Below are 121,896 nucleotides of genomic sequence, written 5' to 3'. Positions count from 1 at the left end.
CCAACTGGTTCGTTGGGTCGAAATGAACTTGGCTGCCATAGAACAGCTCATGAGACGTGTACAAAGGTCGCACAGTTTTTGCATCCATGTCGGTGAAGCTATCAGGACGGCCACAACCAATATGTGCAGAGAAACGTGCATGGGGAAGTTGTTGCGTAGCGCTCCCTTGATACGCGAGAGCACGCACTCATCGAAATTCTCTGGAAACCTTGCTCCTACCTTAGTGTATCAAGGTTCTAGGCGCAGCTGCCGTTTTCTTGAACGATTGTCGTATTTCTTTTTTCACAATAAAACATCTAATCTGCCGATTTCTGCGACGATGCGAGCACAGCCATTAGCGCGGAAGGGCAGACAAATGAGTCTGTGAAACTTGGGAGAGACGCAGCCCACTTTGGTCCGTGCAGAGGAAAGAAACAGAGGAGAGAAGTTAAAACATGCCCCGGCTTCCTGAGCTACTGAGAAACACTCTGTGTTTACGGCTTTGACAGTTCGCCGTTAGCAAGCGAATTCATTCCTCCAAGCTTCGCCCGAAAACGGGACAAAACGCTTTCTCAACTTCTAAACTAGACGACTGCCCAGGACCACATCCCCGGTTTCAGTTAGAGCGGACGCTACAGAACTCATCTCATCGCCGATCATCCGCTTGTGAAAAGCGGCACACGTCTTCTCCATATCAAGCATCCATCATTAGCGTGCTTCGGGTGCTATGCGCTCCCCAGCGGCACTCGCAAACACCAGGCGCACGCGAACACACCCGTACCCGCACGCGCACACACACCCGCACCCGCGCGCGCACACACCCGTACCCGCACGCGCACACACCCGTACCCGCGCGCGCACACACACAAACCCCACCCACTTTTCGCTCGCATCAGCAGGTCCGATCGGCACTGACAGCGCGGACAAACATGGCTGCGCCCCTGCTGCTCGCACATGTATAGCTCGGCGGCAGCCGCTGCGGTGTGGCGTACACTAGAGCGTTCGTCGAACCCTTCCGGCAGGCACGCCACGGTCGTGCATAAGCCAGTGCGACGTTCTTTCTTTAGCCGCCGCCGCCGCGACGGCCGTCCCGCGCGTAGCTGCCACAGGTAAATTGTTCCTGAGCCGCTCGGTCCGTAGCCGCCAGCGTCGTCGCCACATCGTTAGGCAGCCCGCGGGTCTCAAGAATTCAGTGCAACAGGTCGGAGACTGTGCACTCTGACTCCCCCGGGTTTTATATGAAACTGCGGGTTTGATGATTATAGGCAGAATGCGGCGAGAGGAAGCAGTGGACAAATTATATTCGTTGCGACAGAAATTTTCGGGCACAGCTCCCTCAGCCGCCTTCCCACTCAATTCAGGTCTTTCTATTGAGTAGCCTTTAAATAACGTGTCCATATAGCGCGCAATAGCAGGTATGATCAGATATGACAAGTTATGACCGGGTATGAGGTTACAGGCGTGAGGTGCGATCTACAGTCGAGGAAGTTGACAGACGCCTTGCAAAAGGACTGTGCAAGGAGGGCAAGTGAGATGAAATACCTTAAAGCGTTCTGTGGCAAAAGGCGACACGGCATGAAAGGCAAGGCTTCAAGCCATCGCACTTAAACAGCCTGAACTCGCACGACGTTCGTGTGGTCATATTGTATGCACTACACGCCCGGTAGAAAAAAAACACCGTGAGTTTTGGCGACAACATCAGTATGAATATAGATGTGCACGGCACTGGAAACGAAAGAGCTAAGCTTTCATAAGGAGGCGGGATCAAAACGTTGTTAAAGCCTGGAAATCAGTTGTTATAGGGGTATAATCAGCGGTACAGCTAAATCTTGTTTAAGTGAGACATCACAGAGCACTGCAGATGGCTGTTGCTCAGCATTTATTACAGCAGTTAGCACAGAAGTGCGACCATGCAGTCAATTTTCTGATGTGATCGCCTCTAAACTTCTCATAAACTCATTCTATCACTCTTTTGGATCCCAAGGGTAAACCTTAATGCAATTCAGCACGTCATACGTACAGAGAACGCCTTTTTAGCATTCCAGCAGTGATCACATTTCAGATTTTAAATATGTTCTAGGTATTTTTTTTTCCAAAATATTTCCGCTTAACATTTAATACTGGCCGCTTTTGGCTTTAAATAACTTGTAAAAAGACCTGCTGCACTTGCTATGGCCTGATTTTGAATTCGGTGTTCTCTGTTAGTGAGGACTGTAATGTACATAAGTGAAACAACGGGGCTAGAAGACCGCTCCAAGCTGCAAAGCACACAACTCCGTGGCGGTGACAGCGTGACTCCACTGCACGGAACTGCGGCAGCCATGGACACTGCGGCAGGCCGCGGTGTCTCTCTCGGCGGCCCTAATCTGCTAAGCGCTCGCGTCGTGCCCTGTTACGGCATTGGACGCGGGCCGCCTTTGCGTGCCCGGTCGTGTGCATGCGCACGAACGACGCTAATGGCATCGGCGGTGCCATTGCACGGGCTCTATACGCCGCTCACTGGACGCTGTGCATTATACACGCGCCCCGCCTCTCCGGTGCTCGTCCCGGGGCCAAGTGTCCGCAGGTCGTAAATGCTTGGCCCTCGCGGCAAGCTCCGTGCCTTGCCGGCGAGCGCTTCTCGTTGCCAGCGCTGGTATGTATGTACACGGTGAACGCACTCAAAATCGTGTTTTCTGCGCATTTTTTTCTTTAAAAAGTATTAAGGTTACGGAGGGACCTGTCCGTGACATCGCCATAGAAACTCGCAAAGTCTGCTGAACCTTAGTGGGCTCAGATGTCCTGTGGTCAGCTGTGAGTGCAGCTTGAACTGGCTCGCCAAGAGTACGCGGTAGAATTGCATTCCTGAGGCACGGTGCGAGGCGGTTGCTGTTGCAGATAATGTGCTACAGGCTATTTACGGAACTTTTTCACAATCTATACAAAACTTTGTTGCGCATACGACTGAAATCCTCCGAATTTATTTCTTCATGTGTCCTACGCCACTGTGTAAACGGAGTTCCTGGCAAGGCCGAATACGAGGGTGGGACTGCCCATCTGCATGCAAGAAGACTGGGAGGCTTAACCTAGCGCTGTCACTGTGTTTAAAATAAATTTCTGCTTCAGCCATCGAACTTGGCTAAGAAGCGGTGAATTTTGGTGGGGGATTGAAGAGCGCGGTACTCAACTTTCCGTATAAAGGATGGAAGACTCTTTGATATGCGGACGATCTTGCAAGCCACCTCGGTTTTTGTTGTTTTTTGGTCGTCGCGATAACTTTTTTAATACTAGTAGTAGCCTGAGCAGTGAGCCTGAGGATGATGTCAGATTGTCTGGTTTTAGTTTCTACTACGAAAACCTCAAGAAGCCAACTCAAAACAACTGCTGTCTACCTTGTTTTCCTCCTGTTACATGTGCCCTAATTTTTTTTTTGTTTGGAGAAAAAATACCTTTGTAATATTTCCAAAGAATAGCTTCTGCCTATGAGTCAGCAAGCATTTTCTTTGTATGTCCAGGTATATGTCAGCCAAATTAATAAAACCTTAAGGGCGTTTATAAAATAAATCAAACGATGTTTGGCATACTTCATAACTTATGGAACATTTTTTTTTCGCGTTATAGGTGTAAAGCTCCAGTAAAACTTTGTAGGCGGCTAGTTGGTCGTGCATACTGAGACTGGGGAGCGCTAGATTCAAGACAAAGGGACAACACCACATAGGAACACCACGAGACACGAGCGCAATAGATCTAACGTCATAAATATTTATCATAATTTTCACCAATTTTTGTATCTGGCAAATAAAATTTTATACTACTGCCATATATTTATACTGCGAATGCATACTGTCAAATCACTTACTTATTTTGATGAGCTGCATCGTACGGGAACTTACAAAATTCATCAGTCAGAAATAATAAAAAGAACCAACAAAAATGATAGTTTTTCTCATCGTGCCGGAACACTTAAGCATGTGAACTGCCTTTTGCGTAAAAAGAGAAGTATAACTGAGACCCTGTAAAAGGCGCGGAGTCTCAATGTGTACATATGAGAGAGGACTCATCGGGCGCGTGACCAGGGCCTCCTCACCTCCCATACTGATCTTATTGGGCATGTAACCCCCCACCAAAACGCGGCCGCCATGGTCGGGTCCGAACAATACACGTGCTAAATTGAAAATTCGTTTCGAGGAGGAGGAGGAGGAGGAGGAGGAGGAGGAGGAGGAGAAAGCATTTATTATAGCACTGTACTGATTTGGGAAAGGGAGGTGGGGAAGGTCGTTGCGCTGGGTGGCAGTCCCTATTGCGAGACGCCATTGGCCGCTGCCGCTGCCCGTGCTCTCTGGACCAGGGCCCGCTGGGCCTCCAGGTCCGAGCTGGACAAGGGCGCCTCCCAGCCCTCCCTAGTTGGCTGACTTATAACGGCTGTGTATGTATTGTACTTGCAGGCCCGCATCATGTGGTATATATTGTTCAGCATACTGTCCGCAGAATTTGCCCCTGCCCGTGAGTGTGGGATCCACGTGTTTTTAGTATGGCGGGATTTAAGAAGGACCCGGTTTGGAGCCATCTATGGTGGCACTCCTCGGTTCTGTCCACACCCATGGCGGGTCCCGGGAGCACCCCCCCTACTGAGGCGTAGATGGTTTGTAATATCCGCGTAAGAGATTAGGGGGATTGGTATGATTACCGCGGAAGAACCGGGGGACTGAGCTGAACCCGGGGGAAGGAACGCTCGGGGCGGCTGCGTGAGCGACCTCGTACCCCTCAACCCCTGGTGACCGGGCACCCATACTATCTGTTTTTTACTAATCGCCGAATCCCACTTGCTCTCAAATGCCAATAGAATTCAGCGGGCGAGTGGCGCTATCCTACACCGCACGTAATTTCGGCAGGCCTGCTGCGAGTCCGAAGTTATGTACGCTGCGTCGGAGCGGGTGGCGCCCATGGTGCAATCGCCACTTCCCGCAATATAAGCGCGTCAGTAGGTTTTACCGAGATCATTTTCACCTACTTTCCCTCGTGCACCACCGCAATAGTGCACATACCTTCTTCGGTTGGACCCGCTGCATCCATGTTGTATATGCCGGTAATATTTCCGTAGTAATTTTGAATAAATTTTGCCCTGGCTACACGCTTCCCCTTATTATACTCCCAATTCATATTTCTGGTGAGAGGCTTAATTGTCAAAGTATTTTTTCATGCCTCAGGGATGTCGACTCTGCGTTCGGCAGTGGGGAGCAACGCGAGATTGAGGTCCCGGAAGACTTGTCTGCCGGCGCTGGTCATCGACAGCCTGGCAATATGGCTTGTTCTGTGGGCCTGAGTCAGCTCCTCCACCGAGTTGTGGACACCATTTTGAGCAGGCGATATGTAGACGCTTTGGCAGGCAGTCGTAGCGCCTTTTTAAGGCGAAAGCCTTTAACGGGTCATGCTTGCAGCCATGACACCTGTCCGTTCGATGTCACGCTCTTCAACCACTTGTGACTAACTAGTCATTAAGGCGAAAGCATTTAATAGCTCATACTCGCGCCCATGATACCTGTCCGTCCGATGTCGCTCTTCAATCACTTATGACTAAATAGTCATTGGTAATAGTCATAGTCGCTAGTCATAGCCAAAGTCATTAGTCATAGTCATACGCATTAGTCATAGCCATTAGTCATAACCAAATTCATTGGTCATAGTCATTAGTCGTAACCAAAGTCATTAGTTATAGTAATTAGTCGTAACCAAAGTCATTAGTCATAGTCATTGCGATATTCAAAGCAATTTTCATTTCATTTACATTCCCTTGCGGAGCGTTTCGGCTGTCCACCGAGATATGAAACAGGCGTCATTTACTTTCCTTAAATTGTCTAACGGTCAAGGCGTCGCGCCGAACAGGCGGTGGCGTTCCGTGGACTCCCTGGCAACGCTGCAACATGCTGTCGCGTCCCAATACAGGCGCCTCCTGAACGCCGATCTCGAAGGATGCCGCGTAAACGCTCTTTGTAGTCAGTATCGATCTAATCAACATCTTAAACGCACATCAGTGACACAAGCAGCAACACCGCGCTAAAGGCGTCCGCCTCACCGCGCTGAGCTGGGTCCAGTAATCATGTTTGACAACGCCATCCGTCTTCGAAGGAGAACTTGACGGCGAGCAGTTCCTGTACATATCTGTTATTGTGTAAATAGTTTTTGTGTATATTACCTCTCCCCCTATCCTCCCTTCCTGTCCCCTCACCACTTTCATTTAACAATAATAATTGGTTTTCGGGGAAAGGAAATGACGCAGTATCTGTCTCAGATATCGTTGGACATCTTAACCGCGCAGTAAGGGAAGGGATAAAGGAGGGAGTGTAAGAAGAAAGGAAGAAAGAGGTGCCGTAGTGGAGGGCTCTCCGGAATAATTTCGACCACCTGGGGATCTTTAACGTGCACTGGCATCGTACAGCACACGGGCGAAGGTAGGTAGGAGGTAGAGAAATATGAAAGAGAGAAAGAGGTTCCGTACTGGAGGGCTCTGGAATTTAGACCACTTGGAACACATTGGCCCCTTTTGTGTTCCGGATCCATCGACCTGTGGCTGCGGCGCCTTTTGGCGAAGAAGGATGGCTGTACGACACTGCGATGATGATGCGCGGTCTGTCCAAGATTACTTCAGAGAAAAAATATTTAAGCTGCGTGAAGTGTAGAAGGAGCTATGCTTTGGAAATGAAGTTATCGAGTTGATGGTAGAGTTGTGTTTTTGAAACTGTCTTGATTTTCTCACGTGAGTGAAACGCATGTCCGCTCTTGATGTTTAGGAATGTAGCGCAGAACATGTTTGTGATATGTTGTAAACTGTCGAAACAGTCAATAAAGACCAAAAACCCGCCACGGTGGCTCAGTGGTTATAGCACTCGGCTACTAATCCGGAGACCCAGGATCGAACCAGACCGCGGCGTCCGCGTTTCGATGGAGGCGAAACGCTAAGGCGCCCGTGTGCTGTGGGATGTCTGCACGTTCAAGATCCCCAGGTGGTCGAAATTATTCCTCAACCCTCCACTAAGGCACCTCTTTTGAAGCGAGAAGCTTCACTACGCCAGCTTTTGGAGCCGTTAGCGGGGTCGCAAGTTTGAGTTTGAATGTAGCTAGAGGTCACAGTGGCCGCAAGTTTCCCTTTGAATGTAGTAAGAGGTCAAACCATGAGCATAACTGGTGTTAGGTTTGACACATGATGGATGGATGGATGGATGGATGGATGGATGGATGGATGGATGGATGGATGGATGGATGGATGGACGGACGGACGGACGGACGGACGGACGGATGGATGGATGGATGGATGGATGGATGGATGGATGGATGGATGGATGGATGGATGGATGGATGGATGGATTGATGGATGGATGGATGGATGGATGGATGGATGGATGGATGGATGGATGGATGGATGGATGGATGGACGGACGGACGGACGGACGGACGGACGGATGGACGGACGGATGGATGGATGGATGGATGGTAGGAGCGTCCCCTTTAAAACGGGGTGATTGTAGTTGCCACCGTGCTGTTTTTTCATTTATTTTTGTTTAACTGGGCTGTAAGTTGTTAATAAAATTCGCCCTTTTCTTTAAAATAAGTCTTCGTACACTTTAAACTTTTGTAACCACTCTGCTTTTGAGCCACCAATCTTCCAATCGCTTTTTGCTAATTTCCACGGCAGATTTGTTTACATGACTATTCTTATCTCTAAACCCTAAGGCCTCAGGAAGAGTGACTGTGCCTGCATCGACATCGGGATGGATACCATCACATTTTAGGAGGGGTGTTTTATTGTTTCTACAGATTTACCGCACACGGCACATGTGTCATCTTCTTCGTTAAATTTCTTTTTGTAGCTGCGCGTTCTAAGACACCATGACCTAACTTCAAAGAGGAGGGCACTGCCTCTTGAGTTATCATATAACGCTTCCTTCCTGATCAGCCTTTTCCATTATCGATATAGTTCTGCACTATGCTTCTTTTCCATTGAATCTATCCAATTTTTACCTTCCGCGCTTTTAACCTGTCGTTTAATGCTATTTCTTTCTCCTCCCTCGTGTCTGGCAAACTTACTGGTTAGCTTTCTAGTTTTCCGCCACTGTGAGACAACGCTCTTTCTGTATAGGTATTTAAATCCCTTAGCTGCCCACCTGTTATCGTCCAATTTCGTCAGGCGTTCTTCGTATAGTATTTTACTCTCAGATTCCTGTGCTTCGAACAATGCCCAGCCCAAATCCCCCTGTACTGCCTCGTTTGTGGTTTTCCCGTGCCCACCTAGTGCTAATCTTCCCACAGCTCTCTGATTTACTTCTAATCGTGACTGAACTTCTGCTCTTAAGCATAGAACCGCATTCCCGAAGGTAAGCCCCGGCACCATTATTCCTTTCCAAATACCTCTCAGTACTTCATGCCTGCTGTACGCCCACAATGCCCTATATTTCATTATTCCGGCATCTCTTCACTAATTTACAAGGTTCATGGCCAAACAGCTGCACTGGACATTTCGGCAGCGGCGACAGCCGCGAGGGTATTGACTAGCTTTTTAGATCAAAGGCCCCGTGTATGGGCGTTCTGCATTCCTCTCTGGTTGTGGAGCTTTCGCATGTATGTTGCATTATAAATAAAGTGTACCAGCTGTACAAATACACCATAATCAAACAGCGTATTCAGACCATGCTCCTATACATATCGGCTACATGTAGCTCTTTTCGCTTCCGTGAAGCTGAACTGATACATGAATCGCGATAACGCGATAGCGTTAAAGGCGCCATTCACTAGAAAATCCGGTGTTAACTTTGTGACTTGCAAATGGTTCCAATAGAGCAACCTAAGGAGGCAGATTGGCCACCTAGATCACGTGATCTTGTGGCGTCATCGTAAACTTGCCCACCGGATGGCAAGCAAACTGCCCACGTTGATAGGCGGCGGCTAAATTAATGATTGGTCACTCGGGAAGAGCAACCTGGGCCCCACAAAGCCGACCACCTGGGGCACCTGCCATCGCTGGGCAATGGCGCATCGCTTAACCGCTGTACCACTGCGCAGGAGGAGTGAGTACTCCTAGAGATTTACGAATGATGATGATGATTATAGATTTTAGGAGCATTAGCTCTTCGTCATCACGTTTGGAGATTTCGGGTGGGGGGGGGGGGGGGGGTCTGCCGCCACCCTGAGATCAAAGCGCCATTTGTGGCAGCAACTAGAAAACAGCACATCTCGCATTGAGACTTGTAGCGCCATCTACAATAGCATTGTAGAAGCAACCACCTGCCGCGTGCCAATCATGACGTCACGCTCCAATATGGTGGATAGAGGCTGAACTATGTATGACGTCATGGGACGAAATGGTGGCATAGTTTCGGTTTCTCGAATACAAGATGACGGCCATTAAAATTGGTTGTGCCATCCGTTTCCCCATCTCACCAAAAATATCCTAGAACGGGCAGGAGAACTCCCGTTGAGGGACCGCTGTACTTGTATACAGGGGGGGAAATCCGACTGTGCGGCCTGCCCGTGGCCCCCCCTGCCACCGGATACGGGCCGGTGTTGTTTCGGCTACTAGGCTTTGTTCCGGTGCAACGCACAGCGGTGGGGATGGGCTGGCCGGGGCCCGTCCTCTGGGGATGCAAAACCCCATGGGAGTGGCAGCGACTCCCAAGCGACTGAGTGGGCCAGTCGCGCACGTGAGGTCCGATGCCTGTGCGGAGGCAGGCCTGGTTTCATAATCAGGTTGGACTCACGGAATTGGACTCAAAAACTGCTCGAAAATCAAAAAGCCTCTGCACGCGGGGGCGTGCGTGGCTACCGGCTGGCGCGTCGGTTTCTGGCCACGGAGAGGCCAGGTCCGCGCGGGGGTTTCCAGCAGAAGGGCTCCTTGGGAGCGATGTCCTCGGGGAAGCAGCCAGGGATGGCTGACCGCGGGGCCGTGAGGCTAGAGCGCGGGACGCCGAGGTAAGGGGGACCTTAGTAGGACCGATGCAAAAACCGTCGATGTTGCGGAGTAGCGGTGGAGTAGGCCCGGGTTATCTCACCCTCGGCCAGGTTCTTGGTTTGTGGCCCGGTCAGCCCGGCCCTGAACACTCCCTCCTCAGTAGGTGTGGAGCAAGCCAGGGGAGGAAATAAGTGCAAGGTTGGTTGGTTGGAAGCACAGGTGGGTCCCTGGGATCCACCACACATACTTCCGGAGTCTGAAAAGCCGCGAAAAACACTCGACGGTTAGTAGCTGGGAGCGTAATGCAAGTCCGAACCGGACCCCTGAAAGTCGTGGAGGAGCCCGAGGCAGCTGCCCCGGGTTAGGATTCCCTGTCTCCGAGTCGGAGCTATTGCGTCGTTGGGTGGTCGGGCATCCCGTGAGTGGAGCCGCACCATTGGAGAACATCGACGCCCTCCCTGTCCTGGCCAGACAGGAGTCGAGCGATGATAAAATGAGGGTCAATATCTCGCTGTCCCCATTCCCATCACATTACCCATAACCCTTCCCTCAGTCCCATTCCCACAACCTATGTCCCACCCCCTCCGCTACGTCCCAGGGGAGATCAGGGGAGTCTCCCCGGGCCCGCTCCCCCGGCTGTGGGTCGCTTAGTAGCATTACCCCATTTTTTTTATTTTCCCACCTTCGGGTGGCAAAAGCACAACATTGCCTTCGGGCCTTTTCATTTATATTACGATTGGGTTAAGCCTGTGATACTTTAGTGGTACAGGCAGGAGCTCATTGGTTTACGTTTTTTTATGGCAGCTCCACCATACTCTTTGTACATGTATACAGAGCCCGTTATACCTAGTGACACGGGCATTTTATTCTTCAATCTTCTTTCTTGCCCCACCATAATTTTTGTACATGTATACAAGCCCGTAGTGGATTAGGCGGTGCCCGCTGGGCAACATTACTTTCCTTTCTTTTTCTTTGCCCACACTAATATATGTACATGTATACAAATCCCGTTATACTTAGTGCACGGCCAGGGACATTTTCTTTTTCGTTCTTTTTATCGTCCCACAATAATTTTTGCACACGCATCCATTCCTTCCGCTATATATACTGCAACAACAAGGGGCACCCATCCGGGGACAGTTGTGTACGGGATTTGGTAGGCAAATAAAACCCTATGAGTTGTGGTATAGAACTAAAACCAAAATTACATAATAGGTAAACATTGTATACATGCAGTTACTAATTGAAGCGCTACCATAACGCACCGCAAGCCGAATTCGAGGCCCACCTTGACCCCTAAAACGAAGTAAATTTCGTTTGGGACACATCTTGAGGGGGTGCAACTCGACAATGGTAGACGTGCATCGTAATTTCTATTATAGGTGGCGTTAGGCGGCGTGAGTGCACGCGTACCGAGCATGGTGGCAATCCACCCCGTTTCAAAGGGCATTACATTCAGTTTCTCGAGACGAGTGGTTTGTGCTTCTTCACTTTCTTCGTCTAGTAAACCAAACAGCTAACTCTCGTTACTTCAACGTCTTCCAGACGGTGGCGGCCTTTTTTTTTTATGGCGCAAGGGCATCTATGGCCAAAGAGCTCCATGACACAAGGTATTTTCCATTACTCAAGGTGGGGTCAAAGACCCATTTCCCACGCACTTCACCCTAAATGAGCCGATCACCAGACCAGGGGAAAGCTTGTACCCATTGTATCACTGGTGGGTACCCGGCGGCACTGGAGATCGAACCCGCACCTCACGCATGCAAAATGGATGCTCAACCAGTTGGCCACCGCTGCGGTGAAAGGCCTACGAATGTAAAGCAGGGAAAGACCATCTGTATATATGGGAATTAACCTATTATGCCATCGCGTCATGCCCTTACGTCAGAGCTTAAGTGTCCCCCCAAAGCTCACCTCATAGTCGCTTTCGACGATGAATCGAGTAGAAAAGGAAGAAGAAGAGGAACTACGGCGGCAGTCACGTGACACCGAACGCGAGCCACTTCGCGAGCAGGAGCCGCCGAACGCAAGCTCGTGGCGCACGCACCTCATGAGACGGAGCCAGCGCCGTTCGCTCCACGCCGCAGCTGGGCACTGCGAATTACCCTTGCGCCCGTCCCGAAGCCTTCTAAAAGACCAGAAGCCAGGGCCCTGCCGAGCCTCGCTGATCCCGGTACGAACCCACTGCGGAGACAACCAACGTCTCTGACAGTGTGTCGGACGCGTGGGATGGACGCCGCTTACGCCACCGGGCGGAAACCGTAAAGGTGCACTTGCGACGCCAGTGAAAGCTCCAAACGGCTGCCGGACTTGACGGCTAAGCTTCCAGTGCACGGAGCGCTTGGAATACGTCCGATCTAACAGGCTGGAAGGTGGAACACTCTCGTGAGCAGCCGTCCGAGTCTCGGGACCTCCGGCCTGGGGCTCCAGAGGCCTCGCATTCTCCCGAATCTTTCATCCGCAACCAGTTAGCTGTCCCAGTAGCAGAGCACCATGTCGAGCCGGATGCGCAAGAAACCACACTAGGCAGACAGCTTCTAGACTCTGTTGCGGTCGTCGCTTTGGAGATCGAGGCACTTTTCGAACCTGGGCTAGCCTGCGTTAACGTCCCTGTCTCTCGGTCGCTCCGTGATTCGGCGAAGACCCGCAAGCTTCAAGATGCACAGAAGCCGGATGCTGGCCTCATCGAACGAAAGGGCACCGTGAAAGTAAAGTCGACTCGTGCTTCCAACAAGCGTGTCGGCTCTCCGGGACGCCTTTCTGCATCGACGCCCTCGGCGACAGCAGAAGTAGCCGCACCCACGGTTTCCTCCCAACCGGTAAGGATAGTACCGGCCGTTCAAACGGAACGGCAGGCCTCGACAGAATCACCGACACGAACGCGAAAACCACCAGTCTTGCCCATATCGGCGGCAGCACCTGATGGTGAGTTTGCGCCCCCGCTTGTACCGCCACTGCCAGTGGTACATGAAAAGAAGTCTCCGTCGTTGATTAAAGCCTTGCCGCCTACGCACGCCGAATATTCGGCCTGGTCAACAACGCCGTTTTCGGTTTGCTTGCTTCCTGTTGAATCCCAAGCGGACGCCTTCCTCCCGAAACAGGAATCGGAGCCTGCTGGAAGTCCCTCTGCAAAAGCGAGTGCAGGTGCTGATTCGACCAAACCAGTACCGCTGCCTCCACCACCAGCGTCGTGCGTGCCGGAGTCCACCGAACAAGCAGAGGACAAGAAGCACGCTCCTGATTCGAAGCAAGCCGGCGCTGCGGAAGAACCGAAAGGCAAAGAAAAAGTCAGCCTCACGAGTCAGATAAGGCTCAAAGTCAAGAAGTGGAAGAGGTCGCGACCGAAGAAAAACCCCCAAGCCGAAGGCAACGCCGCTCAACAGAACCTAAAAAGTTCCGAACGCAAGGAGCAGGAGTCTTCCACATATCGTAAGATTGTTTCCACACTTACTACGTTCTGTTACGGCGATAGGTATATATTAATGCCAGCTCCACGGTCAGTGCGGTGATATGTCGTAGCGAAAACTCCCACGTTAACATTCCGACCAGTGAGCATGTTAAACCAAGGTCTGAAGGAAGCCATTATTGCTCATATGACCTGTGTGCTCACATGATTGTTGTGTGCTTGGTCAATGTAATGCAGTCCAATTTAGAAAACCCTCTATCCGTCACCTCCTTTCACCAATAAGTCATGCGAATCTGGTTACTTCAGCCGATTCTTTTCCCGCTTCCACTATGACAGGCACTGCCCACAAAAGGCATTCATATACTTTTCGCCCTGTTCTGGCGTGGAGATACGCCAGCCGTAGTAGTACCCGACTCTCGCGCGAGTGTCCACATGCAATCCTAGTTGGATTACATGACCACTGACGTCCCATCCACTCCTTAGTGCTGCCATGCCTACATGGGTAGCATATTTGGCCAGCAGGGAAACGCGGATGTTTGCTGTTCCGACATACGACACCGATGGCTACGCTGTTTACCCGAGGTGCCAATACAGACCTGCCCGTAAGCAACGAGCAGGTGGTCGAGTTGCAGTAGCCCCTCTGCCCCCTAAAGTCTCATCTAGGCCTGATGCGACACCGGTGAGTCATGGTCTTTTCTGTTTCATGCACGCAGGTGCAGGTTGGGCCTTCCACATTCCTTTGCCGGAGATGGGAAGCTCCATACGGCAGCTGTACGTTATCCTCTGGAAGGACGTGTACGTCAATCAGATCCGGCGGCATTTGGTGTGGACCCTGCTGGAGCTGGCGTTCACCGTCATCGCCATGTACGGCATCGGCAAGGACAGCCTGGAGCTGCGCTTCGGGGAGCCGCAGCCAGCGCAGGTCTTTCCGCGTGTCCAGCCGCTCCAGCTGTGGGAGCACACCGCCGCCAAGATACTCTACACGCCCGACGTGCCGCTGCTCGCGAAGGTGCGCTCCAAAGCTAGCTGCTCACCCAGCGATGCAAAAATTGCCATATCAGCCCATAATAATAATAATTGGTTTTTAGGAAAAGGAAATGGCGCAGTATCTATCTCATGTATCCGCGGACACCTGAACCGCGCCGTAAGAGAAGGGATAAAGGAGGGAGTGAAAGAAGAAAGGAAGAGAGAGGCACCGTAGTGGAGGGCTCCGGAATAATTTCGACCACCTGGGGATCTGTAATGTGCACTGACGTCGCACAGCACATGGGCGCCTTAGCGTTTTGTCTCCATAAAAACGCAGCCGCCGCGGTCGGGTTCGAACGCTCAGGCTTCTCTATACTCGTGCCAATCTATCAGCCCATAAGGCTCATTTTTGCTGTTTAATTGCCACAATATCTTAATTTGACAGTTTTTCTTTTACATAACAGAGCTGTTTTAATCTTTCTAGCAGCAGATGCCGCATGGCCAGCGGTAGCCGTAATAGGAAAATGAATACCAGTAGTTAGTAGATCAGCAGCAGTTACTAGCAGCAGTGGTGGCAGCGGGTGTGGTAATAAATAATATTAGTGGTATTTTATAAGACAGGTGCATAGCAGTCTCACTTCCTGGAAAACGGCGTCGTAATATGCCCTAACCGAAAACTGACGAATTAATCCGCCTACCAGACAGAACAGTTACTGAAAGGTGAGGCTAGGCCACCATGACTATGCATAGCAGTCTCACTTCCTGGAAAACGGCGTCGTAATATGCCCTAACCGAAAACTGACGAATTAATCCGCCTACCAGACAGAACAGTTACTGAAAGGTGAGGCTAGGCCGCCATGACTGTTCAGCTAATGATTTTTTTATTGGTTGCCCTTGCACTTTAAGAGCACTCCACCAGCATCATCAGATCCAGCTGAACCGATGAGTGTGTTTATTGATGGGGTCGTTCTCAGGTTGTTTGTGCAGGTTTTAGCGCTTGTGCTTAAAAAGCTACGGATGCGAAATTTCAAAGCTCCCAGAGGGCACCATTAGCGTCCTCATGTAGATATTTGCGTTTCAGAAAGTTTGTCGCAGGCATCGAGTGGAATGTAATTAAATACCATTATCAGTATTGGCGAGACAGAGGCTGCAATATTTTCAGCCAGACTGAACTGGGCATCCAGTGACGTGTGATCGGAGGACAAAAAAAGCCTGACGCCTCTGTCTCCGGTAAGAAGTGGTGACGTGGGATCTGAAAAGTCGCTTCTAGGCGTGCACGGTGCCATTACGAGCCGACAAATCCTCTGTACGAGAAGTTTCCGCGCCTACGTACTCAACTATGCTGCAGTGGGTCATATGTGATCAAGCAGGAGCCGCGTGCTAGTGTTGACCGAAACCAGATTTGATGGTAAAGAATGGCTTAACTAATTGTTATGAACACTGCGCTCTGACAGAGTTCACTTTCCTGATTATTGCGACTGTAGGAAATTTTAAAGATGCAAACCCGTAAGTAAACGCGAACGCTTTTGTCTATAACCCTGTAATTCCCTTTCCTCTCTTGAGAGAACTGTCTGGGGGCAGCATCAGCACGGCAAATACCTGCAGGACACCGTCCTCTGCTCGTTTTACGCAGGTGATGGGCAAGGTCCGCGAGGAGCTGTCCATTCCAGCGGCCGAAGCGGTGTCCAGCGCAGATGAGCTGGACCTGCTGATCGAAGGCGACCTTGTAACCGGTCCTGTGGTGGGCGTTATCTTTGAGGACAACATGAGCCGTATCGACAAGCTGCCCGATGTAGTGCGCTACCGTATCCGCATTCCGGTCCTCAGCTTCGACGTCCACCTGCAGTACTGGCAGGAGCTGGCGGTAAGACGATGCCCTACGCATGGCACGCAGAATGTCTTTTCGCTCCAGCCCACTGAAGCATGCTTTTATAATATGGCACTGAAATTGTCATTTAAGACTCGTGCTGCCATCTGTCGGCAAACAAAACATTCTTTGGGCGAGCCCTACTCGCCCTGAACTGTACACAGTGTACCAGAAAACACAACACAAGCTCATGAGCTATGTCACTAGCCAGAAATGGCTGTCGGCTTATGACAAACCTGTCTCGTTTAAGCCCGCTAGGGGGCTAGGCCGAAAATGACGCGAAGGGGCGCAGGGATTTGGTCCCTGGGCAGCAATGACGTTTCAACAATTATTAGTTTATTGAAGGAACACTCGCTCCCCTCTTTCCTTACTCCTCCCTGCCCTCTTCCTGTCCCTTTTATTTCCTCTAGCTGCAGGTCAGTTGCTTCAGGTTTGTGGGTTTTTTTTTTGGGGGGGGGAAGATAAATACGTTCTCCCCCACTCAATCGCGGCTGACACACTTCATACCGCCAGACGCCACCCCGTGATCGCGTACGCTACTGAGCGCTCGCCGAACACGGCGGGCATTGCTCTGACGGAACAAAGCATCAATAATGCCAGCTAGCAACAAAATACGCTAATGAATCAAGGTCGTCCGACTCACCAGCAAGGTTACGAGCGAATGTTCGCCCACGCTAGGGCAAGGGATACTCCGCAGGCCGGTCGGGACAAGATACGTGAGCTAGCTTCCCGCCGCTCCCTCGCCCCGCTGGCGAAGAGCGAAGCCGCGTGCGAAACGTCCGCTGGCGTCTACGATCCCAGCCGGAGTCTCATGCCCTCTGCCGCGCGCGGGCTACAAGCAATCTTTCGCGCTGCGACGCTAGCGCCCTCTCTTGTTAGTTAAGGTAAGTAACAAGAGAATGTGCCCCTCCTCGAGGCGCGGCTGCTGCTGCACGATGCCTCGTGGGAAGGCAAACCACAAGGAAAAAGGGCGTTGGCTGATTCCCCACAGGTTTTTATAGTAGAGGCCGTGCAAGCAACATCTTTCCGTTTCCTTTTTATGTTGCTATCAACAAACAACTAACAATAATTCAACAGAATTTTTGTTCTTAGCAAAAGCCGATCCTGGGGCTCTCTGGCCATATCGACGCTTGTTCAGCAGCACAGGACGCATTTATTGCTTTGAAACTTGGATTTACAAATAGACTTCTCTTTTTCCCCTTCACTCGACCGTGGAGGACTGCGCGATCACCGAAGTGTGCTTTCGGGAAAAAGCCGGCGATGGCGACACCTGTACCTTAGTTTTTCGCCTTTTGTGGCTTAAAAGAGTGTCGTTTTACGCGCAAGTAACCACTTTGTCATCAGGAGACAACGGATTGGAAAGAGATGCTCATTATGACATAAATGACAGAAGCCAACTGTCGCCGAAACGAAAGAGCATAGGTGATGTCTTTTTTGTTGCGAAAGCAACACTACGCCAGCGAGCCATTTTGGCTCTTCGCGTGGTCGCACTTTAACCGTATGCCATGGCGTTGCCTGTCAACACCGCAGCCCCGCTCCAACAGATGACGTCACCGTCGCCGCCCGCTCCACCAAATGTGCTCCGCTGGGGTAGAGGGAGAAGAGGGTATATATATATATATATATATATATATATATATATATATATATATATATATATATATATATATATATATATATATATATATATATATATGCGCTTGGTATCAGTGCATTCTAGTCGTTATGGAGAGCGCGAAAGAGACGCAACAACGACAGAACGAAGCGAGGAAGAAACAACGCGCTCAAGAGACGCCAGAAGAATGCGCCGCACGATTCGAGAAGCGTCGTAACGTTTGGTTTTGTTTATGGGGTTTAACGTCCCAAAGCGACTTAGGCTATGAGAGACGCCGTAGTGAAGGGCTGCGGAAATTTCGACCACCTGGGGTTCTTTAACGTGCACTGCGATCGCACAGTACACGGGCCTCTAGAATTTCGCCTTCATCGAAATTCAACTGCCGCGGCCGGGATCGAACCCGCGTCTTTCGGGCCAGCAGCCGAGCGCCATAACCACTGAGCCACCGCGGCGGCTTGAAGCGTCGTAACGAAGATGCGGCTAGAAGTCGTGCCGCGTCCCGGAGTGACTCTTCAACTGCGGAAGAGACCGGTTTGAGTTCTCGAGAGCGTCGGAATGAGACGCTACGTAGACGACTTGCCGAGGAAACGAAGTTTTCGCAATTCAACTAGGGTTAACCAGAGCTAAACCACAGCCATATTTTTCCAGTTTTATTAATGGAAGATTCATAAACAACCAAATGCCGCTAATAAAAATTGGTTTTTGGGGAAGGAAATGGCGCAGTATCTGTCTCATGTATCGTTAGACACCTGAACTGCGCCGTAAGGGAAGGGATAAAGGAGGGAGTGAAAGAAAGAAAGGAAGAAAGAGGTACCGTAGTGGAGGGCTCCGGAATAATTTCGACCTCCTGGGGATCATTAACGTGCACTGACATCGCACAGCACACGGGCGCCTCAGCGTTCTGCCTCCTTAAAAACGCAGCCGCCGCGGTCGGGTTCGAACCCTTGAACTCCGGATCAGTATCCGAGCGCTCTAACCACTGAGCCACCGGGGCGGGTGCCAAATGCCGCTACTGAACGCGAATTGCGGAGGTCGTGTGTTCGGATCACCGGCGGATCCCACTTAGGACTCCTTTTATTCTCCTTTACCAGCGCATTCTGTTTTATGAACGGCAGTGCGGTAAAGGGCAGCCCACTTCCTTTTTACTCATTTCGCGTGTAGTTATAGGTGCGCTTGCTGAAGGTAATGCTTGAGGCGACCTGCAAGCTATTTGGGTCAAGCGGAAAGTCGGTTTACGAGGGAGGCAGTTATCTTTAAGCGCAGGCAATTAGGAATGCGTTATAGAGGGAGCATAATTAGTTTCGAAGTACCCCGTCTGAAGTCACACTCCCGAGGCCACACATCGCTCTCAACAACAAACACTGTGATAAAAAAGTTGGGCTAGTTGATTCTGGTCGTACCCGCCGCTGTGGCTCAGTGGTTAGGCCGCTCGGCTACTGATCCGGAGTTCCCGGGCTCAAACCCGACCCCGGTGGCCGCGTTTTTATGGAGGAAAAACACTAAGGCACCCGTGTGCTGTGCGATGTCAGTGCACGTTAAAGATCCCTAGGTGGTCGAAATTATTCCGGAGCCCTCCAGTACGGCACCTCTTTCTTCTTTCACTCGCTCCTTTATCCCTTCCCATACTGCGCGGCTCAGGTGTACAATCATATATGAGACAGATACTGCGCCGTTTCCTTTCCCCCAAAACCAAATATTATTATTATTCTTGTCCATAAAAAGCGGCATTTCTCAGCGACAAAACTGACAATGACACGGATTATACAAACGGTGTGCTTCCAGTGTTTTCACCATTTGTGTTGTCCGTGTCTGCCCTTCCTTCAGTTGTATATTTTATCGGTGGGAAATCGCGCCATCTACGGCGCAGAAACATGCCGAAGGGACCCCGAAGATCGACCCTAAATTCTACCACGTTTTATAATTTCCATAGACACCCAGCAGTCACATCTTTCCTGAGGTGCCGTCGAAAGACAGCGCCTGGCATCACAGAGGCATGATTCCGAAGTCTCAAAGGCGCAGTGCCACAATTTTAGTCGCTGGAAAAATATTGCGCTGCAACTTCCGCTCAAGGAGCGCCAGCTGAAAAAAAGAGGAGAAATTATATGAGAATGGACAAAAACACAATTAAGAGGGCCCATCTGCATTGGTTCTGCGGCAACAGGGATTACGGCTGTTTTTTTTTTCAATTCGTAAAATGTTCGAACATCTATGCTGCAAATAATTTTTTTCTCATCTTTTTTTTTCTGCACCATGAATTAACAGCATGAAAGCCATTTACCCCTTCACCAGTTGTGTGTTAGTTTTTAGGTTGCGTTTTCAGATGGGTGTGACCAAAATTTCCGTTCAAAAATCTTTCAGGTGAACCTGCAGGCGACACCAAAAGGGGGGGGGGGGGGTACTGTACCGTTAGGAAACTTGAAGTACGCATCGCAGAGGAGTAAAACGCAGTTTGAAACCAGTGCGAAACCCGTGAGGCGCCGTCACAGGTTCGGCCAGTACAGTTAGCTTTCTAACGCAAAGTGTGCAAGCAAAGACAGACATGTTAAGACTGACACCTTCAACAGGCTGTGAAATCCGTTTAACCAGAATATATATATCTTTTCTTTCTAGGCGCTTTGACCTTAAAAATGGTGCAGGAATGTTGTTTGTAAGTTTCTTACGTGATAACAATGGCCATCACGTTATCAGTTAGAATAACGTAAGATCGGCGTCGCCAGATTTTCACGCCATAATTTTCGTCCGCACAGAAGCGCCGCTCAAGAAGGCTTCCAGCGGGCTTAGCAGAAAGGTGGTGAGGGTGTGATTGGGAGCGCGGAGCCGCTTTAGTTCCTGTGGATGACCCGCCGCTATGACTCAGTCGTTAGGGGGCTCGACTACTTAGTCGGAGGTCCCGGGTTCGAACATGGCCATGTCGGCTGCGCTTCAACGGAGGCGAAACAAATAAAAAGTCGCCCGTGTCCTGCCCAATATCAGTGCACGCTATGAACTCTCATGGTGGAAATTAATCCAGAACCCTCCTCTATGGCACCTCTTCTTTCACTCCAGCCTTCCACCACGGTGTGGTTAATGTGTCCACCGAGGAGTGACGTGCTCTGCGCCTTTCATTTTGCCAAAAAAACATTTCCCGTGGCCCCAGTGTGGGTACGTTAACTGTACGGCGTCGACCGCAGCTTCCGGGCCCACAGCCGGTGTACTCCTCGGCGGAGATGTTCGCGTTGCTGCCGCTGCAGTACTCGCTGGAGCGCCACCTGGTGCAGCAGATTGCGGCGAACCGGTTCGGCCACGCCTCGGCGGCCGGCGAGCAGGCGCAGGTGCAGCTGCAGCGCTTTCCCTACCCGGCCTACTACCCCGAGGAGTTCAACACCACCTACAGCAGGCTGGTGTTCCACTTCGGCGTCGGCTTCCTGCTGCCCTTCGCCTCCGTCGTGGCCAAGATCACCGACGAGAAGTGCTCCGGGATGCGGGTACGCGCTCTCCTTCCCTCGCCTCGCCCTTTCCCGGAGTGAAGAGAATTGTCTAATATAGCAGGGACATTAATGGCCTATTGAATTTGGCGTGAATTGGCACATAGGTCTTCTAACGACGAAGACGCCACTTGCACTGAGAACTGAGTTTTTATAAGGTAAAAAAAGGTTGAAAATATTAGAATGTAGCTGCCACCACCAGTGGCTTCTTTTGCGTGCTAAGTACGCTTCTTTTTTTTTGTCTTTTTTTGCGCGTTTCTTAGGATATGCTACACAGCCATTCAACTACAGCCGCTGTATTGGTCCTTTTCGGTCTTTACATTGGAGATTGACCACGGGGAGGGACAATTTTCGCATCAATTTTTTCATAGCTATGCTTATTTTTGCCCCGAACAAATGTCAACATAGATAGGGCCATGGAATTTATTCTCACTAAAATAAACGGGTGGAGGCGTTGCCAGTGACTTGCGACGGGTTCCGTGATTTGCAGCAGACGACGGAGCAATGAATGCAGCACACTTATGTAAGAGCACTAGCTTGTGGAGTCTTCTTGTGGCCCAATTCTAGCTTCACATCGTGCGGAAACAGAAGCATAGCTAAGGAAAGTGCCGTAATATGGCTCTTCGATTTTACTACAGTTCTGTAATGAGATCAAAGAGACGTTCTCACAGCCCTCGTCCACCGAACCTCTCTTTCAGTTGCGCATCCAGTGCCCTAGCTCAGTGAAACCAGTGGGTGCTGAGTCGCGTGGCCTAGTCTTGACATTTTATCGTCCACCAATGTTAAATAATGACAAAATATTAATTACATGCTCCCTTTTTAATAATTGGCGTCAGGAATGAAGTGTCAATGGAGATTTTGGGTCCACACACTAAATATATGGGCCTCGCCAAAGGCCGCCTGTGAGCGGGTCTTACAGCAATAATGTTGTAAATGACAAGGCAATACCTGCTCAGAATATTTGGCAATATTGCCTACACGCACAAGCCGATCCGGCCTGTTTTGAAAAAGAGCGCACGGCGGCTTCATCGATTATTTTACCGATTTATGCACACATCTTGTGAGGTGCTTGGCAGGGAGGGACATGCGCTGCAATATGTTTTCTGTGTCGAATATGTTTCGAAGATTTTAGCGGCGTTACAAATTCACGGGAGAGGCCTTTGCCCTGCAGTGGGCGTAGTCAGGCTGATGATGACAAATTGATATATTCGGAAATAAATGGCCAGTGCAGCTCGCTTGGTACTCGCTGTATCCCAATGTGACAAAACTGCACTTCGTAAAAACGAGATATCAAATGGATGGGGTACTATGGGAGCTTCCAACAGAAATAGCCATTGGTTCGTTACATCCGTTACTTCGTTGCAACCCGTTTCGTTATGGCGAGCTTTTAATGCATCAATCGCCGGCGATCCCGGTGCTGCTTTGGTGCCGCGTAGACTATTGGCGAAGTCCTTCTCGCAGGAGCTGCTGAGCATTGCCGGCACAAGCGAGCTAGTCTACTGGGGCAGCCACTTTCTGAGCTCGTCGTTCACCACGCTGCTGCTGAGCTGCGTCTGCATGCTCTTCCTCTTCGTGTTCGGCTCGAACCCGGTGCTAAGCTACTCGGACCCGCTGCTTGTCTTCATCGTGCTCGTCAACTTCAACAGCCTCACCATCCTGCACGCCATGTTCGTCTCCGTCCTCCTGACCAGCAGTAAGTGTTCCCTCACGGGGCCCCTGGCAGTTAGCTGAAGAGCAGGCGGGATCAACATCTTTAAGTAGAATAGTGCTCATTGTCTTGTTCGTCTATGTTGGGCCTGATTCTAATTAAGCACTTCAAATAGGCGGTACCAGCGGAAACAAGCGCGCACACTTGACAGAGGCGTTACATACTGTCACGTAGTGGTGACGTCAGTCGAAGAAGCGATGAAGACGGACAAAAGGGTCTTTTAAAAGAAAACTGTTTATTGGGCTGACTTGCACCCAAAATGGAGTGAATCACTTGGCGGCGGCGAAGCGACAAGCGTGCTCGGCGGTCGTCGAACAGAATGCCTGCCGCTGTCGGCCGTGCTCAATTTAAAGCTGATAGCGAACTTTCGAGATAAAGCGTGCAAAGTTACTAGAGCATTCTGAAACAACGTAGAATCAGCTCTGCCTGGCTGCGATCAATCGAGATAAATCTAGTCGCGTCTTGCGTCGCAAACAAAGCGATAAAGTATTGTGGCGGCAGATTTGAAAAACGAACAAACACTGCAAATATTCGCGGCCCGTTTGTGTCTTAACACATCTGTCTTCTGTACGTATAGCTTTGGGTTTCCTGTGCTACCCTGTATTTTCAAGTTGCGACATGCACGAACTGGTGAAGACGTAACGTTTTTGCTCTCCAGTTAAGCAGGCAGCACCAACTAAACCGCCGTAATACGTTAATGGATTGTCAACTTCATCATCATTACTTTTCCCTTTATGGTCCCATCAAGGGCAAAGGGAGCGAGGGCATGCAGCGTTGTCAAGCCGACGTGATTAGGCATACAGAAAGGGAAATAATAAGCAGAAGCAAATTATTCACAAAATTATCATAGGGGGTAGCAACGTGAAATAATCAAGTAAAAAAAATATGGTCAACCATGTAGTAATACATAAAAATCGAAAATTGGGCTGCAATGAAGAAAATTTGTGAAACATGTAGAAATGCACAAAACTAAAAGATAACGCAGTAATACAAGCAGATCGGATCGCTGGGAAAGGAGCAGCGGGAGAAATTAGCTATAGTAGGTTGCAATGGCCAGTTAAAAGCTTTCCCAAATCTGGAACTACCATAAGCATCGGCCTAACTGCACCCGCTGCAAGAAATAGGCCTCTAGACCTCTTCCACACAGCTCAAAATAGCACGCCTCTTCACCAGCCACGGCCACCGTATGCCATCATAATTACTGATCCCAAATGTTCACCGGACATTTTGTAGCCACCAGTTTGCGCCCTCATTCATTTAGGACCCACTTTGTTACCCTTCCCGCCATCGATTGTCTGTCCTTTGCACGACGTGTCTCTTGAAAGCCAATTTCCTCCCCTTCTATTCCGCCAGTATAACAAGTCCTTAGGGCTGGCTGATAAGACAGCCTGTCTACATGACGCAAGGATAACCTGAAAGATGACTTGGAAAACACGGTTTCGCCGACCGTGTCCCTACACTCTAAACAGAAAGGACTAAAAAAGGGAGTAAAGCTGTCCTCTAGAGCAAACCGTTTAAAGAGGAGCCCGCTAGAAGACACCTTTTTCGTTCCATTTTACTCCTTCACAAGCGTGTTCTTGTTTAGAGTGTAGGTCGCCTTGTTCTGCTTGTAAGGACGACGCTTGACAAACCTCTAAATGGGCTCGGAACGTTTATTTTCTTGTCTGTGAAAACTGTACAGAACCAAAGAAGCTTCACACTGACGAGTTGTACCAGACCAACAAAATCTATGACGCAACCAGGACAGTCCTGTAGAACGAGACAAGCAGATTGACCCGCTCTGCTTAGGATGCAAGATGATTATTTGCTTTCCGCTCTTCATTCTGAGCAATACTATCACTTCTTCCTTGCTTTTTTGTACACGATGAGTGATATCGCACAGATTCCGAGACAATGCTTGTATTCACTGATACCTGAGTGACTCCGAAGGTAGGAAAATTCGCGTTTTTATTTCTGCAGCTGTAGGAGTTTAACGTTTCAAGTTTTATACATCGGTTTATACAGAAAAGGGAGGGACGGGGGAAAATCTACTGAACCCTGCTTGGAATTTGTTTTTGACGCCAATGCTTGAGTTCATGTTCGTGGCAACAGTAAACACAAAGAGCGGCTAGTAGAAAAGCAACCGAAAATGAATGAAATCAAAACTTCTTGATAACACTCTGAGTATGTGTATTTACATTTCGCAAATTTGGGTGTCGAGGGGCACGACGCATGTCATCCAAAATAAAATGGAGCTTGTAAACGATTTCAGAGGGGTTGGGGGGGGGGGGGGGCTGTTCAAATAGGACCGCCACCTCCAAGAATCACCCATATGCCCGCCCTTTGTACAAGGCTACAATAGTTTTCGTCTTTATTTGCTCCCCGCCGGCAAGCTAGAACAACTGAATTACCCGGTACGCTCGATCTGGGTCACCCCATCGCATTTTAGGCGGGAACGACAGTGTCGTCAATTCTACTACGAGCTGCACTGAACCAGGAGTCACCAAACACTTCCGAAAATTCCACTGCAAAAAAATACTGTTTGCTACCTTCCTTTATACAATCGCCATACTTATCATCTGTCACCGCTTCGCGCACTTCTGCGTGTGTTCCCAGACACCCTTAGAACTTGTGGAGGTAGCGGTCTCGGTCACAAAGGAGATGCCCTCGACTCAGCGTGGCAAGCTCAGCCGGAGACCAGCTACCAAGTGACAAGGGGGTTGGTCGTTTGGTACCCAGCTTTTGCCGGTCGCAAGCCAGAGAATGGGTCGGAGCCAAAGGTTCACAAATCAAAACAAAGTTTATACAGTTGAGAGACGATACAGAGGTTTTCACAATCACTCGTACGAGCAGATACGAAGTGATTTACAAATACAATGCACTCCAGCAAAGTAACAATAGAGAGAGATCTTTGCACCTCTAGTGCACTAACAGAGCGACAAATTATGAAAACAATTTGTTCACCGGGCACTGCGACAGTCCGACGAGTTGAGGAGCACGACGGGACCGACCCGCAGACTGGCGCACGTTGCCTCGCTGGTCCGTCCTTGGCTGGTCGAGTGGTGTTCTCCCGGGAGTCGAGCGGGCGCGCTCCTCGGAAGCTTAAACGGCGGCTCGGGCTAACAGACAGCGGTTGAAGCCCCTCATTTATAAGCGCAGTCCGCGTCTGTTCGCGCCAGGGCAGGCGCGCACATACACGCAGCTTCAGCTGCACAAACTCCTTCTCCTTCTTGCACCGAGCGTGCGACCCCATTGGTCGAGCGAGGAAACCATCTTCTAGAACAATCTAGGTCATTCGCGGCACGCAAAGTCATCGGCGCCGGAGCGAAGGGGGAGGGTATCACTTTGGTGCGCACAAGGTTACCCCTTTCTGTCGACAACAAGCAAAAACTTCTCCAACATTCGAGAAAAATCGACGCCGCGCGTGTGTATGTTTACTTTGGCGTCCCGCGGGCGAGCTGAGTGAAAAGCCCACGCACGGTTTAAGCGCTCTGCGGGGGTTCTTCCCCGCTGTTTTTTTTTTTTACTTTACCGCTCGCGGGCGCGATTGCTTAGGCGCAGCGCCGGTTTTTTTTTTTTTTTTTTCAGAAATGCGCCGAATTTTGTGACATCATCTTCAAAGCGATTTCATTTCTTTTTAAGTGCAGTAAACGAGGTTTTTAAATGTGCCTGCAGCTTTTCTTGTATTTGGTCGGTTGAGAAACGGGCCCCATTCGCCTCTCCTCCACAGGCCGCTTGTCCACCATCTTCTCGATGATCTACTGGATCTTCAGCATCGCCTTCCCGTACCTAATGCTGCAGAACCCGCTGGGCCGAGGCTACTACCTGCGCAGCCGCGCCTCCAAGATCATCTCGTCCGTATCGCCCGGCATGGGCCTCCACTGGGCCTTTATGATCATCGAGCGGTTCGAGAGATTCCGTAAGTAAGCGTAAGCATGCACGGTCTTGATGGCGACCGGATCATGCCACCGCCGTCTATATCTCCCGGTTTTTCAGCCGTTATTATAGAAAAACACGGTGGCAACTGCCTTTCTTTCGGGCGGTAACATGAAGCATGAAACACTTATACCATGCTGCAGTTATTCGCTCTGCAAAATTTCGGATTCACGCGAATGCATGAAAACGATACGCAGTAGGGCGCCCCAGGCGCTTAGTCACCTGGCGGCGTCCAGAATTTAAATTCTATGATACGACTGAAGGCCTTAGCTATGAAGTTTAAGCAGCAGCATCAAACTGCTAATCATGCGCACGGTTTTCCCTGTGCGCAAGCTTCGCAAAATCCCAGCTCTGGTTTGAGGGGAAGAGGAACTTATAACGCACAAGTGCTGTTCCGTGGGGTGTCATCAGGCAGCAGACATACCAGGTTTGCGATATAAGGGGAAAATCGTTAAACATGAGCTCCTTCTGAGCTCCTGAGGAACAATCGCACGTGCGGGTCTTGTGCTGCGGCATGGTCGGCCAGGGGTGACGGAAGAATCTATTACCCCCGTGTACCTGTGCCCTCCACTACGGCACCTCTTCCTTCCTTTCTTCTTTCACTCCCTCCTTTATCTCTTCTCTTACGGCGCGGTTCAGGTGTCCAACGATATATGAGACAGATACTGCGCCATTCCCATTACCCCAAAAACCAATAATTATTATTCCGGAGCCCCTGCACTACGGCACCTCTTTCTTCCTTCACTTTCTAGTTTATCCCTTCTCTTACGGCGCGGTTCAGGTAAACGAGGCAGCGCACTTACCACAAGGTCCAGTCGGTAAGACTGACGCTTGAAACAAAGTTTGATCACGAGTAGCCCAGCTGACTGGCCCGAACGCGAGCACTAATGAAACAATGCCTTCCACTCTCGACAGGTGGCGGCGTGAACTGGAGCAACATGCATGATTCCGCGTCGACGTTGGACAACGTTAGTCTCTCCGACCTGATGATGGTTAACGTCTGCACCTGTTTCTTCATGGTGTTTCTCATCTGGTACGCGGACAACATAATTCCCTGGGGGCCGGGCATCCACAAGCCTCCCTGGTTCCCTTTCCTGGTACGTGGATACCTGTATGTCGTAGCGGGCGAGCCGGAGCAGTCAACGGTGCCATGCTGGCGTATTATTAAGTCCAGGGCGTCTATTCGCAAATCATGGCCAGTACAGCACTCGACGGTGGCGCCACAAGCGGCATCGGCATACGTACGGCCAGCACTTCAGATCGTCCGACAGCCGATGGTCGATAGCCTCCGCTCATGGTCGCAATGTGCACTGGTTCGATGTCCCAGCAATTGCTATGATCTTGTTTTACAAAGTGGATATATGTATCTAAAGCCTGCTTTTAGAAGACCGTTTATAGCGGTAAAAAGGATTGAAGGCACTTCATGATGTTAGATAACTCTTTAGTCTTTTCTTTTAATACTCAGTCTGAAAAATTGAAGGGCAGATGCTCTACACGACATGTGCGCTCAAGGAAGAGGCTAGTCGTAGGTCATGGGGACTTCTTTTTCCCCTTCAGCTGATAGTATTTCTTTATGAGGGGTCGCTGCTTCTAATGATTGTCCTCCACTCTCACCTGTCCTGAACTGCATCTACTGACCACTTGTTCTCCCGAAGACCTCTCACCAGGTTCTGACGGGCCGTTCCCGTGTCCTGTTTCCTTGGACGTCCATCTCTAAGATTCTTCTTCCGATATGCTCAGCTCACCACATAACCTAACCAACGCCAAACCAGCCCTTGACTCCTGTGGCTTGGCTCCTATGTTTGCCACTTGACACCGTGCCGCTTTATACACATAAAAGTACACAAATACAAGAAAAAAAAACAAGAGAGCTCGCAGAAATTTTTTATTAGCTCGAAGCAGTGTGCTTCTGAGCCATATTTGTGGTAGATCAGACACTGTTACATGATTAAATTCTCTCTCTTCCAGCGCTCCACTCTTCTTGCTCGTATCCACGCTGCATGATCTCATTTAACCCGCTTCCCCTATTAGATAATTAAACAGTCTTTCGAAATGGCGCTGATAACGATGCACATGCTAACAAGGGCAACAAGGGTCTAATGAACATTGGCCGCGTTCCGTTGCGGCATATCTTTCAACCAGCGTGGCAACTCACTCAGGCGTTGTTGGTTTCTCGTGGCCGCAGAAGAGCTACTGGGTGCCCCAGCCTGCGAAGAACGTGAGGAGCCGGCCCAATGCCGACCCTAGCCTCTTCGAAACGGACCCCCAAGATCTTATTCCGGCCATTCAGGTCACCAGCCTCAAGAAGGTGAGACCCGCATGGAAACTGCGGTGACCTGTGTAATCGGGGCATAATTTTGAACGAAAAATCAGTGTGAAGATTGCGCTCCGCAATTCATACATTATACTGCGTGAGTGTTCGACAGCTGAGAGACAAAAGGTTGCTGCTGTTAGTTTCGGCACATTTGATGTGCTGCACTGAACCTGAGGTGGTTTTGCAAGATAAATGTGCGCTCTTGTAAAGATTACGTCAGTGGGCTTTACGCGTGTACGAAATTGTTGCGAAATTTTATGAGTGTAGTGACTGGAACGAGCACAGTCAAATATCCTTTCATTCTAAGACAGCCGCGATTTGTCTCTGTAGTTAGAGGTAATCTGTCGCTATTTTCAGTTCTACCGGAACTTCCTTTTGCAACACATCAACATAAAGGTTTTCCGGCACCAGATCACAGTTCTTCTTGGCCCAGCGGGATCTGGTAAATCAACGATGATCAAAATGGTAACTGGTAAGTTACTTCATCCCCTTTAGGATGTCTGTGCTAACGCCAAAACAGACGCTGAGCATATTTCAGAAGCAAGGGATTACAATGCTAGACTCTCCAAGCTGTGTATTTGTAACAAAACGTAATGACTTTCGAAATGACGCTGATGACGATGAACACGCTTTACAGCTGCCTCGTCCTTGACGCCGCTTGGCTTTTACTATTCATTTTTTTTTATTGCCTGTCTGCAACTTAGGTTTTTGAACCCTGAAGTCCTGTTTACTGGGACCAGACGCCTATCTGAAATGGGCCCGACATTGCACTAGTCACCTCAAGTTCGAACAGGGTTGTAAATTTATCGTATTAAATTTTATCCCGTAGAGGTCGGCTCTAAAACTTGACTCGAGCTCGTCTTCACCTCCATACCTCATACATATGCTCGTGTTGAGCTGCGTATCCGTCAGCCTGGCCAACTCCTTTCCCATCTGCGGACGGTCACGTTCGAAAGATCTAAAGCCCGTCAACCAGCCGGAATTTTGTAGTATGATCAGAGGCTACAGCTGGAGTCTCCTACTGCTGATTGCAATTTGGAACCATATTTAAAATCGCAAATAAATTTCCGCGCATGTTTGCTCCCCTGTTTTCTGTTGTCTTCAAGGCCATCTTCCTTCTTGAAATTAAAGCCCAACCAGGTCACAGAGAAAGCCATCAATGACAGCCCCTAAATAACTAGACGCAGCTGTAAATCTCATCTCGAAGCTTGTGAACCAGGCATGGCTGGAGGGAACTAGAGTAGGACAATATCACGTTGAACTCTCGCGGTATCGAGCTGCTTCACATTCGCTTTAGACTGTATCCCCACCACTGGACACAGGGCTGGTGCATCCTTCGAGCGGTCAGATAATCGTGGACAACTACGACGTGGTGCTGCACACAGAGGAAGCTCGGGAGCGCATCGCGTACTGTCCCGCGGACAACGTGCTCTTCGACGAGCTCACCGTCGAGGAGCACCTGCTCTTCTTTGCCATGGTGAGCCACACTCTGCCGTGCTTCGAGCGTAGTCGACACGCACTGCACCAGTGGAACAGGCGAGACACGGAAAGCTGTTCCGGCCATGTGAATACACAGAGCGTAATAACGGCGACCGAGACGCCGATAGGGTTCCACAAGTGGTGCCTCTCAACAAGCCAGGTTTTCATTAAAGCTGCGAACTGGGCGAGTTGGTATTGATTCATATTTGAACAGCGCAATAAACCAACGGGTTTATTGCGCTGTTCAAATATGAGCCAGGTTTTAGTCTGCTAGCGCTCATAGGGGCCATTCCCCGCATTTAGCCGTTGTGTGTTTGTCTGTCTATTTGAAACCTGTTTTGTGGCACGCAGCTCACCTGCCCACCGAATGGTGGGTGACCTGCCTAGTTTTATATATATATATATATATATATATATATATATATATGACAGGTGAGCAGCATGCCTTCTGTGTAAGGCGGCAGCTGAATTAATCGAGTTAAATTAACTAAATTAATCGAGCAAAATTAATTATGAAACCTGGGTCGCAACCCAACCTAAACAACGCCAGTCCCACCGATGACTGCACCTGCCTTAAAAGAGCAGTGGCGCATCTTAACCTGACCGCTACACCACTGCGCCAGGAATGGCGGAAAGTCCCCCAGGGATTTATGAATGGAGAAAATGAACAATTCCGCATATATGGATATTTGCGCATTATCCGTAAAACTGCCATCCGTGAACACTGGAACCGAAGAGAAGCCGAACTGCCAGCGCACCTAATTCGCATTTGGCCTAACTATGCAAATCCACCATCATTTTTCGTTTCTGAAATTCAATGCTTTTGGCGTCCATTAAATCTCTCGAAATTCCTGTTTTCGGTTGACACATCATAGGCGAGCAAGATAATTCTGCTTACGTTCTAAATTTCTCCAGTAGAGACGGACATCAGTTCGCTCGAACCTTGCAGTCATTAAGGTACGACTTGGCAGTCGTTTTGCCGTCGAATACCGAAAACAAGACCAGAAACCTACCAGTTATCCGGAGTATACATGAAAGTGCACAGCCGAAGCTGCTGAAGCGATGGTGGCGGCAAAAGAAAGACGCATGAAAGCTACTGGGTTGACGATGCCTTTTCTTTGCAATGCAGATGAAGGGTCTGGCCATGAACAAAATCCGGCCTGAGATCAACCTGCTGCTCACTGACATCCAGATGTCTGCCCACATGAGCTATCGCCCGTCCACCCTGTCGGACGGAATGAAGCGGCTTCTTTGCGTCGCAATAACGCTTCTGGTAGCCTCCAAGGTGAGCCGCACAGTGTGACGGTTTCATTGCACGTGGGACTGCAGGAGGGCCACGTTCGCGTACGCTGCTAACTAATAATTTATTACCAATTATAATTATTAAACGCATAAAACTGGAACATTATACATTTACAACCACGATAGCTTTTACAAGGAGTACACGCTAGAACAAGAACACGAGGACAAAGACAAGTACACGGGCAACACAGAACGTCGTCCTACGCGTTTGTCCAGACAGCGCAGCGTAAAACATGCAGCATCACACAGTAAACAGTAAACAGTAAACATGGAATAGTGCTTGTGGACAAGTCCATACCACTCGTATTATTTTCAGTTGTGCACTTCGCGCGCCACTGTCAAGATGAGCGTAGACCAACGAGCCAGAACAAGACTTATCTTGAAGGCGCACTAAAGATGATTCTGAGCTCGCCTTTTTAGCGCGAGAACTAGACCTACAAGCTCTAACCACACTTAGAAACTCCGAATTAGTGTCCTGTGTGGCCATTTCTTCATTAAAATCGGATTAAACGTCCCGGCTCCCGCCATTTTTTTAACTGACCTTCGAAAGTAGCAGGAGTCAACAAAAGCGTGTTGTGCCTTTCAGCAAGCCGCGCGGCGGCTTGCCGCTCTGCCATCGGCGGAGCGATACGTAGTAATACGCGTAGTGATCAACCGAATGCACGCGTATCTTTATTTCCGTGGGCCTAGTTTGCGGCTATGTTGTCTGCGACTGAAACTATTTATTCACAGGAACCCAAAAACAAAATAAAAGCGAAAGCAAAGCCGCCACGGGACTGGCTGAAAGGCACTCTACGGGTTGATTGACTCCTACTCTCGGAGGTCAGTTAAAAAAATGACGGGAGCCGGGACGTTTAATTCAATTTAATACGGGAAAGGCCACACAGGACACTAATTCGAAGTTTCTAAGAATCCTCGGAGTGTGTAGATGGAGTTCCGATGGTAAAAAGACGAGCTCCCAATCCCCATTAGTGCATCTTTAATAATCCTTGGCCGGGTGCGAAAAAAATGCAGCGCCAATAACAATAGCCGCACAAGAGCTGCAACGAGACGGCCAGCCTGTCGCCAGGCCCTCGCCAGGTGCGTCGCTCATGTCGCAGAGCAAGATTCTGGTCTTGGACGAGCCGACCGCGACCATGGACCCGCACAGCCAGCGCGAGGTGTGGGAGCTGCTGCTGAAGGCGCGGCGCCACTGCTGCATCCTGCTGACCACGCAGAACCTGCACGAAGCCGACGTGCTAGCGGACAAGATCGGCATCATGAACAAGGGCCTGCTCTGGTGCTGCGGATCACCGGGCTTCCTTCGGGAGCGCTTCCGGGCGGGCTACAACATCCGCATCGTCAAGGAGGTCGGCTGCAACGACGCCGCCATCGAGGCCCTCATCAAGCGCCACATGCCGCACGTGGTCGTCAGGCAGGAGTCCGACTTCGAAGTCGAGTACGCCATCGGCGCCAACCCGGGCAACCGGCGGCTGACTGCCATGTTCAAGGAGCTAGACCGCGAGCGGAACAACCTCAAGATTGGCCCCATGAGCGTCGCCATGTCGTCGCTCGAGGAGGTCTTAGACAAGGTGCGTGTCACGAGAGGCCTTGAAAACCTCGACGTGAAACGCTAATGCCGCCCGTGGGCTGCGCCGTGTCCGTGCACTTTAATGAACTCCAAGTGGTCGGAATCATTCTGGAGCACTCCACTACGGCGCCTTTTTTCTTCTTCTTTCACTTCCTCCTTCATCGCTTCCCTCACAGCGCCGTTCAGGTGTCCAACGAGAAGTGACAGCTACTATGCCTTTTACTTCTTCCAAGACCATTTTTTAGAAGGTAGCAATAATTGGTTACGGGGAAAAGGAAGGGGCAGAAACTGTCCCATTATTGGTACACGTTAGATAAAAAGGGACACAGCAATGAGTGAAAGAAGAGGAGAAATAGACGCCGTGGTTTAGGGCTCCGGTTAACACCACGTGGTATTCTTTCACGTCAACTGATATCGTACAGCACACGGGCGTCTTGTGAATTTCACCTCCCATCGAAACGCTGCCGTCACGGGCGAGATTTGATCTAGCGTGTTCGGGCTCATCAAGCGAACGCACTAACCGCTATACGCCACCGCTACGCTGACGTTGAGCGCGAACAAGCCAGGCGATTAGCCTAGGGAAGTATTTCAACTGCCGTTCTGTGCGATGGCGTATTTGATGCATGGACCTTCGGTATTTAATAACCAGTGTCATAGTGCAGGCAGGGTGGCGACGACGCATTCATGCAGCTTCGGAGACACGTGGTGCAGGTGCGCTATGAAGACTGATGGCAGAGCTTTGCGGGGTACGACTGAAGAAGCAGGATAAACATGTTGCCAGTGTTTATTCCTCTGTTCAAGTGGAAAACCAACCTTGATAGACAAGCGTGGTCAACTGTACCCCTGAAGTAAAACGCTGTCTTCACGAACCAACGGTGGCATCTGACGCCTCAAATGGGAAGCTGGCATCGACAAGTGTTGAATATCTCAACGGACGTTCTCTGTAGATGAGCTCAGCTATGCTAGAAGCGGTGGGTATCGGAAATCCACCATTGCTCAGGCGAAGTGAGAGAGACAGCCGCCCAGCTTGTTGTTCCAGGCGTTCAGAAAGGCAAGCGACGATCTCACGCGTTGGCCCCTTTGAGAATCAGGATGCAAAAAAAATTGGCAGTGTTTAACTTGGTTAAACCTCTCATAGTGCGTAAGCATTCCCAAATGAAAATGAAAATTCGCCTTTGAGGAACGTAAGTGACGCAGTAACTGTCTCACATATCTCGATGGACACCGGAAGAGCGGCGTAAGGGAAGCTAGGGATGAAAGTCGGACTGAAAGAACGAAGAGAGAAAGAGGTGCCGTAATGGAGGGCTACGGAATAATTTCGACCACCTGGGGATCTTTAAAGTGCACTGACATCGCACAGCACACGGGCGCTTTTAGCGTTTCGCCTCCATCGAAACGCGGCCGCCGCGGTCGGGTTCGAACCCGGGAACCGGATCAGTAGCCGAGCGCCTAACCACTGAGCCACCACGGTGAACGGTCAAAATCGGCCAAGTTCAAATTTAGGTGTTGGGCCCAAGTTTTGGTGTGGCCCAGGCCAAATTTTGGTCGCCATCGTGCTGGGTGCGGTCAGTTATGGTTAAACATCGATTGTAGTTCAAATCTGCCAAGGTCAAATTTTGGGGTGGCCTGGGCCAAATTTGCAGGTCACTATCGTGTTGGACGAGGTCAATTATGGCTAGACGTCGATTATGGTCCAAATCTGCTCAAGGTACAATTTTGGGGATGGGTGGGCCACATTTTAGGGGTGGCCTCCATGGTGGACCAGGGGTATCGTGGTGACCTCGAAGACATGGTACACCCTATGAAGCTTACAGCAATGCTGTTGCTATGGGAGGCATAATAAGGGCATTTCAAGGTCGTCCGGAGACATGTAATCGGAAATCGAGTTTTGCAGCGAGTAGGGCTTTCCTTCTAAAAAAAAAAGTTGCGGGCAATGTGTAGAGTCCGATATGTGTTATCAGTGCCTCCTTGAGACAGTGTCTGCGTCGTTAGAGGTCTGAATGGCCGCCTGTCCCTCTTCTGTTCTCTCCCGCAAATTGGGCAATAGCTTAGCGCCGCCTCGCGTCCACGACGCTAAACTACCCTCTAACAGACACTTCTTGAAGAAATTCACGCATTTCATTTCAATGAAAGCATTTTCAAAAATCATAAAAAACTGTCTGCATTACTACTATTTATAAATAGTAGATGAAAAAAAGTCGACAGGAACTCAGATTGCTTAGGAGTGATAGTGAGTGAATAAACTTATATTGTCGAACAGAAAAGGCATATGTCCGCAGTTTCCGCGCGCTGCGGCGTGCCACGCAGCTGGCAATTATGCCTCTGCGTAGCTCCACGCGGCAGCCGCCGCGACGCCGACGCACCCCTTCTGATCTTCGAGCCAACTTCGTGAAGGCAGGCGCCGCCCTACCACGGTCCGCGCCTCCTCCCCCCTCAGCTGCCGCACCAGGTTGCATTCGGATGTGCCGACATACGGTCATTATCGACTGGACATTCATAGAGCCGTGGGAGTGCTCACATAACCACTCCTGACGCAATGGTGCAGCGGTTAAGCGGAGTGCCACTTCACTGCGATGACACGTTCTGTCACCGGTGTGGTTTGTGCGATCCATTTTGTTCTTCCGGAGAAACCTCGCTCGGCCATTCATTAAGTTAACCGCCATCTGTCACGTTGCATGACACCATGTTTATGCGTACTATCGAGTGCTGCCATGCGCACACGCACACGCACGCACACGCACGCACATGCATGCACGTACACATGCGGACGCACGCAAACATACGCGCACACACAGACGGGCTTTCGGTCAACGGGGCAAAAAAGGCTTACGCCTTAATAGAACTTACAAGGTTTTGTAATAGGCTGATGCTATCACACGGCACCTCATTGAAACAGATGGACAATCGCAATACTGTGGAAACAGGGGCGATGCTGCGGGCACTGTACTAGAGGAGGAACTCGGGGTATGTTTGATTTGAAGGGGGTAGCGTTAAGGGACAGTAAGAGAGCGAAGTGGGTTAGGGTAGAAACGCGCATTAACGATGGTCCAGCTGTAATTAAAGAATTGGCGGTGGTTTAGCTCTGGTTAAACCTGGAGTGACTCGATAGCAACGGCTGGACAAGTGGAACTTGGTCACGTGACCAACCACGTGATCAGCCATGGCGCCGCGCCGCCGACAGCTGCTTCGCGCCACGTGGCCAACTACGTGACAGCGCGGCGGCGCAGCCACAGGGTGGCGGTGCCGCCACGCTGAAGGCTCGAAATACCACCGTAATGTAGCTATCTCTACAAAAGGGAACATGGGCAAAGCATTTCAGGAAGGCAAGGCGGGAAGTTTTCGGGGCTGGGTGTGTCGCAGCTGGCAGAGGACAGGGTTAATTGGCATTAAAATGAGTGGCATTTGTTGCAATTCGGGTATAACGGACGCTGAATAGTGGAGGGCTTTGAATTTCGACTATTCAGGGTTCATTAAACCTCACAGGATATGCTTTCATTTCGCTGAAAAATGCGGCCTTCGCTGCTGGAATTAGATACTGCGACATGGAGCTCCGCAGCGTAGCATAGTAGCTCCTCATTCAGCGAAGCGGGTCTGAAAACTATATGACAAGTTATCATGACAAATTGAGCAGAAAACAAGACTAGAAAAGCGGAATAAATGAAAAGACAGCAAATATCGCCAGAACTGAAAAAAAATTACAGATGGTTTCCATTTTTTAAATGTTCATGATATAATGTCGGACCGATTTCAGTTGCTATAGTAGAAGGCAGCAGGTTCCAGTCAATAATAGTTTTTGAAATAGAAGATCTGTGTTTTCCTTCCGTACGTATACGGGGAAGGAAAGCCATTCTGCAGCATCCTTTCTACCCATTTCGTGCTCATTCATCTTCCAGCTGTGCATGATTCGTTGTGCCATGGTCCAGGTGACCCACGACCCGAGCTTCCATTCAGGCATCGAGCCGGGAACGCCGGCGCTCTCCGAGCACGAGCAGGTGTACAAACCTGAGAGGGCCTTCGAGGCGAGGACGTGCCCTCGACAGCTGGCCTGGCTACTCAAGAAGCGCTTCTACATGTGGCTCCGGGACTGGCAACCGCCCGTGGTACGCTGACCACGCGGGGTCACTTCCTTGACCCTACCCATCGCCTCTTTTGTCCTACTTTCCCAATAGAGCTGAATTGGTACAGCAAGGCTAACCTACGGCACCGCACTGCTTGATTAAGGATTAGGCATCCCTTGGAACCAATGTAGGACACCGCACAAGCTGTATCGTGCTGAAAGTATCCGAAGACGCTTATCAATGAGCGGAGAGCTCGGATGTGCACTGAATATGTAGGGTATAGCTACTGACCAGATGGCATAATTATATGCGCATACGCACAATGTCCATAGTGTCTGACGAAGCTGAAATGGTGTTTGCTAAAACTCTATTGACTCGTTTTTGTTCCTTCAGCCTTGCAGCTGCAGTTAGGGCTAACTTCCTAACTGCGCAGGTGCGCTGGGTGGTTCCAGTGAGTGTGCTTCTACTGGCGACGTACCTGCAGCACATGTTCACCGAGGATAAGATGGTGTCGTCAGACTTCTACACGGACCGGCTGACGTACACCACGAAGGTGCTGCACGGCCTGGTGCCCATGGCCTTCATCACGGCCAATCAGAGCGTGGACCCCGTGATGAGGCACCTTAAGAAGCTCATCTCTGAGGAGGACATACGCCTCATCGACGTCAGCGCCGACCACACCAGCTCACGCCTCCTGGACATCGCTGACGAGAACCCCAGAACCTACAACTACCGGCTGCTCTTCGGCGCCATCTTCAGGGGAAACACCACGGTACTGGGCGACCGCACTATAACTTCCCGGGCCCCTACTCTTATTCCTCGAGGCACTAGAAGGGGCCGTCGATTGTCTGAAGCCACGGAAGTGGTTGCGATGCCGTTCTCTCGTGGCCGCGGCTTGTCATGCACTTGTATGGAGGAGAAACGCAAGGAATGAGTGTACAGTGCGATGTCAATGCATGTTAAAGAATGACATCAACGTCATCACTAGCATAACTACGGCCACTGCAGGACAGAGGAATCTCCCATATCCCTCCAGTTACCCCTGTCCTGCGCTATAGCTGCGGTAGCCTTATCCCTGCCATCATCCTAGTCTCATCCGCCTACCTGAATTTCTCCCGCCCCCTACTTCGCTTGCCTTCTTCTGGAATCCAGCGCGTTACCCTTAAAGGCAATCGGTTATTTTGCCTCCGCATTACATGCCTTCCCGGGCAGATTTATTCTTCTTGATTTCGCTTTGAATGGCATTAACTTGCGTTTGTTCCCTGGCCCACACCTCACTCTGTCTGTGCCTTAACATTTTACCTATAATTTTCATTTCCGTAACTCGTTGCGTTGTCCTCAGTTTACACTGAACCCTTCCCATTAGCCTCCATGTTTCCGCCCCATACGTGAGCACCGCTCAGATGGAGCTGTTACATACTTTCCTCTTCAGGAATACTGCTAAACTGCCGTTTGTGATGTGCAAGTGCACTACATCACATTATTCTTCTGCTAGTTATTTCACTCTCGTGGTCTCGATCTGCGGTCACTAACTGACCCAAGTAGATTTATTAGCTTGCCATTTCAGCGCTTCGCTGCCTGTAGCAAACTGCTGTCCCCTTCCTAGCTGTTGAAATTACATTTGTTTTTTGAATAACAATTTTTAAACCCACCGTTCTGCTTTACCTGTCTAGGACCTCGATCGTGCTGGCTCTTCGTCCCCTTTGTCACACAACAATGCAATTTCATCAACCAACGGCAGTTTACTAAGGCATTCTTCATTAACTTTTATCCCCAGCTTATCTGCATCTAGATGTCTAAGTACCTCCTAGTTAAGACGCGCTGCATAGTACTGTATAGATCATGTCTCCCTGTCTAACAGCTATTTTGACTGAGTTTTTAGTTTTCTATTCAGGACTACCGTGGCTATACGGTTGATTTACATATTCTCCAGTACATTTACATATGCGTCCTCTACAACCTCGTTCCGTAATGCCGGCATGACTGCTGAGATTTCGACTGAGTCAAATGCTTTAGCGTAAACTATGCAGTCTATATGGAGGGGTTGGTTATATTCTGCCATTTCTCTTTCACCTGACTGATGAGCTGAGTATGCTTTACGGTGTAGTAGCGTTTACGAAAGTCAGCTTGGTCCTTTGGTCGACTGAAGTCAACGGCTGCTCTGATTCTTGTCGTTTTTTCAAGTCCTTGATATCCCCTGTCTTATTAGTCAACGTATTGTTATCGTTTTTCTAAGATTCCGGTACGCTGGATGTCATGCAGCATTGCGCATACAGGGTGGCCATTTTTTACAGGACAATCTCTTCACCATCCTTGAACAGACCTGCAGTTACCTAATACTTACTGGTAGATTTCACCTTTTCATTGCTTCAAGGCATGTCGAATTACTCCATGCATCTGCTTCCGTCATTATTTTCGCGATGATTTCGGCTGCTTTGTAGATCAGTGAATTGCTCGGCTACATTAAAGCATCTCATTCATATTGGTATTGACATACTAATCATACTAATTTTATTGCGATGGCATAAGATGTCCCGTTCTAGAGAAAAGCCGGCTTCCGTTCGTCCGTTCCTGTCACGAAAAAGCAGGTGGCTCACCTGACACGGTGGGCAGGTGGCAACCTGCCCATAGGATTGTGGGCACCCTGCCTACTACGACGGATAGCAATAAATTAATTAAAACCAATTCAATGCAGTTTTAACCTGCCCACCGTGACACAGCGCATCAGCTAATTGGTCGAGAGATATACAGTCTCCCGAAGAACAATCTGTGCAGAAATGGGCCTTATGGGAGCTCGGGCAGAGTAACCTGAGTCTAAATCCCCACAGGTCGCTGTTTGAACCATCCAACTGCCGGGGCAGTGACGGATCGCTAAACCGCTGCAACACTGGGCTGCAGTAGTGGTATGAGGACTCCCCGCGATCCATGATTCTATGAGAGAGGAGGCATACTTAAGCGGGAAGGACATCTGATGCTTAAAGGGGCCCTTAAACACCTTGTGAGGAGAACATACCGGAGGACAGCATATCAACATATCATATCAACTGTCATAAAAATCTGAGCAAAATAACACACTTGTATACGCAGCAGAGGTCCCACAATCACGCGCTAAAGTTGGAGAGCCCTTCCCGGCGACTTACCATGCTGGCAACCTCCTCCGTCACTCGCACCTGCGTATTGAAAGGTGGCTATTGGTTAGATTCTTTCAGACGTCAGGCAGCTACCGTGGCCGCGGCCAATAAGCCGCGAAGCTCCGGCGGGTCAGGAAGCTCTCCCCAGGAGATGGGGCCGGCGAAGGAACGCCGACCTTCCAGCGAGCAAAAAGGGACGAGAGGAGTGGCAAAGGCTCCGAGACGCTGAAATTCAAATTTTAACTACAGATAACTCAGCTTCTACAAAGATTATTAAAAAAATATCTCTTCGTGAAGCGGCGTGAAATATTCGTGAAGCGGCGTGCTTTGACATCCTAGGCATACCGCGACTTTATTAGAGCCCCTTTCGGAGCTCCTTCAAGGGCAGGGTCGGAAAAAAGCTGTCATATTGGCTAGCGCGTTAAGTTCGGAAATGGGATGACGAGATGTCGACCGTGTGCGCAGCCCACGCTCTGGTTCAACGGCCAGTGCCCGCACGCCGCTCCGCTCCTGGTGAACCTGTACCACTCGGCGCTTCTGCGCAACATCACGGGGCGCCCCAAAGCCCGCTTGCAGCTGTCCAACCAGCCGCACAACAACCAGACGGCCTCGGAACGGCGCCACGGCGGCGCCGGTGGCAACAACGGCGGGAAGATGGACCTGCACATCCTGCTGCAGAGCAAGTTGTACTTCGCCGGGCTTCCGCTCAGCGCCGACGCGGTGCTCGTCGAGGTGCTGATGGGCATATTCATGCCGCTTGCGCTGTGTTTCCACGCGGCCAGCTTCGTGGTTTTCCCAATCACCGAACGCTGCTCCAAGTTCAAGCACCTGCAGATGATGACTGGCGTCTCGGGCGCCGTCTACTGGCTGAGCAACTTCCTCTTCGACGTCGTGCTCGCCGGCGCATGCGCAGTCTTCTTCGTGCCCACCATCTGCTTCAGCCACCGATGCCTCCATGACACCGAGTACATTGGCAAGTATCTCGTGTGTACCTCAGGTGGATCTCTGAGCCAGGCGGCTATAGGAGCGCCAAATCGGGACAGGGCGCAATGAAGTGAAATGCTCTACGTCACGTAAGCCGATTCCACGTGGTCAGCGGTTCCCTGCGCTTTCTCAACGCCCCTTTCTGCGAGCGCACCTTCTTTGAAAGGGTTGCCGAACCACGTTTTGAGGATTTCATGATATTGAAGGATTCAAGTATTTATAGGCTGTAGGCAAAGCATGCAGTTTTTTTCTCCAGAATTTAGGGCTGTGAGGTAACCGATGATTAGAATGCTCACTTGTTTTCCCATCATCAAAAAATAACGAAGAAACTTGGTGATCATGTTACGGACAGCGACATTTTAATTTCCGCTGCCGTGACCCATCGCGTCGTTCGATACCGCCAAACAATGCTCCGCGAGATTCGCCTCCGGTGGCTGTAGTTTTCTCCCCTCGAAGCAAGTAATGTAGGTCACATGTTTAGGGCAATGCCCCAAGGTGGAGTAGAATCGTAACAGGGCAGTAGTTACTCACTGGCATCCACCCAGGCGCAGCCATACGGCTACAAAGGAAATCTATGCAGCTTGATCAGAAGCTTCGAAGTAAAAAAAAAAAAAATCAAACTGCGAAGTTTTTCGGAAAGCATTCCTTTGTAGCCGTATGGCTGCGCTTGGGTGGATGGCAGTGAGTAATTTCTTCCTCATTAGCAAGCATTACAGCGTTGGAAATCGACCAGCACCACAGATAACATCCACATGCGCTCCATCCCTACTCGGCTGTGAGTACTGAAGGGAAGCCTGGAAGCCGTAGCGGCTTTATTAGGCGAATATGTAACCATTTAAAACGCTACCGTAGAAAGACCTCCCACGTTTACACCAAGTTTTAAACATTCAACCTCATTAAGCACGTCGAACACATTGAATACATTTAAGCTTGTCGCATTCTTAAACCCCTTCAGTTGCCCTTTAACCTTCCCTGCCACGGCAGCAGCGTTTCGATTGAGGCGAGTTGCAAAAGACACTCGTGTGCTGTGCGGTGAGAATTCACGTTAAAGAACACCAGATGGTCGTCACAAATGAGAATGAAAATTGGTTTCGAGAAAATGAAAGGTGCTGTAACTGTCTTACATCTTGCATGACAACCTCGCCGTAGGGGAAGCGATGAAGATGAGAGTGAGATAGGAAAGAGCGAAAGAGGTGCCGTAGTGGAGGACTCCGGAATAATTTCTACCACTTGGGGATCTTTGACGTGCACTGACATCGCACAGCACACGGGCGCCTTTGCGTTTCGCCTCCATCGAAACTCACTCCACAACGGCGCCCCTCGCTCTCTTTTTTCTTTCACATTCTCCCCATTCGTTTCCTCACGGCGAAGTTCGAGTGTCCACTAAAAGTGAGAGTTTAATTCCCCGCTTTTCCTTTCCTCAACACCAATTTTGCCACCAATCTACTATAGTCACTGCCCTACCACCTCTTATTCACGCACCAGCTGTAGACGTTTTCGAAAAGATATGGAAGTGGGACCGACGGGCGGAACGGTTTCAGCAGTGTTCAGACAGCATTGAAACGGGTTAAGCAGCAGACTGCGTGCAAGTGGAGCCGCCCTGGTGGTCGAACTAATGGCCTGTTCGAGATGGCCGCCCGTGGTACCGCCACCTCAATCAGTAGCCCTGGCACAACGCTCCCCTATCGCCAGGCACATTCCCGTCTATTCACAACCCGGCCAATGGTGAGGGAGTGCTCTACGATTAGCTGCTTGTTCGCTCTCTCATTCAATTTCCACAGAGACGCTGTCGTAAGAATTAGAGCGAATTAAAAAATAAGAACGAAGCAACAAATATATCGGTCTTGTAAACCTAACCTAAATTGGACACCACTTGGGAAGCCATAGACATCGTTTGGCTGCTAAAACCAAAACCCGAACTACGCGGCAGAAATAATTCAGTTAAAAATTCTCTTTGGGCGTCCGTGAATTCGAAGAGAAGTCAAGCGTAGCATGGGGGCGGCAGAAAGTAAGGTGAGCGGATACGGTTGCCGCAGCTGGCAAAGGACAGAGTTGATTGGAGACATGGGAGAGACCTTTGTCGTGCAGTAGGTGCAGTCAGGCTGATGAAGATGATAATGGTGATGATGAATTACACAAGCTGATCTACATTTACCTACCTCTAGAGCACAATACCGAAGGAAGCAAGAAATATTGTTTTTTAGTCCCCTGACACGGTACAGTAACGCAAGCAATGTTTTACTTCTGCAGCGATGCTGGCGGTGATGTTCATATCGCACGGGCTGTCCATGGTACCCTTCTGCTACGTGGTCTCCAGCCTGTTCAGCGACAGCTCGTTCGGCCTCTCCGTCATGGTGATATTCCTGTTTTTCGTTGGTGAGTTCTACACTTTGGTCTCGTGTGTAATGTCGACGCTGGCTGGTATTTTACCGTTATTATAGGAAACTCTCTGAGGGGACATACAGTAGACATTAAACACGCATATGAACAAGCAAAATAAGAAAGCCGGCAACGCAAGTCGTCCTTTACCCATATCGCAAATTGCTTACTCAGAGCACATCCTCTTTGCTGGAAAATGGGACAGGTTTGTCGTGTGTGTGATGTTTCTCTTCCTCTTACTTTCTCCCCCCCCACACACACACGCACACGCGCAAGCACATTTATGGGGTGGACATTTTCTTCTCAAAGGCCAATGCTTCCCCCCTCCCCCCCTCGTAAAAATCTGCGCTCGCTGCCTTAACTAAGCTTTGCGCCGACGCGACTGCATCTTTGTGCTAGGTACCAGCGGTGAAACACTGTTTGGTTTGCTCTAGTAGGAAGCCGTTTCACATAACATGGCTCACAAGCAAAGTTCTGGATCCGTTAATGCCATGCGGTGATAGCGCGCTGAAGCATTCCTTCGTAGACATACCTAAGGCAGTTATCCTGAGCCTATAGTGCGACATTTATTGTCCTTTTTTGACGATGACCCGACAAACGGACCAGTGAGCCCTCCACTTAGCGTTGACTATCGCGGTCGTTCGAAATCCCACAACTTCGTGAAGGGAATAACAGCGACATCCGTTCAGCGTGGCTCGTAATTTTATGAGTGAGAAAATTACGGCTAAACTGTTGCTACAATTCGGCAAGAATCTGTCTCCGTCCCGGGACAGAGCTGTCCCGGGATGAAGTGTCACCCGATCTGACAGCGGCCAGCAGGGGGGGGGGGGGGGGAGCTGCATAACAGCCGCGGCTTTGCACAGCCGGCCTCGACCCGCTGCCTTCTTCACACGTAAGAAATTCGAAGAAGAGTGACGAACGACAGTCAGCCCCAAAAATTCAGTGCATTAAACTCCAACTCCAATCACGAGTTTTTATTACACCAACGGAGAGCGGCTGCAACACTGCAACTTTATCGCTTGTTGCAGCAGAGCGTTTGAATGGTAACTGGGTCGTTTTGCTCCTAAGGAAACAGGCGCACTTAGCGTAGTCAGCCGCTCTTTTGTTTCCCCCCATACCACCCTGGGTAGAAGAGAGACAACCTCTTTGAAGCAGGCCGGAAGCGGCGTCGGTCAGTCGACCCCAAATGGGTCAGTAGCAGGCGCAGACCAACGCGCTGTGTTCACTCCCCCTTGGCAAAGCTGACTTTCTCTTCCAAAAACTGCCCTTCCGACGGGGCTGGTATCTTCGTGTCTGCGTTTCCTCAGTGTCCCCCCCCCCCCCCCCCCCCAAGCCTCTACTGGCCTTCCCCCGCGCGAGACTTGCATGTTTTCGGGTCTTCACTTCGAAGAATGCCGACCTTGCCGATGCCGGAAGAGCTGCTAATTTTTTACTAAGGCCTGTTACGTTTCGCCCACGACGCGCGGTATAGCCGGCGCAGATGCAACGGACGCCGGGGCTTCGTTCAAAGTGGCGGTCATTTTGGGCCCGTTCAGTGCTGCCGTAACGCCTCCCGCCAAGCGCGTCCAGGCAGGTTTCAATGCCACGTGTCGTCGTGTGTGCGTGTGTGTGTGTGTGTGTGTGCATGTTGGTGCCCACGCTTGTCAAAGCGCGGCAGCCGGGGAGAGGAGCTCCCCAACTGGGAGGCGAGGAGGTCTGACCGGCGCCGGCCCGGCGGACGCGTCACTTCACGTCTCAACATGTCCGTGCGTCGCCGTCTATTGCGACTCATCCCAAGCCGTTCCTTCTTGCCCTCGACTCCGTGGGTATAAAAGCAGCTGCCCCGGACGCCAAAGAGAGACTTCGGTTTCTTCCTTCGAGTAACGTGGTCGCCCTGACCGGCTGCTCTTTTGCGATGCCAGAATAAACAAGTTGTTCTGTTGCCAGTCGACTCATCCTTTGCCGGGACCTTCGGATGTTTCCAGCTGTGCCCCAGGCCGCCAGGCCAACGCTACCCTTGGGGCTTGCAACCCATTTGCAACAACTGGTTGCCAGCGGTGAGATCCCGACAACGGAGGCCAGCAGCGAAGATATGCGGTCAACTGTATGCTGAGCAGCACAACGACCATCCGGGAGCAGTGCAACGAGCCCTGTGTGATGACTGGTTGCCTGCAGCGGAACGACTGCGCTGAATTCTTGGCTGCGAGGTTTGGTGAGTGCGGGACTTTCTTCTTCTGAGTTTTGCCAGGCTTTTGTTAGTGTCAGAAACAGAGCTGGTAATTGTGTTGTCGTTGCTGCCGGGTTAGTTTGCGGCAAGACAATAGTAGGCAGTAGAGAAAGCAGCATTCGGAGCAGCCATGGATTTGAAGTCGTTGCGCAAACCAAAATTGCTGGAGCTTGCAAGAGAGTTGGGTCTGGATGTCTCAGACAAACTCAGAAAACCAGAACTGCTAAGGGCTATTCTTGAGTTGGAGGCTGAGGATGACGAGCTGTCGGAATGCCTTGAGACCATTGAGGAGAGGGAGCAAAAAGAGAAAGACGAGCGCGAACGTAAAGAACAAAAAGATAAAGAGAAAGAAGAGCGCGACCGTCAACACGCTTTGGAAATGAAGCGTCTCGAGGTAGAGATGGAACGCGCTCGTAATGGAAGTCAGGCACACGGTGCAGGAGAACGGGTATCGTTCAAAATGACTGACCTGATGCGGCCGTTTAAGCTTGGAGAGGACATTGGTTTGTTCCTGGTTAACCTTGAGCGAACGTGCGAGAAGCAGGGGTTCTCTCGGGAAACGTGGCCACAGCGCTTGCTCACTTTGTTACCCGGCGAGGCGGCCGACGTAGTCGCTCGCTTGAAGAGAGAGGAGGCAGAGGATTTCGACCAAGTGAAATCGAGTCTGCTAAAAAAGTACAGGCTGTCAGCGGAGGCGTTCCGTCGGAAGTTTCGGGAAAATGAAAAAGGCAGAAGTGAGTCATATACAGAGTTTGCCTACAGGCTTATGTCAAACATGCAGGAGTGGCTCAAAGAAGAGAAAGCGTTTGGTGACCACGAGAAAATTCTGCAGTGTTTCGGGCTGGAACAGTTTTATAGTCGGTTACCTGAGAACGTGCGGTACTGGGTCTTGGATAGGCCAGACGTTAGTACAGTGGTTAAAGCCGCCGAGCTAGCCGAGGAGTTTGTGACGCGTTGGGCTCGCGGAGCTAAGGACGGTCAAAAGGGTGAATTTGGCTCCAAGTCTGAGAGGCCGAAGTTACACCCATGAGAGCAAGGGGGGACACACGTAGTGCGGATGCGAGTGAAAGCAGTCCGACCGAACGTAAGGAGACGGCGGCAGCCGAAGCCGAACGCAGAAAGCGGTTCGAGAGGAGGCAAGCGCGCGTGTGTTATACGTGCCAGAAGCCGGGTCACTTTTCGGCGCAGTGTCCAGAAACAAAAAGAGAAGTCGTGTGTTTGTCATTATGTAGCACTGACGAGAACATGAAGCTTCTCGAGCCTTACATGCGAGACTTCCTCGTGAACGGGAAAGAGTGCCGAGTGCTTCGTGATTCCGCAGCTACAATGGATGTAGTTCACCCCTCTTACGTAGAACCCGATATGTTCACGGGCGAGTGCGCATGGATCAAGCAAGCCTTGGAAGCTCATAGCGTGTGTCTGCCCGTAGCAAAAGTGCTTATTGAAGGACCTTTCGGAGCACTTGAGACGGAGGCCGTAGTGTCATCTATGCTGCCCCCCCCCAGTACCCGTACCTATTTTCGAACAGGTCCGATCACCTCCTGCGCGAGAAGGGGCTTTTGTTTGGTGAGGCTAGCGTTCAGGCCTTAACCAGATCGAGAGTTCGGGAGCTCGCTGCAAAGGCGGTAGTTGCGGGGCCGACGTTGTCGAACAATGAAAAAGGGTCGGAGGCGCAGCAAGCTGATATTCGGAGCACGTCCGAACTGAATAAAATTGAGCCTGTAGCGTTGAAGGCACCAGGTACTGGAGAGGAAATGCCCGACACGGGAAAGTTAGAAGAGCTTCCGGTCGAGCTTCCGGGAATAGGCTCAGTGACGAACAGGGAAGACACTGATCAGGTCATTAGTGACTTAATCATTAAATCACCGCTGTCGGCTGAGCAGAAAACCGAACTACACCAACTCTTACAAGAGTTTCAAGGTCAGTTCTCTGAGAGGCCTCGTAGGACTTCTGTCCTTACTCATGATATAGAACTTACCTCGCCAGAGCCAGTACGATCCAAGGCGTACCGGGTGTCACCCCGCCAGCGCGATATTATGGAGGCTGAGGTAAAGAAAATGCTACAACTCGGTGTTATTGAGGCGGGTGAGAGTGATTATACCTCCCCTTTGATTTTAGTTGAGGTACCGGGCAAGGAACCTCGTCCTTGCGTCGACTACCGCAGGCTTAATTCCATCACTAAGGATCAAATTTATCCGATCCCTAACATCGAGGAGCGCCTTGAGAAAGTTAGTAGCGCTCAGTTTATTTCCACCCTAGATCTTGTCAGAGGTTATTGGCAGGTTCCACTTACAGAAGAGGCTAGTAGGTATGCGGCGTTCATTTCACCAATGGGAACATTCCGTCCTAAAGTTTTGAGTTTTGGTTTGAAGAACGCGCCATACTGCTTTTCAAGCCTCATGGACAAAGTGTTGCGGGGACAGGAAGAATTCGCTTTACCGTATTTAGACGACGTAGCGATATTCTCCGCATCCTGGTCTGAGCATATGGCACACTTGCGGGCAGTGCTAACCCGCCTGCGCGAAGCGGGCTTGACAGTCAAGGCTCCCAAGTGCCAATTAGCACAGGCCGAGGTTGTCTACCTCGGTCACGTGATTGGACAGGGTCGTCGCCGCCCTTCTGAATTAAAGGTGGCCGCTGTGCGAGACTTCCCGCAACCGCGCACGAAGACCGATATTCGGTCGTTCTTAGGTGTCGCCGGCTACTATCAGAGGTACATCCCCAGGTACTCCGAAATCGCGGCTCCCCAGACGGATGCTCTAAGAAAAACAGAGCCCCAAACAGTCGTCTGGAGCGAGACAAAGGAAAGAGCTTTTAGCGCCCTAAAGAGCGCCCTAACAAGCCAGCCTGTGCTACGATCGCCAGACTACACAAAAGGGTTCGTTGTTCAGTGCGATGCTAGTGAGCGAGGCATAGGCGTTGTACTGTGCCAACGGGAAAATGGAGAAGTGGAACACCCCGTCCTTTATGCTAGTCGTAAGCTGACCTGTCGTGAGCAGGCGTACAGCGCCACCGAGAAAGAGAGTGCGTCTCGTGTGGGCCGTTCAGAAATTGTCATGCTACCTAGCCGGCTCGAGGTTTATCATTGAGACGGATCACTGCCCTCTCCAATGGCTGCAGACCATCTCTCCCAAAAATGGCCGCCTCCTGCGCTGGAGCCTCGCTTTGCAACAATATTCCTTTGAGGTGCGCTACAAAAAGGGGAGTCTCAACGGTAACGCCGATGGCTTAAGTCGAAGCCCCTAACGTGGGAATCCGCCTCAGAGTTGTTTGTTACTGATGTTTTCTTCCTGAGGCAGGATTTTTAACATATTGCTTTTGTTTAGTGTTTCAAAGTGATTATGTGCTTTCTAGTGCAATTTTCCAATTTGTGGACGCGTTCTGAGTGCTGCTTGACTACTGTAAGGAACTAGGCAGTAGTATAAAAGGGGAAAGAGCCTGGCAGAGCTTAGTGAGGGTTGTCTCGTGCTTGCTGACTGAGCGGTTGCGTTTCGGCGTTGTTCTAACGCTTGCTGGGAACGAGCACAAAAATGGCAACTCTCCCGAAGTCACTTTGCAGTGTCCTGTGTGATCCTGAACCTGAGAACGAGGCCTTCTCTTTGCGCTGCGCTCAAGCAACGTCGAGGGACGACCGGTTTCGATTACGAGCATCATCGAGCGACATCCCTCCGGACAGCGGATGCAGTCCCCTGACCATCGGGATCTCCTTCTCCCGGTGGGGCGGTCTGTTACGTTTCGCCTACGACGCGCGGTATAGCCGGCGCGGATGCAACGGACGCCGGGGCTTCATTCAAAGTGGCGGTCATTTTGGGCCCGTTCAGTGCTGCCGTAACGCCTCCCGCCAAGCGCGTCCAGGCAGGTTTCAATGCCACGTGTCGTCGTGTGTGCGTGTGTGTGTGTGTGTGCATGTTGGTGCCCACGCTTGTCAAAGCGCGGCAGCCGGGGAGAGGAGCTCCCCAACTGGGAGGCGAGGAGGTCTGACCGGCGCCGGCCCGGCGGACGCGTCACTTCACGTCTCAACATGTCCGTGCGTCGCCGTCTATTGCGACTCATCCCAACACCCTCTCAATGCTAAGGCCTCTCCACCGGCCGCGTGACGTCACGCCAAGGGACCGTGCAGGCCCCGCGCTCCGCGATTTCAGCGCGCCGCGCCCGTCTGCACTATTCGGGTACTGCCGTACGTAGCTGCCTTATAAGTGATTCCTTCATTTTCATTTTTGTCGTTGCTGCAGAAAAGAAATTCGCTAGTTTGTGCGCGCCTTAGGCTATCATTTTATCTGCTTTATATATTTTTTTTATTGCAGAACACCTTATTGTCAAGAAAGTTCGAGCTGCTAATATAGTTTTTTATAATAAACAATTTAGCATACGGCCGCCAATTTCGCATTATTGGTCATTATAATAAAAAATTGATTAGTTAATTTCAATTAATCATCTAATTATTAGGTTCTATCACGTACATGATGTCTGCCGTGCGGTAAAATCCATCCGCACAGACCGCACATGCGTATATCTAGTTGTTAAAGTAGAAGTTCGTGAACATTGAAAAAAAAAACACCGTCTACTGCGCATTGTGTTAGTTTTATTCTGTATTGTGTTTTGCTTAAAGCTTTCACACACAGCAATAATGACACTCACAATAATGTTGCGCTGTTGAGTATTTGTACAGCTAATCTGACCCTTACAATAAAAAACGACGAGACACCAGCAATGAAGTGTGCGCAAAGCATTTTTATTGCTTGGGAATAAAACTTACTTCTTCTTAAGCGTTGCTGCTTTCCGGGCTGCGGCCTTCTGCTGCGCATTGTCTTGTATGGCATCATTTCTTAGTTTGCAAAAGTTGTTTAGAACAACGTTGGTTGCAACGCGTACTACCAAGCGCAGGAGAGTTTGTGCAGTGTGGCCATTTTCACATGTCTCAATGTCGTGTTCGTCCAGGAGGGAAATCGTCTGTGAAATCACGACACCACGTTGATTTCTACAGGAGAGAAAATCTTCCGCGGTTGCTCCAAAAGACAACTTCTCTGCAACTAGTTTAGTCATCAGTACCATGTGAACTGTGCATGGCTGGGGAAACTTCAGCCCTCCTCTCGACAGGTTAGCTATCATGGCAGTATTTTCCGCTTCGATCTCTCGATTTTCAATCACCAATGTGCTGAAGCAAGCAGAACATGAAAGCTTCTTTAAAGCAGCATGAGCAGCGTATCCTGCAATGTAGACAATAGCATCCATGTCAGAGTGGGCGTGTGTAATATCGTCGTCGCTGACAGCCACAGAAAAGTTGCATGGGACAAGATCCTCACTTACGTCTTCAAACTCTGTTTCCTCGCGTGGAAATGTCAAAAGTTTTTGAAGACGAAGCTTCTTCTCACATTCGTAGAGCTGACGCACGGAAATGTGGTACTGTGATCCTGCCAGCTGGCGGTAACGGCCGAACCGGTCTTCTAGCGCATCCGTCTGAAATTTGCCCAGCAGTACGTACTTGAAGTGAAGTTCTTCTAAGCAGTAGCGCGAGAGTTCTATTAGAGAATAGCATGTCAGTCGCAAAGCACTGTGAGTCTCTTTCGTCAGCGAGCCACTGGTGATGTTTATTCTTGCCCAAGCGTCCAACCAGTCCACAACGCCGCTCAGGAAAGCTAACTGTGTGTCATCAACAGACCTTACAGGGTCTTGCATGCTGTCCCTTAGCCTCTGGCCTTTGCAAGGGGTCTTAACATTGACTATTTGCCACCATGTGAGGATAACGTCAATGAAAAGAGCAGTCGACTCAGCTTGAGGAATCTTGAACGCGGAACCATGTGTCCTGAGGGCATTTGAAACAAACTGATTAATGACGTCGAGAGCGAGCTTTACATTTTGCCGCTCCATTGAGGTTGGATTCACGGCTTTTGCGTTCAGTCTGTAAGCAGCCTTCACAAGCGACGTCTTCTCTGAAGAATAAAGCTGCCGCACAGCTGCGAAAGAAGCAGCTTTCATACGAGGAGGCCCTTCGGGCATTGCTCCACTCAAGTCCATTTCAGGGAAATAGAGGCATGTTCCAGGGTTTTTCTGGTTAATCCAATTGTTCCTAATGCACTTCAAGAGATGCACAGGATCGACCACGTAGAAAAGAGGGCGAGCGTTATCGGCTGGATGGGGATAGACAATGCTCACCTGAGGACTTGTAGCAAATAACGACATCATCTTGCGGTTCAGAGCATTGTTGTCCGTTATCACAGCGATAATTTTGAGCCCCATTTTCTCAACATTAATGATTATGTTCTTAGCATGCTCGTGCAAAATTTCTGCGCTCAGTTTGCTCACAGGTAATATGTGAATGACGTCCTTGTTTGCAGAAAGGAGTGATTGTACCATGAACACATGGGCTGTTGCTGCTGGTTCCGTTGAATGAACCGACGATCCTACTATTGTGCCCCCTTTGTAGTCGAAGTATGGTTTTATGTGGATCTCATCGATCATCAGGGTCACTGTCTTCTCGTGGTCTTTCATTGATTTGACTCGTTCTCGGATGTAGGAGAGACAGTGCGGTTGATTTTGCTCCACAAGAGGGTCAGCTTTGTAATTTGAGCAAACACGGCGCAGTGTGGAAGGATGGGGCAGAATGATTCTTGATGCAGCTCTTGTGAAGTGATATGCGTGAGGAGAAATTGAATTCAAAATACTGGCGAATACCAGCAGCTCTGCGCTATACACATGCTGTTTCGCGAGGAGAAGCTCTATCTGCTCAACCAGAAATTTCAGCAAAGAAGACTGTTCTTTCGTCGTATCACTGTCCTCAATGAGGTCTGCAAGCAGTGAACCGACAAACTGCAATACTTTAGTATGTTTCGACTCTTTCGTCACCTCAGGTATATTATGCAAGCCTATCTCGAGTTCTTCTAGCAGCAAGGAGAGGCTGGAGGTGTCGCATACTTGAGCTGGCAGAATCCTGCCTGAAGGAAGCGACAGAAGCTTCACTCCATTCAAGAAAACAGAAAGTGACAGATCAGGGAGAACTACCAAGGCGCATTTCACATTAGGTGAAGGATCATTCTCGATGAGAAGGAACCTAACGCACTGCTCATCGACAGAAACGGTCCAGAATTTCGTGTTGCAGATTCCAGGCAACTTAGATTTGAACTCCTCGTAAGATGAAACTTTGTTTCTTTTCTGTTCAAGCTCATTAGACTGAAGTGACTTCCTCATAGCCTCCTGCAAAGCAGCGTTTTCCCTTCTTGCTTTTTTCGTCTCTGGCGATTCACTCCGTCCAGGCGTTGAGGACAAGTATTTTGGGCAGTTTGGAAAAACAGAAGGCGCAGCATCAATCTTCAACTGTAGCCTGTCACGCTTCACCTCTATTATTTTCCCTGTCAGTTCATCTTGGTGTGACAACGTCGTAATGAAGTCGCCTGCGTGGAAGTGCAGTTCACACACCTGCACGAGAAAATGAAGCAAGGCCATTCGCCATGACTCTCCATTGCCTAAAACACTAAGTAAAAAGAGTCTGAATAGTGAACAGCTTTTACATATTTACACAGCTTTTACACAAGCCTTATGCACATCCACAGAACTAAATGCTTCCTGGACAATTCATACATAAGTGTAAGAAGTGATATCATTGCCTACAAAGACAGCATGCCTTTCCGGGAGCGACAGCTCACAACTAAGATAATTACCAGCGCCTATTAAGCAATATTTCAGAGTCTTACCCTCGAATGCTCTGTAGGTGTGAAATCCTTCCGTGGAATGGCTCGCAACCAGGCTTTTCTTCGTACTTCGTCTCTTGGGAAGCAATAAACACGTACTTTGGGACCATTCTGGTAGTTCCCGCGGCACCCGGGAACACAGCACCGGCCCATGTTTCACGAAGTTGCACTCGCTACACGGCAGGCAATCAGTTTCCCATTCGTGCGCTAGCACAGGTACGCACGCCACACAAGAAACGGCCACACGAAACAGACACAGCCGTGCGAGGAGCGAACGGAAATGCACCCAACGCCAGGCTGAAAGACTCAAGCAGCAGCTAGACGCTCACTGCAAGACTGCGTTCGTGTCTGTGCTTGCCCGGGCAAGCGCGAGCACATCGAGGGAGACAACCGAGCGGAGCGGAGCCGCGCTTGGTGAGCAGCCTGACCGGACACTTGGCGTGACGTAGCGCGTGTGGAAAGGAGGGCCTGGAGAGGCCTGAAGAAAGTATTTAGAGGGTGTTGCTCATCCCAAGCCGTTCCTTCTTGCCCTCGACTCCGTGGGTATAAAAGCAGCTGCCCCGGACGCCAAAGAGAGACTTCGATTTCTTCCTTCGAGTAACGTGGTCGCCCTGACCGGCTGCTCTTTTGCGATGCCAGAATAAACAAGTTGTTCTGTTGCCAGTCGACTCATCCTTTGCCGGGACCTTCGGATGTTTCCAGCTGTGCCCCAGGCCGCCAGGCCAACGCTACCCTTGGGGCTTGCAACCCATTTGCAACAGGCCTTCGTCGTTTCGCAACGTCTGTCACCTCTCTTTCAAATTCAGACGTTCGGTGCGCAAGACGCGCGGAAGGGCGGGGTAAGATGTGCTCTGATGGCACTCAACTTACCCGAGGTTGTTTTCACCACGCTAACTGCTTGAGCTGCTTGCTCGCTTATAACGCGATAGCGTTACAGGTCCTATCCGACGAAAAATCCGCCGGTGTCACGAAATGCCCATTGGTACACAGGGTCGTGACGTCACAACCGTATTACCTCGCGCGGGTAATTGAAACTGCTAACAACGATCGCACAGTACAACATTGATGACGTCGCTGCGCAACTCCTCATTGGTCTAACAGGGTCGTGTGGTTATCTCATCAGCATTATGCAGATGCTTCCAAATGAAGAAAATCAATTGCGCTACCCCTCAACCGCTCAGTGCGATAGTTTTGGGGCTTGATGCCATCACCTCGTACCGCGTAGCAACGCTACCGCATAGCATTTTCCTCCCAGAACTTCCGACACGGGCCTTCGCTGTGACACTGCGCGCCCTTCTCGGTGCAGGTCTGGTGGGCGCCCTGGAACCCGTGATTATGCACTACACCGCGACGGTGGCCGAGGCTCAGCTGGTGTCGTTGGTGCCGCAGGTGATGGACTTGCTGCTGCGCAGCGTGCCCACCTTCACGCTCACGCGCGCAATATCCAAGCTGCTGCGGCTGCGGCGCGAGAACTACGTCTGCGTCACCGGCGGAGAGTTCCTCAGACACGCCTGCCGCCACGTCGAGCTGGGACGCACGCTCTCGCTCAAGTACTGTTGCAAAGGTACGCCGGGCCACCGTCGTACGGCGCTACGACAGCGATACGTGCTCGCATCGAGGAAGGAGACGACGCGAGCAGCCCTTCGAATCCTGTGGCCAGCGAGAAAAGCGGGGCGGCAGTCCCGTGGTTTTGGCGCGATAGTGTTAAAGGCGCCGTTCTCCAGAAAATCCGGTGTCAGGCGTTCTCGCCGTTGTGAGCGAAAAATCACGGGCATGGCTTTGGAAAGTGGTTCCTAGAGAGAAACCTAGGAGGCAGATGGGCCACCTGAGTCACGTGACCTTGCGGCGCCATCACAACCTGCCCACCGGATTGCGAGCAAACTGCCCACCGCGGAGGGTGGCAGTTAAACTTCAAAGCAGGCAGCACCTGCCAACGCAGGGCAGTGGCGCGCCTCTTAACCGCGGCGCCACGGCAGCAGGAGGGGTATGAGCAGGGATCTATGAATGTAGAGAGTGACTTTCTGCATATATGAGGATTAACCCAGTTAATTATCGCGTCCTACCCTAAAGGCGGAGCATAACTGTCCCTTCGGATTTTGCGGGTCGTCTTATGAACGTACTCAAACTGCGTTGTAGCTGCTATAGCAGGAACGCATGTAGCGCTTCCGGGTGGTTGTTTTGGAGAGAGGGAAACAAGAAAGGAACAGTATTTTTAAAGGATCAAAAATTTTCTCAAGTGCTTTCCTTTCGACGGTAATCTCATTTTAGCATCGACCAGAAGAGCCGCCTAGTATAGTTACTATGGCGGAGTATAATTGAACTTCCGGTTGCAGAAAGGGGACGTGACGGACCCTCTTGTTTTCATTTCCTTTTCTCTTCGAGTCTACCGTGTTAGCGAAGTAAGTGCGGCAGATTTTGAAGCTCGGCTCCCTGCCGCTTCTTTGGGTTTCGCCCCGCGCTTTCTTGCGTGCCGCGTGCTGAGACATTTTATTCGCGCCATGGCCTCTGCGTATTTGAGAACAAACGAATGAATATCCGGGCGGGAACAAAGAGAGAGAAATAAACTTGGACAAGATGTTTTAGCAACAGCTCCGATTGCAGCGATGAGGCGTTTTTTTAATGCGATAGCGTTAAGGACTCGTTCAGCCGGAAACCCACCGTCGTCGTCGGCGGCAGCCGCGTAAGCGAAAAATCCCCAGAAAAGTAGCTGGCACTTGTGAGACCCAGGTTGTTCTTCCGGAGCAACCTTACCGCGGTAGCGTTACGGCTCCTGCACTGCAAAAAGCGCAAAGGTTGGCAGGCGCCGCGTGACTTCGTGACCTCATCCCAACCTGTCCGCCGGATTGTGAGCAAACTGCCGATTGTGTCAGGTAGCACCTAGATTAGTGATTGGTCGCGACAGCTTGCTCGGGGATGAGCAACCGGGTCTCACAAGCGCCACCTGTTGGACGGACAGTGGCACATCGTTTAAACGCTGCGCCCCAGGGTGGTAAGAGGACTCCGAGGGATGCATGAGTGTAATGTAGAGAATGACCAATTCTGCATGTATGGGCATATATGCAGAACCTGCAGGTAACAGAGGAGGAGTATTTGCGTGGGAGGGATCTATAATACTATCGCATTGTGCTCTTAAGTGCATATATATAGGTTAAGTGCTATGTGAAGGTGAAATAAAGAACAGTCTGCAAAGTAATAGTCAAACCGGACCCCAGGCTGCTGAAAGCTATCCCGTCATACCCTTCAGCGAGAGCTTAAATCGCCTCAATTTTGTCATCTTTTGTAGCGATAGCCACATTACGGTAGCGTTTCGAGCCTTCAGTGTGGCGGCGCCGCCATCCTGTGGCTGCCACGCCACCCCGTGGCGGCGCCGCCCCACTGTCACGTGGCTGATCACGTGGTACGGAGCAGCTGCCGGCGAAACCGAGCTGCCACAGCTGTGCGCATGCGCTTTGTCAATGGGGACGAAGATGAAGAAGGGACGCCCAGAGAAACGGAGCGGCGAAAGACTGACTTTGCAATTCAACTGATCAAGTTCTACCCGGTCAGCTGTAGCTATCGCGTCACTCCAGGGTTAACCAGAGCTAAAGCACCACCAATTCTTTTTTAGACACGTTCCGTGGGGCATCTGCGCTGCTTGGGATAACGATGGTTTCTACATAGTGTTGTAGCCACTGAGTGGTAAAAAAAACGTCCCCAAATGGTGTGGATAGCTCTGTGCAGCTAGGGTTCGTACTTTGTTTTGTCCCAAGCGAACAAAAGAGAAAAAGTGGGTCAGGCCTTTACGCGGGCTGCGCCTCTGGTCTCTGTGCCTGCGAACTTCTGACTGGCGTTAGCCCTTACACTACCGGCCCCAACTCATTCTGAATTGGGATTGAAGGGTGGCGAGAAAGTTTTTTCATGACGGTGTTTTTGCCTTGAAATATACTTTACCAGTGCAATAGTCAGGAGGATTTTATTTAATTTATTTAAATTCAGTTGAATTCAGTGCAGTTAACTTTTGCAGAAAAAAAACTGGAGTGTCTCCTGGGCTAAAAGCTGCTTCAGAAGCTTGACTGAGGCCCAGGAAAGCCGGCCTGAGCATACTGCGACAAATAATTACAGATCATTTTCATCTTCGGTTACGTTGGATTCCAGCGCAAGGTTCTTGCGTGACGTCACAGTCGAGTCGTTACAGCATCGTTGGTCAACTGGGCGCTGAAATCTCAGGCGCGAGAAGTCGTCAGCAATTAAAGCGTTAGCGCCTGCGCCGGAAACCGGCAAGCACCCTGTCACCTCCCAAGTCAGCGTTTTTTTTTAATTTGCAGCGAATTTCTGTTCTGCTCGGATTACGCGTCAAACAAAGCCGATTGACGTGAGCATGAAAATGTCAAGTCACTGTATGGCCAGCCTAAAAAATTATACTCTGCCACGTACTCAATGCCTGATGGCTGGCATCCATATCTACACATACGTTGGGAAAATAAATGACATTATTTTCTAATCAACAACGCAGCCCTGCCTTCGCGCAACGGCACCGGCACCGCCGAGGGCCGCCAGACAATGGTGGAGCCGCACGAGCTCTCGGGCGCCGTCATGGTCGAGGTGTACGTGATGCTGGCGGAGGCCGTCATGCTGCTCGCCGTCGTGGTCATCATGGACGCCACTGCCTACGGCCGCCTGCGCAGGAGGCTGCTCAGATCGGTATGCGAGTGCGCAGGCTCGATACTGGCCGCAGCGGTCGAATTTCGATGGAGACGAATTTCTAGAGGCCCGTGTACTGCGCGGTGTCAGGGCACGTTAAAGAACCCCAGGTGGTCTAAATTTCCGGAGCCCGGCATCCCTCATAGCCCGAGTCGCTTTGGGACGTTAAACCCGCATTAGCCATGAACCAATGCACGTTATGCCGCAGGGTAACCTAGGCTTAGCACGGGTTTAAGCCTAAAAGCTTTCTCGGTATTTCGTCGAAGGAACGGCACGGGTTCCTCTTGGGCGCAATGGATGAGAAGAGGCAGCAGAAAGGCGTTGATTCTCTGCCCTCCTTCCCTTAGAAAACCTTTTTAGACCGTCCATTGAGTGTCCATAGAATTCGTCAATAAAGTCAGTAGACGTGCTACAGACAAACCGCGTAAACTGGTCTGTAGACAATACAAATCCCATAGACAATCATAGACAATCTATAGATGTATGGATGTGCACAGCCTAGGAGTAAAGCAATGGAAATATCTCTAGCAAGGCAACAGTGTCTATGAGAAGTCTATAGAAAGCGTATGGAGCATTTTTATGTGGTTGTGGTTTATGTGGTGTGTGGGTAACCCTGTGCGGTTGCCGACGCAGGTGGGTCGGCGGAGCGAGACCGGAGACTCGCCGGCCGAGTGCCAGGAGGGGCCGCGCCTCACCACGTCACCGCTAGACTCGGACGTGACCCACGAGGCCCAGCTGGTCGACAGGCTCTGCGCGGGCCCCTTGCCGCCCGAGTACGCGCTCGTGGTGCGGAAGCTGACCAAGACCTTCGGCCTCTGCCGAGGGGTCAGCAACATCAGCTTCGCCCTCAAGCGCGGACAGGTATGCGCTATACGCACGGGACCACGCAGCTTCTGGAATTGCCTTCGTGGACAAGGCACGCCTCGGTCAGCGGGAATTTCTCAGTGAATGCCTCTCAGCCGCCACAAAACTGCGACTGCGAACTTAGTAAATTTTCTCGATTAGTGTGTGGTGCGAAACGTGGATTCAGCTTCTGAATGATAATCACGCATTGGCAGCGGTTATTATGCGGTCTTGTCGATATTAAGATGAATCCGTGAAATTTGTATTTCTGTAGTCGATAAGGTTCCATAAATATTAATAAACCACATTATTTTAAATGTCTGCCTTAAGAAATGACCTTATTCCTGCAGCCGTACCAACTTTGTCGGCCCACTAGCCAAGCCAGATACGAAGTTCGCACTTACCGGAGTCCTCACGGTCGATGAGCGATCGAGACGTCTGTTTTGCCTCTAAGGAATTTTGAGAAACTATGAGCGCGATGGGCTGTGTCCTTGAACTCCCTATAAATTTCACTTTAGAGCGCAGTGGATTTTCGCACGCTACAGCAGCAACACTCTTACGCAACTTGCTTAGCCCTCAAGATGTCATCGCAGCTTCCATGCTCGCTGCAGCACACAAACTTCCGCCTTCGCTCCGAGTTAAGACACGTGGTGATCCAAAAGGCGATGGTTGTCCTCCGGATACGTGTAAGACAGTAGGTTGGCCCCGCGGTTATTGGTGTGAGCAACTGCGGCAGTTTATCAGAAGGCAAGCAGAGGTAACACAATCGGCATTTTGTACACGAATGATGGCATCAGAGAGCGTCTAAAGACAGCGCGAAATAACACGGACGGAGCCACACGACTGGACAGGGTGGGCGGCAGTTTTCAACTCTATTAAGAAACAAGGCAAAATATGGTATATGTAGTCAGCAGGCAAGTGGGCGCGTTGCAAACAAGGCACTTGCCAAGACAAGCAGCACATAAAAACTAGGCCTTACGTCAACTGGGTCAGACAAGAGTGGACGCCGAGAGAACGCATTTCTCTCTGACGGTTCAGTGCCTGGGCATTATCGGCGTGACCGGGGCGGGCAAGACGGAACTGATGCAGCAGCTCACCGGCCTGTCGGAGGGCTCGTCGGGCGACGTCTACCTGGACTCCCTGTCGCTGTCTCGCACGCCCAAGGAGTATGCCTCCAAGCTCGGCTACTGCCCGGACGCCCTCGGCCTGCCCGACCACCTGACCGGCCGAGAGGTGAATGCGACACGACGACCACGGTGGCGCGTCGTACGGGGCCCGTAATCTGGTCGCATCTGACGGCGCATAATGCTCCTCCCCTCGGTCGCTGTGTACTGTAATTGAACGCAAGTTGACGGCAGCAATGCCGCTACTTCTTGCGTCTCACACGTGGCCACACTGCGTTCGTATGACCGCCATTTGGGGGCCCATTTCTGAGTAACGAAAGTTTTTTTCTTTAATGTCCCAATGCGACTCGGGCTATGGGACGTCGTAGTGAAGGGCTCCATAAATTTCGATCACCTGGGGTTCTTTAACGTACACTGACATCGCACAGTACACGGGCGTCTAGAATTTCGCCTCCATCGTAATTCGACTGCCGCGGCCTTGATGGAACCCGCGTCTTTCGGGTCAGCAGCCCCATAACCACTGAGCCGCCGCGGAGGCTAAAAAAGAAGGAAAGCGTTGAAAAGTACAAAGCATACCGATCGTGGCCTTTCGTTAGACCGCAAGTCATGTCTGTTGGGATTCCGTTCTTCCCTTGCTACCCGCCCACCACGCTTGAAGTACTTCACGGGCCGTACAGCAGAACGATGTGGGTGTTTAGCTGTGACCGGCGGCAGAGCGAACGTGTTCAGTAACGCGAGGGATTTCGATTAAGCCTGGGTAAAAGATTGCTGGAAAGCTCCGGCTGGTCTCGTCCATGGGGGTGTAAAAACATACGCGGAGTATTGAAATGGCGATTAGACGCTTGCGCGATTATGTGCCTTTCCGGCCTTAAACAATCTGTTCCGAAAGGGTGGATATCAGCACGGCGGTGTAATCGGTAGCATTAAAGAACATTACAGTGATACGCGAGTACTGTCGAAGCACGATTTTTTTTTAGCAAACCTCGTTTTCCCAGGCATAAGCCATTTCAGCTTGATAACGTTTTATGCCAGATCGCTGTTGCGACGTTGGGCTAGCAATAGTATCCTACATACCGTTTCAGAGATGAGCGGTCGCTGTTTATGCAGAATAATCCTGATGTGCGACGCTAATTTCGCAGATCATCGAGCTCTTCTGCGTCCTGCGTGGGTTCTGCTTGGATGACACGAAAGCGATGGTGAAGAACTTGCTGCGCATTATGGAGCTCTCCAGCGTCGCCAACGACATCACCAGGAGCTACACGTGAGTGTCTCTCGTGGGCGTCACACATAGTGATCGTCATGAGAAAAGCTCACTCCACCGCATGACAAAATCTGCCCCCTTTGACTTCCACTTGCGCCTACGTTTGCTTTCACGCTCTCAGAACTGATAGCCACGTAGATGGCGATGACTATCCTATTGCTTGCGCCAATTGAGTGAAATAAGAATTGACCGCCACCGTACGATAGCGCAAACAGTTCTAAGATGGGCGACTGAGGCACTGCTACGCGTCGCAAATGTTGTTTGAATCTGCATTTTTCTCACGGCTGCTCTGCGAATGCGCGCGCCTCTCCTCCAGCTGGACTGGTTGAAAACCGCCGGTTCGTACTGCGCATGCGCAGCTCAGGTTAGCGACTGGCGCCACATATCGGGTGTAGTTCGTGCCCCACATGATGGGATCAGCGCCTGCTTCTCCCATCACAGCCTCCCACGTGCGCTTGCTTTCATTTAGTTCTCGCCCCACTCTCCAGAGGGCGCCACTTCCTGTGAAAGAGGCGGATATGCGCTGTTCTTTCGGTTTTGTGCGAAAAAAAGCGCTGGATTTGATTTGATTTGCTTTGATTTATTTCCGTCAAAGCGCCAGGGGGTCGAACAAAAGTGAAAAATAGTTCACTTGACGAGGTTCAAGCCCCTGTGTACAAGGCATACAGTGGTTGTACAACATATTTACATATATTGCCCTTAATTTTCAGCACAAACTTTATACAGAAAATAGAGGTGCAAAGCCACTGCATGAAGTGAAGCTAACATAATAAAATAAGAATATACTGCATTTTCATGTCGGAAGATTGCATAAGCCCAATACATATATAGAGGATACAAAAAATACATCGTCATTATACAATTCCTAGTGAAGGTAACATCTCTATTATAACGCAAAAAAAGTCTCCAACATTTACATGCCAATATTTTCTAAATTGATATTATGACTTGTGCAGATAGCTAAGTAACTATGGAAGAGAATACTCTTAAATGTTTGATGGCTAAAATTTGTACGTAAAAAGGGAAACTTCCAAATTTCTGGCGACCGAGATGTCAACCTACCTTCTCTTAAACTTAAGTTTGCTAGGAATGGAATAAGGGCCTCCTCGCTATGGAGATCTTGTTTATATATTCTGGCCAAGGTGAAATAATAAAGGCTATGTATGGACAGTATTTGGAACTTCGTGAAAAGGCTGCGATGAATCGAACGGCTTTCTTTTGTAGAGTGTGAATTTGATTTAAATTTGTAAATGTATGTTACCTCAAACAAGAAAACAGTAATTCACATTAGACATAAATAATGCATTAAACAAATGAAATTTGACAAGAGGAGGTAATAAACATTTGAATTTAGCTAGTAAACCCACGGTCCTTGAAATTCGAGAAATGACGGTATTTACATGGACATCCGAGAACATATGTTTATAAAAATATGCACCAAGAGTTATAACTGTATCGACAACTTCTATTGCTGTGTGACCAATAGATAAATTGATACTTTGCGTCAATGTAGACCGTCTTGGGGTGAAAATTACTGCCGCTGTTATTTTTCCATTTAGTTGCAACGAATTTAACGTGCTCCATAAATTTAAATCGCTGAGAGCTCTGTTTATATCACTTTCTAGGCAATTATAACTATCACTACGAAACGACAAGGAGGCGTCATGAGCATATATTACAAGCTTTGCAACCGAGGTGATATTTGTGATATAATTAATGTAAAATTAAATGGTAAAGGTCCCAGGATGCTTCCTTGATGTACTACTGACAAAACTCTTTTATGGGTCGAGAAATGTTTGCCTGTTGCTACACATTGCTTTCGATTTTGCAAGTATGATGTCATTAATGCGAATGGGGTTCGCGGTATGCCATATAGTTCTTTCTTTATTAGTGTTAGGTGATTGAGACTGTCGAATGCCTTAGAAAAGTCAATGTAGAAACCCGCTGCAATTTTCTTATCCTCAAATTCTTTCAAGGTTATTTCTTTTTGTGCTAAAGGTGCCACTTCTGCAGATCTTCCTTTACGGAATCCAAATTGGGATGCACTGATAAGATCATATTTATTTGCAAATTTTGTTATTCTCAAGTGCGTTATTTTTTCAAAGCCTTTTGAAAATACTGGCAAGATCGAAATGGGGCGGTAATCATGAAATGAATTTTTGTCACCTGATTTAAATATTGCTATTACTTTGGATATTTGCATTCCGTCCGGGAAGATACCTGTTGAAAGTGAGATTATATATATGTGTAAGCTGCGGCGATATTAAGTGAAGAACATATTTGACAGGAATTATTTTAATATTGTCAATGTCAGTAACATTGCTATTTCTAAGCGATAAAAACACTGTGCAGAGTTTACTCTCACTTGTTGGTTCTAAGAAAAGTGTGCTCCAAAGCCGCCGTGAAACCTGTGGCATCGTCTTGTCTGTCGCTTAGAACTCGCCAGACTGTGCTAGACCTCTACTCGCCAGAATGTGTTATACTGTGTTAGAACTCGCCAGACTGTGATAATTAGACATACGACTAATGAATTTTAGTTAATTTTCATGCTTTTAATGAAGACTGCCGTCCGCCGCTCCTGAAGATTCCTTTCTGAATTTTATCTATTTCGACATCCTATATTTACGAATTTAGGAACTGTTGGCTGCAACTCCCGCTTTGTCACTGCTCTTTGATCATACGAGTTGCGATTTAAGCTGCCCATATGGCTCATGCATACAATCCGGTGCTATGATTGGTTCAAAACTCAAAGATCAGCCCAGCGATCGCGTAGCCTGTGGGCGCCGAGACAAACTATGTGCCAAGATACGGCATAAAAGATTAACTATATTACGCTAGCCTATAATTTATACGTACGGCACAGCTTAACGGCAGCGCCAGGGTGCAAAATCACCTTGATGGATGCCTTGCATCCACAATTGTGCACAATCGTGACGACCCTTACGTCATCTGCAAGCCACGCATTGAACATGTGCATTCTCACGCATCTACCAGGCAGCGCCACTAGTGCGTCCTTATGAGCTTTGAGTGCCGACATGTTTCCTGTACACATGACCGCTTTGATGGAAGCTTGTCTACCGCGGCTGTAAACTCGACGCTTTCTATCATGACACGACGCAGTCCAGGCGACAAGCGCAAGCTGTGCATCGCGCTGGCCATCGCCGGCCTGCCCAGTGTCATCCTGCTGGACGAACCGAGCACTGGTGTCGACGTCTCCGCACGTGCCCAGATCCGCCGCAGCCTGGCCAACATCCGCCAGATGACCGACTGCGCCATCCTGCTCACCTCCAACAGGTCGGTGCGTGCGCTGGAAGAGCTTCCACAGTACCGCCTTCCTTTTCATCCCGTCCCCAGACGTAGAAGGTATACATGGCTGCTCCAGCCCAACAGCGAGAACCAACGTTTGCAGGCAATTTGTTCGCGGTGGCGCCCTTTCAGCCAATGTCTTCGGGCTGTCGTCAAGGGCGTTCACAGACGCACAAGTTCTGGCTAAACAAGGTTCATAAATTCTTACTTTTTCGTTCCGTTTAGTGGGCTGTGCCAACTATAAAGTGCCACTGGTATAAGAACCACGTTGCGAAGCCATACAAAAAAGCTGATTACAAAAGGTTAGCCATATTCTGTCCAGATCCGGTGGCAGGGAGAGGAGGAATTCGGTATTCTGGAAGAACTTTCAGTTGACTCCAGGTGCATGTGCATTGCTTGCGCTACTCATGGCCGCGCAGTCATGGACGTGCCTATCTGAAATTACCGGTTGGTCAGTGCAGCCCAGAAAGCATGAAACTACGAGATAACAGCACGTTTGTGAATCTGGCGGTAGCGAGATCTTAGTGAAATTCGTCCGACAGCAGAATTGAGCGCTCAGGGATAGATTTCAAAGGAATGGTCTGCAGCAAGGCGCGAGAAGAGAGCGCCTCTTGCTTGCTAACATGAATATGGTGGTATAGAGACACTTGCCTGCTGTCTAGCGCCAGTGTTCATCTCGCTGTTAGTTCATGTTCTCGGAGCTGCAAGATATCGGCGGTAGTTAAAGTCGCAAACACATATCTGACTACCCTGTCCATGGCCGTATTATCAGCAACAAACGAAATGTGAACAAGTGAACCGAAATGCCAACTCAAAAACAAAGCCATATTAACTCCTGTAGAGGAAATAAAGGCGAGGTTGGTTAACACTACAAAAATGACAGTATTGTGGTCCTGGAAAAGAAATTGATTCGCGCTAATATTAACAGAATAGCTTCAAGGCTCCCGTTCTGCAGAAACTCCGGCGTCATCCTCGGTGTTGTCAGCGAAAAATCCCCGAAGACGCAACCACGTGACCTTGTGGCATCATCACAACCTGCCTACCGGAATGAGAGCAAACTAGCTACCCTGGCAGGTGGCCGTTAAATTTATGATTAGTCGCGAGAGGTTGCTCGGGGTATGCAACCTGGGTCGCAGAGGCCCCACCGGGGGCAGCACCTGCCATCCCAGGGCAGTGGCGCAACGCTTAGCCGCTGCACCACTTGGCCAGGAGTGGTGTGGAAACTTCAGACTTCTATGGATATAAAGCTGAGGATGGCCAATTCCCTATATATGGGCATTCACCCATTAACGCTATCGCGTCATACTCTTACGGCGAAGCTTAGGTGTCCCCTCCAATTTTGAGCTTCCTCCGGCTATGATCTTCGCTTTTTGCTGTCCCTGTTTCAATTGTCTTGTTCGCGTTTAATTTGTCGCTGACTGTACGTTGTTTGGCTGTACGTGTGTACGTTACGTATGTGGGTTATATAGCATATATTGCTGCGCTGCCTTTCGTTTCTGCAAGCGCGCATTAAGACGACCGAAAGGAAGGACTGACATAGTATGTACATACGTATCCAGTGAACCACGCCGCTAAATGCATTCGGACAGGTCAATCGCTTCGAGAGAACACACGATTTTCTCCAGAGTCCTGAGCCTCGTGATATGTTTGGCCGAATGCTCAAGAACCCTGGTCTAGACATTGGCCGGCCCACTAGGACGTGTGATTGCTTTGGTTTAGTTTGGTTTTGGGCTGTAAGGTCCTAAAGCGACTAGGATTATGACGAACTGCGTAGTGGAGGGCTCCGGACAATATCGACCACCTGATATTGATTAACGTGCATTGACATCCTACACTACAAGGGTCTCTAGTATTCCGCTTCCATTTAAATGCGAACGCCGCGGCCGGGACCGAACTCGCGTCTTTCGGGTCAGGATCATTGCTGTGTAGACCGATCGAACAGTGTACGGGATTAAGCGCCAAGAGCCTGCCCTTCTCTTCGAAATCGCAGTAACGCGTTATGGAAGGAAAGTAGGAAGAGAAGGCAGGAAGAGTGCCATTCAGAAAACTGTGTGGGTAGGTATGGATGCTCCCACATGCGGACATGCTGGAAAACGATATGTTTTGAGGAAATGTGGGGAGTCACAGCCTTCCGCCCCTGCACTCCCACTCCGCGGGTGCAGCGTTCCAGCTCGCTAACCGCGGAGGGGTTCGTGCTCAAGGGAACAAAGCGAGGGACGACAAAGCGTAAACACTCACATGCTATTTATTACACTCGCAATTAATACACAGAGCGGGCCAGCTAGCTACAAAACATCAACGAAGCATTCCTCGGAAATAGAAGGCTACGTAAAAAGGGGTTCCGACTTGCCGGCTGGGCCAGGGGCAGGACTTCGGAGGTATCGGCAGAGAACGTTTGTATGCGCCGACGATGGCGGCTGGGTTTTCCCGTGCGCGCCGCATTCTTGGGGCAAAGCCATCCCCGAGCATTTGCCGGGAAAGTTGACGAGAGCGCGCGTTTGCTGAGCTCGCTTCGTTGCCTGGAACCAGAAGTCCAGCGGCAAGGCACAACGGATCTCCGCTCGCCAGCCGCGGAAGGTGACGAGAGCGTGCTGCTCAAACCTCTCGTGACGCTGGCCGGATCCCGAAAAGACCCTCAACGGCTCCTCAGAGTTTCGGGCCTTCGAAGTGGCGCTCCCGTCTGTTTCCGGTTCCCCCCTGAGGGAGACTTCCCTCCTCGCCCAGCCAATGCTGTTCTGACGCACGATGTTGAAGATGGGATGCGTCGAAATAGAGGGGGGAAACAGGTTCTCCGCAGTTTTTGATCACACTCTAGAGATTTCTTTCTAATTGGGGCTATTGGATATTTTTGTGGCATAATTCTGCATAGCATGTAATGCGGTCACGCTGATTTGGGTGTTTGGCCTAATAAGAACTCTATGCCGCTAGCAGAGCCAAGGTAGTGAGGTTGAGGCGACCAGACGGGCATAATACCGCATAAAATACATCTATTCTTAATAGGTCGGCCACTCCGCTGCATAAATTATGTTCAGTGCTCTGACTGCTTTTGCAAACCCATATAAATAATGTAGCTGAACGATAACGTGATGGCGCTAATGTTATGGGACTATAGCCTTGACAGCTGGCCTTGGTTTTAAAAATCGGTCTCGAGACATTCGATAAAATTTTGTTTCTCGCAGATCATGTCGCTACTGATGACGCCAGCAATCGCGCTTCCAAGAAACGGGAATGGAAACATATGTTTACTTATTTGAAATACCCTCAGGGCCGTACGGCATTATAGAGGGGAGTGGTTATAGAATGAAACAAAACATAGAAATATGAGCGCAATATTACCGAAGGTTGCTAGTTATACAGTGTTAGCTAATGCATCTTGAAATAAACGGTGATCATTAATTAATGCCAGTGGTGCGGGAAGGTGATTCCAGTCGTCGGATGTCCGGGGTAAAAAGGAATGAAAGTAGGTCTTCGTTCTGCAGAATGGTATTCCAACCTTGTGGGCGTGATCCATGCGTGATGACACGTACTGTGGGAGTGAAATAAGAAATGAAGCCTTCCCGTGGAAGAAACAAAAATTTAAGATCTGCGCACAAATGTGACCCTGATGTGAATGTGACAAATGTGACGACCCTGATGTTTAGTTTCGTACTTAAACGAGCCGCGTACAGGCTTTTCCTGGCTGCAAAGTGGAGTAGTGTGATCTGACGAGTCGCGCGTGCTCCGTGCTGCAGCATGCAGCAGTGCGAGGTGCTGTGCGACCGCATCGCGATCCTGCTGTCGGGCCAGTTCGAGTGCATCGGCACGGTGGACGAGCTGAAGAGCAAGTTCGGTCGCGGCTACACCATCACCATCAAGCTGCGCCAGGAGACCTACGACGACTCCGAGTACCAGGAGGACCTGACGCACGACATGCAGAGCGAGTTCCACAGCTGCCAGCTGGACCACTGCTTCCAGGCACGCCCCTTTTGCTTTCGTTACCGCAGGAATTCGTTGCAGCTTTGCTGAGATGGAATGTATTGTACGCCAATATGTTATTCATGCTAAAAAGGCGCTTCGGTTCACCAACACAAGATAGGAAAAGTACACAGGACAGCGCTTCCTGTCATTTTGCAGCGCCTAACATCTCTTTAGAACCCCATTACATTACATGGTTGTCCTATTATGATAAAATTTGTTCAGTCGCGACAGAGCCAGTTTTTTCGCCACAAGAGCAACCGCAGCTGCCGAAGGTGCCATCTCTCTCGCAGCGTAACGAAGGTATTGGCGTTTGCCCCCTAACAGCTAGTTCAGCGTCAACTGCCTTCACTGACAAGGCAATCTCAAAGTCAAAGAGCAGTCATCGCCGAATGACCGTTTCGACACCTCCGTTTCTATCCACCACTGCTCAAGATATGACTGCTGCCAGGGTGCAACGCGCATGTATTTTTTTCACATTCAATGTTCTTACTTCCAACTTTACCATTCTTCCGCACGTGGGGCAGTTATTTCAATATCAGTGTTTACTTTTAACGTGCGACGTTGTCAGGATATCTACTTCTCAGTTATCCTGACACTGGTATACAACCAAAGTTCTGACGACAAAGCAGAAAGGATGTTTAAGTCGAACCCGACCGCGGCGGCTGCGTTTTTATGGAGGAAAAACGCTAAGGTGGCCGTATGCTGTGCGATGCCAGTGCACGTTAAAGATCCCCAGGTGGTCGAAATTATTCCGGAGCCCTACACTACGGCACCTCTTCCTTCCTTTCTTCTTTCACTCTCTCCTTTATCTCTTCCCTTACGGCGTGGTTGAGGTGTCCAACGATATATGAGGCAGATACTGCGCCATTTCCTTTCCAGAAAAGCCAATTATTATTATTATGTTTAAGTTGAAATCCTTAGGTTTTAGAAGAGTAGACGTGCTTAGTAATTATCGCGCATTTTGAACGTAATTATAATGTTTCAAAGACTAAATTATTATAAAAATGGTACACATTGCTGTCTTCTTGCTTGCTGCAATAGTAAAACCTTAAAATCTGTATTTTGAGTTGACTAACTTCTCCGAACGTTGTTAACGCTTGACGATGTCATATGGAGCAGCGCTTGCGAACTATAACGATTAATGCGGGTGTGTTTTTGAAGTTGTGCGTCTACCTCTGACTGAAAACTCAGATGATCCGCCCGTTGCTAAATTGCGTAGCGGCTACGTAACCTTGGGTGACGCCGGCTCCCACAGGGTGTGCTGGAGTACCGGATCGCCACGACATACACCACATGGGGCGAAATGTTCTCCAAGATGGCGCTCATCCAGAAGAAATACCGCTTGAAGGAGTTCTACGTCAGCGACACTACCCTGGAGCAGATCTTCGTCAGCTACGCCCGCAAACAGATCAACTTCACGAAAGCGTTGGCCTCCACCTCCTGATCGCTGACCCTTGGATCTGCAACGTGCGCAGGCGCATACTGCGCTCGGCTCGTGGTATATTAACCACGCAGCCGTGTAGATTGCTGTATAATATTGTATATAGTATTGTTTATACCGTATTTATTCTATAACGCGCTATGTTTTGTACAATTTCACGTTGTGTTGCAAATGCTTTTTTTTTTCTCTAGCTTTGGACCTTTGAGGCAATGGACAATTCAATGGGCTCCGCTTTCCAGGAGGACTAATTGCCACTCTACGAAAAAATAGCTCGCTTCCACGCAACTATTTGAAACTACTCATTTCGACTACTATAAAAAAAAACAAAGGCACCCTCGTGACATGCTCGCCTGACGCTATGCGAATAAGTCATTAATTCGGCGATCATTTTATCGTTATTAACCCTCTGCGTCGCAGTGTGACTTTCATGCTCTGTGTCGCGGCGCTCCGCTACATGTCTCCATGTAAATAGTAGCTGCAGCCTTCTGTCCTCCTCACGCTTGTGTACCGCGCTGTGCCTTCGGCGAGGTTATTGGACACTGCGCAAGCTCGGCATATTGACAGTCGTGTGGATCGCCCTGTTTCACATAGCGCGGTTTATTGCGAATGTTTGAAGCCCTTTGCGAAGCAAAAGTAGAAATAATTTGAATGCAGCATTAACTTTTGCTGCATTGTGCTGATCTTCTGCGTGTTCTGCTCACTCCAGTAGTTAGTAACGGTCGTTTCCATTATTAACTGCCACGTATATTCTGATAGCTATGAAGCCTGTCCAGATTTGAGTTTTATTTCCACATCACACTTCAGGAATGTTGCATATATAATGCATGCTGATCGAAGGTGTATTTCAAGTGCTAATAAAGACTGCTTACCCAGCAATATTGAAAAAAAAAACATTGTTGAATGGCAGTTTATTAGCGAAATTTTTTATATATTGTAAGATTTCACTACAACAATCAATATATCCGCAGATCTCCCGTCAGAAGGCTTGCATTTTCAGAGCGGAAGCTCTACTCCTACGCCAAACCTCAAGGTCACGTCGTGCCGGAGAATGACCTTCAAGCGGGGGTGCGGCTGCGACGTCATACCATGCGACTCGCCGCGCCTTGGTGCGCGGAGCCGGCGGCGTTCGCTCGCCTTCACAACTGCATTGAACGTGATTCAACGCTCACCTCGCAGTTGCGATTAACCATGTGACTCGCCGTTCATCTGATAAGATAAAAGCACGGAGCTTTGCTTGAAGTTCGCAGAATACTTCACGGACCACAAGACAGTATTCCCCTTTGATCAAGCAACAACCAAGTCCGCTATCCAGGAGGAACTCTACTAAAGAATGGCTAGATACGAAAGAATAGTCATTGATATGGAATAAAGTTAAGCTACAGAAAACAGTGTCTGACCACGCTTAATCGATCTTTCGCTCTGTACACGAAGTTCAGTCTGGTTGATGTCCAGCCAGTTTTTACTATCGCTTTTGATGTCGTCAAAAGCCGCCTTCATTGGTTTTTATGGCAGTCTTAAATGCTCGATGTGAGCCATAGAAGCTCCATAGAAGAGATTTTACTACATATCGAAAGAATGGACCATTCCCCTCAAGACTTCTATGAAAGTATCTTGGTTTTGCAGTACTGAAAATTTTTGATCAAGAATGTTGACATGAATATTCTACGAAAGAGTAGGTTTTATCCAAAAGCAGAACAATTTAAAAAGACTAATCTGCACCATCGAACCTTGCGATTGCAGCTAATTGCAGAAGACCTTGCTGCGCCATCGTACTGATGGGCTAAAACGGGGAGGGGGGGCTATTGGGGGGGGGGGGGGGTGATCGTATGTAATAGATGCGTGAACGTGTCACTGCATCTGGTGGCGTCCGAAATGCAGGTTGTTCCAGCCAGGGTTTGTAATTCGTGTCTGATTCTATTCCTCCATTTGCCAACAAGACTTCGAACTGGCTCTATGGCACAAAACCGCCCACAAGGTCTCCCGTGTGATCTACGCTGATATGGCGCCCGCCCCCGTCTCCCGCAGTCGACCGGGGGGAGGGGGGGGGTCGCCCTTACCACTGTGCATGTACTCTTCCGCATGTCAAAAGTGGCTGAATGCTGGCACCTGCTGGACTCCGCGCCCAACGACATGGCCGTTCTTTACTCCCCACATCACGTGTTGGAGATCCACCGTACCATCCTGCCTTTCAGTTCCAACCCGCGTACTTAATCGAGCCACGTAAGCGCGCTTGGTCAATACGTGTGCGCTCTCGCAGGTCGTGCCTCTCGCAAGAACCGCACCTCGACCACCCACACTGCCGTCACGCGTGTGCCATTCCTGCTGCAAAGTTCTATTATACGGAGTGTGGTTCCTGCTGGCTTACAGTACGAACACTGATAGCAATGCAATTATAGGAAAAAAGATTAAGGAAAATTCTGACTCCCTCCTTGACATACTGGGCAGAGTTTGGTATGAAGGCACTGCCCTAACTTTCCCACTCCGCGAGCGTCAGCAGCGGCCTGCTTGGAGTCATCTTGAACGCTAGACCAGAGCGAGGTACCTGAGACTACCAAGAACAGAATTTCCACCTCTGCTGTCCGCACATGCTCTGGATATCTATTTTCCACGGTGCTCTGAATGGTAGAGAAGCTTGGAAGACTACTGAGATTTCTGTGCATTCCAAGGATTAATCGTTAACGTATGTCATGGTATACTAACACCACGGCTGGGCATAATACATTAAAATAATATGCCCATACCCGACAGCTTAAAATAAGTTGTAGGGGTTAAATGAAGTTAGGAGGGAGCATTTAAGCTCTGCCCTAAGGACATGACGTGATATCTTTAATGGGTTAATACCCACATATGCAGAATTGGTCATTATCTACTTAACATTCATAGGCGGCGAGTCCTCATTCCACAACCATCGCATTGGAGCAGCGATTTAGAGATGCGCCACTGCACTAGCAGGTGGGGGTTTCTATCACAGCCACCGGTAGGGGATTGTGCGACCCATGATGCTCTTATGCCCGATCAACCTCTCTCGCATCTGAAGCGACTTTCCAGCGAGCCCAACCGTGTTACTACCAGAGCCCAACCGAATATCTCGGGCAAGCTCTGGTAATAACTTAGTTTGCTAGGCAACAGCACAAGATCGTACATACGTACGGTGAACTTACCTGCGGTGACAAGATTCTTGGTCGGTGAGCTAACCATTGCTTTCGCACTAATAGTATTTCCATTTCTGATACATAAACTTGATACTGTATCATCAATACTTGCATACACCGCTGCAAGAACCAATATTAATGCTAGCAAGATGATCAGCTAAGTTCAAAATTTCTCTGTTTCTGGAATTTTTAGTGTATATTAAACAATGCAATGCATCTGTGGGATGCCACTCTGTCGAAGGACGAATCCCAACATAAAACGTAACAACTGTTTATTAGCGACGGCAGCGGCCGAGCATGCCCACGCTACGCTCGTCCAGGTAGCGGAAAGAAAACAGCCGCTCGTCCCAGCCGGGCAGTTTGTTTTTGTAGCCGCCGTTGGTGACGCGTGCCTCGAGTGGCGCAGCGGTGGCGCTGTGCTTTATCGGTAACGCAGTCTAGCGCGTGGCCGTGTTACGCTGGGCCGGATGATAACAAGGTGGAGGCTGCGCGTAAATGTGCGCAGAGTGTGTCGCCACACATCGGAACGGTTTGAAAGGAATCCGGCCTCACGGATTTTAAGCTGCACTGTCGGCGCAGCTGGTTTCGTTGAAACTTTAGCTGTGCAGTGAAGCCATGGGAACGTTGAAACGATTACTTCCATAAGCAGCCCAGCGAAGTCCTTTCTTTTAATGCTAATGTTCTTCATGCGAACCGCTCTCTTAGCACTTCTCTACATGAATAAACTTGAAACTCTTTTTGATGCTTTTCGTGTGTTACTGCAGTACCTACGGGTTGGCTCTGTCTTTGGCCTTTGGCAAAAAGTGCAGGCTCCGCGCGCTTGGGAAACCCGAGCAGTTATTTCACCAACACAATGTTTTAAAGACGTTTGAAGTTAAACGTTCTGCGCTAAAAGCTAGAAGCAAAACTGTAGAAGAGAAATTTGAGAGGACACTTAAGCTTCGCCTTAAGGGTATGACGCGATAGTGTTGACGGGTAAATGCCGATACATGAAGAATTGGTCACTCGCGACTTTACGTTTATAATCCTTGGGAGTCCTCATTACGCTACTGATGCAACAGGGGTTAAGCTATTCGCCACTGCCCTGCGATGGAAGGTGCTGTCACCGGTGGGTCTTGTGTGACCCAGGTTCTTCTTCCAGAGCAACCTCTGTCGCCCAATCATTAACTTAAATGCCATCTGTCACTGTAGTCAGCTTGTTCACAATCCGGTGGGATGACGCCACAAGTTCACGTGACTTAGGTGGCCGGAGATTTTTCGCTCGCAACGCCGGATTTTCTGCAGAACAGATGCCCTAAAGCCATCGCGTTAAAACAACAATATAAGGGCAATTTTTTTTATTTAGGAAAAACACACTTTGCTACTCTTTGTTATTTAGCTGTTTTTTTTTACTTAACGGTAGCAAGTAGCAGCATTTCCTGAAACTGCTGGTCCCAAGGTGCCCAACGATGCGGCCGTGCTTTAAGCGAAGAAATTGAAAAAAGCCTCTCTACACGAGCCGGGTTGTAGGAACATAGGTATTAATGTAGAAATGCACTAACTTTTTTTTTTGAAATTATGTTCTTCAGATAGAAGAGCGTTTTTTTTTTTCGGCATAGCATTGTCAGCGGTGTAGTACATAAAAATACAGCTGAAACGTGTTAACTAGCAGGGTGGGTAACTATTATTGAAAATTTAACATTTAACTTACAGTCAGGCTCATTAATCAGTGAAAGGCGTGTAGCCTACCCTAAGTAATATCCATATCTATTTTCGAATTTGAATAACACGGGGACCATCGGCACTGTGGCCCGACCAATTTTCGCTCTTTGGACGAGTTACGTTCATCAGAGCGGTTGCTTTGCCTCCAGACTTCTCGAAATCGCATGTATTTTGCCGGGATGTAGCCATAATTTCTTCGGCCACAGTGCCGAGGATAACCGCGTTTTCCAAACTGTAAAAACTGATATGGATAATAGTTACTGTGGGCTACACACCTCTTAACTACTCTACACACCTCTACACACCTCTTAACTACTCAATATCAGTTAACCAGCCTGCTAATTAGCACGTCTTAGCTCTACTCTGATGCTTTACACCTCTGACAATGCAATTTCGAGAAAGCGCTATTCTAGCTGAAAATACCTATTTTTAAAAAGTGCACCACGTCTTAACGTCTTAAGTGAAACATCATATATATATATATATATATATATATATATATATATATATATATATATATATATATATATATATATATATATATATATATATATATATATATATATATATATATATATATATATATATAGTAGTAATTCCTAGTCTTCAGAAACGAAAAATTACGGGGGTGCTTACTTATCACTTCTCTATCACCTAAGTGTTAGTGTGAATATGATCGATTGCGGAATATCCTTTACGAGGGCATTCCTGATCATTCGGTTGCTCAAAGTCTAAGGTTGTCCTGACTCTATTGGCGATTACCTAAGCAAATACCTTGTAGGCAACGGACGGTAAGCCGATCGGTCTCTAATTTTTCATGTCCTTGGGGTCTCCTTTCTTATGAATTAAGATAATGTTTGCGTTCTTCCAAGCTTCTGGTACGGTCGAGGTCATAGGGCATTGCGTATACAGGGTGGCCAGTTTTTCGAGCAGAATCTCCCGTCCGTCCTTCAACAGATCTGCTGTTACCTGATCCTCACCAGCTGCTTTTCCCCTTTGTTGTTGTTGTTGTTGTTGTTAGCCTATCAAAAGATGGCACATACCCACACTGGGGGATTTTCCCCTTTACATTGCTCCTAAGGCTTTCTTTACTTCCTCTTTCGTTACGGGTGGTACGACGCATTGCAGTGCTCTACTGTCTCTATCATTAACGTTCTTATCACATTGTATACTGTATAGATTTATGTAGAACTCTTCGGTTACTTTAAATATCTCAACCATATTGCTAATGACATTGCCCTTCTTATCTCTTAACGCATACATTTCATTTCTTATTTCACTTTATTTTTCCAGAATGCAAGTTACATCCTAGAGAGATGCAAGGGCAAAAAGCTGCTAAAAACCAGCTTGACTGGGCCCTAGCACCTCTGAAATGGCTGTACACGACAAACGCACTTCAACAAACACAAAAAACAACGAAGAAATTGACATATAGATTAAATGCAATGAAAACAATGAGCATGTATGTTCACTAGCAATAGTTTAGAGACGCATGAAAAGAGAGTACCCGAGAAAAAAAAAAGATAAAAAAAACGCACTCAATTGGCATGCATGGCACCGGCAGACAACAGAGGCGCATAAAATGCAACGTGGCTATATATTAATAAAATACATTTTTAACTCGCTTGGTTTAACACCAACCAAAACTTTGTACTTATTAAGAGTGGTCGGTAAATTGTGTTCAATCGTTTGTAGTTTATAATTTTTTCGAAAATATGGAATATGCCAGAGATTGGTGTTTCGGGTGTAGGGTCAATTCTAAGCGGTCCTTAAATGTGCAGTACGTATTAAGAAATCTCTATAAGCAGGAGAAGAATATTAAAAGAACCTGAAAATGCGAAAAACATACATATATTCAAACAAATTATGTTATAATTTCTAAAAGCAGTTTGCGTTGGAGAGAGATAAGGAAGGTTTGCAATGTAGCGGATCATTTTCTTCTGCAGAACCTGTATTTATATCACATTTGTTTTTGTGGTGGTCGCCCAAACAGAGTTACAATAATTCAAAACGGGACCGAAAAGAACCGGAACCGAAAAGAACCGGAACGAACTTCCATTTGTATTCGTGTTTCCTCTTCATAGCCATTCCGAGAAGTTTCTTTTGAGCCCCACAAAGATGCTCATTTACACAGATAGGGGTCGTGTCATCCAGTCCTACGTCACTGTTATTTAGTCTTACTTTTTTGGCTTTCTTCAGCGTTGCGTTACTCTTTGCCCGTGATTTAAATTGTACAACGATACTCTTTTAGGCACCCGGTGGCAGACCTCAATGTCGGATTCACTGATGGGCTCATTGATTGCGGTTCCAATGTCAGACAAAATGTCAACAATGCTTTCATTTTCTGTTTCAACGACTGCCTGGATTTCAAGATTTGAACTCCGCGAGTACTGTTCTAAGTGAACCAGTCTTTTTTCCATGTACGCCGTCTTGGTTTCTAGTGTCTGACATTTAGAACTAAGCATCTCGTTTTTCAGTCGCTCAGCTTCGAGTAGCTTCGCAAGTTCCTCGACTTTAGAGCGCTCAAAATCAAGGCTGTCAGTCATACTGTGCTGTTCTGTGCGCAGCTCTCGGATTTCGTTCCTTAAGTCTCTCTCCATTGCCTCCTTTAATCCCTTCATTTCCTGTCTATGTTCTTCTTTATACTTAGCAAACTCGGCCTTTAATTCCTCTTTCAACTTCGAAAGCTCTTTCGACATCCTTGAAACACAATGCGGAAACCGTTCTAAACAAGCAAAAAAAAAACTCAAGAAAGCTTAAGAAAACTTGGCAGCAGCGACGACCAAAATGCAAAAACTGATAATTCAGAAATTTACTGACACCAACCTGTAACAATGAAATGCAGCACGCTGTAAGGCGATGTTGCTTGTACGTCGTCGCTACTGCCAAGCGAGAGGAGCAGCGATGGTGGCTTCTTTATGTAGTACAGTTACCTGCTGACAAGCCGTCGGTCGCAGCGCGCTGATGGCAACGCCTCCTGGGGCAGCTGATCTGGCGAGTTGTCCTCTATGTGCGTGCGATTACGCTTCCGTTCCAGGCGTTGATGCAGGCCGCGCATGCGGCGATGCCAACCTGTAACAAAGAAATGTAACACGCTGTAAGGTGATGTTTGTACGTCGTCGCTTTTCACTGCTTCCCCGCTTTTCACTGCTTCCCCGCTTTTAGGCTACCTCCGTTCTGCAGAGCATGCTCGATTCTCTGGATATCTGTTCTGCAGCGATACCCTGAATTCCTCTATTTTCCCTCTTACCGCTAACTCGTTAATACACTTCCTCTTCACTAGCTTCTTCCGTTCCCTCTTCAAGTCTAAGCTAATTCGAGAACTTACCGTTCTGTGGTCGCTACAGGCCACCTTTCCGAGGACGCCCAAACCCTGAAGGATCCCAGGTGGAGCGCATAGTATGATGTCAATTTCATTTTTAGTCTCACCATTGGGGCTCTTCCAGGTCCACTTCCTGTTCTCTCATTTGCGGAAGGACGCATTCATGATCCGTGAATTATTTCCATCTGCAAACTCTACTAATAGCTCTCCCCTGCTATTCCTAGAACTATCCCATAGTCGCCTACCGCCTGGTCGCCAGCCTGTTTCTTGCCCACCATCACCTCAGAACATAACCAACCCCTACGTGTCTACTTGGGACAGGTACTGACTGCTTATTTGGATCATGAGAGGGAAATAACTAGAAGGATAAGAATGGGGTGGAGCGCATATGGCAGGTTGTCTCAGATTATTAATGGCAGTTTACCAATATCCCTAAAGGGAGCAGTGTACAACAGCTGTATCTTACCGGTACTCAGCTATGGGGCAGAAACGTGGAGGCTAACGAAAATGGTTCACCTTAATTAAAGGACAACGAAGCCAGCCATGGAAAGGAAAATTTTAGATGTAATGTTAAGAGATCAGAAGTGGGCAGAGTGGGTTAGGGAAGAAACGCGGGTTAATGACATCCTGGTAGAAATCGAAAGGAAGGAATGGGCTTGGGCAGGGCATGTAACGCGAAGGCAAGATAGCCGCTGGTCCTTAAGGGTAACGGAGTGGATTACAAGAAATGGCAAGCGTAGCAGGGGCGGCAGAAGGTAAAGGCGGCTGGAGGAGATTAGGATGTTTGCAGGCATAGGGTGGGCGCGGCTGGCAAAGGAGGGGGTTAATTGGAGAGATATGGGAGAGCTTGAAGATTAAAGATGCCGGCTTAGCGCATTCATGAGCGAAAGCTGATTGCCATTGGCTGATCGGCCTTGCCCTTTCTACGTACCCACCCGCCGGGTGGTTCCCGTGGCACAAAACCTCAGGTAGCGCATTCCGCCAGCCGCGTCAGAACCTCCTCTGTCACCGGTAGCCTCACTCTGGATTCTTTTCGTGGCAGCCACCTTCCGGCCTCTCACTCCTCTTTCCTGCAAGCGGAGAGGGGGATTTTCCTCTTTCAACTTTGGCACCTGGCAACCGTGAAAATTTGGCAGAAAGGTAGTGCACACGTGAGAGAGCACTACGCCGTACGACGCCGGAACACTTTTCCTTCGCGCTGGAACACCTATTACGAAATAAATAAAATTGTTTTGAAACACGCAGTTAAAACCTCGATTTTGGGTCAAAAGCGCCCAAGAAAGTAATCCAGAAGGTAACACACCGCCAGGGAAAATGACACCTTGCTGGCTGTCAATTATCTATGTCTGTAGCGCTTTAAACGCACCTTCATTTCAGCTTCGTGCTGTCTTTAAGCCTCTTATTTAACACCTGTCCACTTTGGCTAATGTTGTCTGTATTGCACCTCGCTTTCTGTACGTCACAATTGCAGAAAATTTTCTGATATCCAACCTGTATATCAGAATATTCGATATATGCGAGATTCAACGTCCTGAGGCTGCAGAAGAGTAATGGCTCCGTAGTCGGGGATTCCGCATTACTTTAAGCCAGGTTAAAGAACTCGAAAATTTGTTTCGTCTTCTTTAACGCTTGCTGATATCGCACAGCCCACCATGACCGCTTTTAGATTTCACCACAATTCATATGCGACAAGCGTGACCGGGAGTCCCTCCCACGGCCTATGTCTCAAGGTGAGACGTAATCGCATAATGTCTCGTAAAAATACAGTAATCTGACACGCTCAAGTGTGCACGGTGAACATCCAGCTTTTTGGTGCATGTTTAGAAATAGCTTGATGATCATAAGTAGCTTAATAATTGCTTTCTTTACCTGTTCATAAACATTCGCCCAGTTCGTCGTCTTGTCGTTTTCTCCCCCATCTTTTTTTTTATAACATTGTGATACATAATAAAGAGAGTTAGCGCACTGGAAACGTATTAGGGTAGCCGCATACCAGATTGCCCAGCGCCTCGTGCGCACGCAGAGTTGCAGAGGTGGGTCCCTAGCGTGTGCGCAGTCGGCGTACGTTAATCCAGTGTACGTCGACGCAAATGCGTCTACGGTTTGCTAAATCTCTCTATATAGAAGTCTCTAGCATACCGGAGACGTTCTAGCGCAGTCGGTTCACCGGACGGCTTCTGCGCACGTACAGTGAGATGGGTGGGGGCCAGGTAGGGCCACTGCGCGTGCGCAGCCGGCGTCCGGTGAACCGTCTGCGCTAGTACGTCTCCGGTATGCTAGAAACATGTAATAACGTGCCGGTAGTCACCACATGCCTCTACTGAGCGCATAAACCCCCGTCGACAATTCATCGTCAATTAGAGTAGAAACTCAGAACCACGATCCAAAACCAGCTGATAAGAGACATCACCATCACCACCAACTTACTGTTCGGGTATCCCTCGCGAGCGCGGAAGAGGAAGAGGAAGAACCCGACATACTGACACGCCGGCAGCAGTGGAATTCCATTTCGACCACATCTTCCCATCTCATGCGAAACACATGCCCGCAAACATTTTAAACGGTATTCTCTCGGATCACATAGAGGAATACCCCCATCATACGGTGCTTGCTACCGATGCCTCCGTCAACTGCCAAAAAGCTGCAGTTGGCATCTTTTCGCAGGATTTGGCATCGAGCTATTCTGTCCGCATCCCAGATTATATTCCTATATTCTTTGCGGAATTTTTGGCTCTTGGAATGGCCCTTCACAAAATTCCATGCCATGTGTCTCATGTTATTATTCTCGCTGATTGTTTGTCAGTGTTAGTCTCCCTTGACACTTCACAAGACGATTTTTTGAGCCGTATCCTGCGATTTTTTGTCCCATGCACTTTGAAGGTGGTCCGTTTTGTCTGGGTCCCTGGCCATGCAGGCATTCATTCAAATGAGGTGGCTGATTACTTAGCAAGGTCGGCTCTTGACGAGTCAATGACACATCCCGTCCCGAATTTCAGCCTGCTGGCGATTTCCAGGTTTCGACGGTTCCTACATATATCAGCCAGGTTACGAGATCCCTTACTAAATACCACTGACTATCAGCACTTAGCATATAATTGGAACGTCCGTTCATGTAAATCCAGGCTGTGTGAGGTAACAATGACGCGGTTTCGGTGCAGGATTCCAAGTTTGAATTTATATCTATGCAGGTGTGGGTTGACACCGACGAACCTATGTGACGCATGTGGGAAAGTTGAATCTTTAGACCATTTTCTCCTCTACTGCCCAAGGTTCGCACTTCCGAGAAAGATTTACCTGGAGGTCCCTCTCTCCAGGTTAGGGCTGCCTTTATCTTTGCCAGTATTATTATCGTTTGGTGCGAACACCAAGGGATTTGCATTGGGTTCTATTTGTGGGTTTCTCCACAATTACATAATTGCAACTGGTAGGTTGATGTGCTAATTCTTTTAAAGTTTACGAGCTCTTCTTTTTTTCACCAAAATGCTGTCTGTTATTTAAATGTCAATATTGTTCTGTTGTTTTTATTCATTGATTTTTCAAAATTCACGATTGGCGCTACAATTTTGTCATCTTCCATGGAAACTTCTTTGTTTATTCTACTACACCTTGGCCAATCCCCCCGCGTGGTTATGTGCCATATACCTGGTGTGAAGAAGAAGAAGAAGAAGAAGAGTGCATTCGTTGCAGCGACGAGTTCTTCTATCGTTCGGTGCGAGTGCCAAGGGATTCCCGTTAAGCAGTGTATGCGGCTACCTTCACGATTACATAGGTGCAACTAATCGATTATCTTGTTAGCTATATACAAAATTCTTTCGCATGTCCAAAAAAGGCTAGATTGATTCTATTCCGGATGACTCATACCTCTTGAATTCATTTTATTTTTCCAATTTTTTTTATCTTGATTCAGTCTTCTGACGTTTCGTTCCCCGCGCAAATGCTTCATTGGCATTCTACTCTATACCTTGGCCAATCCCCCCACGTGGGTATGTGCCATATTACTTGAGGAGAAGAAGAAGAAGAATACTGAGTGCATTCATTGCAGCGACGAGCGGAGATAAACTCGCTGTTGCACCTACGCGGAATGAGCGAAGATGACAGCCTCATGCAGGAGCCCGAAGGAGCAGAGTCCCGTAAGCGATCTACGCTGGACTAGCGAACTTAGCCTGCCTCCAACCGTGGTGCTCGTCATTTTACTAAGCCTACTTTTACTTTGATCGCGTACGGTCACACTCTCTGAATAACGCCATTAAGGGTAAAGAATATGCACCATGGTGGCACGTCGGGTTGCTGGCAGGCCTGAGTACGCAGTTTGCTGCACGCATACCTGAAGCGCTGCTGCGAGCGCTGTCAGTGTGAAGGTATGCAGTTTAGACTGAGTGTGCGGGGTATTGCAGGAATGAAAAATATCCTCGTAGTAAGCATCAGGTGGCTATGATAGTTGGGTATCATCCCACCCGACAGGCGGCGCAAAAAACAGGGGCAATGGAAGAGGATGTATCGATGACACATACAGTGTGGACCGCTGCTGGAGTCAACACGAGTGCGCCACCCGTCGTAGCATTGCGGACTAACGTGCAGGCTCAGGGGCGCGGTGCAGGGTATGGTTCCGGCGCTGTTTGCAGGTTTTCAGTAGCACTCTCGTGTGACGCCCTGATGAGCTGCGAGCTAACTCCACCTTCCTCTGCAAGCTGTCATGTGGGCTCGAACAGCCGACTCTCCTGTACATGAGGTACAACTTCAACTGACTCCTTATTTCGAATTGGACCGTTTACATAAAACATCCGCGTTTTTTCCTCTCTGGTATTTTTTCTCTTGTCAATGCTGCATGGCGTTCGCATCGTAAATAAACTTGTCTGTACCTATTCTTGCCATGCGCAAAATAGAAACTAAGACCATGCTACGACATCTCTAGAAACGCCCTTTATGAGTAAAGTCCGTATGGCTGTCAATTTGTAGAGCTTTATTGAAATACCAATTTTATGAACCCCTCGCGGTTCCGCATATGTCTCTCATCTTACAAAGTCTTGCTGTACTTGCGCGCAAAGAAACACTTAAGAAGTGTCAGTTCTTCCCGGCACTACACGCTGCTTAAATGTAAATGTACCTGTCAAGAAAGTAGCTTTCTTTTTTCTTCCTCTCTCATTCGTTTCTTTTTCTTTCTTTCTTTCTCTTTCTTTCTTTCTTTCTTTCTTTCTTTATTTCTTTCTTTCTTTATTCCTTCCTTCCTTCCTTCCTTCCTTCCTTCCTTCCTTCCTTCCTTCCTTCCTTCCTTCCTTCCTTCCTTCCTTCCTTCCTTCCTTCCTTCCTTTCTTTCTTTCTTTCTTTCTTTCGTTCTTTGCTCTTTTCTTTCTTTGTTCCTTTCTTTGTTTCCTTCTTTCTTACTTTCTTCCTTTATTCTTTCTTTATCTTTGTTTCTTTCTTCTTTCTTTCCTTCCTTTCTTCCTTGCTTCCTTCTTTGTTTCTTTCCTTCCTTCTGTCTTCATTTCTTTCTTTTTTCTTTCTTTCTTTCTTCTTTTTATCTTTCCTTGCTTCTTTCTTTCTTTCTTTCTGTTTTTTCTGTCGTTCTTCTTCCTTTCTTTGTTTTTTCTATCTTTCTACCGTTCTTTCGTTCTTCCTTTCTTTCGTTCTTCCTTCCTTTCTTCCTTTCTTTCTTTCCTTGCTTCTTTCTTTCTTTCTCTCTGTTTTTTCTTTCGTTCTTCCTTTCTTTCTTTTTCTATCTTCCTTCCTTTCTTTCGTTCGTCCTTTCTTTCGTTCTTTCTTTCTTCCTTTCTTTCTTTCTTTCTTTCTTTCTTTCTTTCTTTCTTTCTTTCTTTCTATTCCTCTTCCCTTCTTCTTCTAACTATCTCTTCCTGACTGCCGACGCCGAACAATGGGCAGCCTTTCCCAGAGCCCCTGCCCATGCCGGCACCCCCAGAGGACAGCTGGCCCACTGCCTCTCGTCCTTCGCGCTGCTGGCGTGTGCCGCCCTTCCGTTGCTCGCCGTCGTCGGCCTTGCCGGGATGCTCTATTACGCCTCGTGGGTATGCACCGCCTGATTTTTAATATTCCACTCAGTTCTATATAATATGGTGAGTTGAAACAGTGAGTTCGTCGTTTCTTATTTAAATTTAAAACCAACATTTAAAAGAGAAAGTATCCGGTGTCTTGAGATTTAAAAATGAGGACTTTTCAGCGCGCATCTTTTATTACAAAATAGAGAAAAAATCTCACGCGGCCTCAAAATCTTGCGCGCTCATGTAATGACGCTCTGGAAAAGAGCTTGCGTATGTCTCAAGCGGTGAAATCGACCTTGCGGTGACATTCACCCCAGTCGCTCGTTTGTCATGAGACATAAGGGGCGAGATTCGAGGTTACCGGCAAGTAGCATGATTATGCCGGAAAGCTTTGATGTGATCGCAACCAGCGGCTATATGTATTTCCCGTCAGCGCTTACTCTGCTGCGTTGTTACGTTTGGAGGACCACTACACGAGCGAAATTCTCTCACGGTGCTGCTCGTGGGCGGCACTGGAAGTGAGACAACTGTTGCTTAGGCTTTCGTTGACTCATAGCCACATCCTCCTCCTCCTCGAAGCATCTCGCGCGGGATAATGGCTCGTTACTGGCTCTTGCATGTGAATTGGGCAATCGCGATAGTGATACGTATGTTAACATAAGTGTCGACCAATTGCTTATCGTTCTAACCAGTGAAAATCTGCGGCGAACGCGGCTTCCGATTTGCCGTTTACCAGTTTATAACTTCTAAATCGAACAAAGCGTAATGCCGCGAAGATTTTAATATAAGCTGACTCCGCGCGTAAGACCTTACACCAACTTATGTGGTTTTCCCCTTGCAACACCTCTGAGCAGAAGGCCAAAATGACCCCATTCAAGTTCGTGTTCTCCAAAGACTGCAGTCCAACGTCCCGTCTAAGTTAACCCGCACGTCCCTGTTTGCCTACAGAGCTCAGGAAAAGAACCCCCCCCCCCCCCCCCCCCCCGCTCTCTCGCTTCCTTTGCCGAGAGTTAGGGACCAGCAATGCACCTTTTAATGTAAGTGTCAGTTAATGTTATCGCTGTGTTCAAGGTTCTGGCACCCTCGAGGTCGTGAGGCATTGCGTTTATAGGGTAGCCAGTTTTTGAAGGGCGATATCTCTCCTTCCCTTCCTTCACCAGATCTGCAGTTACGTGATTTAAACCAGCTGCTTTCCCTCTTTGTAAAGTTTCGTTCACTGCCTCTTCCGTTACCGGAGAAGTGTCCATTTCCAGCACACCACTGCCTCCGTAATTAGCGTCCTGATTTTTTCGGCTACTGTATAGATATATTTACAACTCGTCGGCTACCTAAGCTATCTGACCTATATTGGAAATGGCATTTCGCCCCTTGTCACTTTACTTGTATATCTGATTTTTTTCCTATGCCTAGTTTTCTATTGGTCACTTTTAGGTTATCTCTGTTATTTATAGCATCCTGGACTAGCTCCTGGACCTTACTCTTATAACTTTGACAGTTCTGCCAGCCCTATTCTATCGGCGAGGTTAAGGTATTTCATGCTTTGGCGTTTCTTAATAAGATATTTTGCCTCCTCACAGAGTTTGCCAGTATTCTGTCTAGTTACCCTACCCCATAATTATCCTGCGCGCTCCATACGGATACTTGTGACATTATCATTCATTCCTTGAGCACTAAAATGTTCATACGCGCATGCGCAATATGTTCTACTTGGAGAATAATTTGAAAGTTTGTAGCCTTTGATCCCCCTACTTCACAAAATTCCCAAGAATGCCTCAAGTCCTTGCCACTCACTTCCATGCTCAAGAATTTTCCGCTCTGGTATCAAAAAATAAACACATATTCGAACCCAATTAATCATTTCCGTTATTATACGAAGCTATTCCAGCAACGAAAAATCACCTACGCGGTTCATTGGTAAAACACTCCACCGCGTAAGAGGAGAAGCATTTACAGCACACAGTGCTTCCTAGGCGCACCGTAGAATTTCGCCACGCCCAGTTTATTTATTGTTTTTGAAAAACAACCCTCTTTTATTGGCATAAAATGGCATTGTCATTCTATCCAGTAGCGATTTCAAGTATAACCGGTACCATTGACTTCGCGAGAACAGTTTAGACGTTTCGAAAAGCTTTTTTTAAATGTTGCGTGCACAATCGTAAACGCCGTGTCGCAAGGGGCTGAGCGATCCTTGGTTGAAGGGGAATATTTGTTCTCAAGCGATATCCTTAATTCTTGTACTTTCACTCTTACCGCTAACTCGTTGGTGAGCTACCTCTATGCTAGTTTCCTCCTTTCTTTGCTCAAATCTAACTAATCCGAGATCTTACCATCCACTGGTCACTGCATCTCACCCTGTCGGGCACCTCCACATCCAGCACGTTACCAAGATGCGCGCACTATAGGAAATCGATTTCCTGTTTGTTCTCGCCATTCGAGCTCACACACGTCCACTTCCGGTTCTACCTTTCTGCGAAGAAGGGTGTCCATAACCCGTAAACAATTTAGTTCTACGAACTCTACTAATAACTGGCCCCTACTATTCTCAGAGATCCTCGCTGCATGATTGCCTGCCTGCTTCTTCCCTACCTTGGCATTGAAGTGGCCCATCAGTACAGTGTAGTACGTTTTTACTTTATTTAGCGCCTGTTGTACGTCTTAATAGTACTTTTGACTATTTCTTCTTAAATTCTTAAATTTTCTTAAATTTCTTAAATTTTGGCTCTTTAGTCTTACCTGCGAAATATGGAACCTTCTCGTTAATGCTGTAGTACTTCCCTATATTCGCAGCTATATCCTAATTGATAAGGAATCCCATCCCTTTGTTCTCGTCTTTCCGTTAGAGGCTAGAAGTGCTGTTCGAGAAACTAGCTGGTATTAAATAGGATGTTACAGGGCTTAGTGAGGTTGAGTGGACAGATTAAGCATATACAGCGTTAAATGAATGATTGCAGCGGCGCGCAACAATTTCTCCGATGTTCGAGATTGTCGTGGGTGCTTAAGGCGCCTGATCTCTAAAGTTCGTCGTCACCCTTAAATCGAGTGTGACCGAGAGCGACCACCATTCTGACCTTCACCGACCGACGCGTGCACTTACTGGCATCGCCGTTGCCGAGTTGCTCTATACTTTCCGGTGATAAGTTTTCCCAGTTAAGAGTTCGCATGAGTAGCGCGCCAACCTTCCCATCTGTTGTCCTCTACAATGTGTATGCACGTGTCATACCAGCCAAGCGACAGTGTAGAACGCAATGAAGCCAGACTCGCCACCCCTTCAAGGCGGCCAAAAGCGGAAGCATTAGGGCTGGTGAACACGGCTCCAAAAAATTGTCACTGGCTTAACTTGGCTAACCCTGGAATTCAGCGAAAAGCAAGCACGCTTGCTAAGCGTCTGAGGCTCGTCCATGGCAGCTCCGCTGCACGCTCGCGACAGCCGTTGTATATGTTCTATTAAATAGAAATATAAGAAGTTTTATTGAATGGAAACTGCCATAATCTCCCACATTTTATGAGAAGACTTATATTTAACGCACTTTTAAACTCGCAATTACGGTACTGCGCATTAGTCTGGGGCAATACGACCAAGTCGAATTTAAGTAAACTAACCTTGTTTCAAAAGAGGGCAATCCGGATTATTGAAAACGCTACATTCCTAGAACATACAGAGCCGCTTTTCCTCAAACACAATGTACTGAAAATGGAACACATGTAAGAATACAACGTTTTAAGAATTTACAAGAATACAGTAGAAGGAAAATCCGACACGTTCCTAAACTTGGCAAATCTGTTGAACACTGCGTATACATATCCGTTCAGGTATCAGTCAAAGCAGCTTTTTTCTCCCGCTGCCTTTTTTACTTGTGCAAAAGAAAGGCTCGTGATTGATTGCTTGCTTGATTGATTGATTTTATTGATTGATTGATATACCCACACGACCAGTGGCTATGGCGTGGTATCATATAGTCTTACGACGCCCCCATCGGATGTCATCACGCGGCTTCACATCATCTGATCGGATGTCCTTAAGGCCAAAGGTCAACCAAAAGGTCATCAAATGTCAAAGGTCAGAGGTAAAAAAAATCAAAGGTCAACTAAAGTTATGGGTCCAGTTCAGGGGTCAAGGGTTCGATACCATAACTGTACCACATATAATCATGCACACCTAACGTGGTTGGGCTGAAGGTCATTCTCCGGCCTTCGCGACGAGTGCTTTACCTAGCGTAATGAAGCTTCTCGCTTCTAAAAGAGGCGCCCCGAAAGGCGCTGTTCTTTCTATATATGTCTAGTTGAGCTCACTTATAAGCGTCGCACTCATAACGGACTCTCGCTTATGACGAACGAGGCTGGTGTTACCGTAAAAGTAGGTATTATGGCTATGGTACTGCGTCTTAGAAAAAAAAAGTAGCTGGTCAAACCAAGGTTATCACGAACAAGGAGGCGGCGTAAACGCGTTCCCGAAGATGAAAAACGCACGCTTCCAGGCAGCGTGCAGACCGAAGAGGGTCTCAAGCTTCCGTGATCCCCCCCCCCCCTCCCCCAAAGAAAGTGTCGACTCCCTCCTCCCCTCTAACAACAAGAACAAAAAAATTAAAGGTGACATTGAAATTGCAGTTAAAGCCGGCCAAGTGCGCCCAGACAGGCTACAAGTGAATCGGTGCGTGAGTGTAAGCCGGCTCGGAGAAGCGATTAAAGTCAGACAAGGGCAGCACTGAAAGCGAAACTACTGCACACGCCCGGCGGTCAACCAATAGCAGCGCCAGCAATAGGAGCAAGTTCGAATACCTGTCTCGAGGTGCGTCTGCTGATCCATCCGGTCACGTGGCGTGCGTCGCCTGCTCAATCGTATCTCCGCCTTCTGCACTGCTGCCGCGTACAGGCAGCGCGCAGACAGTCTGCGTCACCCTTGTGTATGTACAGCGGTCGAGCATGCGCGCTTATGAGTAAAAACTGAAACAAGACAGTAGCCGATGGTTTCCGTGTAAAGCGCTAGTTCCCACCACGTTTTCAGGCCCATGCGCCTCTTCCTCCAAGCAGGAAAGGTTACTTCAAGAACCTAGTTATTGTGGCGAGGAGTCGCTTTATTTGGAGCCCAATGCGCTGCTCGAGCGCTTTACACGAGGGTGGTGCATACTGTACGTTCTGTTCGCACATGCACTGCTGTCGCTTCAGTCCCGCACCTTTACATCTTTCTCAAGTATTGAGGACGAGGATGCCGACGTACCATCACTTTCACGAACGCCTCAATCGCTATCTGCATTATCGCGTTCCTAATGCGACTCGTACGCAGCAAGGCTCTCCGTCTGGTGCACATGACCATGCTGCAGAGCTTAGAAAGCGTACGGCCTGCTTTGAAGAAACAGACGTGCAGAACGGAACTGTAAAAGAAATAAACGCCACTCTTGTCTATGTTCTGTCTGTAATAGGGGGAGCCCACTTAATACGAACTTCGGATACAACAAACGCAATCCGCGTGACCATCAGGTTCGTTTTAAGTGGGCTCTGCTGTATTGCATAAAAAATTGCAAACTGAACTAGAAAATAGCATACCTGCAGTCGCTGAGTCTCCACGTATTTTTGTTTTTAATGCGGAACAGATGGTCTCAGATCGGTGCTGACAGCAGGCGCCTATTGAAAGCAGTTTTGCGTTCACAGTGTGCGCCTGAGTGAGCAGATCGGTGCCTGATAAGAGCTATTATCATATCTTGAATGCGAAGAAGGACACTGCTGTTACGTAACACGCGAGTGATGCAAAACTAGCGACCTCCCTGGAGAAAGCATCTGCAGTGTGCAATGCATTTAATATGCCGCAACACTACGAGCCTTAGCTCATATAAGGGCTGGACAAATAGCCTGTTACGACATGCTTGGAGTAACCCACACATACTCTAGGCCGTGAGCAACCCTCATCCTTGCTGCGGCAGCTGTTAATGCTAGGCTCTTACATTCATACGCGTCGATTATTTATATATTACTTCTATTTTGGCGTATTCACAATGGTGATTGCACGTTCACTCTGCGCAGTCAGTTGTCATGTGAGCCACTTACTCGAACGTGCATTCCTGCTCTCGTAGACCATGAGTTAAGGCATTTTGTAGATTGAGAAGCTCGAAGAGAACTTCAGAGCTGAAGCGGAAAGCTTAAAATAAATCAAGAGCAAAGCTAACAGTGTAGCTTTACCGAAGTAGAACACACATTGCACGCTGCTGGTGTGTGATTGTGCCACTAAGTGCATCGCCAGAATTATGCGCGGAGTGGACTTAGATGTCATCGTATTCGGTCCCGGACAATACCGCAGGCGATGTTTGTACAGGAAAGAGCGAGTAAGGAAGGCAGTGCGTGTGGTCCTCCCACGCAGTTGGCGACCAGCCGAGTCCGGCCTGAGGACGTGCCGTGCGAGACCGCGGGCTGCCAGCGATTGGCTCGTTTCCTGGAGGCCTCCATCAACCGATCGGCCGACGCCTGCGACGACTTCTACGGTTACGTGTGCAGCAACCAGATGTACGAGAACACCTTCAAGAAGGTGCGCTCTCTCCGGCCTCCGCACCGTTGACGAAAGGGTTGGCACGAATTCGTTGTGGGTTCACGTCCAACATTCTCGCAGAAAAATTTTGAAAATTGGATAATTGTAAAACACTGTTGTGGAAATATTGACGTTAATGGTCCGTTCTTCTGATATGTAGCAAAATCTTTCTTTTAAAGTGTTTCCATCGATCGCATCGAACACTTAGGACTGCCATAGAAAGCCAATGGGGAACGCTTTTGGCGGTAGCAAGAGCGTTAATAGAAAAAAAAAAATGCGAGACTACCGTAGGGTGATCTGCGGATATACTTATTGTTATAGTGAAATCTTACATTATATAAAAAATGGCGTTCATAAGCGGTTCAAAAAATGCTTTTGTCCAGAATTGCTGGGTATGTCTTGCTCGTGCAGAATGGGCGCAGTTAAACATAAGTGAAGCTTTCAGGTCAGATACTGCTGAAATTCACCTTGCGGCGTGAACAGGAAGCTTGGAAGAATTCCACGATGTAGAGGATGAGGCGGATTTAAGAGTAAACCGGGGGAAGGGGGCGGTGCATCTCCCCACTCTCTCGCCCTGCTCAACCAAAGAATAAGTTACTTTTTATGAAACCGCACCATTTTTCCGAATTTCTTTCAGGAAACCTTAAAGCAATGCAGGTGTCAACAGAATAGCTCCCGTACCCCCGGCTCCCAGAAACGGACTGTCCAAACGTTATTCAATAATCCGCCCCTGGCGACGGAAACGGTGAAATGAACGACGGGTACTACTGCCAGAGTTTTGCGCCACGACCCACCGCAAAGACTGAGCGGCCATGGAAGTTGGCTATGAGCCCGAGAACGCAGGATCAAATGCCGTTCACGGCAGCCGCATTACGGCAGAGGCGGGAAACAAAAAAAATGGCGGACGATATAGAGTGATTAGGCCAAATGCGAATTAAGTGCGCTAGCACATCGGCTTCGCTTCGAGGCTCTGTTTTCAAGGCCAAGCAGGCTCAAGAAAAATATAGGTGAAGTCGAACTTAAGGTCCGCCTTAAGGGCATGATGCGATAGCGTTAACGGGTTATTCCCCATGTATGCGGAATTGGTCAGCCTCTACTTTACACTAATAGATCGCTGGGAGTCCACATACCACCCCTGGCGCAGCGGTGCGGTGCAGAGGTTAAGCGATGGGCCACTGCCATCGGTGTGACTTCTGAGCTCTATGTTGAAGTCCCCTGAGCAACACTTGGTTATGCCTGATTCCACTGCGACACCTGGCTTCAGACAAGCACACAACGGCTAAATGCGGGAAACAGACGCTATAAGTGGCAGCGCACTGTAATTCCCCCGCGCTGTGGGTTGTTTAGAATGGCGTGATTTGCAGGCGACCACTTTAGAACTAAGCCGCTCGAATTAAAGTAATCTCACGCAGTTTCTGTTAGCAATACGGCTGGATGAAACACGTAAACTAAGCTAGCCGCTGGCATTTTGGTCGGAGATTATGTGACCACCACGCTAGAGAAAATTGGAGGATGCACTTAAGCTCCGTCTTAAGGGTATGACGTGATAGCTAATGGGTTAACGCCCATATATGCACAATTGGTCTTTCTCTACTTAATATTCATAGATTCCTGGCAGTCCTCATGCACCTCCTGGCGCAGTGGTGCAGCGGTATGGCAAGTGCTGCCACCTCGCTCGACCAAACATTAATTTAACCTAAACCGGCCACGGTGCCCAGTTTGCTCTTAAAGGGGCTCTGAAACGCCTTCCGAGGAGAACACATTAACTCGCTCAATCACTGCACTGTGTTGCCGTGAAAACCGGAGCCAAATAATAGTCTTCTACACGCAGCAGACGACCCACAATCGCATCTCAAAGTTGGCGAGCCCTTCCCGGCGACTTTTTCATGCTCGCACCCGGCATCTGCATAGACAAGGTTTGAGGTGGCCATTGGTTAGATTGTTTCAGACGTCAGGCAGGTACCATGGCCGAGGCCAATCTCCGCTCCCAGAGGGGGTCGGCGAAGGGTCGCCTACCTTCCAGCGTGCAAAAAGTGACGAGAGGAGAGAAGAAGGCGCGAAGACGCTGAAATTCAAATTTTAACTACAGGTAACTCAGCTTCTACAAAGCGCATTTAAAAAAATCCTTGCTGGACACTATTCTTGAAGCGGCGTGCTTCAATATCCCAGACATGCCGGAACTTTATTAGAGCCCCCTTCTTCACAGCCCCTTTAATCCGATGGGCAGGTTGTGATGACACCGCAACGTTACGTGACCTAGGTGGCCCAGTTGCCTTCTAGTTTGCTTCTCTGGTTATTTTTCGTGAATTTTTAACTCATGGTCAATGACGCCGACGACGACGCCAGTTTTTCTGCGTCACAAGCTCCTTGACGGTATCGCGTTAGAAATTCACTGGTCACGTTTAGCCGGAACGACAGCGATAACTTCCAAATCGCTTAAATCGCACGCCAAAGCACACCAGGTGGTCGGAAATGTTTCGAAGCCGCCTCACTACGCTGTCTCAGAACTTATGCGCGGCTTTAGTGCTTTGAGGTGCGCATACGGGACCATAACATTCCTCACCTTAGGTGAAGTAGAAACCCTGTGAACGTTCCTTCGCTGAAGCGCCTTTATATGACCGATATGTACTTCTTAGAATTGTCCGCACCGTGCGCTGTGACCTGCGCTACCAGTCGACGCACTCCTCGCAGATGAGGAGGCAGCAGATGGCGAACCTGACTTGGACGCTGCGCGAGAGCCCCGTGCCGGCGCAACGCCAGTCGGCGCTGCAGAAGATGACGGCGCTCTTCTGCTCGTGCGTGTCGCTCGTCACCGAGAACCGGTCCGAAAGCGCCGAACTGTGGGCCTTCCTCGACCAGCACGGACTGCAGCCGAGGCCCGTGGGCGGCAAGAGGGCTGCAGGCGGAGACCGGCCCGACCCCCTGGAAAGCATGGTCTATCTGTCGGCCACGTACGGCTTGCAGCCCGTCGTGGCGTTCAGCTCTCACGGAGACAGCGACCAGAACCGCTACCACCACGTGAGCAGCTGTATCGGCTGGCATTATGGGTGCAGTAAGATGCTCAGGACACACTGAATAACAAATTCTACTGGGGCTAGTTGGTCATCAGAAATTTTTGTAGATAGCTGCGGCAGCGGTGCAGGAAAAGACAACGATGGACAAAAGCGGATTGTGTATGTACGCTGTTCCGGAGGAGGGCGTATTTACTTTTAAGAGTACCCCGAAACCCCGACAGCTATTCCATATAGAGGGAAGGTAATGATGATAAAAATAATTATTAACGTATTAAAAAACAAAAAAATGCGTTCCACGTCGGTCAAAACGAACTATACAAGACAACAGGTAAAGATGTAACAAAAACCTACGTGATCATAAGGAAAAGAGAAGAAGGAACAAGAATACGCTAACTAAAGAAGCGAGCATACTTTATGATACATAGGAAGAAGGAGACTAACAGTAAATCGAATACTAAGGTACCATGAGCAAAAAACCACGTTCTGATTATTTTTTATATCACTTGTAGGTTACAGAGTGTTCCTCTGAGGAAAAACAAACCGTATGTTGACTTAACAAAAGTTGAACAGGCCTGAATACTTCCCATGGCCAACGCAAAGCGAAAATCATATCCACGAGAACGCGTTCAACAGTCACCTCACCTTCCAGCGTTTCAAGTATTGTCCAGTGGTTCTAGTTTTTTTAATATAGGCTGAAGAAACTAGGCCGGGCATTGTCGAAGGGGGGGGGGGGATTAGTTAGGTTGGAAAAAAAAATGAACGACCGAGCACAAATATTTTCAACAGATATTTTACTAAGTATAAATGTGAACATTATGTATTTTAAAACGCCGTGCTTCTTGTTAATACAACGCGGCGTGCTGACGTCGAGTAACCTACATGAGGCGTCTATTTCCGATGCAGCCATATAGGGTGTGCAATAGGCTGAAGCCTGTAGTTTCAGCGGGCGAGTACACACGAAAGCATTCAAGCTTCTCACGTTGCGTTTGTGCTTGTTTGGGATGTAATGACCGATTTCGTCCTCACAGCTATTGTTCCTGAGTAAGCCATCTTTCTGGACTGCAGTAATTATGCCACGTCTCTCGTAGCTAATGCCCTGCAATGTCCGCTGTGCAGACGATGATCTTATAGCACCTGATCACTAGTTAGACGTATTTTTAATGTATCCACAGTGTTCTTGCTATACGGGATGCGTAAAAGTACGAACAGCCCGTAAGATTCAAACGCTAAGCATCCTTCTAGGTTCTGAGCCAAGGCAAAATGAGGGGATGTGCGGAAATATACTGCTGCAAGCTACAAATACATTAAATAAAAAAGGCAGAATTTTAATACAAGCAGAACAATATGACGCAGACAATGCACTTCGGTTAATGTAGAGCTGGAATGCAATAGTAAGTATAGCGACCTAAGAGCACAACAACCTTCGATCGCTCGTGCAGCTGGACATCAGCCGCGGTTACAACATGTGGCAAGTGACGCGACAGAACATGAGCGAAAGCAACGACCTCGCAAGCTTCGTCGTCCAGCGGATGTCCGTACTGGTGCCGCCCCTGGACAGGGATGCCGTGTTGGAGCTCAGCACGGATATCATTTTCACTGAAAGCCAAGGTTTGTTATCGGGCGCGCTGCTACACTATAGCGCACCGGCGTCATCTAATTTCAAATTAATCTTTTACGGCATTTTTGAAGGATTCATTTCGGCGGTTTTCCTTTTGTAACTGATGCTAAATTAAGTTCGACGACAACGTTTTTTTCTCACAATTTTCTTCCGATCCATTTGCTACCCACTCTGATTGTTTTACGCATTATTTTCAAGCTAATGTCTTGTTTCATCACGTAAAATCAGATATTTCGTGATAGTGAATATGCAATATTTTCGACGTCTAAATGGAATTGTAACTGTAATTCTGTACAATTGTAAAGTAAATTGTAACTGTAATTTAGTACAATTGTAAAGTAAATTGTAATTATGTACAATTGTAAACGGCAAACAAGCCCCCAACTGTCCCCCGACATGATAGAGAAAACTACTCCCGCGTAGAACCTTATAATTTGCACTTAGTACTCCTTCGGTGTGCACCTGGAAACCACCAGGACCTACCTTTCCTTGTGCGCCGTCAAAGCCGTTTATACAATGATCCTTTATTGCGGGTTACTGGACCTGCGTAAAAGTTATAATCTGCGCTCTCTATTGGAGCGTGAACTCTTACAGGTCAAGAAAATAAGTTCACATCATATGACACAGAGCACGTAATTTCATGAGATTTTGTCGTCGGGGCCTATACCAACTCATTTAATACAATAAGTGAACATGGTTGATGTACGATTTTCGACATATCGCATCCAACTATTTCACGTATAGGCAGCATGAAACATGCCGGATATTAGTTAGCTTGCAGTTGACACTGAGTTCTACAGTAAAAAAGTAGTTACGCGACTAGCTCTGTGCTTTGAAATAAAGCGCCTTCCCGTTTGCTTGTGTTCTCTGCTCGTATAGTGGTGGTGTTCCTGGTTCAAGTGAACAAGTCGCTCGAGGAAACTAAGCAGACCAGCTCATTTTGGACACAGATAAAGCACCTGGGCAACTACTCCAAGGACGCCGTGAGCTCCCGTAAGTCCCTGAAACCTGCGCCTACCGACGAAATTAGAATCTTTCCTACCGGGAAACTATAAGGACGTTGCGATTATTCAATCGAACTCGCTGTTTTGTCATAGTTTTCCAGATTAGCAATTATTATAACACAAAATGAAAATATGTAACCCGTTCATCCTGTTTGCACCTGCTGTACCTTTGAACTAGCAATGAAGGCATTATGCTATGCGGTATGCGCTGGGCTCGATCTATGTACAGCACAACAGGGTAAACATCAGTTTCCAAAGGGTACAAGGTTTCTCCTGTCCTGGTGATTGGCTTCCGTGAGGTTAACTGATTGGAAAAATGGGTCTGGGTCCCCCACCTCGTGCAGCTCATAAACATTAGCCACGACGCTTATTGACCGAATTGCCTTTGTTCTATTAAAGCCAAATCATTATCGACTTTATGTCTGCGTGAGCAATAAATCCTGTTTCGAATTAAACATAAAAGGAGGCCAGTTTCCAGGAAAGATTTGCAAGAGTTGTACCTTTAGTCGTCTACAAAGATTTATTTGTAAGGAAATGCGACTCCCTGGAAACCTTGAGGCCGCAGTATTCGACCTATCCTGTTACAAGTACGTCATACGAAAGTAATTAGTTGTTGAGCATCTTTTATAGTCGGCTCTACACCACAAATACGTTTTGCGAGAGGGAACCTTCTGGAGGTTTCATGAAGCTTGCATACATTGCGCCGAACCGAGTCAAATATTGCTGAGAGTGAGAATATTGAAAAATGCCATATATGGCGTCATACGCTCACAGTGGAGTTTAAGTGTCGCCTTCAATTTATTTCTAGCTTCCAGCTCAGAGTGATACTGAGGTGAGAGAGAAAACACCAAACACACAGGTGTCTCCACGAGCAGCGAACTAGAGGCTTCTTTTCGACTTTCTCACAATTCCTTCCTTCCTTCCTTCGTTCATTCCTTCCATATCTTCTGTCTCTACTTCTCTCCTCTTTCTTCTTGCACTGCTTCCTTCTCTCACTCAGTTTTTGTTTTCGTTTTTTCCTTCTACTTTTTTCATCTCAGCCTGTTCCAACTTTGCACACAAAGTACAAGAACCGCTATGAGAAACCTGCAATTGTTTCGTGTTCGTCTCCCTCTCTGCCAGAGCGCTGGCTGAGCGTGATCCGCCACGGCGCCCACCCTTCGTCGGCGGCCGAAGACAGCGTGTACGCGCGCCCCCTGGCGTTGGCGCTGCTCACGCGGCTGCTGAGCGACCGCGGCGGGGTGGAGACGGCGCGCCGACTCCTCTGGTGGGGACTCGTGCGCGAGTTGGCGCCCTACGCCAGTGGACGGTACCTGCCCAAGGACGCCGAGAGGCTGAACCGCTTCTGCGTGGCACGGGTGGCCTCCGTGTCGCGGCTCGCCATCATGGCCGTGCACCTTTTCAGAGGTCAGTGCGCTGTGGCTGATGCACAACGGATCAGGAGCCGGATGCGTTTATCGGCAGAGAACACAGGCGCTTTGAACGCGAAACGCAAGGTACATGCATATCACTCACAGTATTATAGTCGCCAGCAGCAGAAAGGGATCTGTGAGCTCTTAAGATAGCTGCGGACCCCTTACACAGCGTTAAGATTGTGCAGAGTAACGCTGTGAGAAACTGATTTATTGGGAGGATCAAATAGTGCTGTCATTAGCGATAAAAAAATAAACTTAAGAGTTATTAAATTTTTTTAGTGTTTAAAATAACAAAAAAAATTAATAAAATGGTCGTTCGGCGATAGTAATACTTCTCTCGCTTGGTTTATGAACTTCGCTCCGTTCAGTGAAGTGTTTGTAACACTCTCATAAATTTTAAGAAACTCAGAAATGAGAGCAACAGCATTCTGCGGAAAGAAAAAAAAAGCACTGCGCTAATAATTTGTCAACAAAGAAATAATTAAAAAGCTGGATCTTGTCTGGAAATGCATTAACAATTCACTTAAACGTAGTAACAAAAATGCGATTGAATAAATATAGTCAGATCGTGTACGACTATCCAGCTCAGTGCTAGCAAATACATTAAATGACTTCTTCGTCACTGTGGCTGGAAGTTCTTCCCCTTTTTGTATGGCACCTAACATGAGCCCAAGGTTCCTGGTAGTGCATTTCTACTGCCCACTACATCTCAAACTCATGAGACCGTCCTGTCAATAAGAAATAGTAAAAGCTGTGATGCAGGCGGGTTGCAACTACAGACAATAAAATATGTCTCAAATATCATAGCCTCAGTTCTAGAACCTATCGTCAACGTTTTAATTACTTCTCTGGTACTTTTCCAAACAGATTACAAATATTCAAAGTAACTGTAATACATAAAGTCGCAGATAAGAATATCTTTTAAAATTACCGTCCCACATCAACACTCACCACGTTTTTCAAGTGCGTAGAAAAATTAATCCATGAACATATGGTAGATTTTGTTAAGAAAGACAACATAATAACAAGCTCCCCATTCGGTTCCATAAAAGTCAGATCAACAGACATGGTTCTTTTAATTCAAAAATAAATCATTTTAGAATCATTTTACTAACTTTTACTTTTACTAACTTTTCTAAAGCGTTCGAGACCACAATATTTTTCTTGAAAGCTAGAACATTATGGCTTCCTCGGCAATTTTCTTAAACAATTATAAGTGACAATTGACACTTGCAGTTCTTATTTAGAGTTTATTCATTTAGGCGTGCCACAGGGAAGCATACTCGGCCCTTATTTTTAAATCTTTATATCAACGACAGTGTTCGCATATATGATGGTCGTAAATATATAATTTAAGCAGATGATGTGACCATATTGTACACAGCGCCTACAATTACAGAGCTAGCAACCTGTGCCAACAAAACAATCAGTAAATTACATACATGAAGCAGATCCGCTTCACTAAAAATAAACGCCATGAAAACAAAAGCAGTTTTATTCCTACCAAAAAAGAAAAAAACTCGGTTGTACTTATATGCAAATAGTTCCTTCGATAAACTGTCTAGGTGTTATGTTAGAGGAAAACATATCCTGGGATGGCCATGCAAATCGTCTCTTAAGTCAGTTGTGCTGTGTTATTGGCATGCTTCCTCAGCTACATTTCGTCTTGCCTCCTGAGATTAAGAAATTATAATATAACAGCCTTTTCTGATAAAACTCATGTACTGCCACTTGTTCTCGGTAACCATGCTATTTACCAATACATCAAAACTGCTTGAATTGCAGAAAAAGGCTATCCGCATAATCGCTAATTCTCTCCTTGATAGTCACATTGCGTCTTTTAAATTCACTAGGCCTGGTACCAGCCATTGGTCTTTATCACCCAACACGTACACGCCGATATGAAGCCTTTTCTGATAAAACTCATGTACTGCCACTTGTTCTCGGTAACCATGGTTTTTACCAATACATCAAAACTGCTTGAATTGCAGAAAAAGGCTATCCATATAATCGCTAATTCTCTACATTATAGTCACATTGCCTCTTTTCAATTCACTAGACCTGGTACGAGCCATTGGTCTTTATCACCCAACACTTACACGCCGATATGAATTCACCGCAAACATAAAAACCGCTTGTTTGAGAGACTCCGCATTTAACAAACCGCACCCGACTGTAATCCATTCGTTTCGGCGAAGTTTGGAAAATGGGCCGTCGCTGAACCAATTATATATATATATATATATATATATATATATATATATATATATATATATATATATATATATATATATATATATATATATATATATATATATATATATATATATATATATATATATATATATATATATATATATATATATATGAGATGCTTTGTTTAGGATTCCCCAACTAATAAATAGTGTGCCCCTCTGTTTGGACTAACCGGCAGTTATAAGTACGTCTATCTCAATTTCTTTTCATTACCTGTGTTTGCACATACATTTTAATGTGTCCTTGTTCCTTGTAGATTGTTACATGCGTATTTGCAATGCATGTTGCCTGCATGCATTTTATGCATTTCGCAGGTGAATTTGAATGCGTTCTTTGACCTTATCCCTACCCTTGTACATTTTAGGTTGTTCGATATGCATTTGGAAGTGTATTTTCTATGTACGCACCACGACCACATTTCGCAATGTTCACCAGATATGTCAAATCATACTTTTATTACTGGCGTCAGTCATCCCCTCCTGCTTTGAAACTTAACAGTATTTGCTGCTGCAGCAGGGGATATTCAAAACTCCGCAAGTCCGCTTTCTCGTATAACATTGTTGCCTGACACAAGATGGCTGACCGTGCGTTTCCAGCTGAAACAAAGCAAGAGGGATTAGTTTTTTGTTGATTCTTCAAAAATACGTTTCTTACATTCTATCGACACGCTACGCGCCTGTCTTGTACCCTTCGCAGCTTTTTAAAGAGAAGTCGCCCATCTTTTCTTTGGCAGCAGAGTTATGTGAGAGAGCGCGCTTGCGGAATTTTGAATATTCCCTGCTGCCTGGAAAGGATGCGTAGCTTACTTCGGCTTTTTGGCTGCGTCGCCCTTCAACACTGTAAAATTGTTGATAAATAGTTGAATGAAGAATATCTAGTCTTGACTGCATTCTCAACAGTACGTGTTTTCGTCGTTTCGAAAATTCATTGAAAGGTTATGCAATGAAAACACCATTATAAATCAAGGCCCCGTCCTGTGTGCGCGCAGCAAAACTAACAGCTATTCAAAAGTCATATTGCAGAAACATCTACTTGCGTCTTTCGTGACTACATAGCGAATGGCGTGCGATACGCTTCCATAGTCAGAGACTGCATAAAACGAAACAAGGTATTGTTGGCTGGCTGCGACTTGTGATTTGCATCTACGTCATTTCTCTCAACGCCTGTGGCCTATGAGAAAGGTCGACATAAATATTAACAGGAAGCTGAAGCTTAATACGCGGTAATTGAAGCCCGCACTCATATACGCTGTCACATCACATGAGGTGTAAACATACTGCAAATGAACTACACAGTTTTTTGTGCAAGCAGGCTTCACCGCAAAAAGGGTCTTGCTGTAAAGAAGCAAACTTAGCAGGTGCGTAGAGCGCACTATTGCCACAAAAGGCTAGTAGACTAGAGAAGTGGATCTGCAACTTTTGAAACCTGAAATCGTAGTAAAAGACAGCTCTATTGGTTCAGGACTCTTTCCAGTGCAATCATAATTTTTTTTACTGCAGTGTAAGGCTGCCCTACAATTACTCGTTATTACGAGATGTGGCGCACTCTGCGGAGTGCACGAAGCTTTTGCTACAAAATAAAATGATTTTAAACAAGCGCACTTAGGCGTGGCGGACGCGATCCGCTATCACGAGGCACCGACTGCTCAGTGGCAGGCGTGTACTTGCAGCTGTCGCCATATGTCGCTTGCGCCTGCTGGACCCTTCCGTCTTAGTCCCAAAATAATTTTTGTCAGCAAAAACTAAGCCCGTTATGCCCAGTGTTTCTTAGCTCCAGAATAGTTTTTGTCAACACGAACTTTACCAGCTGTACTTATGTGGAGGGGGAGTCTTATTCTATCAAATTCATCTGCTATCTGTCAACACGAAGTGCGCATGCGCAATAGAAGCTAGTTTCAAATCAGGTTAGATCAGGGGAGGGAAGATGAGGAGAGGCTTGTATACGCGCTGAGCGACCTCGTGAAAAAGGAGAATGCGACCGCTAAGTCATTTACTTGATCCATTTACTTCACCAACCCGATAATACCCCCAAGCGAAATTTGTGCATCCTTCGTAATCTCTTGCAGAAAGAAAATTTCAGCTAATTGGTGCATCTTTCCTCGCCGAATACGGCTAGATATTGACGGTAAACGCCTTGGAAACATTGGAACAAAATGTTCTTTATAGGCCAGAGGCGGAGTAGTGAAATGAAGTGTGGAAAATGTCGTTCTGAGTTGCCCAAAACAATCCCCGCACGTGTACGTTATGATTTACTGTAATTACAAAAATTTCCCCGTGCGGCTGTGTTCTCAGAGCCTTAAAAGGTCGCGATCGCTTTCCTAGTGTCCTTGTTCGATTCGAACTGCCGTGTTATTTAGTGCATTTTTGTAGCAAGAGTGGAGTTGGTTGGGCTAGAATTCGAATCCAGTAGCCATAGGGTGAGAGGTGCCGGCTAAATATATCAGCGTCGCGCCTCTTCAGCAAATATCAATGCACAGCGAACATGTCTCAACAGATGCCCAGCCCCGATGCGCATCTGGTGTCTCCAGCTTGTATTAAACTCTGGTGCGCCATTCACCTTTCAAGTACGCCCATAAGACAGCATATAGCAAGAGGTGACAAAACAATGTGAAGGGGGACGTGCGTAAAGATAAAAAAAGATATCGTAGGGTTTTAACGTATAGTTAAACTCAGTAGACGTGTGAAAGCATGCGTTTAGCCTGGTTGGCCCACGGTTTTGCTTTCCGTGGGTCGTCAGCACGCCTGGCGTAGATATTGCACTCAGGTTACGCGCCGATCAAGGCTAAGTTGATCTGATCTGCTCGCGCCCCAGATGGAACTCGATGAAGATGATGTGCAATGCACAGATCGTCTGCGGCGATATCATAATGCTCTCAGCCGCCGTGTTGGCCGAGTGGTTACGGCGCTCGGCTGCCGGCCCGAAAGACGCGGGTTCGATCCCGGACGCGGCGGTCGAATTTCAATGGAGGCGAAATTCTAGAGACTCGTGTACTGTGCGATGGCAGTGCACGTTAAAGAACCCCAGGTGGTCGAAATTTCCGGAGCCCTTCACTACGGCGTCTCTCATAGCCTGAGTCGCTTTGGGACGTTAAACCACCCATAAACCAATCATAGTGCCCTGGTGCCGACGCCAGCGAGGTTGATCTGTTTGCGCCGCCGTGGATTCGACACCCAGTCGCGGCAATATTTATTTATAGTTATTTTATTTCTACATGTGTCAAGGTGCACACAAACTCGGTGAGCCGGTTAGACCTCGTGAGGTAGGGCTGTCGTACTAAAAGCTCAAGAGAGAACGGGTTAGGTATGGAAGGAAGACAAGCGAGCTCGTCAAAAAGAGCAACTTAGCATAAAATGGGATAAACCTGCAAAGACGAAAAAGCGTTAACGCTTTATTCTTTTCTGATAACCTTGTCAGATAACATTCCACAGAATGAGGAAAAAGGTGGACGAATGAGTGAATTAGTGAGTGACTAGTGCGACAGCCAGTGAACAAAACGATATGTGTGTTAATCCCTAGCTGAGTGAGCAAAGGAATGAATAAGTGTATAAACTAATAAATGAACGAACGTACTAAAAGAACGAATAAATAAATAAATAATAAATAAATGACCGGCCACACTGGACCCTCCACTCGCAGCGGTCACACCCGGCATTCTCTCCAGCACCGAGTCGATGGCGGATCGCGTGCGCGCGGCGCTTCTCGAGGCGCTGCGCTCGTCCCCGTGGCTCCGGGACGGTCCGACCCGCAACACGGCGCTCCTCAAGGCGGCCTCCATGGCCCTCAGCGTGGGCTTCCCCAAGGGCCTGTCGCGCGAGTCCGAGCTGGACGCGTACTTCGCCCCTCTGCGGGACCTGCGCGCCAACCGGTCCCTGTCGTCTTGGCTGGAGCTGCGCCGCTTCCTGCAGCGCCGCAAAAGTCCCGCCGACGACGCCACAGCGTCGCACGTGCACAAGGTGAACGCGTACTACCTGTCCGACAACCGGGTGATGGTGCCGGCCGGCATCATCCAGGAGCCCGTGTACTTCCACGGGGCCGCCGACGCCTACAACTACGGCTCGCTGGGACAGGTGCGCAACTCTCTGGTCTGTTCCATATTTACGGCGTGTTGACAGTTTTAATTTTTCTCTAAACTTTCGGTACACAGTTGTAATAGGCCTAAGCTTAAATGACGGAGCGACGACCGAAAAATGCTGATGGCTCCACGTAAATACGAGGGGCACTTTTGGGGTAGGCGATCGACTTTGAAGGGCGTCCTGGAGCTCTGTAATGAAGTACCTATGTGCTCCTCTTTATCTGGTGCCCGTCCTGATAAATACATTACAGAATATATCCTTCATGTAGCCAATCGCATAGTCACACCACGTATCTCTCGGTCTTTCACTTTTTCGATCGCAATATAGTTAAGGCGCCCACCGTGCAGTTAGGCAGTTATGGTGCCTGCGGTTGTTGATCTTCCCTGCTTTGCTCAAACGACAATTCCTCCAATTGCTCACTGGCCCAACACGTTTACATCAGCATGTTATCGCGCCACCAACAACGACCAGAACCGTCGAATGTTTTTTTTTCAAGCACGAATAAAAGAGAGTTGCGGGGCGCATTGATACGTTATCCCATCGACTGTACGCAGCGAAACTGTCTGCTTGCACCTCAAAATTAGCTCCAGGATATAGGTGGATTTCGAACCGGTTTTAACAGGGGCGACTAAAGACCTTCTTTTCTCAAGCTATCTAATAGTACTGAGCATTGACAGCGTGCCAGCCCTGAAGTGACTTGGCAGCCCGTACAGTGAAACCATCGCAGCTTCACGATCGGGAAAGACAGCAATAACCACACCGCAACAGTTTAGCTTGCAAATACGGCAAGAAAAGAAGAAAACTTTAAGGCAGTGTGCGTCGGCAACGCCTCGGCCGCTAGTTTTGTAATACTTGTCTGTAGCATCTCTTCCAGACGCGTGTATGAGAAGATAAGCTGGTAGAACTTGGTTCTAGGCTAGTTGTTCACTCATTTTTGAAAATTAGATGTAAAGCTATTAGGAAGACCACAGAGAGAAGAATTGATTTGAATTGAGTTGAAAACTGGTTTTTTGGGGAGAGGAAATGGCGCAGTATCTGTCTCACATATCGACGGACACCTGAACCGCGCCGTAAGGGAAAGTTTATAGGAGGGAGTGAAAGAACAAAGGAAGAAAGAGATGCCGCAGTGGAGGGTGCGGAATAATTTCGACCATATGGGGATCTTTAACGGCAACTGACATCGCACAGCACACGGACACCTTTGCGTTTCGCCCACATCGAAACACAGCCGCCGAGGTCGCGTTCGAGCCGGCCACCACAGAGCGTTCTTTGTTGCGTCGTCCTCTCCCTGTGGTCTTTCCAATAGCGCTACATCCAATTCTCAAAGACAGACATGTCGGCTCTGTTTAACGCTCATTTGTTTGGTGCCCGATATTTTGGAAACGCATATTATGATGGATCGTCACGTGCAATTCTCCGGCACCACAGACAGAAATGCTAATGTTTGATATCCACACTGCTTAAAAATGCGTGTTGCGTTGAAACGCACTCTCAAGCTTGGGATCACTGTTGCGACAATGGCGCAGGCCATGGGCCACGAAATGATGCACGCATACGACACGAGCGGCCGGAGACTGGACCACCGGGGCAAGAGCTGGAACTGGTGGAGCGGCGCGGCCAGGCGCGGATACGAAGAGAGGCTACGCTGCATCCGCAGGAGCCATGCAAAGGTAAGAATTAAGCGTGTTTCGCCGGAGGGTGTGTTCGGATACCTACACTTACTCACCCTCCTCTCTAGCAATCCTATCATCCCATCCGCTTACGGAAAAGTTAATCCATATCCTGCTGCGATGGCTCAGTGTTTAGAGCGCCCGGCTGCTCAGCCAGAGTACCCGGGTTCGAAACAGACCTCGGCTGCCACGATTCGATGGTGGCGGAACGCAAAAAAGCGCCCGTGTACTGTGCGATATCAGTGGACGTTAAAGAAAAAATGAAAATGAAAATTGGTTGGAGAAAGGAAATGGCGCTGTATCTGTCTCAAATATCGGCGGACACCTGAACCGCGCCGGAAGTGAAGGGATGAAGGAGGAAATGAAAGAAGAAAGGAAGGTATAGATGCCGTAGTGGAGGACTCCGGAATAATTTCGACTAACTGGGGATCTTTTAATGTGCACTGACATTGCGCAGCATACGGGCGCCTTTGCGTTTCGCCTCCATCGAAACGCAGCATCCGCGGTCGGGTTCGAACGCGGGAGCTCCTGGTCAGTAGCCGAGCGGCTAACCACTGAGCCACCGCGGTGAGTCGTTAAAGATGACCAGGAGGTCGAAATCATCCCGGAGCGCTCCACTACAGCGCCTCTCTTTATCTCTTTATTATTTCATTCCCACCTTCCTCCCTTCCCTTATTTACGGCGCGGTTCGACTGTCCACCGATATGTGAGACAATGACCGCGGCATTTGCATTCCTCAAAAATGAATTTTCCATTTTTTTGTGAAGTTAAACGTGAAGAGAAAAGCCTTCTGCGAAGAAAAACTACTCATCTTTTAAAAAAAAAATTCCTATGCTGTGGCGTCTTGGCCCAGAGTTAAAAAGAAATCAGGGCGCTGCCGCCGCTGTCAGGTTCGAGTTTCCTGGTTGGAACCCGAGCGCGGAGGCAGCGTTTCGATGAATAATAATAATAATAATTGGTTTTTTTGGGGGGAAAGGAAATGGCCCAGTATCTGTCTCATATATCGTTGGACACCTGAACCGCGCCGTAAAGGAAGGGATAAAGGAGGGAGTGAAAGCAGAAAGGAAGAAAGAGGTGCCGTAGTGGAGGGCTCCGGAATAATTTCGACCACCTGGGGATCTTTAACGTGCACTGACATCGCACAGCACACGGGCGCCTTAGCGTTTCGATGGAGGCGAAACACTTATTCTTCCGCAGCCCTCCAATTTCTTCCTTTCTTCTTTCCCTCCCTCCTTTATCCCTGCCCTTACGGTGCGGCTCAGGGGTCCGCCGATATGTGAGACAGATACTCTGCCATTTCCTTCCCCAAAAAAACAATTTTCAATTTTAAACTCTTAATATACAGGGTGTTTCACCTTATTACACAATTTTTGAAAATAAGTTTTCCAATATGAAGCGCGCTTTTTTTCATTATAGCGTTGTTAGCGGTACAGTACATCAGAATTTAGCGAAGACGTGCTAACTAGCAGGCTGGTTAACCAATATTGAGTATTTAACTTTTTAACTATTGCCGTTAGGCTCCTTAATTATTAAGAGACATGTAGTGCACCGTACGTAATATCCATATCAGTTTTTAGAATTTCGAAAACGCGGTTTCCCTCGGAGCCATGGCCTAACAAATTTTGGCTATTTCGTGGAGTTAAATTCCGTGGACAGGTTGCCTTGCGTGCAAGCTTTTCGAAAGTGCGTGTATTTTTGCATGATGTAGCCAGAATTTGTTTTGTATACGGTATTAAATTATCAGAAAAGCGGTTCGAAATTTTCGCGAATTCACCAATAGGCCAATTTGTGCCGTGATGGAGGGAATGAGAAAGGAAGACAGTAAAAGGTATACGGAAGACAGAGGAGTACTGTCGGGCAAGTGTTATTAGCGATCACACACGAGCAATCAAGGGCACGTGTAGGCACCGCTGCAGCGGGCGCATCTTGTAAATATATCGCGTGCCATGCTGGAAGGCCTTGGGCTCCCGTTGGGCTCGGTGCCGCACGCAGGTGGAGCGCGACATGATGTCCTGGGAATCCGGGCTGAGGCAGGACCCCGAGAACCTGGGCGACTTCAGCGGAGCTCGGCTGGCGTACGAAGCCTTCCAGTCGCTGCCGGATCGTCGGCGCGCACTCTCGGTGGCGGGCTTCGGCTCAGAGCGGCTCTTCTTCATCGGCCACTGCGTCAAGTGGTGCCGCTCGCTGACGGAGCACCGAAACGAGGGCTACGCCAGGGGCCGCTCGCGTTGCATCGTGCCGCTCATGCACATGCCGGAGTTCTCGGAGGCTTTCGGTTGCGGCGCGAAAGCCTACATGAACCCGGAGCGCAAGTGCTCCTTCTGGTAGAGGCGTGTGCGTGGACTTCGACAGGCTAGAGCGAGGGGGACTATCATTTTTATCCCACTGTTGCCTATGCTATGTATTAATAACCAATTTAAGAGTAAGTGAACGTAATGTACTAGCCGTCAGATATACATAGAGTAGCAGGTGGAGCAGCTATTGTGTTGCAGACTAGATCTCGTTTCACGTATGTTCGAGCCACGTTCCAGCTCGAGAAATCGTAAACTATGCGGAACAACGTTTCAGTTAAATAAAGAGGTTTTATTTGGAACATATTTCCACATACGCGTATCTGGAACACCGTTCCGTGCCGCATTTTGAAGATTAATTTGTGGAACCGCATTATATAGCGTTGGGATTCAGGTAGCAGCATCCCACCGCTGCCACCAGTTGTTGGGAATGGGGTAGCATGGTCGGGTCGGAGAAAGGGCGAGGAGGATCGGAGACGTGGTCAGTGTGGGAAAGCAAGGAAAAACTTTATAGAGACTACATAATGTACAAGTAAGGGCAACTGAGAATGCCTCTCCGTAAAAGGGAGTCATATGAGACGGGTGCCTCTCCGCAATCGGGGTCTCTTCCCGCAAAGGGTATCCCTGTACCAAACTGTAGCAGCTCGTTAAATACCCTTCGTATCCCCCAGATCCCTGGCCGGGGAACACAGTTCGAAGAATGATGTCCAATCAAACGAGAAGAAAACACTGGTGGTACCTCCCACGGCAGGGGCGGTGCTAATGCTCTCTCAGCTCGTCGATGGAAAGGGTACAAGACACGGTCACGTTGTTGTCTGCACAGCTGCTAGGTGGGCGCGCACGTGGGTCCAGAATGCATCCACGTGGCACAGAAATGCTCCCACGTGGCACCCACGTGACACAGAAATATCAAGCCGTTTCCCAGCAGGGGATGAAATACATTGCACTTCATCGCCTGTTGTCCGAAACGCCGAAGCTCTGTCGAAGGCGCAGCTCTCCGTCAATTGTCAACCCCAGCGTGACTGATGAAAACAACGCTCCGTTCGTCGACCCGATGGCATGCTCGTCCACGTGGGGACGCCATTGTCGTCACTGCTTCCGCCATGCCTTTCGCGAACGCCAGGCAGCAGCGTTTCTTCAGAAGTCTCAATCGCTTTCGAGTTGGTTTTCTGGAAATGCTGGTCGAGGGAGCCTGCATCTTTATGCCTTTAGGCTGGAAGACACGCCGGGCATAACAACAGGTAGGTCTTGTTTGCAGGGGTAGAGGCAGCAAGCAGACCGCTCAGAAAATAAAAACACCCCGGCGCCCCTGTTTTGCAGGCATCCACAACCACTTTTGCAGATTGCTGTCCTATTATCGCGTTTGCGATGCTTTGGGCACTGATGATGCGCTTTGTTGGACAGGGCTCAACTCAGCTGCAAAATCTCTATCCATGAAGCAATGCTTTTCGATAGGTGATAATCCGCCTCGTGGGCTGGTATGGTGGTGCCACTGCTCCAGAACAAGTGGCGCCACCTCACACGAGCGCGCGCGGAAAGCGGCTGTCCGCTGTCGTGTGAGGCAGCGGAAGGAGCCGCGAAATGCGTGCTTCGGACGGCGTCAGCGCGTTAGAAAAGGGCTTCTTTCTGCCGCTTTTGTGTTTGCGTCGCATGTACATTCGCATACACCCTGTTTGTGTTGTAAAATAAACTAAAAGCAAAGCAATGCAAGTCACAGCCCGTTCTCCGCCAGGCGCGCTTTTTATACGCCGGCGCCTTGGGTGCGTCTCTTGTAGGGAGCGCTTCTGCTGGCGGCGCTTCTTTAAGAGTTTACACCCAAGCAGCCATGGGAAAGGTGTTGCAAAAAGAAATATTTTTGCGGGGCGGGCAGATCACACAGTTTCTTAGTAACACGGGTCGTATCTGAAGATCTGCCCTGAAAAGGCCGGGTCAGGCATATGTGCATGCAACTACAACATCGCTCTGAAAGCGGCGTCGGTATCCACCAGCAGGTTCGGTCACCGCCGCCGTTCCTTTGCTTCCTCGCTCGCTCGATCCAAAGGACGGCGCGGTTGCGCTTGAGCGCACCCCCCAGAAGGAACAGCATGCATGACCGGCTTAATTAACATCATCAGCGCGTGATGATGTAGGTTTCGGACGAATGGAAATTTTGACGCCTTTTTAAAGACAACGGTTTGGTGCGTGGTCGCAGATTCTGCGACCCTAAGCCTGTGTATGATGCGTGCGGTGAACCTTTCTGTGCAGCAATGTCCGCGGACACCTTCGAGATATGTGCAGGCTCAGTTTCGTGGCGGGTTTAATTCTTTTACAGCTCGTTTCTTGCCCGTCTGTTGGTTTCGAGCACTCGATACAAGCGTCGAGCTTTAAATCCATCTTGCTCATCGCCAGGTATTGCGCGCAGTGACGAACGCTCAGCGCGTGAATTACTTAGGACGACATGCGGCCGGGTGCATCGCCCAGGCTGCTTGCAGTGTGCCGCGTGCGGTATTATTAGCGACAGGGTGCTACGTACACGCTGCTTTGTATATACAGCGCTTTTTTATGTTTTGTAAATTAGGACAATGGTAGTCACTCGCGCAGTTTGTTCTCGGACAGTGCCTGAGACTCGCGCCCGCGGCGCAGGTTTGTTTAATTTTTGTGTATACCGCTCTCAGTTGACAACTTTCGCTATCGCTTCTCCACGCTGGCCTGTTTACCCTGCACGCCGTACTGCTCTCGGCAGCGCTGTTTCGTTTTGCACTCTGATTTCCAGCAAAAACGATAAAACGTAATCTTTAACTGCTTCCCGGTGGCATTTTTGCAGCTATTATGGCACCCATCGAGGCAACTGTAAATCGACCCGCTTGATTCAATAGGCGTTTTCGTTTGGTTCTTGTGGGAATCCAGATCGAACGCCTAGCAAGCAAGCAAGAAAGCAATGTTTCTATGAGCTTTGCTACCAGTGGCGTGCGTCTACGGCAGGATTAACTGCCCAGAAGCGAACGCTGAGAACAGCAGGAAACGGTGATAAAAACGGTCAGCAAGTCATAGGAAAACGTTTCTGCAGGCCGGACAGACGTCGCGTTCGCTCACTAATGCGGGTCATGTCTGAAGACTTGCCTTGAGGCGTCGAGTCAGGCATGTGTACAAAACAGTCCGACTCTAAAAGCTCCATCTGGATTTACAGCTCAGTGGTTCTTTTTGCTTCCCCTGCGCTCGATTCATGCTGTCGTGCTGTGACTGCGCAGTCACGGAAAAAACGTGACAAATGCGCAGCCCAAATAAAGAGCAGTGTACCCGAATTCAGGTGTGGAACGCAGTAGTAAACGAGGTGGGTGTTTTACGCGGCGTTTCCCGCTTGTTCTTGCAGAGAGTCACGACGAGGTCAGAGGAGCACAGCGTCGGTTGCAGCGGCGGCGTCTGATCGGAACCGCCGTTTTTTACCCGCTGCGCCTCCCAGATGGCGCCACATGTAGGGCTGAAACTGCAGCGCACGAGGTGGATACCTTGGTAAAGGTAGTGGAGGTGAACCCAGGGTTCTTGAGCGATCCCAGTAGAATAATGTGTATAGGTTTGAGTGGAATCAGGAAATAGGATTATGGAACGTCTGAACTGGTTTTATAGTATTATCTACCTAAAGCGACTCTGGCTAGGAGGGACGACTTGGTACTTTCAACCACCTCGGGTTCTTTAACGTGCACTGATATCGCACTTTCACGCGCCTCTAGCATTTCGCCTCCGTCTAAATACGAAACACGAGCGTCGGATCTGGGCCGCAAGTGTCGCTTTTCGGTAGAGGCGAAATGCTAGATAGGCGCTTGAAAGTGCGATGTCAGTGTACGGTAAAGAACCCAAGGTGGTCGAAAAATAACTACAGCGTCCATCATATGCTGAGTGCCTTTGGGACGTGAATCCTAGAAAACCAAACAAAAAGTTCCATCATCCTATTTCGTGAACCTATTCAAACGTATGCACATTTTTAAATAGGCATTCACTTCAGGAATTAGCCGAGAAACTCAGCATGAGCCAAATAATGAATTAGAAAAAAACTAAGCTGACAGAAGGCACGGCCTGTCAGTATTTCTCTGAGAAATGGAGATTTGAAAAATAAATTGTCATAACCTCAGAACGCAAATTTCGTTTCGAACACTTTAAAGATCTTATTAATTGGACAACATCCGATCAAACTTAGGTTATCATGTTTGACTCTTAACACTTAACCCAGGACCCGCTAGTGTTTACACGACAATACAGTTCGAAGGGGCGGGGAAAAGGTTTCTGTAAAGGTCTAAATAAAAATTCCTGTCATGTCGACATGCTCTACTCCGCTTCACAAATTGCTATTGATATGCATTCCAGTCCAAAACACCAAACGACGGCGTGATTTCAGTGTGAAAGCACTATTGGTTTCGTAGCTTGCAAAATGCTGGTATATGGTGAAGCCTCTGAAGGTAGTCACGTGATGCAGGAAATGAACGAGGCTTTGAATGAGGGTGACCTTGGACAACCTGTAGAAATGAAATAAATATTGGCGTGACTTGGTTTCAAACCCGGGGCGGCACGAACATACCAGCTCCGCTGGCCACTGCACGAAACACTATGCTATCGCCACAGCCTGTCACGCTTTGTTGACGCAACTGCAACGCACTCGCGCTGTGCACTGCACCTCGTTGTCTTAATCAATTTCCATCTGTGCGCAAGTCACGAAAGTTAAGGAAACGCGTTTTCAATCGCGCTTTCAGGTAAGCCCCTGTCGAAACTATACAGCTTAGGCAGTTTGCTTCTAAGAAGCTGTTTAACGGTGCTCCCTAGCACATCTAGCTGTCCAAAGCTTGGGATGACTGAGGACCCAAAGTCAGTCCTCTTGCGAGAGGTTGCGGTCACTCAGAATGCATAACGAGACATACAACAGGCCTAACAAGCGAACCACTTGGGCCGTATACTTTTGACAGGGGCTGTATTCGGCGTGGGTGTCCACCTGCACAAAACCTTCATTCGTACAAGATTACGTGGTTAGTGATGCTAAACCGCCAGTAGTTTCAACGCTATAGTGTTGAAGGCCCCGTTACCCGAAAAATCCGGCGTCGTTGTTGGGAGCGAAAAATCACGAGCATGACTCTGGCATGTGGTCCGCAGAGGGCAACATAGGAAGCAGATGGGCCACCTAGGTCACGTAGTCCCAACCTGCCCGCCGAATAGGGTGCAAACTGCCCACCGTGGCAGGTGGCAGATGAATGATTGGTTCCTCGGGAAGAGCAACCTGGGCCGCACAAGGCCCACCGCTGGGAGCACCTGCCATTGCAGGGCAGTGAAGCACCGCTTAACCGCTGCGCCACTGCAACAGGAGGAGTATGAGGACTCCCAGGGATATATGAGTGTAAAGTAGCGAATGACCTTCTGCACACATGGGAATTAATCTATTGCGCTATAGCGTCATACCCTTGAGGCGGGGGTTACTTGTCCCTTCCAGTTTTTTTCACTTGTTCATATGTTCGGGTTCTTTCTTAATCTGCAAACATGATCTTAATGACTTTTTTTGCTTTTTTCCCTGTGTTTTGTTTTCCTCGCTTGTACCAGAGAATAATAGGGTAAATATTTAAAGGTAATTGATTATAAAGCAGAATAAAAACAACCAATTCCGCCTGTGGGATCGGAAGCTACCAGCTCCGAATTTCGCATCCGATGCTTTACCAACTGAGCTAAGGAGATGGCTGCCTAATTTTCTGCTTTCGGGGGTATTTATATGTAGTGCAACCTAATCCCCGAAACCACAAGATTGGACAGCCGTCCCCGCAGCTGAATTGGTAGAGCACCGGACGCGACATTCGGAGGACGTCGGTTCGGAACCTACCATTGGCATTTGGTAGTTTTTCTTCTGATTTGTTATCAATTATCTTTAAACAATTACGCATTATTCTCTTATTGATGAACAACACAATTAAAAAGTTTCCTGCGCTTCTTGGTTCCGCTGACTGTTGGCTTCCGCCAGGCAAACACTACCTGCTTTACACTGCACTACATACCACGCTACTGCATACTCATACACGTGCACCATTTTTTTTCAGTACAGTGAAGCACCATAGCACCGCCTTTTCATTCCATGCTATTTTTGGGGCGTTATTTTTGGGACGTTGCCACGGCGCTACTCAGGCCGTGGCAACGTGTTAATAGCAGTGTCGGAGCGTATAGAATCCTTTCATGTTAAACTTGTCACTTCATTAGAATTTATTTGCGTGCAGGTAGCAGTTAGCCATCAATTTTATTCTGCGCCTACTATCGTGCACCACTGCATTCGGTCGTGATCTTCATGGCATTTTAAATACAATGTATACTAGTTTTTCTAATACTCCAGTTTTTTGTTCGGTGATTTTAATCTTCCGGATATTGAATGGTCGTGTCCAGGTATCGCTAGTAACGGGACATCTGAGTCATCAAATTTTGCATTGCTTTGTCCGAATTCTTCATTATTTCAGGTAATTACTGAACCAATGAGAATTACATATTCCAATTCCAACTTATTTGATTTCTTGTTTACCGCTATTCCTGATTTTGTTTCGAGTGTTAGTTATATGCCTAGAATAAGTGAACATTTACTGCTGCAAATTACACTGAACTTACCAGTACCTGCAACGCGTAAAAAAAAGAAAATTATCTACAATTATTCTAGGGCTACTTTTCCTGCGATCAATCAGGCTCTGGAAGTTTTTCTGGACCGTTGTATTTAAAGATTTCAAGAGCGATCGGTAAACGAGAATTGGGCATTGTTTAAAAGAAAACTTCTTGATCTAATTGATATGCGGACTCCTCGTAAAACTATTGTGGCGAACCGACAGACACCATTGTACAACCAGGCGGTAAAACGCCTCGCGAACAAAAACAGGAGGCCGTTTTCTACAACAAAGCATTCTCAAACCCAGAAGCTTAGCTCAACGATAAAAGAACCGTCAGAACTTACAAAAATGCCCTGAAAGAAGAGAAACAAGGTTTTTTTAATTTCACACTGCCGTCGCATTTGTACAATAATACGAAAAAATTCTGGCGCCTCATAAATAAACAAGATCACCCGGCAATATCACCGTTTGATTTTGATTATAATTCAATCCCTATCAGTAACTGCGCTAACACTCTGAATCAGACCTTTGCTGAAACGTTTTCACGCGACCATGGTTCCCCTCTTCCTATTTTCAACAGAGCCTCTAAATTTCCCATGAATCCCATTAGATTTGACTACGATGGATTATTGACTATAATTGACCGATTAAAGCTATCCTCTTCTTGTGGCCCCAATAATATCAATACGAAGGTGCTAAAAAACACCGAAACTTATTTTGCAATCATGTTATCAAAGATATTCGAGCAATCATTACAGCTTAGGATATTGCCTGACGACTGGAAGATAGGCAGTGAGGTTCCACTCCATAAATCAGGCGACAAACAACTATCGACCAATATCTTTAACGTGTTTCTTTTGCAAAGTCATGGAACACGTCATTTTTTCACACCTAGAAAGCTTTTTGGAATCTACGTCATTTTCCCCCTTTTCAACATGGTTTCAGAAAACCATTTTCATCTGAAACACAGTTAGTGGCATTCGCAAATGATATCCATTCTTCACTTCACGGTGGGTTTGAAATTGATTGAAAATATACAAATTTTCGTCATGATTTCGATAATGTGTCTCACAGTCTCCTACTGTACAAACTGAGTAAGCTTAATATTGACCAAAACGTACTAAAATGCATTGAATGCTTTTTAACTAATCGCACCCAATTCGTTCGCGCTAATGGCTATTCCTGTCCTCATCAGTTTATGTAACTTCACGTGTCACACAAGGATTCGTGCTTGGTCCTCTTTTATTTCTCATCTGCATCTAATAACCTGAAATCATCAGTCAGACTTTTTGCCGATGATTGTGTCATATATCGGTCAATAAAAACTACTAACGATGTCGGTGTACTTCAAGTTAATCTTGTTGCTGCTTCCGATTGGTGCTCTGTGTAGAATGTGACACTCAACAAGACTTTTTTGTCCTATGTCATATAGCCTTAACGGTGCCTCATTAATATCAGTAAAATTGTATAAGTACAATGGCGTTACTGTCGCATCAAACCTGACTTAGAATGAACATATTATTTCCATTATCGCAAACGCTAACCGCATGCTAGTCTATATTAAACGTAATTTTTCTGTGGCGCCGTCATCTGTGAAACTACTACTTTATAAATCACTCGTTCGCTGTAAACTAGAATATGCTGTGTCAGTATGGGATCCTCACACACAGTTATTAAACAATGCTCTAGAGTTAGTTCAGAATCGCGCCGCACGTTTCATTCTCAGTGACTATGGCCGCTTGTCAAGCGTAACAGTCATGAAAGAGACAATAACACTAGAACATTTGTCGCAACCCTGAAAAATTTCTCGCTTATGTCTTTTTCTTTAAAATTTATCACACTAATCCAACCCTCAAAAATGCGCTTATCACGCCACCGGCACATGTCTCATCGCGCGTCGATAACCCCTGTAAAGTAGGAACATCTCGTTTTCGAAATGCCCCTCCCCCCATCTTATCAATATTCTTTTATACCTAGAACTTCATCGGAGTGTAACTGCCGGCCTGGAACACTGTTGCTTGCCGACAGTGTCGAGGAATTCAAAAGAAACCTATGTGGACATTGCAATGCCTCTTGATGTCTCTTAGCCAAATGTTCTTGCAGGTCGAGTTGCGTACTTTTGCGTACGAGTGATCATGTTCTGCGTTGTACGCGACTTCATATCTGCTTTATTTCTTGCTATATCGAGTGCTACTGCCTGTATGTATTATGTCTTGCGAGTCTTTGCTTTTTAGATTGCTGATTCCGCCCCGCCCGGTGTTCCTGGCATCAAATAATTTGCTACTTACGGGTGCATGTCTTGTTCTGCTTGCTATTAATATAATTTTATTGTGTAATCTCTGTATTTTCAAATCTCATTTGGCTTCATAACTGTTATTGTTATGGGCCCCTGTTTCCCCTCCCCCTCCCTTTATTTGTGTTGAATGCCCGCCGGGCCAAGAGGGTAACTGAAATGAATGAATGAATAAATAAATAAATAAACAAATAAATAAATGCCAGGTAATGTATCTAGTATTCCAAGGTTTGGTACATCTCTTCAAAACGCAGGAGGACTGGCCTAATGGCTAGCGGTTTGTTGTTAAACAGAATTCAAGATGGGCACTTTGTGACAGTGGGGTAACATAAGTGTTTGCGTATCGAACGGAGTTTTAATATGTATGAGCATGTGAGCATGGTTTTTCTGTCGTTAAGTGACGGTTCATTGGTTTCAACATAAAGAATGTTTATAGGTGACGTCCTGCAAGCACCAGTTGAAAGACGCAAACCTAAATTGTGCACTGGGTCGAGTCGTTTCAAGTACGATGGCCTTGCTGAAACATATACTATACTACCATAGTCTCAGCAGGATCGCACCACAGAGCGGTAAATTTTTAGAAGGCGTGCCCTGTCAGAGCCCCACTGTATATTTGAAATGACTTTCAGTGTGTTCAGTGACCGGGAAGTTTTCTTTTTAACGCGTTAATATGAGGAAGGAAAGTGAGATTTTTGTCAAACGTTCAACTTAAAAATTTGTGTTCATTTTTTACGGGCAACTCGGTTTCGTTCAGATGTATGGCAGGATATGCCTGTAACCCTGGTTTGAATGAGGAGATAATGGCCACTGTTTTCTGTTCAGAAAACCCGAAGCCATTTCTGTTTGCCCATGATGCCAGTTTGTTTACTGTTAATTGTGTTTGTCTTTCACATGTCCACATGTCGGATGATGTGCAAGCCATCTGGAGGTCGTCTACATAAAGTGAATACATAACAGACCTTGGTATTATTTGGCTGAGAGAATTCATTTTTACAATAAAGAGAGTTATGCTTAAAATACACCCTTGAGGTACTCCCTTTGCCTCAATAAAATTAATCGAAAGGGATGAGCCTAGAAGGACATTAAATGAACGGTTAGACAAAACGTCTTTGAGGGAGTTCAGCATTCTACGACGGATGCCGAGCTCAGCTAAGTCCTGAAGAATCCCGAACCTCCAGGTTGTATCATATGCTTTTTCTAAATCGAAAAATACAGCAAGAAAGTGTTGTTTGCGTATGAAATCTTCTCAGACAGTATTTTCAAGACGAACTAGGTTTTCTGTAGTGGAGCACTCCTCCTTAAAGCCACATTGGTGGACATCCAGAAGCTCCCGGTGTTCTAACACGAACGTTAGTCTGATATTCAATACACTTTCGAAGGATTTCGCTAGACAGCTCGTCAGAGCTATGGGCCACTAGCTGCTAGGAAGGGTAGGGGGTTTTCCGGGTTTTAAAAATGGAACAATGATGGCCTTCTTCTATGCTTCGGGAACTTTCCCCGATACTTAACTTTGTTAAAAAATCTTAAAAATGCCAGTACAGCAGGTTCAGAGAGGCGGGCTAACATTTGATAATGTATTTTGTCATGCCCGGGTGCAGTTTGCTTACCGGCGGTCAGTACTTTATTTCTTGAACTGTAAGTAAATTATTGTAGGATTAATTTGTACCGCCACTTCTCGGCAGTCTTTGTTCTTGAGCCGTGTTTTTGTATTTTAGGAATGAATCTATGTAGTGAGATGAACTGGAGACTGCAGAAAAATATTCACCCAAAATGTCTGCCTGTTCTTCTATATTTGTCTGCATAACAGGGGCTGACAGAAAAAGAAATATGAATGGGTAGTAGCTACCATCTATCTTTTTAATCATGTGCCACATTTGTTTTGATGTGGTTGAGATGTTTATTGACGACACGTACCTTGCCATTAAGTTTTTTCGGCATTAAGGCAAATATATCGGGCTTTTGCTCCAGCCTTTTTCAAGTTGATGAAACTCTCCTGCGCTGGGTATCTACGGAAAATTCTCAAAGCTTTGTTCTGCCTCCTTTTTGCATTTAGGCAGTGTTGTGCGCACCAAATTTTGTGAATTTGTTTTACTACACCAGACGACTGCGGAATTGCTAGACGTGCAGCGGTTAAAGTAGAGTCTGTGGTAGATTCATTTAATTCGTTTATGCTGAGATTGTCTGAAACTATTTTATCTAGGCTGACCCTTTCTCTAAAAAGCTCCCAGTCAGCTAAATGTAACTTCCAACGTCGTGGTTACGTTGGGCTGAATTGCGGTGGGGATTTTAGGCTGATTTTTACAGGTAGGTGATCGATGCCGTATTGGATTGTCAATAACATCCAATTTAAAATCGCTGAAAAGAGAAGGCGAACTAAAAGACAAATCTATGAAACTCATTTTTCTCGTGCTCGGAGTGCAGTCTGTAACTTTGGCGGTGCTTAGGAGCAAAAAATTATTACTTAAAATAAAATATTCTAAAATACGACCTCTTGCATCAATTTGTGCGCTGCCCCCAAAACCGTAGTGGGCATTTAAATCACCAACTAGCAGGTATGCCTTTTATAGCTGTTCTAAAAGGATTTCTTAATCATTAAGTGTTACTCTTTGGTGTGGCTCAAGATATATGTTGCATATTGTGATGGTCGTAAAATGAATGAAATTGACTGCAACAGCTGCGTATTGGGCATTAAGTTTGATTTCGTGGGTTGCAACACCACTCTGGATGACAATAGCAACACCGAAAGACGTTATACTTGTTTAAAATGTTTTTTCTTTGGTTGGGGGCTAATTTGGTCTCCTGTAAGCATAAAGCCACCGGGGACAGTGTGTAAGTTCTTTTATGTCACTGTAGTTATTTTTTAGTCATCTACAGTTCCATTGAATTGAAAAAGCCATCTTAATTTTGCTTTTCTATGTAGCGAAAAACTAGATAAAGTTATGTATGGCTCCGTGACTAGGGGCGTGCCCTTTTTTTTACTGATCCAGAAAGCTCAGCTGACCGTCCTACGTGGACGGCACGGGGCTGCCCTAGGTCGTGTCCATCGCCCCTGAAGAAGCGCTGGACGACCGTGCAGAGAGCACGAGGACGTTAGAATTAAACCTCGACCTGTGGGAGGAGGTTTGGGGGCCACCGACATGGGGGTCTGAGGCCTCCTTTTGGGGTGGCGGGGTAGTGTTAGCTGCTGCACCCAGGGGCGCGGATGGCCCCGCCACAGGCTCTTTGCGAGTGGCCTGGACAGGTGCCGAAGCCTGGTGTGGTGTGCCGCGCCCACACACCACATCAGCGAAGTTTGTTTTCGTGGTGAAGGAGAATGTGCTTGTCTGTGTGTATCGCCTTCTTGCTTATTTGAAGGAAATGCTTTCAGTAGTTTTCAGTGTGAATATTTCTTTTTCTTTCTTCCAGGACGGTCACGCCCTGGAGCACGCAGCATGGTCTCCTTCACAGTTTGCGCAGCGTGGGGCGCCGTCGCAGTTATCAGAAGAGTGATCTTTTGAAGCGCATTTTGCACAAGTTTTGCAACCGCGGCAACTATGTGAACCGTGGCCGAACCTCTGGCAGTTAAAGCATCGTCAAGGGTTAGGAATGTAGGGTCTAACATTTATTTTCAGATAACCCACTTCAATTGAGTCTGGGAGAGAACTATGTGCAATTGGTCAAGACTATGTGTTTGGTTGGGATTCTTTTGTCCTCTTTTCTTGTTTTGATCCTGTACACATCAACGACGTTTTCTTCGGCAAGCCCTTCTTTGATTTCTTGCTTTGTGAGGTGGAGGAAGCCATTCTCTTAATTTACACCACGGACTGTATTGGGGGACCGGGGGGCAGTGATGGAGATAGGTATGTGACCCGTGGACACAAAATTGAAAAGTTTTGAGTGTTGGACGCTATCTCGGAGTTCGAGCAAGAGGTATCCACTAGCCGTTTTTGTAATTTGTAACCTTCTAGCCTAAGGCCAAGGCACCCTTTAAGCATTTTTATACAATGAATGGGGAGATTAATCTACCAGATTCCTCTGTTTGTTCGCTATGAATCACCTGAAACTTAGGGAAACTTTGCTTCTTTTTTTGCACGAAATGTTGAGTGACATTGGTCCGCCCTCTCTAGAGAGGGCAATGAGTTGCTGAGAAAAGGTTTGCCATAGAATAAGTGTGTATTTCAGCCACTCACCATGGAGCCCAACAAGGGGACGGGACAGGAACTTGCCGGCAAGTCCGGCCCCCGCCAGCTGCACACCCCAACTATAACCCAATATGACGCAACTCAGGGTGTTTGGCCACACAAGGTTAACCCCCGCCGCCAGGAAAAAGAAAACAAGGAAGTAAGTAGGAGACAGAAGAGTTGTAAGAAAGGGGTAGGAAAGTGAAAGATGGAGAGGAGGATAGGAAAAGGCGACTGCCGATTTCCCCCGGTCGGGTCAGGCCGGAGGTGG

The 121,896-nt window shown here is 48.3% G+C and overlaps 1 protein-coding gene across 1 annotated transcript; it reads left to right on the top strand.

Annotated features, from left to right (window-relative positions):
* Positions 1–11,831: 11,831 nt before the first annotated feature.
* On the top strand, positions 11,832–108,619 carry LOC144095410 (phospholipid-transporting ATPase ABCA3-like). Its single transcript, XM_077629160.1, has 34 exons — positions 11,832–12,071; positions 13,000–13,327; positions 14,018–14,313; positions 15,904–16,134; positions 20,923–21,216; positions 22,678–22,909; positions 26,634–26,822; positions 27,755–27,936; positions 29,025–29,147; positions 29,511–29,625; positions 30,476–30,630; positions 31,762–31,917; positions 33,035–33,505; positions 37,428–37,604; positions 37,996–38,334; positions 41,159–41,666; positions 43,928–44,053; positions 55,254–55,511; positions 58,440–58,627; positions 59,261–59,488; positions 60,509–60,703; positions 61,734–61,855; positions 64,976–65,149; positions 68,893–69,115; positions 70,374–70,543; positions 84,649–84,754; positions 91,077–91,241; positions 93,933–94,259; positions 95,695–95,863; positions 96,753–96,866; positions 98,000–98,284; positions 104,185–104,630; positions 106,148–106,291; positions 108,284–108,619. The coding sequence occupies exons 1-34, from the start codon at positions 11,832–11,834 to the stop codon at positions 108,617–108,619; spliced, it is 7,812 nt and encodes a 2,603-aa protein (XP_077485286.1).
* The last annotated feature ends 13,277 nt before the right edge of the window (positions 108,620–121,896 follow it).

Source organism: Amblyomma americanum, chromosome 6 (assembly GCF_052857255.1).
Source record: "Amblyomma americanum isolate KBUSLIRL-KWMA chromosome 6, ASM5285725v1, whole genome shotgun sequence".
NCBI classification, from domain to species: Eukaryota; Metazoa; Arthropoda; class Arachnida; order Ixodida; family Ixodidae; genus Amblyomma; species Amblyomma americanum.
The sequence above is the reverse complement of the archived record's forward strand: the minus strand, read 5'-3'. Positions and strand labels throughout refer to the sequence as shown.

Coding starts and splice junctions, on each gene's coding strand:
- LOC144095410 (XM_077629160.1), top strand. CDS start 11,832: ATGAATCGAGTAGAAAAGGAAGAAGAAGAGGAACTACGGCGGCAGTCA. Junction 38,335..41,158: donor TCTTCAGGGGAAACACCACG/GTACTGGGCGAC, acceptor CCGTGTGCGCAG/CCCACGCTCTGGTTCAACGG. Junction 60,704..61,733: donor ACCACCTGACCGGCCGAGAG/GTGAATGCGACA, acceptor CTAATTTCGCAG/ATCATCGAGCTCTTCTGCGT.